The sequence below is a fragment of the Cibotium barometz genome, chromosome 28, assembly GCF_041138505.1.
Source record: "Cibotium barometz isolate CiBa-2024 chromosome 28, ASM4113850v1, whole genome shotgun sequence".
Classification (NCBI taxonomy): Eukaryota; Viridiplantae; Streptophyta; class Polypodiopsida; order Cyatheales; family Cibotiaceae; genus Cibotium; species Cibotium barometz.
Window position 1 is genome coordinate 37,009,500 of NC_141073.1, and position 144,179 is coordinate 37,153,678.

The 144,179-nt window shown below is 41.6% G+C and overlaps 1 protein-coding gene across 1 annotated transcript; it reads left to right on the forward strand.

Moving 5' to 3' along the window:
• The first annotated feature begins 18,430 nt into the window (after positions 1 to 18,430).
• On the forward strand, positions 18,431 to 72,348 carry LOC147622799 (adenosine/AMP deaminase family protein). The gene is made up of 11 exons (XM_086822445.1): positions 18,431 to 18,838; positions 18,946 to 19,016; positions 19,216 to 19,307; positions 19,425 to 19,484; positions 54,598 to 54,804; positions 54,920 to 54,996; positions 55,111 to 55,180; positions 55,336 to 55,449; positions 64,196 to 64,262; positions 71,518 to 71,622; positions 71,773 to 72,348. Exons 1-11 carry the CDS (start codon positions 18,690 to 18,692, stop codon positions 71,898 to 71,900), a joined length of 1,140 nt encoding a protein of 379 aa, XP_086678571.1. The 5' UTR covers positions 18,431 to 18,689; the 3' UTR covers positions 71,901 to 72,348.
• The last annotated feature ends 71,831 nt before the right edge of the window (positions 72,349 to 144,179 follow it).

Sequence of the window (144,179 nt, forward strand, 5' to 3'; positions counted from 1 at the left end):
CCAAATACATGGTATGACAAGATGTTGTTCTTCTTGATGAATGGATCATTTTCAGAAGGTATGAGTAGAGATCATCAATGAAAGAGGTTAGCACTTCACATAAAAACATTTACAGTTATGCAAAGGCCAGCTGTACAAGATGGAATTGGATCAAATCTTGAGGTGGTGCATTCCAAATCATGAGAAGATAACAGTAATCATAGAAGCCCATAAAGGCATCAGTGGAGGGCACATAGAAATCACGTGCCAGAAAACATTTCAAGCTGGATTATGGTAGCCTATAGTGTTGAAAGATGCGTGGCGATTCACCAAAGCCTTTGACTTCTTCAAGAGATTAGGGCAATCACATGTAGCAACGCATAGGATGTCGCACAACCCAATGTTACCTTTGGAACCATTTTAAAAGTTAGGATTGGATTTTGTGGGTCCATTCCAACCACTAGCATAAAGAACCGGCAACAAATAGATAGTGTTAACCACTGATTATTGTACCAAATGGGTTGCTTGAACAGACAAGCTCTTGTGTTGGTGCTGAATGCACGAGAGTGGTTGAGTGATTTGCTTGCTGTTTCTTGGGCCTCCATTCTTGTCGAACTTTAGGTGAAGTTTTTTTCAAGTTGAAGTCGGTGGTGAGGTTTTCTTCACAATGTTTGATTTTGGCAACCATATGATGGAATTACCATCATAGTATCCTTGTTGATGATGTACATGCACATGCACATGCACCCATCTTTGACGAACACTATAATTTGGTGGCCGTTGTGCTTGGTGTTGAGGCTTTCTTCTTTTTGTGCAAGCTTAGGGGACTTTGTGATGCGCTTGGGGACCCAAGCTTTAGTATTTCTTTGGTAGTACCCTTGTGCTTGCAGCAGTGTTTTTGGTACCCACACTTGTTGCATTGGTGGAGTTCTTTGAGGAACTTGCATAGGCTTTTGTGGACGATGTTGTGGAGTACTCTTCTTCTTCCTTGGCTTTCGAGTGCTTCGTTGAGGAAGAGGTTTTGATTGTCGAGGCACCCAAATTTGATTGGCATCTTCATAGTAGCCTTAAGCTACAAGTAGCTGCTTCTCCACCCACATTTTGATACTATTAGGATATCTTGATTGTCGTTGTCGTGTGGTGGAGTTTTCTTTTGGGGTGATGTGGAAGGTTTGGGCCCCTCCTTGACTTTGGTTGGGCGCTGAGGGTGCAGGTTTGAGACTCATGGGCATTGTTAATGATGATGAGGTTAGAGTCTCTTGTTGAGTGGCTGTCGATGACAAGGCCTTTGAGCATGTGGTTGTCTCCTTTGATGAGTTTGTCGATGAAGATACATAGGATCTGGGCCCTTTCCTTTGAGTTCTCTATTAGAGATAGATGGTTTGGCTGTGGGAATTTCTTCAGGAATAGATGTTGATTACAACGTCTTGGCATCGAGCTTCATAGATGAGGATGGGATTGAAGGAGTAGATGCTTTATCCAAGTCAGTCTCATTGGCACAGATGGTAGGTCATTGTGTAGAGGGGATTTTGTGGAACAGGCTTGTATCCTTTTGCGTTCAGCATCATAGATATCCATTAAAGTTGGATCCTCTTCCTAGCAGTATGGTATTGTCAACTGTTTGTCATTGATCATCATGATGACTCTATCGCTAGCAAAGCACAGTGGTGCTTGGGCAGCAAGTCCATTTATGCCCTAAGATTAAATCTGCTTCTTCCAACACATACTCAACCACAAAAAACTTGCAGGTTAGTTTCAATTGAACCGGACTTCACGTGAAAAATTAAAAAAAAAATTTACTAATCTTTGTGCATCAATAATTGTGTAAATTAATCTAAATTAGGAGATTAATTAGACTCTTAATTATAGTCTCCTCTTTTAAGGTAAAATTAAGCAAAGAGAGTCAAATTTCTCCAATTGATCAAAGAATTGATGTAATTAGGTGCTTTGATACATCTAGATGCTCTCAAAACACTCAAAAACCCTAATTTCGACTACTCGTATGATCCATTTAGACCCCAATTAACACATTTTCTAATTTTTTGGTCTCTTGAACAAGATTAATCACCCTTAATGATAAAAACCTGTCCATTAAGAGAAATTAGTCAAATTCAAGGGTTTTTTGATGGTTTTAAGAAATTTTTTGAAAGATTAAGCTACTTCTAATGCTTGGTAGCACTCTGATCCAAACAATTTCAACAAAAAACTCACAATTAAACTAGAATTAATGATCTTAAATCTATGTTTAAACTAAAGAGAGCTAACATTCACTAAGAAATGCATTCTCTTGCATTGTTTGATGCAATGGATGCAAACTAATCCTGATACAAACTATGTATAAGCCCTAAGATCATGAAAAAACATAAAAATAATAATAAAATCAACAAATTAATCTAAAAATTAAGCAAAAAGCATTCTTTTTAAAAACAAAAAAGAGAGCTATTCTACACCAAATCTCACACAAATCACCATCAAATCCACATTTTTTCATGGGGAAACATTAATCAAGATAATGGGCAATGGGTTATGTGTAGATTAGAGACAAAACGATGGAAAAAGCCAAGGGATGGCTCCCCGACGCGGCACCAAAAGTGTTATGGCTCGCCCTAACCCTCCTTGAAACACATGCAAAAAGAGATTACCTAGTGAACCGCAACTGTCGTGAGGATCTTTCCAATGGCCGAGCTCGTAACCCTTAAGGTCTCCAAGCTCCATAACTCCTTGAGAAGCAATTCCACCGCGTCTCCCGCGAGCGTTGTCACACCGCCACGTTGCACTACGGGTCCTCGTCCCTCCTCTCACCTCACTTCACTCACACACACTCACTAGCATGCATTAGGCAGAGAGATTAGCAAGAGGATTAGCAAGAGCAAGACTCTATTGCACAATGGGAGAGTATATTGTATTATGAGAGAAATTCACTTATATACATGGCCATAACACTTATTTGTCCATAAAAATCTCTCTCTCTCTCTCTCTCTCTCTCTCTCTCTCTCTCATGTGCTTATGCATGTGTGTGCACACAAGCATTTATAGTCTCTAAAAGGATAGTCGTAAATTAATAATTCTTCTATTATGGATAGTCTCTCTCTCTCTCATGTGCATAATCTCTCTCTCTCTCTCTCTCTCTCTCTCTCTCTCTCTCTCATGTGCTTATGCATGTGTGTGTGCACACAAGCATTTATAGTCTCTAAAAGGATAGTCATAAATTAATAATTCTTCTATTATGGATTGTGAAAAATATGTGGTTTTAGGTGGCTTTAATTAAAATGTTCTTGTGGCAAGAATTAGCCCTTTCTTCATAGACAAAACATGAGAAGATTTTATGTCTTGTGTGGCATGTGTCATGTTATGGAGCCAATGTTTTTCAACCTAATATTCAAGGTACGTGGTTAATTTCGTATCATGGACTCAAGTAAGGTCTCATGCATAAGAAGGTATCTATATGCCATAGTTACCTATGTGGTATTATTTTTGCAACCTCTTCTTGTGGTTTTCAAGGCTCAAAATTCTACTACTAACTCATAAGGCACAAGTGTAGTTTTATGGTTGACATGTATAGTTTTTATTTTACAGCCTCCTCTTGTGGTTTTCTTGGCTCAAAATGCCACTACTAACTCATGAAGCACAAGTTTAGTTTTATGATTGATAGGTAACAAGAACCATGGCCTTTAAAAATGCTATACAATAAACAATATTGAAGCTATATGTTTATTGATCAATCTCATGTGAAGCCCATATAAGAGTAGTATACTTTTTGTAAATGGAAACTGACGTGGAGTAGTATCCTTTTTGCAAATGGGAATTAACGTGGAGCCCATATGTTTTGCAACCTTAAAAAAAAATGAAAAATGACTATGAAAATAGGTCACATCATGTTTTTGGTTGGATGTTATGGCAATGTTTAAAGATAAAACTACTATAAGCTATACAGTTAAAGGATAGTGTTAAAATAAATTCTCATACATTCTCAAATGTTTAAAAATCATATAGACATTGATAGAAAAAATGTGTTAAAAATGTCTTTTTGTTTAAGAATGGCAAAGCTAAAGTGAACATCAAACTTTAAAGATCTAAAAATAAAATTTCCAATTATAAATATCATCTCTCTACTTGTGCAATGTTATCAATCAGATCTTAGATATCTTTTTTTAAAAGGGGGAATTATATATGCAAGGATATCTTTGGAAACACCTTTCTTTTATATGAAATGACTTATAAATATCTTAGTCGGGAATTTATCTATCGAAATAAATAATATTATGGTGTTCATAGTGTCACATAACCCCACCTTTATGAAATTGAATAGTTTATCCAAGTAATGTTTTCTCATAAACATGTTGCTGATAGCTCAACTTCAAACATTCTAAGCTAATGTTAGTACCACTTCAAACATTCTAAATTCTAAAATAGTACTTGCCTTAAAGTTATTATCACTTTACAATATATATATATATATATATATATATATATATATAGATATATATAGATATATATAGATCTATATATATATCTATCTATATATATATATCTATCTATATATATATATATATATATATATATATATATATATATATATATATATATCTATCTATCTATATATATATATATATATATATATATATATATAGAGAGAGAGAGAGAGAGAGAGAGAGAGATTTGTCCATTGAAGGCCAAATATGACTTATGAGACTAATATAAAAGCTTTGACCATTGAGGTATTTTCACAGAACATCCAAAAAGAAGGAAAAAAGGTATTTTGATTGATCTTTACTCTGTAGCAATTTTCCTCCTCACAAACTTTGTTAATCTCTCTCTCTCTCTCTCTCTCTCTCTCTCTCTCTCTCTCTCTCTCTCTCTCTCTCTCTCTCTCTCTATTATAGTTTCTCTCACTTGCATGTAGCATAGGATTATGTGAAAATGACGAGCTCTAGAGGTTATGTGTTCATCAAGATGAAGCATCATGTTTTCAAACAAATTTAGGTAGTTGGAAATGTAGGCTAATGTAGGTGAGTGGAAATATATGTTTCTATTTATAAGGTGAAAATATATGCTTCTATTTATAAGGTGGTTATGTCTTGTGAAAAGCAAAGAGTGCAACAATAGAGTCAAGACTCATGAATAGCTCTAAGAAGAGGTCATATGCAAGCCAAAGATTACTGTCCATTTATGGGGAAAAAATAAAGCTCATGATTCATAATCATTGAATAGTATTAAGCCAATCATTTATGAATCATTAGCTAATACCAAATGCAAATTTTTCATATATGCCTTGTGCAAAATACTAGGTTCATATTATTGTGTGGTCATTTTTATGAGACAAGTTGTCTATGCATAAGAAGGTCTTCATCATTTTCCCAATATCCTACAACATGATTTTTAGCACTATTATGTATGTAACTAGTATTGATATGTGTCAAGGTTTTGGTATTTTAATTAAACAAAAACATTTAAAGGATCGAGGACAAGCCCCACTAATGATTTAGCAGTATCGATTTGTGTGTGGTGGGGGTGCATGCACAAGCATGTGTCTATAATAGTGCATGCATACACTTACAACATGAATATTTGCACATTATCCATGTGACTTTTAAAAAAAAAATCACACGTGTGGGAAAAAAGAAGGGGGAAGGGGGGCATGCATGTGTGCTTGTGTATGGATGCACATGCAAGATATGTATCCATGCACATTTTCTTTATGTTCACACATGCGTAGGAAAAATAAGGGGGAAGGGGGACATGCATGTGTGCTTATGTATGGATGCACATGCAAGATATGTATCCACACACTCTGTGTGAGCCCACATGCATGAGTGCATACATATTCATGCATGTGTACAATTGAGTGTCTATGTGTGTGCACGTGTGCATGTATGCATGCATGTGTACAAGTGAGTGTGTGTGCGCATGCATGTGTACAAGTAAGTGTGTGTGTGTGTGTGCACATGTGCATGTGCGTACGTGTATACAATATGTATATGTGTGCATGTATGCATGTATGTATACATGTGTGTGCACATGCACAAGTGAGAGCGTGTCTACCACGTGTATGCACGTGTGTGTGTGTGTGTGTGTGTGTGTGTGTGTGTGTGTGTGTGTGTGTGTGTGTGTTGCTAGTTTTGAAGTGTGTAACTCTTCAAAGAGAGCTTATCTTACTCAAAAGATTCCCACTTGCTAGCATTTCATTAATTTAGCTTCTTTATCTTGATTTGTGCCGATGGGAGCTCTTCTAATATCCATAACCATGTGCCTTCTTTCATGATTCTTGTCTGCTTGCAGTTTGAAAGTATATCTTCTTTAGTTTCAAGTTAATGAATGATGATTTTTGCTTTCTTATGAAAAGAAACTTGTTGGAGATTCCACACCCTTTTTAATTATTGGTATGACTCTTTATTTTTTGCTTATGTTTCATTGCACCCATTTGGTTGTCCTCCTACTTGAATACAAAAGGCCAGTCACTATAAGTTCTTTTACTCCTCAATTACTTTTTCAAAAATGGGAATGGTATCAAGTTTGGAATGGAAACTTCCATCCTCTTGGAGTTATTGATGTGTGTGTGTGTGTGTGTGTGTGTGTGTGTGTGTGTGTGTGTGTGTGTGTGAGAGAGAGAGAGAGAGAGAGAGAGAGAGAGTGTGTGTGCATGTGTGTTGGGGCTATTTTGCATGCACATGCATATGTTTGTGCTATTATATGCATGCTTTTACAACATGCATACTTTCATATTTTGCATACATGTATGCATGCACACACGCACACGCATGTGTGTGTGTGTTTCTTTTCATGCATGTTAGGAAACAAGATTTCATGCTTGTGTGTTTGTGTATAGATATTGAGAAAGGTGTATCTACACTACTTTGTATGTGTGTGTGTACGTGCGTGCATACGTGTGTGTGTGTGTGTGTGTGTGTGTTGGGGGGGGACTCTAGCTCAAGGTAAGTAGGTTTCACTGGTGTTTCCATTTCAACAGCATCATGAAGGTCATCTTTGTGTACATAGATCTATACACTTATGAGCTTGCATCCCTTTTTATTAAAAAAATCAGGTGACCATCTCGAGGCCTATGTAGAATTTTATAATTTTAACGAAATCAGCTCAACACAATGATCCAGCATCTTCCCTTTCACCTTGCCTTTAGTAAAAATTATGTTTAAAGCTTCCACAACTCCACTCATAATGATAGATGGTTGTTTCTACCTCTGAACATCAGAATAAAAAGTAGACTCTAGTATAATAAGAACTTGAAGGTTACATGCTTACTCTTCCTAACTGCAAGTCTTCATACATATATGAGGTTGTGTCATTACAAGCCCATATGGTTGCCAAGAAGGGCACACTCTCAAGTGAACCCATGCTCACAAGCTTTAAAAGCCACCTACTTATTACATAAGCTAATTTTGAAATGAGTCTATAATGAGAAATAAGGTAACCCATAAATAACACGTGTAGACTTGTGAAGACCGAGCTTACGCTCAATGTCATTGTTGAATATGCTTCCTTGATGAGTCTTAACAGCCTTTCTAAAGTACTTTTCTCGATTGGTCATGACATACTCTATGTATACATTGTCATTAGGAAGCAACACTATATCTGCATTCACACAATAATCCGACCCCCAATTGAGAGATTTGAAGCCAATAAACAATCATGTATAGCCAACTTCTTATCTTCCTTTTGTCATTAGGTAACTACGCCAAGGTGCATACAACAGATTTGGAATTATCGAGCATCCCCACCAAATAGGCCTTATCTTCATCTTTAATGTAGGTAGCACCGATTATCTCCTCAATGTAGCCATGTGTTTGTTTGGCTCATGCCATGATAGAGAGAGCAAAGCACACCAATAGCACTCACCATTGTGCAAGGATCTACGAGCCTTTCATACTTCCATGTTTTTCCTTTATATAGCACCTCTACCTCTCTTATGACCTTTTGTTTGGCCTCATCCATGCCCTTTGTTCTTTCATCCACTTTTTACTCCATTTCATCCTTTAATAGAAAACATAGCAGACAAGAATTAGAACAAAAGAAAATGGACAACAAATGTAATGTGTAATTAAAAAATATAAGTTATTAGAGAAATTAGGCATGCCATCATCATACTCTTGCAAATTCTCTTACAAAGTACCACCCATTCAAAAGGAAACTCCCCATCTAGTTCATGATTATCATCAATTTCCATGAACTCATTTGCAATCACCAAAGGCCACATTTTCTTCTTCATGTTCATCTTCAATGACTTCAGATAAGATCATATTCATAGTGACATTTCTAAACTTGCATGTCTTATAATGTTCTTTATGCCACTTCTCACCACAATTATAACAAATTCCGTTGTTTCTCAACTCATTGATTTAGTCTTCCTTCATGAACTTGCTTTGGTTGACACCTCCATTGGTTGGCTTTCCATCCCCACTTAAAGCTTTGGATGGATTTGACCCAATCGAAACTTTTATTTTAAACCACCACCATAGATATAGTAGGATACCTATGAATGATGGGAGTTGACGAAGCATCCTTTGTAAACTTTCCAATGTAAACTTTCCAAAAGTTGGAGCATTCAAATCAACCCTACCAAAAGTTGGAGCATTCGAATCAACCCTACCTCCACTCTTTATTGGTCCTCTCTATGCATATTTATCTTCATAAATCTCAGCATACATAATCACTTCTTAGAGACTAGAAGACCTTTCTGGCCTTACATCCACCCCAATGTTTGCATTAAGACCCTTGATGTATTTGATTATCTTTAATTTCTTGCTAAATCCATCCACATGGAGAATGAGTATCAAGAACTTTTGTGTATAGTCCTTGAACTTGCCAAAACCTTGCTCCGAGTCATCCCACTCATCTGCCAATCGACTTGTCATTTTTGTGTATAGTCCTTGAACTTGCCAAAACCTTGCTCCGAGTCATCCCACTCATCTGCCAATCGACTTGTCATTTTTTTACTTAGAAGTGAAGGCATTTTGCATTGCATCCTTAAAAGCACCCCAGGTGGTAATTTCATAACCATAATCATATGAAAATGTCACCACTAAGTGTGTGCATACCCCTCCATGTGGAGTGAGGCAAAGTACACCTTAGCATGATCACTTCTTGGGTTCATTTTAAAATACATATTCAATTTGTCAAGCCATTCATCATACTCTTCATTGCTTGATCCTTCCCCTTTGAACTTTGAGAAAACCACTTTGTCTTTGATGCCCTTGAACTCACCTTCATCTTCTTTGGCATTACCCATGCATAGCCTCATGAGTGGATCATCATGATCCCATGAACTATCCACGTGTAAAGTTGAAAGCTACATGATCCCATGAACTATCCACGTGTAAAGTTGAAAGCTACACGCTTCCCTTTGGCATCACCTCGTGATGTAGACAGAATGTGTGTAGGCAAACTCCCAAAAGAAAATGAACTCGATGCTAAGTTTTCCTTATTGCTTGCTTGCATAACCACATTGCTACCTAAAAGCTTGTGTTGACTCATGAAGTCTTCGAGTTGTCGAGAGGGACTCGAGCCTTTTCCATGATTAACCACAGTTGCATCTCTTTGTATAGGCACCTCCTCTAACGGAGCTTGTCGCTTGTGAAAGGATATCCCTTTGAAGGCTTCTAGCAAAGATGTGTGGTTCCAATTCATGCTTTCAACCAAAATAGCTTGGTTCTTGCTTATGCTTTCCACCATGCTTCCTACAAACTAGTTTGTTGAGATTGATTCTCCATCAAATCAGCTTGACCTTTGTTGACATTTTCAAGAATTGAATACATCATTTCCACCATAGTTTGCACCATATCTTGACCTTTTTTATTGTTTCAAGAATTGAACACATCATTTTCGCCATAGTTTACATCTTATTGCTCATCTCGATGCCACTTGTATCATCAGACTATTAGCATGTACATTTGTAATCAAACCGGCATTTATGGATGGCCCCACACAAGTATACATCAACCCTTCATCAACATCGGTAACCTCTTCCGGCATAAGTACATTTTTGTCATTTTCCACATCTTCCATTTCCTCAAGAATTGCCTCTTCCCCTTTGCGGGGTCTTCCTTTTGGCATTTTGGCAATCGAAAATGGAACTCACTAATCTTGGGCTCGTTAGAAAAGGTATCAAGGTGAACAAGCCACATGTGAAGTTGCCTTTGACTTGGTCAAAGCTACACTATATTTTGATTTGACTTTCCTACCAAAAAGTCAACAAAATGAACTTTTGATGTTTAACCACCAAGATGGAATCCAAATGTGATGTTCTTTAGCTCTTCGCATTCATAAACATGCAATGAACACAAATTCCACCCTAGATCTCATTTTTATAAGTGCTATATCACTATGTTTTGGGTTCCGTGCTTCATGCCCACTTTCTAAAATTCTATTCAAATGGGCTCTGATTTGTGTGTTCTTTACATCCTCCACATAAGCCTCTATAAGTAGCTTAAGGATCTTCAAAAAAATTTATCTTAAAAAGTTAACACCTTGTTGACCACATTTGACTTTCAAAAAAGTCAATGCTACGGTTTGGCTAAGTTTTCGGCCTCTAATTTGAAAGCTTAATAGCTTGACGAGAGTAGCCTAATTGTGAGGAATAAGATTCTAAGGTTAGTTTAAAATTATTGATTAGATTTTTTAACTGAATTAGGTTTTACCCAAAAACAGTTAAAGAGGGATTTGGTCAAAATTTTCCATGACGTTTGCACTTAAACCACCAAATCTCATCCCCAATGCATTTGCATAACCAATGCACCACTTATTTTCTAATACAACTCAAGTTTGACCTCCATTTGTAAAAAAATTACCCCATGACCTTGAGGCATTTGCAACACAATCTCAATCCAAAACTAGCTCAAAAATGCATTCCCTTTTGTAATCCATTGCATCATTCATCATACCGCAATTGATAAGCAACCAAAATGTAACCAAAAGTGTCACCACATTACCATTTCCATTTGCATTACCTTTGTCTTTGCCCAAGTAATTGTGTATGTCAAAGAAGAACGATGTTGGAGAAGAGCTTTGCACCGGTCAATTTCACAGCCAAGCCTTCTCACCCCCTTACCACGTTCATATCCAAGGTAAGGGTTGAGGCCATGTCTTCACATCCATGTACTTAATCCCCTTTTGTACCACTTTTCCAAGGCAATCACAACACGAAGAGTTAAAATTGTACTCTTTTTTGGTTTGTTCACCTAGCTCCAAAGGTACCCTCATCATACTAGATTCTACAAGCATTTTGGAATTGAAATTTAAATGTAATTAAAAGCTTGCAATCCAAGTATGTGAGAGAGTTCACTTACAAAGGTAGCATGTACTCATGTTTATCTCATCATTCACTCACATATAAAATGAACTTTATTGCTTTCAATAATCCTTTCACTAGCTAATCTTGCCCTTATGGTGAAACATCAAGCTTTTAGTAATAGGAAATGCCGTTTTCTTGCTTTCTTGATGTAAATTAATGGAAAAATCATCAAAATAGCAACTCACCGTTAGGTTCATAGCTTTGCAAAAGTGATGAAGATCAAGTGTTGAAAGCCTTTGGGGAACCATTTGGACCATTGCTAAGCCTTATGTTCATTCCTTTTGTCTTCATTGAGTGCAAACACATGAAATACAACCCTAGCCATGTAGAGAATTCACCCCAGTTTTGTAGGGGTTTAGGAGTGATAAAGATCATCATGGAGTGCTTACTATGGCTATATTTGCTCCAAAATGTGATTAGAAATGGCAAATATAATCTCTAATCAAAATGTTCTCTCCCATGAAAGCTAAGGTTTGCAAAAAATTGGATCCTAAATATGCACAAAAATTCAGAACAATTTTTGGAGATCAAGAAAATCCAAAAAATAAGCCCATAGTTGTCAATTTGCTCCTAAAATGGCCAAGAAAATTCCCAAAATGCAATTTCTCGAGATTCTTAGCAAGATTAAGGGAAAATGCAATTTCTCGAGATTCTTAGCAAGATTAAGGGAAAATAAAAAAATTAACTAGAATAGATCAAAGACAAGGGCTTTGATACCAATGAAAGGAAGGGAGGGAGAGGAGACTCGTTCACATGGAGTCTAGAGACATGTAGACATCATTTACATGGATTCTAAGACATGACAGAAGGTCTCCATGGAAGCTTGGAAAGCAAGACATGATTAGTATGATCAAAAGTGATTATGAGTTATCTACAATTAGGGCTTATAATTGTCTTATATACCTATACCCCATGTTCTCACTCACTTTCTCCTTGGGCTTTACATTGGACTATGCCCATGGCCCCTTTATTGGCCGAGTGCCCTTTACAAGTCCTTTTTCCATGATCCCATTTGGTCAATTAATGATTTAGCCTTAGCACTTCTTACAAAGTTCTCCTACCTTTATGATTTTCTCGAATAAATATTAGTAGTTCCACTTTTATCACTATTCTCTATTACAATTGTTTTTATTTTTGGGATGATGGCAAGCATGAATCCTTCCCTTTTTGCTTTATAGATTGAATGATGGCAAGTTGTCTGCTATAAATTTAAAACAATGGGTGTATATCTCATTTCTTTGACCATAATGGAGTAAAAGAAGCTTGTTGTTTAAAAAGTATTTTCATTTACCTTTGCAGGTTACAAATGCTAAAGTGACCTTATAAACTAGTCAAATTTGAACCTTTGTAGAAGGTTAAAACAATTAATAAAACTTGTCTTTTACTTCCAAAGGTAAGGTCTACACAAATGTAGAAGGTCAAAAACTTGTAATTCACTTCCAAAGGTAAGGTCAAAAGGTTTAAAACAATTAATAAAACTTGTCTTTCACTTCCAAAAGTAAGGTCTATGCAAATGACATGGTAAATCTAAAACTTGTCTTTCATTTCCAAAAGTAAGGTCTATGCGAATGAGATGGTAAATCAAACACACACACACATACACGTGCGCACGTGTATGCACATTCTTTATCTATACATGCACATAAAAATCTCTACATGCATATACAAACATCTATATGTACTCACACACATGTATATATAATTATGTATATATAAACTACACCACTTTCATGTGCCATTTACTTATTATGAATGGTTATATACAAAAAAATATATAATTTAAAGAGTCCCCCCCCCAACACATAAGCCCACACACCCACATGCACATTCTAGTCATATTATATATGAATCTCTCTCTTATTCTTTGAATCTCCTCCACACACACACACACACACACACACGTGCACATGGATGCACGCACACACACTTCTTATTGTAACAGTTTTCTTTGATTTTGGTAGCAATACTTAGTGTGGATGGTTTGTTTTGGCCACAATGGCACCGTTCTCTTGAGCACACGTGTAAGCACTATTGATGATGATGACTTTAATTGTGAAGCTTTAAGAACTCTTAGATTATGTTCTACTAATCCAAATCAATGGATTATGGGGCTTTAAGAACTCTTAGACTATGTTCTACTGATTCAAATTGGTGGATTGATTGCCTTGATTTGTACTATTTATAATAAAGAACTCTCAGACTATGTTGTAGTGATTCAAATTGGTGGATTGATTGCCTTGATTTGTACTATTTATAATAAAGATTTCTTTATGTGATAAAATGTATTTATTTCTATCTACCAATTTTTTTTTCACAAGAGACATTGCAATTATGTGGGCTAAATCACTTAATTGTGCTCATACTTGTGAGCCTCTATCGCAATCTATGGTTATGCCTTTTAGATGTAGGGATGGATTTTGCATGATTTTGCATGATCAGTGATGCATGATTTTGCATATTAAAAAAACTGTGTGAGATCCTTAACACATCAAACTTTAATACTACAATTTCATCCTACAAACTTCTTATAAGTTTTGAAATAAATGTATGCTTTTCAATAGCATATGTCTAACTATGAAATAAAGAGCACTTGTAAATTTCAAACTCTTTACCATATTGGGCACCACTACTATTATCTAAGTGCTTGAAAAAACTGGGTTTTTTTTCTCCTCTTTAACAAAGCATATTGTTGTGCCTTGGTTAAGGGTCTCCCTATAGCATTTACAAAGTGATTTTACTCATTAAGCGTTTTGTTATGATCTTTATATAATCACACACACACATGCGTGTGTGCGCGCGCGCACACACACAGTGTGTAGTATGTGTGTGTGTGTGTATGTGTGCACATGTGTTATATGTATGCCTATGTATATATACGTATGTGCATTTATATACATGCCTATGTATATGTATGTGTGCATATGCATATGTATCTGTATGCATGCATGCATTTATATATAGGGATCTCAAATATAAGAAAAACCTATTGTTAAAGTACATGTATATATGTTTGTATATGTATATGCGACACTCTATATTTTTCATTCAAGGGATTTGGAGGCTAGTTGAATAAGGCAATCATGAGGAGGGGTGAGAGAGAGAGAGAGAGAGAGAGAGAGAGAGAGAGAGAGAGAGTTTCCCTCTAATGTGATCATAGCATGCAAGGAATGGGGCCCTTCTTGGATGGTGCCCAACCCATCTCATGCTATGAGTATTGAAAGAAATGATGAGTTAGAGAGTAAAATAGGCCAAAAACACATGTTAGACATAATCACAAATTTAATTATTGGGGGAGAATAGAGAGTGAGTTGCTATTTCTTATAGAAATCAAAGTAGGTAAATTTAAAGGATCCAGATTTGCTTCATAATTAAGGCATTGGAGTTTTAAATAACATGGATAGCTAACCTTGAGAGTGAATTCAAAAACCAAAATAAAATATCTATTTTAAAAGCCAAGCCATGCATATTGTGGAAGATTCACTTGCTAGCTTTTTGTAACATGGTAATGTAAGAAGGCTTTAAAATCAAACTATTTGATTTCAAAGATATTGAATGTTTATGTAGTGCACACATTAAGAGCCAAGTAATTGTAATCCATTATACATATCATAGATTGTTGTTCAATTTTTAGAAAGGAGGATTATATAGAAGTGTGTAATATTATATTGCATGTTGTATAAAGGGTTTGTATGCTTGTTTGATTCGTATCTCCTTTCCAAAGTCAGATCTTTTGTACAAATATTTGAGAAAGAAAGGGCATGCATAATTTACTCATAGAAATCTTTGAGAAAGAAAGGGCATGCATTTTTACTCATAGAAAGCAAAATTCTATCCAAGCAAGAACTTGACTTTCTACTCATTGAAAACCTTTAGCACCTAGTGATCCATTTGGGGATCAAAAGCTACTACTTGACTTACATTGTAAAACCTTTCGCACCTTTTATATCACATATTGATCCATTTGGGGATTAAAAGCTACCACTTGACTTACATATTGTAATAACTCACAACAACTCAAAAGTATGAAGGTATCTATATGAGCACATATAGGTGAGGTGTAGTAGCATGAAATTGTTAAGAATGTAGCTATATGTTGCTAATTTTCAAAAGCTTACCTCCTAGATCAGGAAATGAAGAGAGGAGGGTTAATTGAAGATGGAACATATCAAGTGGACATGGTTGTTTGAGTTGAACTCTTGTATAGGCAAGGTGTCATGGCATGAAATTTTCAGGAACTAGCTCTACCTTCCTATTGACTTTCAAATAGCTCTACTAAGAGTTAAAGATAGACATATTGAGTGGAAATAGTTTTGGTCCACACACATGTTTGTCAGCTAAGAAAGTTAAGAGTTGAGTTAAGAATTGAAGATAGAACATATCAAGTGAGCATAGTTATTTATAGGATGCACTTAGCACTAGTGTTGTTGTGGATATAGTTCTTTAAGTTGAACTCTTGTACAGGTAAGGTAAGGTGTTGTGGCATGAAGTCGTTAAGAACTTAGTTTTACATTACTTATTTTCACAGCATGTTTGCAAGCAAAAAAATTAAATAAACGAGTTATCAATCAAACATAGTACATATCAAATGAGCATAGTTGTTTATAGATTACTCCATTGTTGTGTACATAGTTGTTTAAGTTAAACGATTGTACATGTTAGGTGTTGTAGCCTAAAATTCAAGAACTTAGTTGCACATTGCTAGTTTTCACCAACATGTTTACTAAATAAGATCCTAAATAGCAAATTTAACAAGAAGATATGACATACTAATTGAGCATGGTTGTTGATAGATTACTTTGAGAGAGAGAGAGAGAGAGAGAGAGAGAGAGTGCCATCTTCTTCTTCTAGTGTAGAGAGATGGACTTACTCTCTAATTAATTTAGAGGAGAAAGAAGCCTTGAAATTTCTATATATAAAAAACAAGGGAATAAAAGACCAAATTGAGAATGAAATCTTCAATGATTATATTGTCTGGGTGGCCCAAATAGATTTAAGTGATGTGGTTGTTGTCCATCTTAGGCACTTGATTGCCTATGTACTTCCTTGGTGGGCATGCACGTGTAAAGCCAACAAAGAGACAGATCAAAAGTGTAAAAAGTGATAGAACTAAATTGTTGTTACTAAGGGCCACATAGATTTGAAAGAGAAGCCATATCAAGTTGGCTTTGATTTTGATCTAAACATGAGATCAATAATTGTAGAAATTCTTGATCGATTAATGTAAAAAATAAGGGCCTATTATCATGGTATAAATATACATGGGTATTTTTCGATGTATACGAAAGTATAGAAAAGATGGATGAATCTTTCAAAAATTCTATCTTATGTGCTAACATGTGGTGTATTCTTGGGATTTTATCTTTAGAACCCACTCAAAATACTACCCCCCCTCTCTTAGAAAGGTTAGAAAGGGGTCCCTTTATCGCCATTAGTAGGGGGGGGGCACAACCTGATGGGCCTAAATATGCATCTCTCTCTTAAAACGATCTTTATCTGGGAGGCTTCTTTGCCTATGAACCCTAATCTAGGTACCTTTGTGTCACTCTCCTTGAACCCTTATTAGCCATATATGTAGCCGGTTTTGTTTGCATGAATGAGGGAAAGATGAGGAGGTGTCGTATGGCTTGAGGGCTACCATGCAAGAGGTGGGAGAAGGTTGAGGTTGGGAGAAGGGAGTGTTGGTGGCTAAGGAGTTGTGGCACCTAGAGTTATACACGTGTATCATTTTCTATTATGATGAGAGCTACATTGAGGAGGAAAGGGAAGCAATAGGTCACGCAAGACTCTCTAAGGTACCTTACATATTAGTTAATGCCCTCCTTAGTGGGAGGAGGAGATGGGAGCAATAGATTGCGGAGGACCCTCTAAGGTACCTTAGGTATTAGTTAATGCCCTCCTTATGTGGGCATTAATTAATGCCAACATAAGAAAATATACCATATTTAAAATGCAATTGCATACGCAAGCCGATTTCATATCCATAATAATACCTTTTTGCTAGCCAAGCAGACCACTTCTATATAGCCAAGCAGACCACAAAATGGACAATAGATTGACCAAGTAGTAAAATGTCACAAAATGGACTAGGGTGACCTTTTTTTTGGGTTTTTTTTTTTTTTGCTTTAACTACCACTTGTAATTTTGAACGTTATAACCCATCACAAATTAAGAGACTTAGAGAGGAGATTTTTTAATTTAAAGAGTTGCAAATGCTTAGAGCTAACCCAAACACCACCCCTACCACCTTGCCCCCCCTCCCCCTTCTCTACACTGGCAGCTCAACTTTGATGTGTTCACAAGATTTCTCTAGTCTTTAGGTATTTAGGGGAACTTCAAATGAGTTTGCAGATAAACATGGTGAAAATTGTCCATGTCCGCTTCCCTTTTCCATCCTTGTCAGGGTTTTTTTCACAAAAATCGTGCACTTCAAAAGTTAGAAATAGAAAGTGCAAAAGCTGGGCCTAGTGGTCATAAAGTCTTTCCATGGGACCATGAGAGGTGTTAAAGTTATGTGGGAGTACATTTGGAGTTGTAGACAAATTGCCGATAGAGAATATGGGATTTATTTGCACCGCACGAAGGGATACACATTTTAGAATTAAACCAATCAAAATCCTCTCTAGTTGGGAAGCCTGCTAGCTTTAACAAACACATATTTTGGCTTCATATAGATGAGTAGTGGTGCACACAACTTCGGGGCAACCATGAAACTTGGCCTTTTGCAGCCCCAAAATTGGACCTCCTTTCACCAAAGTTGGAATCATGGTGATGAAGTTATGGACATGGGATGAGTCAAGATGGATGAGCATGGGCTTTGTGAAGATAAAAAAGTGATGATCATTTTCACCACAAGCTAGGTGAATATCAAACTTTTTATGCCAAATACATGTGGTCACCCTCACCCTCAAGGGGGAGGGGGGGGTTGCTTTACACATCAAGTGCTTGCTCGCCACTTTTTCTTGCTTTTCATGTTGATACTCCATGCGTGTGGATGCGGAGTCTCCCCTGTCTATCCCCCACTAGGGTGTAAAAATAGTTCAAGCCTCAAAGTCGGTGGTGGGGATAGCTATATTTTTTGTTAGTTAAACATAACTAGGAATATGTACTGCACATTTATTTATTATATATAGTTGGTGGAGGTAAGTTTTCATATATGTTGTGGTAAGTTTCCATGCCAAAACTCCATGGTTAAGCTGCCCAAGTTTCATAGATGTTGCCAAGCCAAAACTCCATGGCCTAAAAGTTGCCCAAGTTTATTGGCATGGGAAAAGGCCGTTAGGACCCTCAGGTGGGAATCAAGGGATAATTTCATATGGATTAGAATATCACTGTGGCTTTCAGTTTGGCTACTCTGAGAACCAGAGAGCGCCCTGGGAGAGAGAACCAGAGTGCGCCCTGGGAGAGAGCTATGGCGGAGGAAGATTGCACAACGCGAGTTGCAGGCTATGGCGAAGACGATGAAGAGTGTGTGCGTTCATGGATGCCATGGTGCCGCTCTCTGCCAAAAGTCGAATTGCACGCTCACCTCAATGGCTCCATCCGCTCTTCCACGCTCTTGTGCACACCTCTCCTCTTATCTGTTTCTTCTCCTTCTTCTTCTCCGTTTCAAAAACACACTCCCACCATCTCCTTCTCTCTCTGACTGCGTGAGACTGTCTGTGCAGAGAGCTCGCCGCAGGCCTGAGCAAGAAAGGCCTCATCGACCTTCCTGGAGTTCAAGCCATCATACTCAAAGGTGCGCATCCCGCTTCTCTCAGAACGTTGCGCTTTGTTCGGTTCTTCTCAATTCTTGCATTTCTTGCCCTTTCTTTTGACTAGACCTGCACGCTTCATTTCTTGTGAGTCGTTGCAATTCTTGGCTTTTCTCCTCTTTAGAGCTGCAAGCTTCAGTTTTTCAGGCTTCTTGCAATTGTTGCCCTTTCTTACTTTGCCAGGTGATCGTTCCCTTGCGGAGTGTTTCAAGCTCTTTGATTTGATCCATCTTCTCACCACCGACCACAAAACCATCACGCGAATAACCAAGGAGGTAAAGCGATTTTTCTACACCTAGCCTTCCCCGCTGGTAGAGAGAGAGAGAGAGAGAGAGAGAGAGAGAGAGAGAGAGAGGAGCGCAGTCTCAGTGTCGGGTTTTGTCTCCTCTCAGGTCATTGAAGACTTTGCTGCAGAGAATGTCATCTACCTGGAACTGCGAACAACTCCAAAGGTATTTGCCGGTAAGCCTGTTCGGGCTGGTGATCAACCTGAACTGCAATTTTTGTTAGATCACTGTAGGCCTTTACTCCTTTCTCTCTTATCATCCATAATTCATTTTTAATTAAAGCTCCATCACGTTCTAATTGTGCAAGCACCAGAAAGTACACAAAGGTTTACTGTAACGTAAAAAGGACAAAATATTTGAGAATTAATTGCATATTACTGAAGACTAGTGAAAATATAGAGGTCAAGCCATGCGGATCACTGATAGACGCACGTTTACAGGCACTTGACATCACTTTGGGCATAAAGTCCATGCATGAGTACCATCCAACCATTCATTTAGGAGCAGTCCACACCAGATTGTAGGGTTATGTACATAACTTAGATTCTCATGCAAATGCTTAAACTGCAACTTAGGAAGGAGTAAACCGAGCATCTGAATCTTCCTACTGAGATCTTCTGAGTTTAGTTCAATCCAGACAGTTCAATGCCAAGTTTTGGTGCCTTTGTCTCACTTCCACTGTTATTTTGTGGACAAGAACGACGTGCAAGTACAAGTAGCAGCACAAACGTGAGTAGTACTAGATAAGATTGTAATTGCACGGCCAATTGCTGATAAAGCGCTCTTGTTTAAAGATAAGCAGGAGGGATTTTACATGCAAAATAGCCATTATTATGGTCTAGCGCTAGATAGATTGAGACCATAAGGCCTTTTTGTGATCCCTGATAAAGGGAGAAAAATGACTACAGAGTGAACAATAAGTTGGGGTGGTTTCGCATGGGTTGCATCCCAAGGAAGGGATGCAGGAGGCACATGGAGAAAGAAAAATCAGTAGCAATTTATGTGATGAAAAATGATGCAAGTAAATCTGAAAGGTGCCTCCACATAAGTGTACGATTGACCCTAAAGACAAGGCCCTAGAAGTGAGTCTAAGGGTGATTTTTATAAGTAGTTTGTCCTATTAAGTGAGTGAGTTCGGGTAGTTTTACATGGGTTGTAGTTTGTCCTACTAATTAGTTCCAAAACAGCCCACCATTAGATCTAGCAGCCTAGAACACTGCAAAACTTTCCACAGATCCAGCAATAAGCATGGTGCTTAAATCTCCAAGTTGATTGCACAATGAGGAAAATGATAAGAATGAAAATTAAGGCATGCATTAACTCAATTAGGAAGAGACAGAGAGGAGGATGGAGAGATGAGAAGATGGAAAGAAGGGAGAGGAGAGGCGACACCTGATAGGGTTCCTATCATCCACTTAAGGGCCCCACCATGAATGGTGTGTTCGATTTACGATTATATTATGCTTAATACAAAGATGTTACCAGTGTAATACTTGACTTGCCGGAGTGTCTGGATTATTGTGGGCTGCGTTAGGCCATTTCTGGGCTGATTCGGCAGCCATGCAACCAGGCTGCTTGATTTTACTGGGGAGGATGGCCTGTTGAGCTTGGGAGAGTATGACGCTAGCCTCTTGAAGATGGTGGACAGCATTGGACTCGCTTGGATCTCCTTGCTTTAGTGCTGAGTAGAATCCAAAATCCCTTTATATAGGTTCTAAGGAGCCCTTGTCTCTGGTAGAGCAGCCTTACATTCTCACAACTGGGAAAAATCATGTTAAAATAGATTTTTTTTAAAAAAAATGCTGCGTTTTCTCATGGTAGGCCTGGTCGACTAGTCTGTGACAGTGTGATCGCAGTTGGGTACAGACTAGCAAATGCGATCACAGGCTGGTACAGCTGGTACAGCAGGTACAGCAAGTACAAGCTGCCCAAAAGCTGTCTACACTACCCATGACCTGTCCAGCCCTGCCTGGTGCTTCAGAACACATCTGCCCTTGATGACTTAGCTGCATGACGTTGGGTATTTAGCCTGGCAACCTCCCGACTTACTCCATACCTCGACTTGATTGTGTTCGGTGCTTTGCACGGCTTTTGGCCTAGTAAGTTGCATGGACATTTGTATCCAAGTGGGTTGTATCTGATATGCGGGGCAACACATGATTTGACACTTTCTTGGACCTAAATGTGATGGCAACTCACGATTTATCTCTGGACAAGGGCTCACAACATGCTCAATGCTTATCCAAATGGTAAATGACAAGTGTACTATCACATGCGGAAGCTCTGAGAGTCTTCTTTCAGCCCGAAACACCTTTCCTAGAACAACCCAATGCAAAATGCAAGCAAGAGATGGGAGATAAGAGAGAGAGATAGCTGAGTTTCAGTAGATTCTCTCTCTCTCCCTCCCGCCTGCTGTTCGCTTCCGCCGCCCTCCCTCCCGCCTGCTGTTCGCCCTGCTCGCCGCCCCCTCTCTCTTCGAACCTGTCGTCTCACTCCCTCCCGCCGCCCTCCCTCTCTGTTCGCTTCCGCCGCCCTCCCTCCCACCTGCTGACCTGTCGCCTCCCTCTCTCTCTTCGAACCTGCTGCCCTGTTCGCTGTTAGCCGCTTTCTCTCTCGTAGCCGCCCTCTCTGCTCGCCGCACAGTACTGCTGGCACTATGCTGGCTCGCTTTTCCCCACCCACCCTTGCTCAGGCCCCCAAGGCAGCAACATAACTCTCTCTCTCTCGCTTCTTCCATGGCTTCCCCCTTGCGCAACCCGACGAAGGCGACTTTATGGTCAGAAACAAGAGGATAACAAATGTGGAAAAGGAGATGAAGGAATGGAAGGCGGAGATGAAGGGATGGTGGAAGGAGAAAGCCAACTTTCTCCAAATGGTATTCAATGAGGGTAAGCGGTGGAAAGAGGAGGAGGAGGACCTCATAGCAGAAGTCAAAGACCTTCACGGGGAAGTCAACACGCTCAAAGGCGTAATTTCAGCTCTTCAGAGGGAGCTTGCAGAGGCTAAGGCAAATGGTGGACTTGAAGAAGGTGAAATTCAGCCATCCATGATAGAAGAGCTCAAGGTTATCAAGGAACAAGTACAGGCAATTAAGGAAAAAGAGAAGCAACACGAAGCAATGACTGCCTCATGGGTGGAAGTCATCACCAAGACTCAAAAGAAGATGGATGAAGCGGAGAAGTGGATAGAGGTCGCCAAGAAGGGTAAAGGTAAGGAGATAACAACCCCTACACCTACAATCATTAACATGACTTTGGAAGAGGAACAACGAAGACGTACACGTGCTTTGCATGTGAGGATTACCGGCCTTAAAGACGGGGATAAAGTTGAAGAGGAGGTGAAAGAGCTTATGGTGTTGATGGGGATTGATAGTCCGGCACACGCAAAAGCCTGGAGAGTGGGCAAAAAAAGCGGAGGCAACGGGGAAACATCAAAGGAAAGAGCTCTCATACTTCGCTTCCCCTCTATTGAGGCGAAGGAGTTCTTGAAGAGACGACCCACTTTAAAGAATACAGAGATTTTTCTTGGTGACGATCTTACTCTTTCACAGCTTGCACATATGAAGGAAGTCGTGCCAAAGATTAGGGCGGCAAGAGAAAAGGGAAAGATAGCATTTTACAGAGAAGGGAGGGTGGTCATCGTGGAGCGACGCTCTACATGACGGTGCGAGACCTATGGGACCAAATTAAAGCTGGCAGCCTGGAACTGCAATGGATCCCTCAGACTTGATGTAGGTGCCTTTGAGGACAGCTTTAGAGATAGAGATATAGTCTTCTACTTGGAGACTCACCAGGCCCTTGGTCAGATGATGCCACAGGTGATAGGATACAGATGGGAGAGCTTGCAGAGTAGGGACGAGATCGGAACACAGTAGTAGAGGATCAGGGGGGGTGGTAGTTCTTTTCAGGGAGGAGGTGCAACCGCTTCTACACATCGTTCGGAGAGATGATCAGGCCAGATATATGTGGGTGAGACTGAGGGCCGACACAGGCAGATTCTTGTATATTGCCATATGCTATTTTGCTCCTAGTACATCGACATATGCAGCACCTAGAGGGCAGTCTCCTTTCTCTGTGCTAGATGATGACATATGGGAGTTCTCTAGGGATGGAGACATCATCCTGTTAGGGGACTTTAATGCCCGACTCAATGGGCCTATGAGACCAAAGTGATACACAATAATGTCCATGGCATATCTCAACATGGAATGGAAAATGAAACAGAAAGAAAACATAAACATAGCTATCTTACTGGGTGATACAAAACTGTCCATTGAAACTCACCATGGAATACTGAGAACATAGAAATATGAGAGCAGTATCAGCTCTGGTAGATGGTAAACCACTCTCCAAAATATCAAGCATGGGGCTAATGAGTATGGCTGAGAGGTCTCCCTCATCTATGTCACGTGGAAAGGTAGCTCGATGGCGGTGGAGCATATCTTGGATCCGGAGCTGATGAGGTGATCATGGCCGATGGTTGGGGGGCATCGGGCACGCTGGAGTGCGGAGGCTCGGTCCGAGGTAACTTCTCTCGGGCGAGGTAGGTTTGGAGCAGGGTCCACAAGATCCACTATGTCGGTGTCCTCCACCTCCTGGCTTCGGAAGAAACTTGTGATGGTTGGCTAGCGAGGGAAGGGGCGGGGTGGTTGGGGTCGAAGCTCTCTCAAGAAGGTGTCCTTGTGTCTATGGAGCTCAAGCAGGAATAGACCTAGGCAACGCTGTCACTATTTGGGCATTCTCTGCGCTTCCGGCCTATGGACGAGTTCTGTAGGATGGACTGGCATCTTATGGTTGGGGACTTATGTCTACACCGAGAGCCAGTAGGCTGGATATATGGGTTGGGATTGTGTATCTGCGTCCAAATCCAGAGTGTGGTACCACGGACTACAAGCTAAATGAATAGGGAGACTGTTCAATGCATCCTTGCATAACATGTTTGCAAGTTAAAAATCCTGTCTTTGCATGAACTATTTGATTGCATGCAAGATTTGTTTGTGTAGTTCACATGTAGGGGACGCCCTCTTGTGAACCGTGCGAGTGAAACTGTATTCTGACCTCGTTTGTGGGCTGTAGACAGGTGGTAAGTACACCACTTTACTTTTTTTTTATGAGTTAAAGCAATGTATTCTTTGTTTTGCAGGTCCACACTTTAATAAGTGTGTCCGCCCAAGTTATAAGTGAGATTGGGCGTCCACACTTCATTAAAGCTCGGGCGGACAAACTATAAGTAAGAATAGACTAGAATTTCCTTCCGGTCGGCTAGGCGAGTGTCCAGGCACCCTTCCCACTAAATTTGTGTGGAAAAGGGATGGTTATGGACTGGGTGGCAGTATGAGGACCTGCCACCATGCTATTACTCATTTTGAAAATTACCTCTCTCTACACTCTCTCTCTAGAAATAGGCGCCCCCCTTCAAGAGAGCCTATTTTTGTTATTCTCTCTAACTTTTTGCTTGGTGAGAGTGTTGATTTTCATTCCCTCTTGCTCCCAACTCCAATGGAAAGCTTGAAGATTCTTCCTTTCACAGTTAAGCCTCCAGTTGCTCACCTTTTCACTCTATCTCTCTCTTCTAAATGAATATGGAGTCTCCTAACCATTCTACCGCCCCCAAATTCTGCTGAAACCCTAATTTTCAGAAACCCTAATTCTGCAGAAACCCTAATTTCAGAAACCCTAATTTTGGAGGAAACCATACCAAGCTGTGCCCCTTACTCATAGGCATCTAAAGAGCCCAAAATGCCCAATTTTGGACTCATATAACCTGCTTAAAACCCTAAAAATCAGAAACCCTAATTTCAGCCGGAAGTGGAAAACGGTCACATTCAAGCTGTAGTTCGTCCGCACGGAGGTGGAGCTCGACATTGATCGTCCAATACTTGGTAAGAGCATTTTGCAAGCAATTTTCAATTTGAGATTCGAATGCTTTGTCAATATGGTCTCCTATGTCTCGGTCCTGGCACACACATGTGTATGTGTATGGATGCCAGTGGAGCATAGCTGCGTTTGACAAGCTTCAAGGAATCAAGGAACGAAGCTACTCTCAAGTGAAGCTATGGATTCCATCGTCTACGACAAATTTGTTTGCAATGCTGTTTTCATGATCATGGATGCACTTGAACAGTTTGGCATGTGAATGCCCGTGAGGCTTGTAACAGTTTTCCTTGATAATAAAATCTATTACAAGGGGGGTCGGCCTTTTCCGGCCCTAGTGCAGTGTGCAAAAATAAAATTCAGCTTCTTACTCTATTGTGTTGCGCCGTTTAAAATTGTTTAATTATGTTAATAGCTTAAGTGTTTGCCAAGATTGTGCTCAACCCCGACCGGGGGAATCTCATTGGTATCAGAGCCTAGGATCTTCCTCCTTTCTGTGTGGAAGACGGTCCTAATCTAGCTTACACTAGCTGTTAGCATTCTTAAGCATTATGGCGAGCCAAACAGGTACTTCACGGGATGTAAATCCAAGGAAGAGTACATATGTGAAGCCAAGAGGAGACAATGTGCATGATGATACTCAAATGCATGAACAATACACTGCTGAAAATGTTTTTCTTGTGTCACATGATGGTATTGCACATGCCGGACAGCCATCTTATGTTAGAAGGGAAGGAAATGCAACTCATGTATATATGGGACAGCCATCCCGAGGTAAGGAGAAGGCTATACAGAGTGATGCACATGATGCTATGCAGGCTGAAATTGCAGACCTCAAAAGGCAATTATGTATGATGCAAAAACAACTCAAGGATATGCATGAAGACTCACAGTCAAGGCATGTATCTCGTGTGTCAAAGCATTCTCCTTTTGTGAATGATGCATTGGAAAATGTTGCCATGGAATTGGGGGTTCAACCAAGAGATATGGCTGTCTCTTACCTCATGGGACAAGGTGATGTAGTTACTCGAAAGGAAGGAGGGCTTAGGTTTAAAAAGCCTCCTCTTATGAATCAACATGCAGCTGAAACATCAAAGCTTAAATCTATTGTGCGACAGGAAAGAGAAGAGGCGTCTGCTACCTCTCATCATGCCTCTACCGCACATGTTTCTCCTCCCCACAGGTCATCTATTAAAGCTCATGAAAGTCTTCTCAAGGAACCGACTCATAAATCAGCCCCTCCTCATGATGGAATTGAGCGATATGTTCCTACTAATGAAGCAAATAAGCAACCAATCGAGAGAGATGAAGAGGAAACGCATCAACATAAGAAGAAGAAGACTAAAGAGTTTACTGCAGGTGACAAAACAGTTAAGTTTGAGTATTTTCATGGAGAATATGATTCTACCAAAGCTCTATCTTTTATCTCCCAATTTGAAATTGCTTTTCATGAGGGAGAATTTTCAGAATCATCAAAACTCAGACATGTGGGCATGTACATGAAAGGCACTGCTGCTCATTGGTGGTTGGCCGAGAAGCTTTCCGGCAACACCATTTCTACATGGGCTGAATTCAAACAAAAGTTTTATGATCAATTTTTGCCTCCAAATTTTACTCAAGATATATGCAGGAAGTGGGACAGGTTGGAGCAAAAAGAAGGGCAATCCATTACCTCTTACGTCTCCAAATTTTGGGAGGTATTAATGGAAGTGTTACCCTTCATGACCGTTACTGAAGAAGAAAAGAAGAGGAAATTTGAGTCAGGATTGCAACCCATCTTCCAAAGAGGACTACAAATCTATCCAAACCAAACTCTTCGTCAACTCATAAACTCGGTCTTGGCTTCCGAAGAGCTTAATGTCAAATGGGTGCAATCTAGAATTGACCAAAGCTTGGGCAAGGGTAAGGAGAAAGCTCGTTTTAATGTGCAAAAGGGTGGACAGCCCTTTAGAAGAGATTTCAAAGCCATACACAAAGCTGAAAATTCAGATTTGAAGGATGTAAAGCCCCCTCAAAGAGCTGAAAATGCAAAAGAAAAGAAACCGTGGCAGAAAAAGGGTGTTTATGGCTTGACTCCTCAACAAAGGGTACAATACATTCGTGAAGGCAAATGCTTTAAATGCGGTAGTAAAGATCACATCTCTCCACAATGCCCTAACAAGAATAAGAAGCCAGAAGAGCCTAAAGTGCATGTCAACATGGTATATGATGTACAGGGCAACACGGGACATGCAAACATGCATAGAATGGTATGCAAAGCATGGGGACAACTAAAAGACCAGCCAGCTTTATTCATGTTTGATGACTGCTCCACTGACAACTTCATCTCCACTGATATGGCTGCTGCCTTGGGGATTGAAGTAGGTGACATGGGACCCGAAATTCATGCATGTTCAGCTTTTCTGGAAAAAGATGTGAAGGTTACACCCCTTATTGGAAAGCTGCGAATGCATATCCAAGGATACCTCGACCACGAGAACTTTCTCGTTGCCCCTCTTAGTGGATGTGATGTATTACTGGGAAAACCTTGGCATGCACGCCTTGAGCCTACCAAGAATTACAAGACCAACAAAATCACTTTTATGTATAAAGATAGAGAGCATCATTTAGATGCAGGTGTGTCGGGTGATACTATCCCCGTTGTATCTCATATACAAATCAATAAAGCAATGAAAAAGAGTGTTTCTTCGTACTTGGTTTTTGTACGTGATAATGTGGAACACAGTAATGTACATGTGGACACTCTTACTAAAGAGAGGCTGAAATTTTTAAGCGAATTCGGGGATTGTTTTGCTGACTCTTTACCTAATGTAATGCCTCCTTCACGGCCAGAAGATCACCGCATTGAATTAGTTCCAGGGAATTCACCTCCAAATAGGCCAGCATATCGTGTTAGTGCTTGCCAACAAGAAGAGATTATGAAACAAGTGGGTGAACTACTTGAGAAAGGCTTGGTGCGGCCTAGTTCTTCGCCATTTTGTTCACCCGTTCTTCTTGTACAAAAGAAAGACGGTTCATTCCGTATGTGTGTGGATTACAGGGCATTAAATAAGATTACCATCAAGAATCGGTTTCCCATACCGAGGATTGATGATATCTTGGACAAGCTGGATGGATCATCTTGTTTTAGTCGCATTGATCTTAAAAGCGGCTATCATCAAGTGCGAGTGATGCCACAGGATGTACATAAGACAGCATTTCGCACTTCTTTTGGTCTCTATGAGTATTTGGTTATGCCATTCGGTCTTACAAATGCCCCGGCTACTTTCAATCGCATGATGGACCGAATTTTCAGAAATCATAGAACTTTTACAGGTGTGTTCTTTGATGACATTCTTGTATTCTCCAAGAATGAGGAGGATCACAAAAAGCACTTAAGAGTGGTCTTTGAAGAACTAAGGCAGCATAAGCTTATGATCAACGCCAAAAAGAGTGAATTTTTCCTTTCAGAGATTCACTACTTGGGACACATAGTATCAAAGGATGGTGTACGAATGGATCCTGCAAAGATCCAAACCATCAAAGATTGGCCAGAACTTAAATCTATTCATGAAGTCCGAAGCTTTCTTGGTCTATGTTCATATTACAGGAGATTTATCTTTCACTTTGCAATGATTGCTTCGCCATTGCATGAACTCACCAAGAAACGTCCTATGTTTAAATGGACAGAGGTTGAGATTAATGCTTTCAATAAGCTCAAAAATGCCATTATCACAGGGCCAGTCTTAATCATTCCAGACTTGCAAAAGCCATTTGTGGTAGAATGTGATGCTTGTGGCAATTGCATTGGAGCCGTCTTAAATCAAGAAGGACATGCCATTGCATTTGAAAGCAGGAGATTGCAAAATGCTGAACTTACTCTTGATGTTTATCAGAAGGAATTATTGGCCGTCATTCATGCTCTCACAGTATGGAAACATTACTTATTGGGAGCTGAATTTGTTGTCAAAACTGATCACCAAAGTTTGCGGTACTTTCTTACGCAAACTAAACTCTCTGAGAAACAAATGAGAATGGCCAATTTTCTCTCAATGTTTCATTTTCAGATTTTGCATACTCCTGGCAAGAAAAATGTGGTAGCAGATGCATTGTCCAGAAAACCATATGTGGCTGCAATTTCGGTTGCTTCTCATCAAGACTTGTCTACTATGCGAGAAATGTACCATTTGGATGCTGATTTTTCAGATTTATGGGCTGATTTAATGACTGGTCATACACATGCTTCTTATGTGGTCAAAGATGGTTATATCATGAAGGATAACTGCTTATGTGTGGTTTCAAACATGAGACAAAAAGTTTTGGATGAATGTCATGCACCACCTTATGCAGGGCATAGAGGGATACTCCCTACTACTCAAATGATTGAGAGATACTTCTTTTGGCCAGGTATGAGGAAAGATATAGAAGCCTATGTACGTGCATGTGTCACCTGCCAAAAGGTAAAATTTGATAGGCAAAAGACTCCTGGTTTGCTTCAGCCTTTGCCTATTCCGGACCAGCCATGGGAAAGCATTGCAATGGATTTTATTATGGATTTGCCCCGCACCCCAAATGGCAATGATGCAATATGGACAATTGTGGACAGGTTTAGTAAACAAGCACATTTTCTACCTGTCAAAAAGACCATAAAACCAGAACATATGGTCAAAATTTTTGTGTCACAGGTATTTAAACACCATGGTATGCCCAAATCAATTGTGGGAGACAGGGATCCCCGAACAACAAGCCTCTTTTTGGAGAGCTCTTTTTGATAACATGGGCACAAAGCTGAATTTTTCTTCAGCTTATCATCCTCAAACGGATGGACAAAGTGAAGCTGCAAATTCAGCTGTGTTGGATTTGCTTAAATGCTATGTGACAGATCAGAAATCTTCTTGGGAAAAGTATCTACCGCTTGTAGAATTTGCATACAATAATACGGTACATGCTTCTACAGGCAAGGCCCCATTTGAGATCATTTATGGCAAAGTGGTATTACCACCTATCTTACGCACAAAAGATGAGATATTTGCTGCTGATGACTTTGTCAGGGACCTTGATATTGCCTTTTCACAAGTTCGGACAGCCATTGCACGCTCTCAAGCAAAGCATAAGAAAGCTGCCGACAAGCATAGAAGGCAATTGGACATTAAAGAGAATGACTTGGTATTGCTAAAATTTGAGAAAGCTAGACTCAGGAAGAGGTCTGGCAAGGAGAGAGCATGCCCAAAACTCTACCAGGTATTATGGACCCTTCAAGGTGATCAAGAAGATCAATGATGTGGCTTTTCGACTTGCTTTACCGGATCATTGGAAGATTCATAATGCATTCCATGTGAGCCTCTTGCGCAAATATGTGGGACCGGAACCTTTGGAACCGGTTATGGAAGATCCACCAGAGGTGGAAGAGCTGGAAGAGGTATTGCAGCCAGAGCAAATTGTGTTTCATAAGGAGCGAAAGTTTGCAGGTGGCAAACTCCAGAGGCGCTACCTGGTGAAATTCAAGAACTATTCTCCTATGGATGCAAAATGGATGGATGAAACATACTTCCAGGAGTATCCGCAGCTCCTTCAAGCATATTTGGAAGCATTTCAGTTGCGGTCAACTGTTTAGAAGCAGGGGAGGATGTCACTATTTGGGCATTCTCTGCGCTTCCGGCCTATGGACGAGTTCTGTAGGATGGACTGGCATCTTATGGTTGGGGACTTATGTCTACACCGAGAGCCAGTAGGCTGGATATATGGGTTGGGATTGTGTATCTGCGCCCAAATCCAGAGTGTGGTACCACGGACTACAAGCTAAATGAATAGGGAGACTGTTCAATGCATCCTTGCATAACATGTTTGCAAGTTAAAAATCCTGTCTTTGCATGAACTATTTGATTGCATGCAAGATTTGTTTGTGTAGTTCACATGTAGGGGACGCCCTCTTGTGAACCGTGCGAGTGAAACTGTATTCTGACCTCGTTTGTGGGCTGTAGACAGGTGGTAAGTACACCACTTTACTTTTTTTTTATGAGTTAAAGCAATGTATTCTTTGTTTTGCAGGTCCACACTTTAATAAGTGTGTCCGCCCAAGTTATAAGTGAGATTGGGCGTCCACACTTCATTAAAGCTCGGGCGGACAAACTATAAGTAAGAATAGACTAGAATTTCCTTCCGGTCGGCTAGGCGAGTGTCCAGGCACCCTTCCCACTAAATTTGTGTGGAAAAGGGATGGTTATGGACTGGGTGGCAGTATGAGGACCTGCCACCATGCTATTACTCATTTTGAAAATTACCTCTCTCTACACTCTCTCTCTAGAAATAGGCGCCCCCCTTCAAGAGAGCCTATTTTTGTTATTCTCTCTAACTTTTTGCTTGGTGAGAGTGCTGATTTTCATTCCCTCTTGCTCCCAACTCCAATGGAAAGCTTGAAGATTCTTCCTTTCACAGTTAAGCCTCCAGTTGCTCACCTTTTCACTCTATCTCTCTCTTCTAAATGAATATGGAGTCTCCTAACCATTCTACCGCCCCCAAATTCTGCTGAAACCCTAATTTTCAGAAACCCTAATTCTGCAGAAACCCTAATTTCAGAAACCCTAATTTTGGAGGAAACCATACCAAGCTGTGCCCCTTACTCATAGGCATCTAAAGAGCCCAAAATGCCCAATTTTGGACTCATATAACCTGCTTAAAACCCTAAAAATCAGAAACCCTAATTTCAGCCGGAAGTGGAAAACGGTCACATTCAAGCTGTAGTTCGTCCGCACGGAGGTGGAGCTCGACATTGATCGTCCAATACTTGGTAAGAGCATTTTGCAAGCAATTTTCAATTTGAGATTCGAATGCTTTGTCAATATGGTCTCCTATGTCTCGGTCCTGGCACACACATGTGTATGTGTATGGATGCCAGTGGAGCATAGCTGCGTTTGACAAGCTTCAAGGAATCAAGGAACGAAGCTACTCTCAAGTGAAGCTATGGATTCCATCGTCTACGACAAATTTGTTTGCAATGCTGTTTTCATGATCATGGATGCACTTGAACAGTTTGGCATGTGAATGCCCGTGAGGCTTGTAACAGTTTTCCTTGATAATAAAATCTATTACAAGGGGGGTCGGCCTTTTCCGGCCCTAGTGCAGTGTGCAAAAATAAAATTCAGCTTCTTACTCTATTGTGTTGCGCCGTTTAAAATTGTTTAATTATGTTAATAGCTTAAGTGTTTGCCAAGATTGTGCTCAACCCCGACCGGGGGAATCTCAAACGCTGGTTTTGGAAGTCAATGATCCTGGAGAGTGGACCAAATCCCTCATGAAATACACAGTGAAACCTCCCGCAGATCTCATAGTATACTGGGCAGCGGCATATGTAATGCTCCTCTGTCTCAACCTCTGTGTGGCATAATTGGCAGATCCTCTCCTCTCCGGGTCTTCGTATGAGAGAGAGAGAGGGGGAGAGAGAGAGAGAGGAAAGAAAGTTATATTGACGTCTATGGAAGACCCCAAGCGTCTATGAGACCAAAAGTAATACAATGGTACCATGGATATACTGAGCCATGGAAAACTGAAAGAAAAAGTAAAAACATCTGATAGTACATGTGATGTAGAGTGAGATATGCTGTGAGCAGCTAATGACGATACCCACCTCGGCCAGAACTGATCTGATGGTGGAGTGAATTTCAGGCCTCTGTGATGGAGCGTGTCATGTCGACGGAGAACCTCACGAATCCGTCTCTGTGTGGTGGAGGGTCATGATGCTCTTGGTCGTGGACGTTTGGCTTGCAGAATGGATTGAGCTCTCTCGCTAAGAATTCCTTTGGGGTGTGGAGCTAGAGCGTGGGTATGGGTGGTGGGCTCTGATGTCATCGTAGAGGAATTGTTGTGGGTAGTGGATTCCGATGTGGATGTGTGTACCACAAAGAAATCTGTGATGGCTCTCTATGAGGTGTCCTGTCGGAGCCAAGGCTGTCTCTGAGCATGCTGCCTCAACACTACATCCCTTTGTTGTTTGAGCTCCATCAAGTACATGCCCAAGCACCTTTGATCCTCAAATTATATCACCCGTGTGACTGGTCTCCGAATCCCTCTCGGAAGAGGCACTGGAATCTCCCCCGTATCTCATAGTAAGCCGGGTAACTGCCCATATAATGGGCCTCATCCTCTACTGCTCCTGTGATGCATGCTGTGCATGTCCTCTCCTCATGTGGGATATCCTCAACCCTGCTAGTCTCTACTTTGAGGCGGTGGGAGGATACCCTGAGCTGGTTGATCGTGATACGCATAGCACGTGACGTGTATCTGTATGTATCCCGGTATCTCAAAGAAATCATCGTCAGAGAGTCTCAAGAAGTGATCTTTGTAGAACTCACACTTCTTACCAAATGACTGAGACACCCTTGTCTGGTATATGTGGTAGCCCAAGTAGATCTAACCGGATGATCCGGTTGATCTCCTGTCGTGAGAGATCAAGGTAGGGGGAATCTAGGCTATACTGAAACGGGGGGAGATGGTCCATTTTAATGCCATGTGCACGAAACCACTCGACTACCTCAGAGTACCATGCATGTGTCGGTAATGGTGGTGGCCGTGTCATTGAGGAGGAGGGCAGTCCAGACTGTCTCAATCGCTCCCTCTCCCTCTCGCAATATAATTGCATAGAGGACTCTAGTGCTAGGCGTGGGAGGCGATCTCTGTCAAGCGTGTATACATGTTGAATATAAGTGATAGTCTGAAAAAGGGCATCTATAACCAGTGGGGCCACCCCAAACTCTGCATGTAGAATGCCATGTAATACAAATGGCTTAATCTTGATCATGCGTGACAACATCATCACTTGTAGCCTCTCTATGCTCCTCCAGTGATCCTTCTCTTGGCCTGGCCCCCAAAAGGCTGCACGATACCTAGCTGTTGGTCGCACTAAAGTATCGAAGAGCCAGCACTTAGTGTGAGGTTCTTGGAAATGTGCTTGGAAACACTGTCTCTCCATACGGGCTAGGGAGGCATGCCCGCTCGCAAGTCGGCCAATGGCAGCTGCGGTCATGCAAAACAAAGGGCCTGTAAAAGGGACTCCTAGATACACATACTTCTGCACAATCTCCACTGGGGTATCTCTATATATGAAAGAAAATCGTGAGGCGACTGCATAAGATGTGCTGAAGACCATAACCTTGGTTTTGCCCATTTACCGTAAGGTCTCTCCCCCTGCAAAATCTGTCCAACGCATGTAAGTGTTTCTGTAAACCCTCAGCTGAACCTGAGATCAAGACAATGTCATCAGCATATAGCAATATGGGCACTACTGTCTGAGCCAATGGTGAACCTCTCCCTCCGAAACTATCCACAAATATTGCGATCTCATCAATGTATAGGCCAAAGAGTATAGATGAGAGTGGGCAGGCTTGCTTAACCCCAATAGTGCTACATATATGCTCTCGAGGTCCCACCGGGTGCACGTGCTCGGCTGAGTACTGCCTCATATAGTGCCATCACAGAGGGACGAAGTCAAAGGCTTTGCGGGAATTCACAAAGCAACAATACACATGTCTCTTTGAAGACCTCGCTTCCTCTATGATAGCTCGTAAAGTAAAGATATGGTCCAGTGTGGAGAAGTTTTTCTTGTAGCCTGCTTGGCTTGATGCTCTGTTTCCCATCCTCTCTACCATAGAGCTCATCATGTCCTCTAGTACTGCCCCATAGATTTTAGCCATTGTGTGACCAATCATGATAGTCCTGTAGTTACCTGGGTCCGTGGGGTCTCCTGCTTTGTGGATGAGGATGATGGTGTTGGTAGTCCAGGAGGGTGGGAAGCCTTCACAGACTGCTCTGTTAAAAAGATAGGCAAGAATGGGAGCCAATACGCGGTGCCCGTGGCAAAATGTTCTGCGCGTAGATCCTCATGATCTTTTTTTCTCCCATTATGCAGCTTTTTAAAGAGCCCTAGTGACATTGGGGGAATCAAAGAGATAAGATGATGTAGGCCGAGGGATGTGTGACATTTGTGGTATAGGTTGGTTTGGCACATCATACAACTGTCGTGCATAGGCTGCCCAAAGGCTAGGATCTGTGATAGGTGTAGGTTCTCTTTTTTCTTCAAGAATGCGCCAAGCCTTTGAGTTGTCCTCGCTCAAAAAGAGTCGGTATAACTCGTGTTCTCGTCTGGCGAGAAATACCCGTTTCTTTCGGTGAGTGAATGTACAGAAGATGCGTTGCATCTTGTCACCAGCCTGGACATTACCAAGTTTGAAAGGGGTCTGGTGGACTCCAGGATGTTTAAATATTTGGAAAGTACAAGCTTTGGGAATGGGGGATTATCCTAGAATACAAAGGACCACACTCCTAAATTTTAGGAGAGTTGCTATTTTTGGCCCGACTCCGATGGAAATTCTGTTCGCGTCATTACATTTGGAATTGAGCAGATACCAAGAGTTGGCAAAGTGCCTATGACAGAATATCTACTAGTTGGGATATTTTTAGAGATAAAGTTTATGGAAGGACCTATCTCTTAGATTGGGACATGTGGCAAGAAAGTGGACCAAAGTGAGACAAGTGGCCTGACACTTGTTAGAAAGTGGATCAAAGTGAGACAAGTGGCCTCACACTTGTCACTTCAGCTATTGTGTGGCTCCCCACTTGTCATTGTAGCCTTCTCTTGCCATTTCAGCTCATGGGAGGCCCAAATCTATAAATTGGAGCCCTCTCTCTTCATTAATGGAGGCTCTCTTGCTGCACACTAGCCTCTACCACCGTTACAGGCTGCCCTAATGATGGCTACTCTCTTTCTCTCTCTCTTGAAGGCTGCCCATGAAGAATACTGGCTGTTGGGGACTGTTTTGGAGGCTTCCATCGCGAAGAAATACTGAAGGCAAGGGTATTTAATCATTTATTATGATTTCTAGCCATTGTACTTGTTGCACCAGCATTTGTACTTGCTGTACCTGTTGTACCAGCCATCGTATTGGCTGTACCAGCCATTGTACCTGCCGTACCAGCCACCGTACCGGCTGTACCAGCCACCGTACCTGCTGTACTAGTCATTGTACCTATTGTACCAGCATTTGTACTTGTTGTACTTGCTGTACCAGCCATTGTACCGGCTGTACCAGCCATTGTACTTGCTGTACCAGCCATTGTACTTGCTGTACCAGCAATTGTACCTGCTGTACCGGCTGAATGGAGAGTTATACTTGCTGTACCAGCTCTATTGCATGAAGACCCGTGGTTTTTGGGGAAGAATTAGTACCCACACGGAGGTATATGGATTATATGGTTGGCTCGGCATTTCTACAGCCTATGTTCCGGCTTGGTAGCCTTGTGTTGGGCTGTGTTATGGCATTTGTATAGGGATAATCCGGCATCTCCCGTGGGGAGAGTAAGGCCCTCAAAGCTTGTACATGATATTATTCTCCTTGGGTAATAAAATACTCCAAGGGGGGGGGAGTCAGCCCATTCCGGCCTCTATGCGGTGTCACACGTGCAAGCTCCATTTTCAGCATTTGTGGATGTTTTGTCCAGCTTTATGTTTTATGCAAAGTGATGATGGATATGTGTTAAGGCTGTGGCCATGTTTAAATGTTTTAATATGCATTGATGGTATCAACAAGTGTGTCAAAGGCCCTAGTCCCCCGGGCACCCGCCGCGAGTTTCATTGGTATCAGAGCATAGGCTTTTTTGGAAGTGGAGGCTTCCTTCTATCAATAAAGGAAGAGAAAAGATCTCAAGTGGGGGACCACACTTACCATCATTGCTGTTAAGCATGGCCAGCTGCTTCATAGCTTATGAAGCAAGAGCATGAGCAGTAGACAGCTTGTTGATCTAAGGATTTATGAATTCACAGAATTTTATCGTGGAAGTGTGAAGTTGGCTTTATGTGCACACGTTTAGCACTCTTTCCATATGGATATTGTGGATTATATTATCAAGCTTACAGGCAAGCTATATGGAGATATATCTCAGGATATCTTAAGAATATGGTGACGAGATGTTTCTTTTGGCTTCATGACCAACCTGGCAAAGAAAAGCTAAGTATACTTTGAGTTTGCAAAGTTGGTGCTTTGGCTATTTACTATGAAGTGTTTTTGATGTTCACTAACCCTTGTATAGCTATGCAAGGAGAAAGGTGGTGTTGTTTGCCTTGAGATGGTTTCAGGGAAACATTGTTTATGGCTCCCTTTAGTGGGATGAATTCTTTTCATGGATCCCTTTATTGGGATGGATTATATCTACGGAGATTTCTTTCTTCGACGAGATTTATATAGATATTGGGCTTCACAAGCAATTTCTATGGACGAATCTGTTGGACATGATGGGACTTATGTCTATGCCAAGGGTCATGTGGACCGATGTCTTGTTGGCAGGAGACTTATTTTGTCTCGCCCATTTACTTGGGACATGGATTATGATATCTGGACTTATGGGACTGATTTGTCTCGCCCATTTACTTGGGACATGGATTATGATATCTGGATTTATGGGACTGTTTTGTCTCGCCCATTTACTTGGGACATGGATTATGATATCTGGCTTATGGGACTGATTTGTCTCGCCCATTTACTTGGGACATGGATTATGATATCTGGCTTATGGGACTGATTTGTCTCGCCCATTTATCTTGGGACATGATTATGATATCTAGACTTATGGGACTGTTTTTGTCTCGCCCATTTATCTGGGACATGATTTTGATATTGGTATTATGGAGACTTATTTAGTCTCGCCCATTTCTTTGGGACATGGATTCTTCAGTTATATTGGATTTTTGAGACTGTCTCGTCTCGCCCAATCGATGGGACATGATTATATCTTGAATATATGGCCTGAAGCTTAAAGTTGCGGACAACTTTTAAGAAGTTGGGGAGGATGTCACCAGCCTGGACATTTACCAGGTCTGAAAGGGGTCTGGTGGACTCCAGGATGTTTAAATATTTGGAAAGTACAAGCTTTGGGAATGGGGGATTATCCTAGAATACAAAGGACCACACTCCTAAAATTTAGGAGAGTTGCTATTTTTGGCCCGACTCCGATGGAAATTCTGTTCGCGTCATTACATCTGGAATTGAGCAGATACCAAGAGTTGGCAAAGTGCCTATGACAGAATCTCTACTAGTTGGGATATTTTTAGAGATAAAGTTTATGGAAGGACCCATCTCTTAGATTGGGACATGTGGCAAGAAAGTGGACCAAAGTGAGACAAGTGGCCTGACACTTGTTAGAAAGTGGATCAAAGTGAGACAAGTGGCCTCACACTTGTCACTTCAGCTATTGTGTGGCTCTCCACTTGTCATTGTAGCCTTCTCTTGCCATTTTAGCTCATGGGAGGCCCAAATCTATAAATTGGAGCCCTCTCTCTTCATTAATGGAGGCTCTCTTGCTGCACACTAGCCTCTACCACCGTTATTACAGGCTGCCCTAATGATGGCTACTCTCTTTCTCTCTCTCTTGAAGGCTGCCCATGAAGAATACCGGCTGTTGGGGACTGTTTTGGAGGCTTCCATCGCGAAGAAATACTGAAGGCAAGGGTATTTAATCATTTATTATGATTTCCAGCCATTGTACTTGTTGCACTAGCATTTGTACTTGCTGTACCTGTTGTACCAGCCATCGTATTGGCTGTACCAGCCACTGTACCTACCGTACCAACCACCGTACCGGCTGTACAAGCCACTGTACCTACTGTACTAGTCATTGTACCTATTGTACCAGCATTTGTACTTGTTGTACCTACTGTACCAGCCACTGCACCGGCTGTACCAGCCACTGTACCTGCTGCACCAGCCATTGTACTTGTTGTACCAGCCATTGTACTTGCTGTACCGGCTGAATGGAGAGTTATACTTGCTGTACCAGCTCTATTGCATGAAGACCCATGGTTTTTGGGGAAGAATTAGTACCCACACGGAGGTATATGGATTATATGTTTGGCTCAGCATTTCTACATCCTATGTTCCGGCTTGGTAGCCTTGTGTTGGGCTGTGTTATGGCATTTGTATAGGGATAATCCGGCATCTCCCGTGGGGAGAGTAAGGCCCTCAAAGCTTGTACATGATATTATTCTCCTTGGGTAATAAAATACTCCAAGGGGGGGGGTCGGCCCATTCCGGCCTCTATGCGGTGTCACACGTGCAAGCTCCATTTTCAGCATTTGTGGATGTTTTGTCCAGCTTTATGTTTTATGCAAAGTGATGATGGATATGTGTTAAGGCTGTGGCCATGTTTAAATGTTTTAATATGCATTGATGGTATCAACAAGTGTGTCAAAGGCCCTAGTCACCCGGGCACCCGCCGCGAGTTTCACATCTTATGTGTTGAAATCAGCCCATGTTCCCTCGGGTAAGAGGCGAAGCCTGGTGGTTTTGCACTCTTCATCATACCATCCATTGTGGGGTTGGGATACTACTGTCAAAGTTGTTGTGGAGTATGTGGTTTAGGGGAAGCTGGTGTGGGCGGAGTCATGGATGATGGAGGAAAGCTGGGATGTAATGGTGGAGATAGGGAGGGATAAGTTTAGAGCTGAAATGTGGCGGGAGAGGTGGGCCTCATAGATGTGGTCAAGATCATGATGGAAATGAATCCGTGTGAAGGTGGTGGCAAGGGGTGTGGGCGGTAAGGTGGGGCATGAGATCGTGAAAGAAAGTAATGCGTGGTCAGCTAGTATGGGGGGAGGAGGGATGGTGAAGTCTGGGATGTGTGGTATAAGAGTGGGAGACCCCATATGAGGTAATCCACCGTACTAGTGCCTCCCCCATGCGGAAAAGATGTAAGGCTGTCCGAATGCGGCCATCTGGACAGCCCATTATATATAACCAGCTCATGCATAGCCCCCATCTCCAAGAAGTGTCTACCATATGGTGTTGCATTCCCCATATCCTTGTTGGTCCTCTGGAGGCCCATCTCAGCCAAGTCAATTTCTGACAACATAATGGCATCTTCCTCTGGAAGTCATATGTCTGCACTTGTTCCCCTTTTTTCTGTGCATTAAAGTCTCCTAATAGGAGGACCTCTCCTTGTTTGGAGAACTCTGCAATGTTTGCAAATAATGGTGCATATGGAGTCTCCCCTTTCTCTTTCAACCTGCATGCATATTCTGATTTCTCTAGTGGGAAGTAGCATACTGCAATATGCATCACTCTGAAGCCAGGCCTAGCTAATCACATCCACATAAAGTGAGCCTCCTCATCGTGTCTAACCATTGTGAGCATGCCTTTCAAATGAGGGCGAAACAAGCATGCCACTCCTCCCGAGTCACGTACCCCCCCGTGGTGCGTGTTTGTCCTTTGAAAGCTGACTCCCATGTGTAACCCTCCACTTTGGGTAGCCCTCTCTTAGGGCTTTGATGCATTTCTGTGTAGAAGATAATATCCCTATTTGTGTAAGTCGCTGTGAAGCCTCCTATGTTTGACCATAGAGTTCCATCGCAATTCCATACTCCCATCCTCAATGCATCTATGGTCTCATAGACCTTGCACCGTCATGTGGGGCGTTTATCCGTGATGATGACTCGGTCATCACGATAAATGGCCCATTTTCTTGCCTTGTGGGCTTCCATAACCTGAACCATCCCAGCTTTCCTATGTTCCACCTCTAGGGGTGAGGTCATCTCCAAGGTATATTTTGGTGGTTCGGAGGGTGGCCCTCTTCTTCAAGAATGCCAAACTTGAACTTGAGGAGGAGAGGCTCTCTCTTGTCAAGTCCTTCCCGACTCGCGAAGCATCTACAAAAGGGGTGTCACTGAGGCCCATCTGTTTGCATAAAGTCTCACCGTCCTCTTTTGGTGAGTTGCCCGCTTGCAAGCCTATTACTCGCACATGTAGAGCCCTAGATTGGCGACACTTCTCTTCCACAAGTGTGGCCATCATGATGGATGTGGCATTTGGGGTGTGGACTGTTTTTTGCTTTTTCACAACCTCAACCCGTTTGGAGGTTTCTCCAACCTCCTCTTTGGTTGCTTCCATGTCTTTTCGGAGGCCCGGAATCCTGATTTGGCCTCTTGAATCTCTGTCGTGATTGCCCTCTTAGCCTTCTCTAGTTCCACCTCAAGTTTGGCATTGGCGTCTTGCAATTGGGCAATCTCTAGAGCAAGAGCTTCTTGTGTGGCTAGCTCTCCTTCTTTCTCTTTGCCATACTCTAGCTCTCCTTCTTTCTCTTTGCCATACTTGTCTCTTCCTTGCATAATTCCATACATTTCTCCATGCATGCAGCTAGGCATGCGTCCTTCCAGGCTTCCATCTCTTGTTGCATCTCATCTTGCAGCTGTTTGTACATTTTCTCTACCCGGTTGTCTTTTCCTTGGATCTCAGTCCTTATAGCATGAATCTCCTTTTGATGCTGGTTCAATGTTGTATCTATCAGCTTCTTTTGGTTTGAAAGGGCCTTTTGAGCCTGTTCTTCGATCTTGTTCACTCTATCTTCAAGAGGGAGCACCATGTCACAATCACCCAGCTTAAGCTGTGGTCAAGGACACGGGAGAAGACGGGAGCCGGCTCGATGTGCGGTGGGGTAAGGGTGGGAGTGGCTTTTGGTTGAGGTTTCAACCATTTGTCCGGTGTAATGACATTCTACATTACTGGGGTTAGACAGGACAGAGCCAGCCCAACCGGAAATAGGAGAGAGGGCGGCGGCGGACAGAGAAGATGGAGGGCGCAAAGCACACGCAGGAGAGAGAAAGAAAGAAAGATATATTAACGTCTACAAGAGGCCAAAGTGGCCTATGAGACAAAAGTACCAATACATCCAAAACTCAAGGAAACTAAATGTCCCGAGTAGAAAATGAAAAGCATAAACCGAAAAACAACTAGCTATAACATGTGGCCAAAGAGGAACTAGTGGCTTGATACAATTGCCAGAAAAAGGCATATTTGATAAAAGTGTGGAACTGGAAAAATGGTAGGCTATGGGAAGCAGTTGAGATAGACTCATCCCATAATGTCTCGCATAGGTCAATCCAGCATAGATAGGCTGAAGCGCCGAGGTCGTGCCAATATTGCCTGTATCCTCTGATAATGTCTCAGCTGGGGCCGCGGCCAAGCAGGTCGTGGACACCGTGCTCTACATAGCTCTCCAGCTCTGTCCAGGGTGACTCCTCGAGGTGGCTGTGTGGGCCCAGTCGACTCGTGGTCAACGGTGCACGGGGTCACTGTTGCTCTGAAGAAGTGGGTAAGGGTGTGCTGGCGTGTGTCTCGGACGTGCCCCCTTGTCTGGAGCGTAGGATGTGGTCTCGGTGTTTGCATAGCTCGAGGAGAAAAAGCCCAAGACAACGGTGGTCTAAGTAGTCCATCACTCTGGACAATGGCCCAAATCCATCTTGGAAGAGGCAATGAAAGCGCCCCGGATCTCGTAGTACACTGGGCACCGACATATGTAGTGCTTCTCAGTCTTTGGCTCCAGCTGACAGAGCTGGCAAATCCAATCCTTAGGGGCAAGGGAGACGGCTCCATATCGATCGGTCTCTATCCTTAGCTAATGTGAAGATGTGCGGATCTGGCCGATAGCACATCTGACTCCATGAGAGAGGTGAATGTCCATGTACCTCGGGTGGACAACAAAACCATCAGGGGATAAGTGGAGAAGATGCTCTCGGTAGAAAGCCATCTTCGTCCCTAGTGGCTCGGCCGGTGTGATCCATGTGCGTGCTATGTGTAGCTGAATGATATCCATCCTGATGATCTTGTTGAGCTCACTCCGGCTCAACTCTAGGAAGGGGGAGTCCAGGCTGTACTGTAAAGGTGGAAGGCAGTCCATATGCATACCATGTAGGTGTAACCATGTGCTAGTCTGGGCATACCAGCACTCCGTGTCGCCCTGTGATGCGAGCTGTCTGGATGACTCTAGCGCGAGTCTAGAGTATCTGTGCCTAGAGAGGCTCCATAGCCTATGTATGAAAGTGACCGTTTGGAAGAGGGAGGGCCTTGGCTACGATTGGTGGGGCTCCCATCTTTGCTTGGACTATCTCATGTGGTACTGATGATTTACTCTTGATCATGCGGGAGATCATCGCTAGTGGTCTCTCCATCTGCTCCCACCCATCATAAAACTCCCCTCCGCTCAAGGTTGGCTGCTCTGTTGTAGATCCACTCCTCCGCCTGTGATAAGAGACTCGGCCCCCAGATGGGAGCACCATACAAAAGTGCTGGTGTAACCAACGTGTCAAATAACCAGAGCTTTGTATGAGGCTCATGAAGCTGGATGTGTGCACATTGGCTCTCTAGGGCTCCGAGTCAATCTGTCCTCCGCCACCCTCCTCGTGGTAAAGCACGGTCCAACAAAAGTGGCCCCCAGGCAGACATATCTCCTGACTCTCTGTACTGTCTCCCCACCATAGCTGAACTTAGGCAACCAGTCAGCCCATGCTGAGAGGTGTTAAACACCATTACCTTGGTCTTCCCAAGGTTCACTGTAAGGTCCCTATCCTGGTAGAAGGTCTGTAATGCATCCAGGTGTCTCTGTAGCCCCTCTGGTGTATCTGAGATAAGTACAATGTCATCGGCATAGAGTAGCAGAGGGATCAACACTCCTCCCAAGCCAACTCCAGGTCCTAGTCTGTCAATCTAGTTAGAGATCTCATCAATGTATAGCTCAAAGAATGTGGGTGATAGCGGGCAACCTTGCTTCATCCCAATAGTGCTGGTGATCTCCTCTGACATCCCTCCCAGAGCCCGACCTAGCCTCTGATGACAGACTCATACATCTCATCTCAGCGGGCACCCCCATGTCCTGCAGCCTCTGCATCCTCCCTCGTGGTACTGTGTTAAAGGCCTTGCGGAAATCCACCAAGAGAAAGAAAGAAAGAAAGAAAGCTATATTAACGTCTACTAGAGGCCGAACTCGACCTATGAGATAGATCAATGTACAACTGTCAATGTCTTCTGGATGTCCAGAAAAAAAAAAAGAGGACAAAATGAACATGAAATAAACTATGAAAGTACTGAGCTAATGGGGGGGTGTGATGGATGGAGCACTATTGCTAGAGGCTCAGTATGCAAACTATACGCGCAGGGTATACAAGAATGCAATGCAGATCTGTCTAGCTCCAACCAGTACCATAATGGGGGTGTAATATGTGATTCATAGGCGATGGCGAGGCAAAAATACCTCGGAGCATGATCTCTGGTTGTGAATGTAAATGAGCTAGCCGCTCCTGGATATGGTTCTGATGTCGAGCCCGTATCTCTGTGATTTCCCTCTGATGTAGTCTGGGAGTCTGGTAGCCTGGTGCTCTCGGTCTCCGTCTGGCTCGGAGGTCCGCAACGCGCTGAAGTGTAACCCCCTCGTGTGTCAGGGTAGGCACTGGGATAGATCTCTGGAAGAAATCAGTGAGATGGAGCTGTCGCCCACCTCTCCCTGTGGTATGAGTCCGTAGCAGTGTCTCTCTATGGCGCTGTCTCTCTAGCAAGAACTGGCCAAATCTGCGCTGGTTGTATTAACGTCTTCAAAAGGCCCAAATGACCTATGAGACCAAAAGGTTACATCATGAGGCACATCATCCTGGGTACAAAATAGTAATAAAGAAAGATAACAAAAAATCTAGAACTTTAAAATCTGATCTAGGTACATGAGCAAAGAGCTCTCATATCACCCTCATACATCCCTCATGGGCCGCTGTGACATGGTGCTCAAGGTGGTAAAACTGAGCTGGCGCGAGAAGGTCCTGCGATGATGGGAGATGATGGCCTGGATCTTCTTGTGGTGGCGTGGCCGTGGGCGAGGGCCATGGGGTCTGGGGCGTCGAGCTCTGCATAACTCAGTGGCTCTGTCGAGTGTCACACCTCTCGGCCGAGTTCCAACACTAGCTTGTGGTCTGGGTATGATGGGTGGATCGGCCCTCGGAGTGTTGGTATGGAAGAAGTCGGTGAGAGCTCTCTGTGCTGGTCCTCGAGCAAGTACAGCTGATTTGGATCTCACACTAAGGACTCCCTGTGTCTGCGGAGCTCTAGAAGAAAAAGTCCCAGGCATCTCTGATCTGGGAAGTCCATGATCCTGGAAAGTGGTCCGAACCTAGCTCGGAAGAGGTAGTGGACCCTCCCCCGAATCTCATAGTATACAGGCCATCGGCATATGTAATGGTCCTCTCTACATACGGTCCTCTCTCTTGGGCTCTGTGTGACACAGCTGGCATATCCTGTCCTCTAGTGAGGCCGCCCTAGGCCCATATCTAGCTGTCTCCACTCTCAGCTGGTGGGACGAGGTGCGGATCTGGCCGATCGCACATCTCACCCCAAAGGATAGGTGTATGTCCATGTAGCGTGGACGGATGATGAACCCATCCTCTGTTAGGCATAGGAGGTGATCTCTGTAGAAGGCCATCTTCGTCCCCAGTGGACGACTAGGTGAACTCCATGTCCTCTGAGTATCCAGTCTGACAATGTCCTTCCTGATAACCCTGTTCTGCTTTGTGCGGCTGAGAGCAAATGACGGGGCCTCTTATGCTGTACTGGAAGGGGGGGAGTGCCTCCATCTGCATACCGTGCATGCCAAACCAAGTGCCTACATGTGTATACCAGCACTTTGTATCTCCCTCAAGTGTCAACCGTCTCGAGGACTCCAGGCCTAGCCGGGGGTATCTATCAAGTGGAAGCTCCCATAGCCCATGCCAGTATGTCACTGTCTGGAATAGAGCCTGTGTCACTATCGGTGCAACGCCCATCTCTGCCTGCACAATCTCGTGTGGCACTGATGGTTTACTCCTAATCATGCGTGAGATCATCGCCACTAGGGGCCTCTCCATCGGCTTCCACCCATCATAAACCTCCTCTGTATCTGTCTCGGCCGGCTCCCTCCTCTCCTCCTGTGGTATAAGCTAGGACCCCAGATGGGGGCAGCATACAGTAGTGCAGGTGTAACTAGAGTATCAAATAGCCAAAGCTTCGTCCTCGGCTCCTGAAACTGTATCTATGAGCATTGCCTCTCTAGCGAGCCAAGGGCTGCATATCCCCTCATCAATCTAGCGTTGGCCGCCTTCCGCATCGAGAACTGAGGTCCAACAAAAGTGATCCCAAGGTATGCATATGAGGTAACATACTCCACAGGCTCTCCACTGTATGTAAACTGTACTGTAGATCTAGTTATCCACTGTGAGGAGGTGTTAAAGATCATGACCTTGGTCTTTCCAAGGTTCACAGTAAGGTCCCGGTCCTCGCAAAAGGCCCGTAATGCATCCAAATGCCTCTGCAGCCCCTCTGGTGAATCAGAAATAAGAACAATATCATCTGCATGCAAGAGGATCGGTATCAAGACTCCTACCAAATGTGCTCCTGGTCCTCCCTGTCTGTCTATGTAATCCGAGATCTCGTCAATGTATAGACCAAATAGAGTAGGAGACAAGGGGCAGCCCTGCTTCACCCCGATAGTGCTGTGTATGATCTCTGAGTCACCTCCTGGAGCCCGTACTCTACCTGGACTGACTCATAGAGTGTAATGATCCCCCCCAGCATCTCTGCTGGCACTCCCATATCTTGCAGTCTCTTGATCAGTCTGGCCCATGGGATAGTATCAAAAGCTTTGCGGAAATCCACAAAGCAGCAATATATCCATTGCCCGTGAGCTCTCCCCTCCTCAATGATCCCCGGTAGTGCAAAGATATGATCAAGTGTGGAGTGCCCTCTCCTGAAGCCTGCCTGCCCCGGTGCTCTGAGTCTCTGCTCCTCGGACCATCTCTTAAGCTCATGCTCCAAAATCGAACCATAAATCTTGGCCAAGGTGTGACCAATCATGACAGTCCTATAGTTGTTGGGGTCCATGGGGTCACTTGCTTTCAAGATAGGTACAATAGTATTCGATGACCAGCTGACGGGGAAGCCCTCACATAAAGCCCTGTTAAACATGTGAACCAGTAAAGGGGCTAGCGTGTCCCTAGCATGGGAGAAATGCTCGGTGAGGAGTCCATCATGATCTTGTGCTCTCCCAGTCTGCATCCTGTCAATAGCATCTCTCACCATGCTGAGGTGAAAGAAGGAAGAGTGTGGGGGACGAGGTTTGGGTGGATGGGGGAGAGGTGGCTGCTCGGGGACATGGTAGAGAGGTGGCATAGGTGTGCTAGGTGCTGGGTGAAGTAATCGGAGTTGGAAGGCGATGATCCTGGAAGATCCTCCAGGCCTCCATACAGTCCCTTCCAAGAAATAGCTGGTATAGCTCGTGCTCAAGCTTGGCTAGGTAGGCTCTCTTCTTTCTCCGTATGAGATGTCGAAAGATCACTCGCGCCTGCTGGTGAGTGGTGGATCCTAGTGCCATCTCCCGATGTAGATGGGCTCGGGTATCACGACATTCCTCGTCGTACCAGCTATTTTGTGGGACAGTCCCTCCTGGTGATGTAGGGGTGGCTTTGGAGTGTGGGAAGGTGGCTGCAGCGGACGTATGGAGGGTGGCTGAGAGGTGTGTAGTAAGCTCATCAAGTGGGATGTGGGGGTCGAGGTCGGAGAGGATGCGGTAGACATGATCAGAATAGATGGAAGAGGTCTCTCTGGTGAAGTGGTATCTCAGACGGTGATGGGGAAAAGCAGGTGGTTGCATGGTGTATCGGCATGTGAGGGAGAAGGCCAGGTATGCATGGTCGGCTGCAACACCGATGGGGCGAGGAGAGATGGTAAACTCCGGAATGAGTGGGATCAAAGAGAGGGATCCTATTAGATAGTCCACTGTACTAGCTCCATGTCCGAAGGGGTAGGAGGTGAAGGAGTTGGATCTAGGTCATCTAGCCAAGCCATTATAAATGGCTAGCCTATGAGCCCCGCCGAGGGCTAAGAGATACTCTCCATATTCTATGCGGGCTACTGTATCCTGTGATGTCCGCTCCAGATCCGTACCCACCGTGTCAATCTCCTGGTACATGGGATCATCTGTCTCAAAGAAGGGTACCTGTGCACCTGCGGTGCGGGCATTGAAGTCTCTAGCCAGGAGGATGTCCCCTAGATTGGAAAACTTCATAATGTCACCATAAAGGGGCAGGTACGGGGACTCTCCATGGGTGGCATATTTAGAATTGGAGGGTGCAAAGTAGCACACTGCAAGGTAGATGTCTCGGGCCCTCTCTGTCTGGATCCTCACCCACAAAAACCGTGCGGCCTCATCCCGTCCGACCACCTGTATCACATGTTGAAACTCCTCCCTGTATATAAAAGCCACCCTCCCGACCCTCGGGTACCCCCTACTGTGCGTGGGTGTGGGCGGTGAACAGACTCCCATATGTATCCTCTCACCTCTGGAAGCCGACTCCCCTGGCACTGATGAGTCTCTGTGTGTGAGACCAAGTCTCTCCCTCTAAATGTCTCCTCGAACAGACCTGCATCTGTCCTCAAGGCGCCATTGTAGTTCCAAACTGCAATCTCTAGCTTGGTCTCATAGGTCTCGCACCGTCATTGGGCACGTCGCTCGGTGATGATCACCCTCCCACACTGCCCATTTCCCTGCCTTCCGTGCATCCAAGATGCGTGGCATGCACTCCCTCCGGTGTGCCACCTGTGCTAGTGTGAGATCATCTTCGAGGTAAGTCTTTTCTCCTTATAGTGCCCGCCTTTTGGTAAGGAATGCTTGCCTCGCCTCCAACCCCGCAAACTTGAGGATGAGTGCGCGTTCCTTGGTGGTGTCTTTGCCCACCCTCCATGCCTCGACGAAGGGGGTATCAACGATTTCCCGCTTTCTGCATAGTGCTATGGCGTCCTCTTTCGGTGAGGCTCCTTCCTTCCATCCCACCACTCTCACATTCAATGCCCTAATCTTCCTTCTTTTCTCCTCTTCAAGTGTGTCGTTGATGATGGTGGGTTCCGTTGCTTCTTGGCAACCTCAATCCAGCTGCCCGCTTCTTCCACTTGTTTCTGTGTCCTCTTAATCACCTTGGCCCATGTGGTTGCCTCATTTGAATTCTTCTCCTCTTGTTCCTGGAGGGTCTACATTTGCTCTCTAAGTGTATTCAGCTCATAATTGAGGGATAGTTCTCCTTTGAATTGAGTACGTGCCCTCAAGGTCTCGTTGTCACGTGCATCCCGCACTTGGATGCCACGTAGACATTCTGTACAGAAGGTGCAGGACCTGGGATGGTGAACTGGTCCCATGTGAGCCCAGTCCGGGACGAGTCAGCCAGGGATCCATCTTAGTCGTCCGAGGTCAGGTGTGCATTGTCCTGCACATGAGTCCAAGGTCAGGTGTGCATTGTCCTGCACATGGAGCAGTGCCAGTCCGCGCTGTGAGTCTCCCTCTGGAATGATGTCAGATGATCTGTGTATCTGGTTTGCAACTGGATGCCAGGCCTCTGTAGGCATGTAGGTTTGCATGTAGAGATAGGGGCCAGCCCATAGGGCTACCCCAGGATAGAAGAGCTTGCATTTGCACTCTTAGTGTGGGCATGGGGGAGGTATAGAACCACCCCCAAGGGGCCAGGAGGGCCCACATTGTGCCCACCAGCCATGGCTTGGGCTGGAGGGGCTGTCAGCCAGCCCTAGGGCTGCTGGACAGGCAGCCGACAGGGCTAGAAGCCCTACCCAGCCAGTCGGCCAGGTGTGGGGGGCAGTCCCACACCTCTACGCAAGGTGCCCAGCAGTCAGATAGCTGTCCAGAAGGTATGCGCAGGCTGGACAGTAGTAAAATAGGTGTGAAAGCATTTATTTAATCAGACTCAGTCGTGGGACTTCATAAAGACAGCCGACTGGATGCAGTGAAGGGTATAAAAGCCCAGCCCATAATTCATTGATTCCATCTCACAATTCACCAAGAGCTCCAAGCATTCAAGGGCCAGGACAGCCAAGGGTTTGCTAAAGCTAAGGGGTGAAGGACTGAAGGTCAAGGGCAGGTTTTCCAGCCAAGAAAAGGTCAAGTACTTTGTATTTGTTTCAGATTTACATCATTCTAATAAAGCAAATACACCATCCGTGGTGGGGGCCCTACAGAGGGTAATTGGGACCCAATACTGTGTCCTTCTCCATCTCCCCCTTCTCTCTCTATTTTTCTGCACATCGTCTTTCAGTTGTGCGTTAATTCCGTCGCGAAAAGAGTGCTGTTTTCTGAGTTTTGAAGTACCGATCCTTCTCCGAAGCTTCCGCATATTACAGTGGTATCAGAGCCTACTTCAAGGACGAAGATTCAGCAAAGAAAACCAGAAAATTTTTCGCTCGTGTGGTTGGTTTTTAGACGCCGGTGGACTACCCCTTTCGGAGTGACTCCTGTCCCTCGAAGGACGGTTGGTTTTTAGCCTCCGGAAGCCTCCGGAAGTCTCCCACACAGACAGTGGATGGTCAGATTGCGTTCCGGAAAGGAATTGCAGATTCCCGCTATGGCGAGCTTTGGCGACGAGAGAGAACCAGAACCATGGGACCAGAGTGCACCAGGCAGCCCAGCTAGGGCACCCGGCTTGAGTGTACAAGACATGTTCCAGCAGATGATGCGAGCAATCGCAGACCAGACAACCAAGTTGGACGAGCAGAAGGCGCGGATTTTGGCTCTGGAGGAGCGTTCTCGCTCTCCAGCGTCGCGTTTTCCATCTCCTCCTCCCTCTCCTTCCGTACCCCAGATACCAGATCCTCGTCACAGGGACCCTCTCGAGGGGTCACAGCCGCAGTCAAGCTCCTTGCTTGAGATGCAGATACGGGCATTGGAGATTCGACAACGAGAAGACGAAGCCATGCGACGAGTGGAACACGAGCGTTACCTCCGAGCTTTGGACGCCAGATTGACACCGGCGGCGCCCTCGAATCATTTTCCCGAGAAAATGAACTTCAGTAAGTATAATGGTAAACTCGATCCCACTACTCTGTATTCATGGTTACATCAATTTGAAGCTTACTTTGCCGCAGTTAGGAAAACAGATATTGACAAAGTGATCTTAGCCAGTTGGTATTTGGAAGGTGAGGCGTGGACTCAGTGGGCTCATGCCCACACCAGATCAGGTATGGCAGCTTATGGGTGGGACGAGTTCGTCCGTGACCTTAAGCAGCGGTTTTTACCGCCCCACTACCTTGAGCGACTCGAAGACGAGTTTAGGGGAGCGCGTCAGAACGCGCAACCAGTCCTTCAGTTTGCCAATAGAATTTCGACCTTGTGTCTACAATTAGGCTTATCTGATGCGGACAAGAAAGGGCAGTTCTTGTATGGCCTGGACACGCACATCCAATGGGAGGTGTCACGTGCATCCCGCATTTGGATGCCACGTAGACATTCTGTACAGAAGGTGCAGGACCTGGGATGGTGAACTGGTCCCATGTGAGCCCAGTCCGGGACGAGTCAGCCAGGGATCCATCTCAGTCGTCCGAGGTCAGGTGTGCATTGTCCTGCACATGAGTCCAAGGTCAGGTGTGCATTGTCCTGCACATGGAGCAGTGCCAGTCCGCGCTGTGAGTCTCCCTCTGGAATGATGTCAGATGATCTGTGTATCTGGTTTGCAACTGGATGCCAGGCCTCTGTAGGCATGTAGGTTTGCATGTAGAGATAGGGGCCAGCCCATAGGGCTACCCCAGGATAGAAGAGCTTGCATTTGCACTCTTAGTGTGGGCATGGGGGAGGTATAGAACCACCCCCAAGGGGCCAGGAGGGCCCACATTGTGCCCACCAGCCATGGCTTGGGCTGGAGGGGCTGTCAGCCAGCCCTAGGGCTGCTGGACAGGCAGCCGACAGGGCTAGAAGCCCTACCCAGCCAGTCGGCCAGGTGTGGGGGGCAGTCCCACACCTCTACGCAAGGTGCCCAGCAGTCAGATAGCTGTCCAGAAGGTATGCGCAGGCTGGACAGTAGTAAAATAGGTGTGAAAGCATTTATTTAATCAGACTCAGTCGTGGGACTTCATAAAGACAGCCGACTGGATGCAGTGAAGGGTATAAAAGCCCAGCCCATAATTCATTGATTCCATCTCACAATTCACCAAGAGCTCCAAGCATTCAAGGGCCAGGACAGCCAAGGGTTTGCTAAAGCTAAGGGGTGAAGGACTGAAGGTCAAGGGCAGGTTTTCCAGCCAAGAAAAGGTCAAGTACTTTGTATTTGTTTCAGATTTACATCATTCTAATAAAGCAAATACACCATCCGTGGTGGGGGCCCTACAGAGGGTAATTGGGACCCAATACTGTGTCCTTCTCCATCTCCCCCTTCTCTCTCTATTTTTCTGCACATCGTCTTTCAGTTGTGCGTTAATTCCGTCGCGAAAAGAGTGCTGTTTTCTGAGTTTTGAAGTACCGATCCTTCTCCGAAGCTTCCGCATATTACACTCGTTTTCCACTCTGAGGGTGGCGACTTGGGCCTCCAGCTCCGTGATTAGTGAGGTGTGGTGGTTGGTTTTTTTCATCCAACATTTGGACCATTTCCTCCTACATCTTGCTTAGCTGAGTTGCCATGTATGCCTGCATGTCTGCCTTCCACCTATCCATCTCCTCTTGCATGGAGGCACGCAACTCATGCCTAAGGTCATCACTATCCTTGTTCTCCCCGAGCTTCTTTCGTAGGTGCTCAATGTCCGAAGAAAGTTGTATTAACGTCTTCAAAAGGCCAAAATGACCTATGAGACCAAAAGGTTACATCATATCCATGAGGTACATCATCTTGGGTACAAAATAGTAATAAAGAAAGATAACAAAAATTTAGAACTTTAAAATCTGATCTAGGTACATGAGCAGAGAGCTCTCATTCACCCTAATACATCCCTCTTGGGCCACTGTGACATGGTGCTCAAGGTGGTAAAACTGAGCTGGCGCGAGAAGGTCCTGCGATGATGGGAGATGATGGCCTGGATCTTCCTGTGGTTGCGTGGCCGTGGGCGTGGACCATGGGGTCTGGGGCATCGAGCTCTGCATAACTCAGTGGCTTTGTCGAGTGTCACACCTCTCGGCTGAGCTCCTACACTAGCCTGTGGTCTGGGTATGATGGGTGGATCAGTCCTCAGAGTGCTGATCAGTGGCTTTGTCGAGTGTCACACCTCTCGGCTGAGCTCCTACACTAGCCTGTGGTCTGGGTATGATGGGTGGATCAGTCCTCGGAGTGCTGGTATGGAAGAAGTTGGTGAGAGCTCTCTGTGCTGGTCCTCGAGCAAGAAAGAAAGAAAGATATATTAAGCGTCTACTAAAGACCCAATGGGCCTATGAGACCAAAGTGAGAGAGAGAGAGAGAGAGAGAGAGAGAGAGAGAGAGAGAGAGAGATTTTATTAACGTCTTCCAAAAGACTGAACTCGGCCTATGAGACAAATCAGTGTACCTGTGTGGGGTATCCTCTGTCATCCCAACAAAATGAAAAAGTACTGAACTTTAAAAGCTAAATGTGGGTGTGCAATAAGTACAATGAGTGGGGGAGGGGATGGAGCGCTACTACTAGGAGAATGCAAAGCTATATGCATGGAGTATACAATCATGATATGCAACCTAGCTAGCTCCATCCTGTACCATACTGGGGGTATAAAATGGTATACATCAATAAAGGGGGTGTCCATAGCTCCCTGAAGAACATGCCTGGGTCTGCTCTGAAGCAAGCCAGTCGCTCCGCACCCTCTCTGTGAAACTGAGATCTGATTTCTGTCATCTCTCTCTGGTATAGGCGTGGTGTCCGAAAGCCAGGTGTCCTCTGTCTCCTGCGGGCTCTGAGTGTCTCTGCTCTCTGGAGAGTAATTCCCTGCTGTGTAGGGGCTGGGAGTGGGGTGGATCTCTGAAAGTATGTAGTAATCTGTGTCTGTCGTCCCCCTCTGGAGCTGTCTGAGCCTGTAATGATGTCTCTCTGTGACGCTGTATGTCTAGAATGAATCTCCCCAGTATGCGCTGGTCTGTTGCCTCAAAGAGCTAGCGTAGGGAATGTGGCTCTCTGAATAAAATGGGATCTCTCTCTCTCATGGCTGTATATGCTCTGCATCTGCATACATAATACTCCTCACTCTCCACCAGTAGATGGTATACCACACTCCAAAATATCAAGCATGGGGCCAATGAGTTTGACCGAGAGGTCTCCCTCAGCTACGTCACGTCGAAAGGTAGCTTAATGGCGGTGGAGCATGTCCTGGATCTAGAGCTGATGAGGGGATCTTGGCCGACGTCTGGGTGGCCGGGGACATCGGGCACAATGGAGAGAGAGTTATTTTAAACGTCTTCAAAAGATCCAGTGGGTCTGTGAGACCAAAAGTGATACAATATTGTCCATGTTATCTCAACATGGTACAAAAGAAAACAAAGATGAGAGCTATGAGCTAGGAATGTCAAATCTGAGTCATATGAATTATTTACAAATCTCGCTTACATGTTTGCTTGTAGCCTCTAACAACAATCCATAATAGCTTTGCTTTTCAGAATTCTGAATGCTTATGATTGTAGAAAATTTAGTCCATAAACAATGGTGGTAACTTTTGTCATAAAGGTCTTAACTAACACACCTATGCATGCTTGCACATGCCAGTGCTCACATGTGCATAGAAAGTTTTTTGCTTTTTTTTTTTTTTCATGTGTTTGTTTTTCCTGATATGTTTGTCATTAATCTGTGATTGCTGTTTTCTTTATTGTGGTGCTTTCTTAGTGCAATGTGTCAGTGGGAATGACCAAGAGGTCTTATGTGGAGGCTGTCCTTGATGGCTTGAAGGCAGTTGAAACTGTCAGAGTATCACTTGACCCCTCTGAGAATCAGCAGGCAAAAGCAGAGGAGAAACGAAACAGGCCAAACATTTATGTGAAGCTGCTTCTCAGCATTGATCGCCGCGAGAGCACTGAGGCAGCCATCGATACAGTATGTACCAAGAAGTCTTCACTTTATAATAAGCATACTAACCTGCTTTTACAATGTGCTTCTTTTATGCCTTTAGTCTTGGTGTGAGGGTCTGAATGCCTAGCTGGCTCGATAGGTGCAGCTTGCAATGGAGATGCAAAGTTTTGGAGTTATAGGGGTAGACCTTTCAGGAAACCCTCGGGTTGGAGATTGGTATGTACTTGCTCTAGCCTGCGCCGAAAGCATGCTTCTTTGGCCTTGCCAAGTTATTTTGCCGCTTCTCTAATGCATTTAATATTTGACTGCCTTTCTTCTTTTTCTTTCTAGGCAGACTTTTGTGCCAGCATTGAATTTGGCTAGGAAGCAAGGGCTCCCAATAACCCTTCATTGTGGTGAGGTAAGGTTTGTTAATTAGCAGTACTGGGGATCAAAAGCTATGGGAGGTGTTTTAGTTAACATGAATCTTTAAGTTCCATAGTATGAATGTATCACGTGTAATTGTACACTATATCATCAATCAAAATAGATAGAATCACTATGTTGTGATTGCAGGTACCGAATCCAGCAGAAGTTCAAGGCATGCTGTGTTTTCAGCCTGAGAGGATTGGCCATGCTTGCTGCCTTGAAGAATCAGAATGGACATCACTTATGTGTTCAACTATTCCGGTAACAGTCCTTTTGAGGGCAATATTGTGGCCATTAAACAGATTGATGATTGGTTTATGGCAATTCTCTTTAATACTGCGAGAAGATATAAGAGCATGCAGCTCCATTGCAAGGAGCTCTAATGACAGAATTAATAGATACATGTCTCAAATTGAACCAGCATAGATAAAGACATATCTGATGTTTATGCGTACTTTCTGTTATTTCTCTTCTCGAGTACTAAGCACACCATTTAAACACAATGTATATTATAAAACAGGATGACTTTCAGAATGCTATAGATATGTTCTACTTAAGGGGAGCTTCAGAGGTGGTATTTATTCCAGCGGTCTCTTATTTTCTTTATAGCTATATGTACGTGGAGTTTCAGATGTTGTGTTTTAGATAGGTCACTGTGCACTATTGCACAGTTGATTGATCCGCATGCGTACACAAGACATAACACAACATGCTTTTTCTTTTATGTACTTGCACAGTTGGATGTCTCTGAATAACGTGCTACAGATTTTGAGAGCAGCATCACATACAAGTTGTTGTCATCCATAGTTGACCACGATTGCTCATCCCATGCCACCAGGACCCACCTCACTGGTGTTAGGCTTGAGTGTAGCATATGCTTGTTCCAAGTCCTGACTTCCCAGGATTGTCTTCACGGATGGAAGTGCCATGAATTAAGTTAACCCCAACTTACTTAAATAACTTGTTGAGGTTCCCTTAACTCTAGGCCTCTTTACACACGGTCATTAACTTATAATCAACTTATACTAATATAGTGTTATAAATCCATCATTAGAGTGTCTCACTAGCATTAGCCTAGCCTCAGTATTAAAGCCAAATTAGCTGTGTGTTGGGTACATAGCATATGCCCTCCTTCAGAAGACGACCTCGGTGTTAAACAAAAAATCGCTGCAAGGAAATCTGGGGATTACCGCTTGAAAGATTCAACTCTCTTCCACGAGCTATCTTCCCTAAACTGATTCTCTCATTCGATAAGTAGCGTTGGAACTAGCCACACAATCAGTATGATCGTGCACCAAGGCCTTCTTTATACTGTTATGTTAGTGAGCATGAAGCAATCCGCTTTAATCTTTATTCACAGGAGATAAAGCTGTAGAGAGAATATTTAGACTCAACACCAGATTGGGTCCCAGTCTACCCACTTAAGGGCCCCCTCCCCCAAGTAGGACTATTTGCTTTATTGCTTTGGAGAACTTCTTTATTACAATGCAGAAAAAATTCTTGATGACAGTTGACTGAGGATTGCCAAATGCAAGGACGAGGAGACCAAAAGTTGGCTGAACCATCAAGCAGACTGAAGACAACTGTGAAGCTACTTTGGAAGCCTTTATGCACACCCAGATCTGCTAAGGGAGATGCAAGAATGAAGGCTGAATGCCGAAGAAGACTTCGGGCTATGCTGCCCATGTTCCATGCCATGAAGCGTGGCCATAAGGCAAGCCTTATGCCTTGTGCCCTAGGCTTCTACATGCTTGCTATGGACTCCTATGCTAGGATAACCTACATGAACGGACTGTTCTCCAAGTGGGTTAACTTTTAAGTGACAGACTCTGACACCGAAGGCTTGGAAAGACCTATGTAGCTCGTGCCGGACATGTCCCTAGACTAGGGCTCACAACCGGGTCATGACGTATGACAAATGATCCAAAAAGGTACTAAATCTATACAAAGTATAGCTCTTATGATGGCCTAGTGTGTCACATGCCACCTCAGTGCATGGGAGCATGTGACATTCCGTCCTGCATAACTTGGCAGTAGTTGCATGGCCTCCAAGTAGTCCGCCAATATCTATGGGACCTGGGTACTCTTGGAGGAACTCGCTGCTGAGCCAAACGGCTTTGTGAGTTCCTCGGTCTTTGAATTTAGGGTAGAACTACCTGAGTCTTTGCCCGAAACCATCCTTCCACTTGTGGAGGAGTATTTGCTCGGGCTTGATAACCTCTGCTTCGTCGATCGCTTTAGGCTGCTGCTCATCCGGAATCTCTTGCAAAGATGGTCCAACATAAGGCTTCAACCATGACGTGGAAGAAATCGCACATAGTCCAACTGTCTAGTAATTTCAACTTCATGGAGACATCATTGAGTATTTTCATATAGTACAAAAGGTTTCAAGATGTCGGCTGCCTTTAGCAACCTAGAAGTCCTAATCTAGACCTCAAGGGTCGTATCCTAGACCTGCCCCAAGTGGGAGTGAGGTGTCTAACAATGATCAATATTATATGCCTTACAACCAGGCCAACTGGCTGACTGCTGTTGTCCGCCAGCTCTCATAGACAAATAAATCACATAAATCTTGCTGACTAGAGGTACGCCTGTGAAGCTGACATTAGTTGTGTTCAACTTGAGCTTTTCTTGAGCCTATGTGAGCTTGGCTAGTGTCCTTAAGCAAATGTTTATTTGTTGCAAATCAAGGATTAGCCTCGGATTAAGCATTTCCATGTGCATGCATATGACATCTCCTTTTGCTAAACTTGATGATGGGATTCCAACCTTTGACCTTGGATGACTATCATCATCCTTTGTCTCCACATATGGTCTCCCATACCTGTCATCCTTGCCTTCCTGGCAACCTTTTTACAGATAACCTTGCCTTAGGTCTCTGAATCCACTCCAAATTTGATGTAGAGACTTGTGCATCTGTTCCACTTTGTCTCCTTGCCTTCTTGCCTTGTTGTCATTGGACAACCGAGAGGAGTCTTAGAGGTCATCATTTGAGACCGTGTGTATGGTGGACACTAGTCGCGTAGTCCTAGACTCCTACCCATCACTGTGAGGGACAAGTGGAATAAATCAAACTAGTTTCGGGTTGTAGAGACCTTGAGGATGTGTCGCTGGCTTTTGGAGATTTTTATGGATGTTGTGCGTTCAAGGTGGCGCCTTTGGATGAGGTGGATGTCATTCTAGGCAACCATGGTTTTATGATCATGTAGGTGTGGTCAATCACAAGGAGCACATGTTGATTTTCCAAGATACGTTCGGCCGCCACCGCCTAGAGTGATTGGGTAATCTTTACCGTCTCTATCACATGCACTCTGCACTGTAGCGCATGGTGACAAGATGGCTCATCATCAGTGCATCATTGTACAACAGTAGGACCCTTTAGGATATGATTTTGTCGTATGCTGTGTCCCCATTGTAAGCCCCAGTTCGGGATATCTCAAGCATGAGATACGTAAGTCTTTCCTCAGCCTTAGAGTGTCAGTCAAGTCCCTTAACCCACTTGAAGAGAATCATTCATGCATGTAGAAGCCTTAGGGTTTGCATTAGCATTCATGGCATTGCATAAGCATATAATCCATCGCATAAGCCTTAGAATATTATTATCCATTTTATCCAACATTATCATCTATCATCTAGTCGGCCAGCTTATTTAGCATAATATTCAGCGTATATCACATATACAAGTCGTGTAGCTTATCATCAGCAGTCGGCCAGCTCTGTAGCCAGCCGACCAGCTCTAGACACCCATATAAATAGCAAGCATTGCATCTCATCAACCATCTCAGCATTCAGCAAATCATTGATCATCGTTTTCAGCATACAAGCATTCAACAAGTAGAAACGCAGCGGTGTGAAGAAGTGCTTCACCCCCTTCTTAGCCCACAACAGATCTCAGCATTCATATCTCATCGTTTTCTCCATCCTCCCGGGTGAAGGAAAACTCAACATACTCAGACCTCATCGTTGCATATTCACAGCCTAGAATGGAGCCCCTTTCTCAGCCACAGTTTGCAGCTTCCTACAGCCCATTGGAAGAGTGCATTGGCATCGAGATTGGTCATCATTGGTGTTTTATAGCAGTGTACATTCAGCCTGACTTTTGGTCTTTCGAAGGTCTTGCGTTTGGCTTATCTACAGCCCAAAGTCAGTCATTCTCTTCAAAGTAATAAAGCAAATACTCCTAGCAATAGGAGGGGGCCCGCCGCCCTTCAGTGGGTAATATGGGACCCAATAAGGTGTACAGATCTCTATCTCTCTCTCTCTCTCATCTCTTGAAGTTTGAAGTGTTAAAGTGGATTGCTAAAGACTCACAATACTCAGGATAGAGAAGACGGTGTGAGACTTTGTGTGACAGGATTCTACATCTATGTTTAATTCCGCTGCATGTTACAGTCTCACACCGGCCTTTTTGTGGTTGTATCCACCTTTCAGTTGAAGCGGGCGGTGCTCGAGGGTGGTCATGCCTGTAAAGACTTGGAGGATTTGGTGGCATATCGACAACGCATTCTGGACAAGCATGGACATCTCTTCAATGTTGATATGTCCGAGGATTTACCGCTGTCCCTGCCTAAGGACCATTGTATTGAGCTTATGCTTGGTGCAAAACCCTCGTCTCTTGTTCCATATCGGATGAGTCGTCCTCAACTTACAGAGCTCAAGTAATAGTTTGAGGAAAAGTTGGCCAAAGGGTTGGTCCGTTGGAGCTGCTCTCCTTTTGGAGCTCGGGTTCTTTTGGTCAAGAAGAAGGATGGGAGTATGCGTATGTGTGTGGATTGTTGGGGGTGCTGAACAAGCTCACCATCAAGAACAAAGTTCTTGCTGTCCCACATTGATGATTTGTTGGATTAACTCGCAAGGGCGGAGCAGTTTAGCAAGTTGGATTTGAAATCGGGATACCATCATGTTCATTGACATGGGAACGATATTTAGAAGACAACTATCCATCCAGTTCTTCTAGTAGCTAGATGATATCTTGGTCTTTAGCAGAACTAATGATGAGCATGGGAAGCATGCCCCGAGAGAGTCGTGATTGAAGCCTTGTCCTCGGAAGACGAACATATTCATGGTCAAAATTTCTTTTCCGGGACATGTCATCTCCAAGGATAAAATCTTGATGGATCCAAAGAAGATCGAGGCCATTGTTTTGTAGCCTATATCGTAAAATGTACATTGGCTTTGCGGATTTCTTGGTCTTACAATCTTTTATCTGCATTGGAGAAGCTCAAGGTTATATTGTCTTCTACTCCCGTTCTCTGTGAGAGCCTAGTGGACCTGTACATTTTTTCCTTGTCTAGCACCCGTGTGCATTGTTGACTGTTTGGATAGGGTAGAGGCCCTAAATTCCAAGAGTACACTAAGTTCGGATTTGGGAAAAGTCATTATTTGGTGTCATTTTGGTGTATAGGTACCCCCCTTATCCCACGCACCCTTCCCCAATGTGAAGGGCTGCAAACTTCTGCATCTTTCTCTTTATCACTGGTTTTGGCTCTTCATCATGGATTCAGAGGTACTTATGGAAGTGCTTTCTAGTATGGCAGCCATGGTAACCCACCTCGACAGGGTGGTCATGGCGTGGGAGAGTTCTAACTTTGGACCCAACAAGATTAGAAGTCGAAGGGCAAGGATTGTGCTCAGTCAGGCCTTGTACGAGTTGCAAAGGGTAAGCCCAATTCTAGTGGGGGAGTTTTGTTGGAGGATTCTTCACCATCGAGAGAGTTCGCCAAAGAGTCTTCCCCGTCTTCAGCAATAGAGGTGATTTTTGCACAGATGGCATCACACACGAACACGTCCATGCCACAGGGGGTCGTGCTTGAAGACGAGCTTTCATCGGAGATATCTTTGGAGGACGGAGTGTTTTCCTCTATGCATCGGAAGACGTATTATTTGGAGTATGCTCCATAGGGAGGACCAATCATTGGCACCTTGTAAGCAGGGAAATGTTGGTATGAGCATACTAGTGCCCGAAGGTACTGGCGATTACAATGTCGATGCAACAATGTGGATTTCTGTTTGATTCCTTCATCGGCAGGGATATGTGGGGCTTCTGGAAGCCAAGGATGGTGGTCCATATGCAGAATTTCACAAGTGGCTAGAGTTTAGATCGGGAGTGTTCTCTACAAGAGGTAGTTTTGCGAGATCTTGAACAAGAGGATATTCTATAGTTACAGGAGCAGTCCGAGGAGGAGGCTTCTTTAGAACTGGAGAATGAGTATGAAGAAGATGTGTGTGTGTGAGTCTTAACTTTTTTCATTTCTCAGGTTGAACATGCCAAGCATGTTTTAACTGCATGATGCTAGGCAAGTTTTTGGCTAGGGAGAGTCTTCACACTTGTCGTTGTTGCATGCGCGGAAGCCTTGTCGTACTGATCCACAACCCTAAGCTTGATTAAGAATAAGATGCTGATTTAAACATGATTAAGACAGAGGAGAGAGACGAAGAGAGAGATAGTTGGTGTCAAGGTTTTCTTTATTCATATGGTACAAAAAGGTGACTGAATGCTTACACATGGTTAGGCCCTTGGTCAGCCCCGAAGGGGTGACCTCTGGCACATGATGGATGATGACTTCTACTTCTGAGAATCATAAATGACTAAATAAATGATGACTCTATGCCTTCATATATGCTTGAGGTTGCAGGTCGGCTAGCTATAGATGCTGTCTTCCTGTTGCAGTGGATGAAATACTAAGTAATAACAGTAATCCTCACAACCTACCCTCATGCTCGCTCAAAAATTGTCTTTTCTCATGTATCGTTCACTTCATGAAACAACTTACAAGCCAAACATCAACACCCTTTGTGAATACTTTTAGATAACTAAGAATAATAAAACTCCCAATGATTTATAATATAATCTCAAAAATCACCAATAATCATGCTAATCTCCCTTCTCATGGGGTTTTGAGATAAAAGATAAACATTATGAGAATAACTAAGAATAAAACTCCCAATGATTTATAATATAATCTCAAAAATCACCAATAATCATGCTAATCTCCCTTCTCATGGGGTTTTGAGATAAAAGATAAACATTATGAGTAATCTATAATCAAGAAAATCAACAAAGAATCATGCATGCTTCTAATCTCTCTTCTTGCAAGAAATACGTATGGATTAGGCATTTGACTTCTAATCAAGAGCTTGTGGGCAAGGAGAAGATTGAAGCTTCTCGTCCCGTGGTGATGTCCAAGTGTTACCATCACCTTGCTAACATGGGAAAAACACATGCTCCTACATACATAGCCATGGAGTACACACGTACAATTGAGCATGGAGTAGGAGGCATGGATCAACAACAAGATAAAAGATACAAGATAAACATACAAGCATAACAACATAACATCATAGTGTATTCCATATCCATGCATCACATATTGTGTGTACAAGAGAATAGTTGGACAAATGGGTATTGCTGTATCAGGTGAGAGCTGGTCTTTCGTAGGTTTCTTTGCATGTCTTTGTGCTGACGTAGTGAGGATGGAATGTGAGCCTTCGCACTGGATGCAGAGTGGTCTCTAGATCTTGGGTACATGGATGAGCTTTGCTTGGATCTTTTCCCTCTATGAGAGGGCGCTTTATGTGGACACCGTGCAATTGAGAGCAATTGCGATGCAAGTGAGGGAGAATGTGACACCCCTTACCTGTAGGTACTCCTTGTTGGCAACAAGCGCGAGAGCAGTTGCTTGTAGGGCAGTCGGGCATAGCTAGCCCATCAATCTGAACATGAGTGCACTCTCCTAGTGATTGGAGCCTATAGAGCGTTTCCTTACAATATAGTGTTCAGTAGTCGTGGGTTGTGAATTCACGTGTTCGTTCTCTCAGACAATTATTGTACTTGAATTCCAATTGTAACACTTCTTTCTTGTACATAATACATACAATATTTTAGGACTCGTGTGCTATATGTCTGATTGATTCCGTTGCACCTTTCTTTCTATCTCTAAAAACCCTAGCGCATAGGCATGCGTGCTCTACACTAGTAGAAGGACCTTTCTTGGTTAAAAAGCAAAGAAATAAAAAAAGGACAGAGGCCTATGTATGCAAGTGTTTGTTATACCAAAGAGCATAGTCACCAGAAAAGTTTCGGGGTCTTGAGGAAATATTGTGGGGTTTGAGCTGGTGGATCCAGTCTTGGAAGATCCACTGGAAGTGGTTGAGCCTGAAAAAAGGTTTTGCAGCCTTAGCATATTGTGTTCCACAAAAAACGAAAACTTGCAGGTGGCAAAGTCCAGAGGCGTTATCTTGTGAATTTCAAGAAGTATCCGACCACTGATGCCAAATGGTCGGATGAGGATTACTTCAAGCAGTATCTGGCACTTGTTGATGCGTGCTATTCAGATGAAAACAAGCATTTGGAAGCCAAGGAGGATACCACAAGCTCAGACTTCATCCTTGGTTGTGAGGCATTTTATGGAATACGTTCCAAAAACATTTCAGAATGCTCTATACCTTTATGAAATGTTTTTGGTGTTGGAGTTCTGCATTTTTTATTTATACTTAATTGTGTATTTAATAAGTTAATAGTGAACTGCTTTAAGGCTTGAGCTCCCTGTTAGTGAACTGCTTTAAGGCTTGAGCTCCCTGTTACAGGGATCGAGAATAAACAAAGTAGCATCTCTATCAAAGGGAGCAACGGGGACACAAATATGCAACTGCTCCCAGAAAGTGAGGTGGGGTTGCTGGGGTAAAGTATAGGTGGAGACAAGGAGAAAGGAGGCTAACTTGCAGGGAAGGGGGAGCATAACCAAGTATCACATTGCCTGATTTAAGTTTTGGAAACACTTTTATACCCCTTCATCTGTTCATTGAAAGTCAGCCTCTGAACCTTAAAAAAAAAAAAGCTTATGTTAAGAACTGCATGGTGATCTCTCTTTTTTGAATGAGTATAATCTCCTGCATATATTCAAAGTAATTAATAACCTTATTAGTGGAGAAGAGTTTTACAACACAGCTTTCATTGAAGTGGTGGTCCCTTGAGCTCATTAGTTTATCTTTTGACTTATATGTTCAGGTTGAAATCTGTCTTACTTCAAATGTTCGAACAGAAACGGTGCCTGCTATACGGGATCACCATTTTGGTATAATTGTTTTGCTACAGTTGTTAATGCTTCACGTGTGTTACGTTACTTGGTGAAATTTCCATTCTATTATTAGTTTTATTATCAATTTAAAGTTAATGTGCTCTCCTCTGTGTTGAATTTCAATGACCCGTTTTGTTGAACCTTGGAGGCAATCTAATTGAGTTGCGTTGCATTCCTTTGCTTGAGTTAAATGCAGCCTACCTAGAGTGACTTGTTAGGACGAAAAGAAAGATTACCTAGGCTCGCCAACTTTTGATTTGTGGAGCACAGGGACTTAGGCTGATCATGCAAATAACTCAATCATATACCTGGATTGTGACTTTCATCAAATCACACAGAGATCATCTACTGTAGACATCTTGCTTATAGAAGAACTCACAGCCTGCTACCATGGCCAAGCTATGGATTCACTTCACGGTTTTTAAGCCAAGTCAATTGCTTAGCAAGCTAGAAGATTTGCGAGTTTTAGGTTTATGCTTTGTGGTCTTTTTTCCTTAGCTTGCTATTGTTATGAGCCGATCTGGCATGCTTTCTTTTCTTTGAGTATGCCATTTCAATGTGGGTGAAGCTCTTCATGGCAGTTTATTATTCCAACATTTAGTCACTTATAGGGTTGCCTACTTTTGGATGCTGACAGATCCAGGGCTGGGTTCTTTACCTGCAAAAATTTACATATTACGTCATGTTGGTTGTTTGGTTTTGGATGTGTTTTCATAATTGGGATTCCTGTTCAGGTTGGAAAAGTGGTGTGGAAAGTTACCAAGTAGTCATTACGGCTGCAAAAAAAACAGAGCGCCTTGTAATTAGTCATAAAGAAAGTGTGTTAAGAGCAGACTGCAACCCCAAGCAATTGTGCCCCATGTGATGATGTGGAGAGTGCTGGGTTTGGATGTGAACAAATGAAGACTCCTTCACCAGACCTGCTGCGCCTTCGAGCAATCCCAAAGGCAGTAGCGTTGTGACTCTTGTAGGGCTCCACAATTACTGCATGAATCTAGGTGGCTTCCAATGGCTAACCACCTGCCCACGGCTAGGCTTCTGTAAGCAAAATGCCAAAGGAAGAGGCTAATCTTCCAAGACTGAAAGCTCTCCCAAAGCTGATGCCAAAAATCTGAAAGAAAACCAGAAAAGAGATCGTGGGCCCGCTAGTAGGTGGAAGCAGTAGAGTGTCATCCATCTTCTGTAGAAAAATGCGGTGGCGTAACCTGGCTGAATACTGAAGAAGGGGGCCGGCCGAATGGGGGAGTCACGCTAGTACCACTCCCTTGGGTCATGGTTTTTTCTCGTATCGGTACGAACCTATTCGTACCGCACAGTTCGTACGATTCGGTACCGTACGATATCGTATGGTTTTGTACGGTACGAGCCTCCCCCAAACTTGAGAAAAAAATTCCAAATGCTTTTAAAAAATATAAATCGTGCTCAATGAAGATTCCAAATGCCCGCAATACTTCGCAACGTTCATAGCAATGGAACGGGAACGGGAAAAAGAGGGGAAACGGAAACAGGGAACGACCTAGATAATTCCTAGAAATGACAATAAATCTTAACATACAATGCTCATTTATATAACCAAATTAGAGACACTAAAGTCTAGTGCACCACACAATTTGCATGGCTAGATACTAACACTGAACAGATCTCACAAGTCAAAATAAATTAGCCCACATCACACATGACATAAGTTACAAAAAGCACAAAATGTGGCCCACGGCCTAGATAAAAGAAACAACCCAAGTCCAAGCCTCAAGGTGACATGCAAATAGTAAGGAGATATCATGCATGGCTACATGCCATCAAGGAGACTATCATCTATGTCATCCAAGAAAGCCATATCATCAAGACCAACATTTGCAGCATCCAAATCTTCAACCCCATCCTGACTAGGATCTGCAAGTCTATGTGTCTCCTTATCATCCGAGGATTCCTCATCAAGCAATAAAAACTTCTCTGGTTTGGGAGAAGCCATATCACCAAGCAAGCACAAATTAGCACTTACAAAAATCAAGTCATTGACTTGTTTTGTCCCAAATTTGTTCCTCTTCTTGGATGCAACATGGCCGAACACACTCCATAGTTGCTCAATCGGAGAGGAGCTTGCACCTTGAGACAAGATCCTTACTGCCAATGATTGAAGCTGTGGTGTACGAGTCCCATAATTCTCCCACCATAAAGCAGTCCCTACCATAAACCTATCTCTCTGTGCATTAGCCGATCCAAACCTTCCCAACTTGCTGCGATAAAATCCAAGTTGGTCTTTCATCAACCTTCGTTTATCTACATCACGAACCTGCCTAGAAAGCATCGTCTCCCAATCATCCATCACCTCATCATCGGCCTCTTGTCCACATCCTTGGAACTTGGGATCCAAGACATACGCAGCAACATGCATAGGAGAATAATAACCATTCCATCGTACTTCACATAATTCTCGAACCTCTGCATATTTCTCATCAGACAAGCCCATTTTTCCTATTTTCTTGATCATTCGGTCAGCCCCCTCATAAACCTTGTCAATGCATGGCTCCCTTCCATTTGTAATCCGCATCAAGCGCATGATCGACTTCATCATAGCATTGATAGTGTTGACTTCATCCCAAAATGTGAAGTCTTGTACGGTTCTTGCAACCTCTATGCCAGCTCTTGACTGAGAAAGAGCCCATCCCATCCACTCATTTGCATACAACCAACTGCTTCAAAGGCAAGTGCACTTTGGATAACCTCTTCATCATGAGAAAGTTATAACCAAAGCGTGTCTCTGAGTACTTCAAGAGATCCTTTTTGGGCGATCTCTTGCGGAATTCATTCAAAATAAACTGATGGTTTTGAATGAAGCTTATTATCTCCTTGCCTTTTTGATTGTCCAACCCATTGCAAGCTGCCAACATCTTTCAATAAGTTGCTCAAACAATGAGCAAAGCATGGACTAAATGTGATATGTGGATACCTGTCTTCAAGCTGAAGACCAGCTGCTCTATTTATTGCCTCACCATCAGCTAAGAATTGAATAACATTCTCTGGTCCAACTTTCTCAATACCTTCGGGCCACTCTTCCACAAACTGATCTGAAGTTTTTCCAGTCTGAGAAGCATCATGTGAGAAAATGAATTGCAGTCTTCCTCGAGAATAAGCAACCATGCCATGAATGGACCTTGTTTGAGTGTCACTCCAGCCATCTGCAATAAGTGACACCATTCTTTGCCTAACTTTCATGCACAGACTCTAAAGCACATTCAATTGCAGCTTTCTCCTTTTGCAACAAGGTGGTGCGTAGTGTCTCATACGAAGGAGGCTTGTATGTTGGGCCATACCGTGCAATCTCCTGGACCATTTTAATGAAATATGGAGACCTGGCAACATTGAATGCTACATGATCATGATAAAAGAACCTTGCAACAGCTGCATCTAGTCTCTCTTTCTTGCGGGATCCCAAGCTACTCCCAAGGTTTGATGCTTGCCAGAGCTTGCACCCATAGGCTGCGAATCTTGGGAAAATGCAAAGCTCCCAAGTTCTCCATACTGCTGTCCATCTCCCAAGTGTACATCTTCCCCATGTCTACTGAAGTAAGATGCATCAATTGTCGGTTTCTTTCGTGCACATGCTTTCTCCTCTTCACTGGGGTACTTTGCCGAAAGCTCTCTACGCATTTCAAGTGTTGTCCCTGGGCATTTGTTCACTTGTGCTTTTTCATTGTTTACATGGCATAGATGTGCTCTCACACGGTTTGCTCCTCCTGACTTCTCTTTGTTACATTGCTTGCATTTCCATCGTGTTGCACCTTCCTTTGATGAATACCTTCTAGCCTTTCAACCTCGTCCCACCAAGTAGCATTCGAAGCCGATCGCTTTGAACCCGAGTAAGCCATGGTTTCTGCAAATTTGGGCAAAAAGTTGAATAGACTTTCAAAGTTAACCATTACAGAGAAATGAGTCCTTTTTCTGTCTATTGTTTAATGGGGAGAGATTGTGCAGTCCAGATTGTGACATAGGTAATTTTTAAAACACTAAAAGTTCAAACAGAGAGAGAGAGAGAAGAAAGAGAAAAGCTTGCTGCCTTGTCTTGTAAAGATGTAAACTGTTGAACTTGAGTCTTGATCACTCTGTTGCACAGGGCCCAGGCAGGTTGCACTATTGCTGCTTGCAGGCTGGTACCAGGCACAGTGCTGAGTGTACTACTATTGTAGACTTGTATACTGTAGTGTACAGTCAGAGTGTACATTGTACACGGCAAGGGCTGGGGGCCTGGAGGTTGGGGCGACTTGGCAGCTGCAGCAGGTTGCAGGTCGGCTAGACGTACTGCCTGGTACAGAGCAGTACGGGTAGGTAGGCAGGTGAGAGCAGTACTGGGCCACAGGTGATAGGCTGGCTACAGGTCGGCGACAACAGTACGGGTGTCGGGTAGGCTGGAGGTTGGCCACAGCAGTACGAGCGAACTTCGGAAAAGCGACGGGCGAAAGGCAACAGCAGTACGGGCATCGGGCAGTACTTTTCTCTTTAAAAAAAATTAAAAAATCCATGTCATCGTTCCCACGTGGGGGAACGGTAGGCCACCGTTCCGTCTGGCGGTCCATTGGTGTTCCTTGGCGTTCCACGGCCGTTTTGCCACACCTGGTCGTTCTTGACCCCGTTTCCATCGTTCCCTTCATGCTGGCCATGGGGGAACGCGTTCCACTGTTCCCCATGGGGAGAAACGGGGTTCCCCTGCTACCATGGTCCCTAAACTTATCACCCTAGATGCACTGCCCATGTTTGTTGAAGGACGGTCCCTTAGTCATAAACGCTACACTAGGAGACCTTTGGTATCGCATTACCCATGCAGGCTCTTTTTTGGAGACAATTGGGAGATCCAACTGGGAGAGACACATCTCCATGTTTTGGTTCCTCAAGCACTGTAGACTCCTTCCCCTCCAACCTTTCCTCACATTCAAGCTTGAAGCTCCATAGTTTGTAAGTGTTAAAAAAAAAACCGTATTTTATCGTACGGTATCCCGAAATTTCATATCATACCAAAAATTCCTGTACGGTATCGTATTTTCGTACCGTGACAACTATGCCTTGGGTCCCAATGCAGCCAGCGGTTCTCTCAAAGGCAAAGATGCCATGATGGTCGTCAACAATCTCAAGAGGTCCTGGCACCATGAATGCTAACAAGTGCCTCCTTTGAGGACAAGTTTGTGGCCAGCCTCTTCTACACCTGGGATGGGGCTACAGCCCAGTTTGACAATCTTGAAGGACTATCCTAGCCGTCCCTAGCAGGTGAGGATAGTTGGTTTCCACGACCACAGACGACACATCGATCTGCCCCTCTTGGAGCACGTGCAAAGAGATGGAGGTTCAAGCTATGACAAGTTGGTGCACAGAGATAAAGAGAGTGAGAGATCGCACAACTCAAATGATGCTCAATGTTAATAGAACCACCGAAGTACATGCTTTATTAGGCATCAAGCCTTACCTTTTGACCAAAACCAAATAAGGCCTGTTCACACCCAAAGAGGGTGTTCACACCAACTAACTCTGAAATACCCAACAAACCCGCCTTTGGACTGCTGGAGGTGATGCCTGTTAGACCTTCATTAGTCACAATGATATGGACTCTAAACTGCAATCACGTGATACAAAAGAACACAGTGATGCCAAGACCCGAACTCTCATGTTTAGCGTGATATAAGAGCTTGACCACAAGATGAGAGTCTATCAAGTCAACCCGGTAGAGAGGGAATGATGGAGCATTACAAAAGGAAACACACACACAATATTTAATTCAGATTTTGGGGGACTATCCGGCCAGAGAACCCATGACTCAAACATAATAGGAAAAAAAGATAATTTTGCAAGTTTTAAAAACTTCCCCTTGAATGTATGTTGGTGAAGAGTAGTCTCTTTCAGGTAACGATGGCCTAATGTAGATGCTTGGACCTTCCATGGCACTGTAGAAGCTCCAATTTGAGGTAGGAGGCTTGATTTTGACAAAGGCCCAAATTTCTACGGATGCAAAGGCTTCAATTTTGATGATTTTCTCCATATTTCAGAAAAGTCCCAAATTTCTGTAGGGCTGTAAAGCCCTGTTTTCACTCGCCTAGATGAGGTGCATAGAGAGGGTGTCATGGGCTGAATGATGGCCTGAGATGTCTTCTCTGCTGGACAGCAAAAATGTGCTGCATTTTTCTTGTTGCAGGCTGAATGATATGGGTTTTCCTTCATACAGGCTGAATGACCTGCGTTTTGCTGAAATCGCTAGTATAAGCTGATTGTAGATGCTTGCGTTTTGGGAATAGCAGCTGCCTCTGATGTAAAACACACAGCTCAAAAAACCTCAATGCTGGCCCTCTGATGTAGCATCTGCTCATGCTTCTACAGGCTGGCTAGACCTGTATTTATCAGACCACCTTGCCCTCTAGTTCCCATGGGCCTGCCAAAGTCCTGGATCCACACACTGATGCTTGCTGCAGTTATGTGCAATTCACTCTTATGCAGGCCCCATGCCCTGTTACCAACAGTGCTGTATGAGATTATTAATAAAATTTAAAGGCTGTGTGGTATTGTGTGAATGTGTGGAATCTGCAAACAGAAATATTATTAATGGAATTTAAAGGTTGTGTGGTATTGTGTGAATGTGTGGTATCTGCACACAGGAAGGGAAAGATATCACTGCCAAGGCATTGGCTCTGGATTCGTGTTATTGACATTGAATTAGTTAGTAGGTGAATTCCAACTGAATTTGAATATTGGCATTAAGATGCTTGTGACCAGCAGGTTGCTGTGAGAAATCCTCTTTGCTCAAGAGGAATTCTTTCCCCTTTGCTCTTGAGGGACCTTGTTCGCCTGGCTGTTTTTCAAGTCAGTCAAAGGGGAACCACTCAATTTTAAAAAGGCATTTGTCATTTTGTCACCAAAGTTTTGTTTTTGTGGTCATCTCACTGAGTCGAAGACCTTCCTATCTTTTTGTCTCCAAAACTTAGTTGTTGTGCTTTCTAGATGGAACATATTATAACAAGATTAGAGAGTTGTTTTTTACATGGTCATCCTGGGTGTCCTTGGCTTTTTTTATAATAATACATATAGCTTGACATGTAAATCTGTGTTACAACAAACTAAAAAAAACCATTGGCACTTGAAATTCAGGAACTGACATCACAACTTACACAATCCTATTAGTAAAGGGATGCTAATGTTGGAAGATGGAAGTTGGATTGTAGGAAAGACTGCTGAATGCTTTGGCCAAAGTAGTTAAAAAATGATGTTTGGTTTGCAGCTGCTTTATACAAATCAAGGCATCCCTTGATCATCTGCACTGATGATCCCGGAATCTTCGGGACAGACATCTCCCGTGAATATGCTCTTGCTGCTGTTTGCTTTGGTAAGTTGTTTCATGTCATTGCTTTTTGGGTTTAATATGGTTGTCTATCTGAGCTTCTTGGTAGTTTCTATTTCTAACTTAGAATGACCGTCACATTATATGCTCTCTTATGCTGTCATAATCACAAGTTGTCTGTGGTTGCTGAAATAGGTTTGACAAAATCAGATTTGCGGTACTTGGCAAAGAATGCTGTGAAGCATATTTTTGCCAACCATGATGTAATTGCTGAACTGGAGGGTGTTTTTGATGCAGCTGAGAAAAATTCGGATACTGTGTAAAAGCATGTACGTTTCTCAGGAAACATTCAATAATTCTTTCATTGCAGCCCAGGTCTAACGTAAACTTGGGAGACCATTAGTGGTCTGATTTCAAACTAACAAGCTCTTTATGATATAACACTGGGAGATAATCTACTTATTGATCACAAAATCTGCATGTACTTCCTCTTCAACCTTCTCATGGCCAGATGTGCCGTAGAAAGTGAACAAGGTTGCTGATCTAGCAGAAACAATTAAGTATTTTTAGGACAGGTTGGGTGCATGCACAAGGGAAGGATTATAAAGAGTTGAACAAGAGAGTTTGTCCACGCATTAAGGCAATTAGTGGCTCAATAGCCATTGTTGTGTTTTATGGTAACTTTCCTGTGTGAGCGCTGGTGGCTTGGTTGAACATCACGAACCTAGCTTCTTTATTTATGCGAATGAATGTATGACCAGTAAGTTGAAACAGGTGTTATTGCATATTGTGCTTACATATCTAGCTTACATCTTCAGAAAATGTAAGGTAACTTAGGATATTGGAGACTCATTCAGGTTTATTTAGTTGGTGAGTAGGAAGATGGGTTTGTTAAGGAGGAGGAAAGTTTGTAAAGATCGTCTGTTGATGTGTGTAAGGTGAGTCAACTACCATTGGCAGTTAGTGTGTTAGGAAATTGAGGCTAGAAAGATGGGGCTGGCATTTGGCTGTGAGTTTTTAACTCTACCCTTTCTAGAGCCAGCAAGAGAGAGCAGAGAAAGGGCTTGTATCCTTTTATGGAAAAAATTCAAAATAAAGAAATTTCGGTAGTTTCTGAGTGCTCTACTCCAGAGTTTTTGCTTAGCAGCAGCAAAATTTCGCTGCTCAGCACCAATATTCGCTGTTTCGCAGTGATGAAGTAGGATTCAACCTTGGGCTTCTTGCTCAGTGAAAAATGATATCAAAGGTCTTCTGCGGCATAGAACATCGTTCGGGGACTTAAAAATGATACCAAAAGGTCTTTGCGGCATAGTTTCTAAGCCAGGTTGCTGAAATTTTCAGAAGCATAATCCTTGGGGGACTCGTGACCCTAAAATGGAGTAATGGTGCCCACAATCAAGGATGCATGTGCTTCATGGAGCAAGACAATGAGTGGAGATGGAGCAAACATGCTAGCAAATACATAGTCTTATTTGGTAAAAAAAATAAAAAAATAAAAAAATACATAGTCTTAATTTTTGTGGATTTCGAAACTGTCCCAGCTATGGCACTTATGCAATGCCTTGAAGGTCAAGGACAATTTGAATCCGGCGGCAGAAAGTGGGATTGTCACTTTGCTTTCTTGGGTTGTAGCGGAGTTGATGAGATTTTCGAAGGCAAAGCGATCATATCTTGACTCTGGGAGAGTCCAGGAATGCTAGACAGATTTGGGGTATCCATCTAAAAATCTAGTTCAATTTATGAGTTTTCAATTTATGAAGTTCATTTCAAACATTATCTTAACAAGTGAAAACATTATTTTCCGTGAGTTATTTTTGAGAACGAGGAACTACTTCATGCTCTATAGATTGCTTGGCAAGATTTCTCAACGTGTCCAAACCACAAGTCTAGATGAGTAACAACTCTTTAGTGTCTGAGATTGGAACAAACCAGTAGCAGTTGAGGTCAGGTAAAAGATCGTGATGTGTAAGTTTTGGAACTCGAAATTTTAGGTCTAAACCAAGTCGTCTCTTAACACGAACCTATCTTTGCTGAATTCATGACACCGAGTAATGTATATTGCTAAATTCACTACATTAACATTAGAGGGTGTAAGAAGGCTTTGCTTTCTTTGTTGAGGGTCCACCAAAGGCTTTCCACATTATCAGACTTTTATGTTTGGCCACTTCATTATACAATTTAGTTTCTCATTTCTACTTTATTGCCAAGTGATGTATCAAACATTAAAATCTTGTTAAGTGGTAGTTCCTTGAGTTGGCTGTGGTTAGTCGCTCATAGGTTATTCATGTGTAAACTCAAAGACTCGCTTTCAAAAAGGCTGTCTCGAGTAGGCCCCGTATTAATTCACATTACTCTCCCATAACAAAATGAAAATCATACCATACACACACACACACTCTCTCTCTCTCTCTCTCTCTCTCGGCATGAGTGCTGACCTTACCTACCCCCCAATGGGCGTCACAATTCACCATAATGCCAAAGCTTTTTGTTTTGTTTTGGGGTGTAGCCTTGTTCTCCTTATTGGTGTTGTCGAAGATCACCATGTGTCCTAGTTTTGCCCTCATTTTATGGTACCATTACTCTCTTTTCTCTCTCTCTCTCTCTCTCTCTCTCTCTCACACACACACACACACACACACACACACCAGACAAGGACGGTCTTGGGTTCGAACCTCAATAATGGCTACCCAAGGTGTAGCCTTGTTCTCTTTATTGTTGTCGAGGATCACCATGTGTCCTAGTTTTGCCCTCATTTTATGGTACCGTTACTTTCTTTTCTCTCTCTCTCTCACACACACACCAGATATAAGGACAGTCTTGGGTTCGAACCTCAATAATGGCTACCCGAAGGCACCAGTGGCTATTGACATGTTTCTAGACTACCTACGTGGTGGGCCCGCTTCTCTATGGTGGGGGGAATAGTCAATGATTCAGGATCTCTCATTGGAAAATACAAATAAAAATATAGAAACAACCTATATGCTCATGTACCTTCATGATTACAAGGTTCATTAGCTAGACCAGCATCACCCACTTGCACAATTGGCACCTCCTCCTCTTCCTAATTGTCTTAAAAATTGTATTCACTTCAAAGAGCAACTTGGATCACATACCACCATCTAGGATCTAAATGATCTGATTGAAAGACCACTTGAAGCCACCAAAAACATACTAACTAGGGGTCATTAAAAAATATAGCTTTCACGCAAGCAAGCAACTAACAACAAGACTCCCTAGCTAATGACAATCATAAACATGGAAGCATGCAAGTATTAAGAAGAGATTAAGACAAGCAAGAATCACAACTTTGGCAAGCCTATATCAAATATGCCATGGGATCTCTTCTCCACTATTGCGTTGGCACCATTCTAGATGAGCTTAAACCGTTTAGAAGATAAAAAATCAAGACACTAGATTTTATCCAAAGCCATGGGATCTCTTTCCACTATTGCATTAGCACCATTCTAGATGAACTTAAGACCATTTAAGATTAAAAAAATCAATACACTAGATTATCCAAAGCTAACCTATGAGATATATGGCATGACAATGGGTTCTCTAGGAAATGGGTCCTACCATGCGCTAGGCCAATGCCCACCATGGTCCGTCCGGCTAAGAGATGTACCTGAAGAGTCGCATTGACAAGGTTAGTTGCAAGTGCATATGTTTGCTATGCTAAGAGACGCAAGATATTAAAAAAAATATGATGACCGTAGGTGAAATATGCAGGTGACGTGCATGGCATGTAGCCATTTATATGGTAGTGATGTGTGGACATAGGCTAATAATGGGTTGGGCAGTTTTTCTCTCTTTAGGAGGTTTTTTTCCCCGAGCATATGTACACTCTTATAAGTGTGTGTAAGTGACGTTATCATGTCACTTCACTCATTCTCATCAATCTACTTTGAGTGTTGTGCTTGCATCTATCCCTCCTTTCTTGGCTCATCTATGTGTATGTTGCTACATTGATCTCTACTCCAACAATTGGTATCAGAGAAGGTTCTCTGGGATCTCACCCCCTTGTCATCTTCTCCTAGAGTTTCTCTTTTGATTATCTCACATTGAGCTTTTATTTTAGGTGGAGAAAGTATACGCTATAGTAAGTTGTTAACTACATTAGCTAAGTTTTTATGTTTTTAGGAGAGTTTTTGATGCATTTTGGAGCTTTTTCGCATGCTTTAAGTTTTATGTAGGCATCTTTGGGGAGTGTCAGTTTGAGTTGTTTTTGTTCGATTTTCGGTTTTCTTCACAACAGAAGTAACATTTGGTATGCAGACAGAGCCATTGGCACATCTTCGACGTCATCTTCAACAGCTTCAAAATGATCGTTATCATTATCATTGATTTTGGCATTCTTGCTAAGTATCATTTCTACACTAGATCTATACACTAATTTTTCATACACTTTGCAGGTTTCCATCATCATCAGTGATCTACTAGTAGCCATATTGTTTGCATTCAGTGGACATTGACAGTACATGCAAGTAGTTGGGATATTTACATTCTCTGTCAGATATTAGTTATTTGTAGGCTAAATCATAGGTAGTGATGTATTTGGTATACTTTTCATTGAGGATAAGAGTGAGGGGACTAACTACCCATCGTGGTTTGTGTGCTCTTGCTCGCGACTCTTTCACCTTCTTGCCTAGTGTAGCTGTAAGCTCTTGTGTAATTATCTATGCATGTGTGAGTGTGTGTGAGAGAGGTGAGATTGAGCGGTGAGTGCAATCGAGCTACGAGGCATTTGCAGCGGTGACGCGGAGGTCGAGCTCACGTGTGCTTCTTTCCGAAGCTACCTATGAGTCTACAACAAGGATCGACCAAACGCAAGCATGCTTATGAGGTGAGTGACACACCCCACGACTCTTTGTGTGCTACTGCCTATGGTAGATTAGGTCTCGATCAAAGCTCTTGTGTGCTCTTGAGATGAGCAATGCACATGTTCCCCACGATATTTTGTTTGATCCTTTGCCAATCAGTTGGCACGAGGAGCATTCCAAAGTGGAAAGCATCGAGGAAAAGCATTGAGTCGAAGTGGCTGAACTGGAGGCTACGATGAATAACCAAGTGCTGGATCTCCAGGTGAAGCTCTCTAACACAACTAATGATCGCCAAGCCCTAGAGCACCATTTGGAAGAAGAAGGAAAAAGAGTTAAAGGCCACTGAAGCAGGGTTAAAGGTACATATGGAGGTGTTACAAGGGTAGTTGGAACAGACCAAAGACATCTATGAAATCAGTTGTGCTAGCTATGACATACATGTCAAGGACCTCAAGGCAACGCTATAGGATCTCCAAAACGAAAAGGTGACTATGTTGGCTAACTACCACCAAAACAAGTTATCTCTCATCTTAATGAGTAGATTATGCATGTTGTGACAACAACTGGATTACAAACCGAGATGGGCATGCTGCAAACAGATAGGGATTCCCTTCTCCTCCAAAATCTCCAACTCCAAGAAGCTCGCCACCAAAGGGAGCTACAAATTGACCAGGATCTACAAGCTCAAGAGGCTCAACTCATTGAACTTCACACAAGGAGAACACATCGCACGTGAAGATGATGATACCTAAAGGAAGCTTGTGGATAGGGCAGCCCCATTGGCTAACCTTCCAATGGTTCTTCAGGCCTCTCACCAAACTTTCTCCTTATTTTTTGCTTCACCAACACTCTATTTATGCCAATACAATATTAACTTAAGTGAGAGGGACTTAGCACTAATTCAACAAAATACAACATGATATGCTAACCCCACCATTATTATGGCTATATTCACGGGGCCCTTGAACTTAATGAGGCTCAATTCATGTACATATACCCCCTACACCCTATAGTGATAAATTTCCAATCTTGGTGTAGGGTTCTTGAAATGGAGTGAATCATAAAGCTCAGATTAGGGACAAATCATTCATGGATTAATACAAGATTAAGGATAATCTCATACAATGGCCATGATACCTAAGTGAGTTAACCTCCCACCCCGAAGAGGATGGCTATCAAGCTTGCCATGAAGACCATGAAAGGCCATCTCTGAGAAAGGAGCCAAGATGTCAAAAGGTAGAAATGTAAAAACATGTACAATGATAGTCCATGAGCCCCCTTTTATCCTTGAGCCCATGACCAAGGTTCTAGACCTAAACTAAAGGTGTTGCTTCATTACAAACCATCCCCTCCTATAATGATTTCGTCCTTGAAATCAAAGGGTGGTCACGCCCAAAGAAAAGACATATACAAGTGGCTATTTACAAAAGCCAAAAATCACATCCATGGCGGAATGTCTATGTAACCTCCTGGATCGAAAGGAAATTTGAGGCATACAAAATCCAAGGCAATGGTTCCTCAATAATCTGGTATAAGTGGAAAGGATAAGGAACCATTGTCAATGATGAAGCTAGTCGAGTATCCTCCAGGATCAAATGGAAAAGATACTAGTATCGCCCCGAAGATGAGGTAATCCATACAAGTGTTAACCACATATATGGAATGTAAATCCAAACTATATAGGCTGCAAAGCACTGAATCTTGAACCACGTGGATCGAATGGGCAATGTAGGGAGCGTGTGCGTGAACTGTTTTTCGTTGGATATGAGTGTAATAAATCAAGAATTTCAATTATGGATGTGTAAGTTTACGTTAACTCCATAGATCCAGTGGTAGGGTGACAGACTAGACCCAAGGGATTAGATGAGGTCTAGGCTGTGCTTATGGACCTGGTCAAAGCGAAAATTAGATATGCCACTATAAAGTGGGAGGTAGCATGGACTCAAATAATGGACGCCTTCCAAATAAAAACCCAAAATGGTTTGAAAAACTTAGTAAAATTGGGTAAAAACCAAATTTTTATTATAGAAGAAGTGAAACATTGAGTCGAAATGTCTACTCCATAATTGAGAGGAGATAGGACATTGGTGGTCTCTCTGAGTCATTGATATGACTTATATTCGTGAGAATTATGTAGGGAAACTTCCTTAGAGAAATTATATGTATTTTCTAGTGCAAAGTCTATTCCAAAACAATAATAAGAAGAGCTACTAAAATAACTTACATTAGGATAGTGTCATAGTGAGACCTTAAGTGAGTTGCTCTATCCTTATGTTAATCTTCCATTGTAGCTATTTTGAGTGTTTATAAAGTGTAAGATTCCTCCCTCCAGCTTTTGAGGTGTAAAGGTGTAAGAACCCCCCCTTCTGTTCTTGTAATTATTCCCCTCTTTGAAATAAAAGAAAGATCTTGTTTTACCCTGTTTTGGTCTAGAGAGAGAAAAAGTCTAGAGAGAGATAATCCTAAATTAAGATATCTTTGGATATAAAATCCTCCTAGTGTCTAAAATGGATTCCCCTGAAACAAAAATTCAAAAAGGACTTTCCAATGTGCATTTGGAATTAACTGAAAATGTGTATAAAGGACCTTAGCCTAAGGGTCTATATTTTTAGAAATTTTTAGATTATGGTCCAATTAAGGTTCCAATGGGCCAATTGGATTAATCCAAGTGTTGGGAGGAGATAAATCCAAAGAATAAAAGAAAATACCCAAAAATGAGTAAATGCTCACATAAGATGAAGAGTTGACTGAGTACAAGGTTTATTAGTTAAAAACAATGAGATATTACTAAAAAAATGAGATATTTTGGAATAATGATGCATTTTTGACACCTTGGTAAGGAGAGGGGGTGCCTAATTCACACATGTGGATGAGTTTTTAATTCAAAAAAATTGTGATATTTTTATCTCTCCTCTCTCTTGGATCAAACCAAATCAAAAAGAGAGTCAAACTGGTCCAAATCTTGTCCAAATTGAGTCAAACTGAACTTGAAAAATTCTAGAACCCAGTTAGACTTGGTTAGTGGCCTCCCTCACCTATAAATAGATCCTTAGTCTTTTGTAAAAAAATATTTGAACTATACGATGCTAGTATTACATTAAAATACTCATATTTTCTATTATCCCTTAAAAATCCTCTATTTTTCGAGAGATTGAAGCTTCTCTCTCTCTTCATTAGGAATTTTTTGGACCCAAAAAGGGTCTCCTAAGGATTCCTAATTTTAAGGGATTAGAGCTTAAAAAGCTGGGCTTAAGGGAGACAAAGGCTATGATGACCCCTATTTTTTGCCTTGCCACATCAGCCATACCCCCCTAGTTTCACTTTTTAAAGGGAATATTCTCATACTCTCTCTCTCTTACTTTTTGACTTTTCTCATACTTTCTTACTTTTTGAAATTTTTTATCTTCACTCTCTACAAATTGAATCTTTCTTGTCAGTTTGAAATCTCCTTTCTTCTCATTAACTCCCACCATATCTCCCTTCCACATTAGCAAAACATTCTCGTATTTAGGTGGGTCCCAAAAAGTGATTTTTTTTTATTTTTTATTTTTTTTTCAAATTTTGAGGTAGAAAAAACACCACCCAACCAATATGCATGATGAAAATAAAATTTTCCCTCCAAAAAGCTTGTAATTCAAGGGTTACGTCATAAGCCTGTCAGGAGCCAGTACATCCATAACTAACTGTCAAGTCCCCACAACCCCATAAACATAACTAACTGTCACATCAGGAACCACTACATCCATGAGATCTCGAAATTGTGGGGACCCCAAATTTTTTTAATTTTTCTCATAAATGTAATTTATTGATGAAAAACTTCATGTTAGTATATTTGTATATCAAAAATATCATTTTCTACTTAGAAAAATGGATTTGTGTTAAACCTAACAGCAAAGTTTTAACAGTCTCTCTCACTCACTCCCTCTCTCTCTCTCTCTCTCTCTCTCCCCCTCTGAGGATCTCTCTGCTTTAGCTTCTTCCTCTGCTTAGCTATGGAGCCTTTGCAAGCTGTGTGTGTAGCACCTTGTGAAGCTAGAAAACGGAAGGTTGATTTACACATTCGTATTCCTGAAGAGTATGGCAGCTCTAAAATAACCCATCCTATTGATGCACAATCTGTCCAAGCTTGTAGGATAGCTAAGGAGAAAAATGTGGTTGATGGGCATCTCTATCCAGCTGACCCTCCATTAAGAGCAAACCCTCCTTTTCACAATTTATCACCTTTTATGCAATTTGTTGGTGAAGGAGAGCTATACTGCAGAAGATTGACTACAAGTGGAGCTTGGAAAACCCATATTCTCCAATCTCAATTGCAAGCATCATAATTCAGCCTTTTACAATGTCAAGAAGGACTTAAAACATCATCAGATAAAATGAAAGAGATCCTCGCAGAGAATGTGGAGAAGAATGCAAAGATTCAACGGCTAGAGGAACTTATCAAATGACTCAAAGCAACACCAAATGGTGCTCGTGAACGCAAAAAGACATTGGCTGACATAGAATCTCTTGCATTTAAAGATGGAGCACGGAAGAAAAGGATTTGTACAACAAAGTAAGTAACATAAACTTTCATTATGCACTCAGTGATTTAAACAAAATAGTCATGATTTGTGTTCTGCCAGGAATTTTCTACACAAGAGGTGTGTGGTTCTAATGAAGAGGGATGGAAGGATTTGGTCAAAGCCATTATGAATACCAAGGATATTCTCTCAATTATTACTGACCCTCATCATCCTAAAATACGCCAAGCTATCAGCAATGTAGTGAGCGAGATTACCACCTCCATCGATTCTTCATTAATTCAACATGCTTGTGATGCGGTTGGAATCAGCATGAAAGGGTACCAAGCAATTCGTCAGGTTGTAAAAGATGCATTTCTAAGACAAGGAATCACTGGCACTTTATTTCCTACACTCAAGGTGATTCACAATGTCAAGCGCATCAATAATGATGATGTGCAAGGAGCTATAGGACAGTTTTATCACACTGAGAGGGCCACTAACATTAGACACAGGGTCAAGCAGAAAGAAAATCAAGACAACAAGTACAGAATTTTACTATGATGTTTACAATAACATCTTTGTTTATATTGAGAGACTACAACAAGCTATGGTGAAGTTCTATGGTCTTTCACCAGAAGGTGAGAACTTGCAATTGGTACTATTCATGTTTTTCAGTAGAAAATGAAGACGATTATTTTGTTTTGAATATTGTAAATTACTATTTATTTACAGTTTTGGGGAGCACACTTTCATTTGTGCTCAAGCTAGATGAGTGCCAAATTGTGAAAGGTTGGAAGCTGGAATGTATGAGCATTACGCTCATGAATGAGGCCATGATCTGTGCATGGGAAAAGACTACCAAACCAAGTTTTAGTGTGCAATCTGAGAAAGAGGTATGGTGCCTTGGTGCATTCGAGGTACCGAAGGAGACACATGAGGTATTGACATGGATGTTTGAAAGGACTCCCTAGATAACAGATGTAATCAAAAATCAAATTGATGGTCAACTTTTAGATGTAGAAAACATAGGAAAGTTCAAGGTGGATTAGCATCTTGGAGGAGATTTGAAGATAATTAAATGCATGTTGGGTTGTGCTCAAGGCGCGACATCAAGATGGCCTTGTCCATACTGCAATGCTCAGATTAATATTCCTAGGCAGAAAAAGACAAATGGAAAAGGTGTTGAGAGATGTAACCGTGGTGTTGTGTTGTGTATGTGGGAAAGCACCCTAGAGGTAGTGATTGCATTTGTGCAATGCTACATTGATATGGGTGATGGGTGAGTTGTGGAACACCTCGATTAAGAGGGGGTGTTGAGAGATGTAATCGTTGTGTTGTGTGTATGTGGGAAAGCACCCTAGAGGTGCAAGATATTGTGTGAGATAGGAATGCCACATGTAATATTGAATGGTGTGTGAGTGTTGACCAAAAGAGTGGAAAAGGGAGTGCCACATAGATGATGATGTGTAAAGTGGGATAAGGCTAGAGGGCCTATATCATTGTATGGTTCATTTTGTGATATGCAAGAGAATAGAGCTATTGTTGAGTGTGCAATCTCTCTCTCTCTCTCACTCGTGGAGTTCTTAGTGTGGTTTAACCCACTTAACTATGTTGCTTAATCTATGTCCTTCACCATGATCGATCCCATTTTTGGATTGTTAACATGGCATCAGAGCTTGGGTGGGCTCTTGGTTATGGTGATTATTTATGTATAGATTTCTTGGTTATGAGTTCTTTGATTAAGCATTATTTTTAGTTAATATGGGAAAAAATTATGCACACTCATATTATCATTTGGATTTGCATTTGTGAGGATTTGAGAGAGATTTGGAGCTACCATTCTCAAGTTTGAGAGGAGATTTGCAACAAGGAGGTTGCATAGAAGAAGCTGCCCAAGAGAGTTGCAAATGGGAGTTTTGCAATATGGAAAGCCTGCTCATCATCATGGAAGCTGAAAATGGAGATTTCAACAAGTATGAAGGCTATGGAGTCTTCGGTGTCAACAAGGAAGCTGCCAAGAAAAGCTTTGTGAAGGTATTTTGGATTTTGCCTTATAATTTTTTTGGTTTGAGCATGGAAGAATGCTCATGTTGAGAAGGGTTGCTGATTTATGGGATGGATGGATCCCAAGGTTCTTTGCTTGCAAGCAAAGAGTGGAGGAGGTGCGTGCTTGTCGAGTGGTGGCAAGCAATGATGGGCTGGTTTCAGTCCATATTGGAGCATGTTGGAAGGACATGGCTCATGGATTTCACTCATGGAAGATGAGTAAAATGGTGTGGACGCCATTTAAGGCTTTCATTTTGATATGCACCTTTGGTTTTTCAAAAGAAAAACCTTGCATAAAAGCACCCTTAATAGCATCACAATAACAACAAGGAAATGAGATGTAAACAACAAGAAAACCAGCGCAGTGCAAAACAAGGCCAATTTTGAAGCTTTACAATAGCAAGATATGGGGCAACTTCGGGAAGAAAACCACCAGCAAGGCTATCATTAAAGCTTGATTATCAAGATTTTACAAGAAAGCATTCAGGCCACTCATGAGTACTCATTCAGCAAAGCAAGTAGAGCAAGAATAGGAAGAGAAGGGTTGGTGATGGAGAAGGACCACCAACAGAAATAGTTGGAGAGATTGTTTGTGATTTAGGGTTCGTTCCTAAAATTAGAAGCTGCAAAAGCTATTCAATGGCATGAAAATGCCATTGGCAACGCCTATGGGATCATCGTTGATTATGCTCATGAACGAAGCTTCTCTCTCTCCAGAGGCTGAGGAGGGGGAGATAATGAGCACAGGAAGGGCTGTTTTTAGATTGTACAGAGGGACAAGTGACAACTTCTCCTTTCTCAAAATGAATAGGAGAATCATGAGCAGATACATTTATTGGTGCAAGAAGGCAAGTGATAATGAGTAAGAAGGTAGCCTAGAAGGCTGTGAGGAGAGATGAATCAGCACTTGATAAAGCATGTAAAGGATTGGTTGGCATGAAACCACAGCAATGTGCCTTGGAGGTGCTGCAGTCCAAGGAGATTAGTGAGAATGGGACTGTCTCCCAGTTGGACATAAACCTGAGTGGTGAGACCTTGCTGAAGGAGCAATCAGAGAGTAGCAATAGGCGGCTACGTCACCATAGAATAGTTACAAGCAGCGGCGGAAGGCCACTCGTTATTTTAGAAAAGGATAAGGATAGGGTTTGAAAATCCTAAGGTATAAAAATCCTCCACGCTAAGCCCTTGTTCACATGTTGTTGATTTAGATGTGGCTTGATGAGTCACATGGATGTGAAGATGGCCAAGTTGGGGCAGCTTTGGAGTATGCTAGATATGGAGAACCACCATGCATGTCATCTTTGGTGACTAGTGTGTGTCACATGTTTTCTTAAATCTCTCTTCATAGTGCCTTGAAATAGCGAGCAAATATTGGCTTTACAAACGCCATGGTATTTTTGACCACTTGGATTTTGTGGGTACCCTGCCCGCCGACTACGGTCAAAATGGAAGTTGTAAAACATTTCACCCATGTACTTAGGGGTAACCGTGCCTGAGCCTGTGTGCTCAAAATGAGGATTTTTATTTGTAATCACCCATGGTATGAGGGTCGCCCTGCCCGAGCTCACCGAGAAGCTCAAAATGGTTGTTGTGATGTGTGCATGAGCGATGCACATGTGAGGTGCATGCGCATGGGTTGGTTCCCATGTGTGAGGTGCATGCGCATGGGTTGGTTCCCACCCGAACTTCTATGTTCAAATCGGACTCAGTGGTTCCACTATGAGCGAGTCGGCTCAAAAAGGATTTGGTGTCTAAGATGGTAGACACACGCACACATGTTTGATTGATGGACACTCCAATGTATCATTGAGGGGGAGTGTTGAGAGGTAGCGATTGCGTTTGTGCAATGCTACATTGATATGGGTGATGGATGATGGGTGAGTTGTGGAACACCTCGATTAAGAGGGGGTGTTGAGAGATGTAATCGTGGTGTTGTGTGTATGTGGAAAAGCACCCTAGAGGTAGCGATTGCATTTGTGCAATGCTACATTGATATGGGTGATGGGTGAGTTGTGGAACACCTCGATTAAGAGGGGGTGTTGAGAGATGTAATCGTTGTGTTGTGTGTATGTGGGAAAGCACCCTAGAGGTGCAAGATATTGTGTGAGATAGGAATGCCACATGTAATATTGAATGGTGTGTGAGTGTTGACCAAAAGAGTGGAAAAGGGAGTGCCACATGGATGATGATGTGTAAAGTGGGATAAGGCTAGAGGGCCTATATCATTGTATGGTTCAGTGTGATATGCAAGAGAATAGAGCTATTGTTGAGTGTGCGATCTCTCTCTCTCACTCATGGAGTTCTTAGTGTGGTTTAACCCACCTTAATTATGTTGCTTACTCTATGTCCTTCACCATAATCAATCCCATTTTTGGATTGTTAACAAATGGCTCTGATACCATGAAAAGATGTAGGAGAGAAGAGAGCTTGAGCTCTTGCAAGCACACACACACTCACAAAACCCTAAAAGAGAACACACAAGGTGAGAGGTTGAAAATCTTCATCTTCTTCACTCAACACTCAACACACCATATACAAAGATAAGAGTACACACAATGAAAAGGTACTCAAGCAAATACATACTAGGGTTCTCTATAGTGTGAACCCAACTAAATGAGCTGGCGGATGTGCATTTGCCAGAGGTCCTATGGGCCTATAGGATAACTCACAAACTCTCTCTTGGTTTCACACCTTTTCAGTTAGTCTATGCAGTAATCCAATACCATGTGGTGACCTAATCACCTCAATGCCCAAGAAATATCTGAGCTCCCCCAGATCCTTCATCTCAAACTTCTGTCTAAGCAAGATCTTTACATTAAAGATCTATGCATCATGGTTCCCCGTAATGATCAGGTCATCTACATAGATGACAACGAGCACAACCCCTCTATCGCTGTGTCTCACATACAACGAGAAATCTGCATTGGCTACATGAAAGCCAATAGTGACAAGATATTCATAAATCTTGTCAGACCATGCTCTTGGTGCTTGTTTTAAGCCATACAAGGCTTTCTTCAACCTACAAACATGCTCGGGGTGACTCACATCCTCATAACTAGGTGGCTGTAACATATACACCTCTTCTTGCAAATCCCTATGCAAGAATGCATTCTTTATATCCATGTGATGTAAAGACCATTGCTTTGATGCAGCCCCTACTATCACAACTCTCACTGTTGCCATCTTGGTAAAAACTGGGCTGAAAGTTTCCTCATAATTAATGCCATATGTCTGCGCATATCCTTTGGCTACCAATCCAGCCTTGTACTTGCTTATGCTTCCATCATTGTTATGTTTTAGTTTGTACACCCACTTGCATCCAATGGCTTTCTTGCCTTCAGGCAATTGCACTAAATCCCAAGTCTCATTTCCATATATTGCATCCGTCTCCTCATCCATAGCTTTCTCCCAACACACATTTTCCAACAGCCTCATCAATGCATGTGGGCTCTACAACCTGTACAACTTTTGCCATGTATGCATAGTGATGTGCCACATAACCATCATAGGTAAACCTCTGCACAGGATTCTTCACTCTCCCAGATCTTTGCAACTTTGCATTCATGGCTTCCATAGCCTTCTTTACACCAGATGTTCTCATAGCTGGTATCCCAAGATCCTCATCAAGGCTCATCTCTCAGCAGCCACTAGACTCTCCATCAACATGAGAATGCCCTGCAGAAATGTCAGGCATACTAAGGGGGTCAACCACTTTCTCTTTGCCTTTATGTGATGTACTAATCACATTTGCAGGACTGGTATTATGACGCAGCCTACCACTCCATGGTCTATCAACTGAACCACTAGATGAGGACTCTCCTGGTCCACTCAAAGACTGTGATTGCTCTGACTTGCATTCTGTGCAACCACATTTCCACTCACATCAGCCCCAACAGCTTCTTTTTCAGCAACATACCAGCTGCTCATCTCATCAAAAACAACATCCCTGCTTACCCCCTCAACTCACGTGTAGCAGGGTCATAACACCTGTATCCCTTTTGCTCAAGGGAATACCCAATAAACACACATTTTTCAGCTTTTGGATCCAGCTTAGTTCTTAGCTCATCTGGCACATGCACATATGCAATGCATCCAAAGGCTTTCAGATGAGACAAATCAAGTTTTTTGCCAGTAAACCTCTCCTCTGGAGTTACATCATGTATGGTTGCAGTTGGAGTCCTGTTCATGATTTAAATTGCTAAAATAGCCTCAGTCCAATAGCTATGCGGCATATTCTTCTCTCCTATCAATGCTCGTGCAATCTCAGCAATGTGCCTGTTTTTTTGCTCAGCAACTCCATTTTGCTACGGAGTGTATTTGCATGTAAACTGTCTCTGAATACCATTCTTCTTCAAAAATTCAGAGAACTCATTAGAGAAGTACTCTCCCCCTCCATCTGACCTTAGGCACTTTACATGTTTCCCTGTTTGCTTTTCAACCATAACTCTGAAATTCTGAAAATGAGTGAACACCTCACTCTTCTCCTTCATGAAGTATACCCACACTTTCCTTGTGTGGTCATCAATAAATGTCACATAATACCTGCAGCCTCCCATAGACATGGTCTTCGTAGGACCCCATACATCTGAATGCACAACATCTAGTGCATTTCTACTCATATTTCTATCATGTGGAAATACATGCTTTGTTTTCTTTCCAAATTGGCATGCTTCACATATTTTGTGCATACCTTCAACTTTAAACTTTGGTAGCCCTGTCACAATTCCTTTAGTCTACATATTCACATGTCCAATTCTTTTATGCCAAATGTCTGTGTCTATAACAATTCCTGAACCATTTGCAAACATCGCAGTACTCACTTCAGGCATGTTTACATTCAATGTAAACATTCTGCCCACTCTGTTGCCTTTTGCAACCAACCTGCACTTGTCTTTAAAGTCTTCAACATAACAACCATCAGTGTTAAACCGAACTTGCAAACCCTGCATCTGGCCAACTGAAACCAGATTCTTTGTTATGTTCGGAACATGAAGTACATCTGCAAGGTACTTCACTTTGCCATCCTTTATAGACAATGGCACATCTCCGACATGGGCTATTGGATGAGCAGTGTCATCCCCCATTTCTACAAAACCTGGTCTTTTAAGGTTTTTCATCTCCTTGAACCACTCCCCCATGACGTCAGGTGGTTCGAAGTACCTGAATCAACGTACCATACATCATCTTTATGTGGTGCTTCAACATTTTCAGACATGGCATTAACAACATGCTACATAACAAACAACCTTTAATTATCCTCATTGTTTTTGCTCGAGGATGCATAGTTGTTTTGTTACAATTTTCCATTTTGTATGTCAGCCTGCTTCTTATAACAATCTGCCTGCACATGTCTAGGCTTACCACAATAAAAGCATCCACGTGTATCATTATACTGCCTTTGACAATTTCCACGACCTCTTTGACTCCCCCTGCCTCTGAATTCGCCTCTTCCACCTGCGTGTTGTTGTTGTTGTGAATTCTGGGACTATTGTTGTTGTTGCTGCTAGCCATAATTCTGACTACCTGTTCGGCCACCTCCTTGGCCGCATCCACGGCCTCCTCTACCTCGTCCTCTTCCTAAACTTGTGTAGAAGGCCTGTTGCTGAACTGTTTTTGTTTTGTGAAGACTATTGGTCTTCACCCAAGCTCTTCTCTTCTATAATCAACATAGACACCAAATCTATGAAATTGGGAATATTTTCTCGAGTCTGAATAGACGTCTTGAACGCCTTGTATTGTGGCCTAAGACCACATAGATAGACTTCCACCTTATCATCATCATCTACTGAAATGCCAATAGATGCAAGGGATTCCACAATATCCTTGATCTTCAATGCATAGTCATTCACAGACATACTCTTTTTCTCCATAGTCATTCATAGACATACTCTTTTTCTCCATAGTATGAAGTTCATTCTTCAACTATATCTTTCGTGCCTTGGTATTCGTTTCATAGAGTTTTACCAAGGTGTCCCACGTCTCCTTGGGGGACTTGGCATCCTGTATATGCCCAATCATGGTGTCCTGTATGTGCCCAATCATGGTGTCCTGTATCTTGATAGAGAGCCAATACATTACTTTTTTGGCTCCTTGGTTCCAATCCTTGAACTCTTTCACACCTGCAGCAGTCGGATTGATCTCCAGTATCTCCGGTGCCTCTTCATGCTCACCTTCTATGTAGTCCCAGTAACCCTTTCCCATCAGGAAATTTGTCAACATGAATCTCCAAGCATGGAAGTTGTTCTTGTCAAGCTTCTCAGCAACAATCTGGTTTATGCCATCATTTGACATCTTGCCAGACACACAAATTTACCAGAAACAGCACTCTGGTTTGTCCTACACAAACTGCTGTATTTTCTGCCAGCGGTACTGTACTACACTCAAATGTCACAAACGAGTGACCTCAATTTTCATACATACACCCAATGGCAATTGTTTGACCTCCTTGTAGCACACATAATGTGTCAGGACTATGGTCCTACGGAAGTCGAACCCTAGCATAAGTTAATAGCTTTCGGAGTCTCGAGAGTATTATTAGTGCTAGCGGGGTTCAGGGGTTAATGGGCGTTAGGGTTTGGTCGATGTGTGTACACATCTAAGTTAGCACGGCTCTGAAGTAAGATGGGCGGCCGGGCTAGGAGGTGTGGACACAGGCCAGGGTTTTGGTATAAAACCCAACGAGAAACCCTAACTCGTCATTATGTGGTTGGGAGGTGAACCGACTTCCACCCTCTCTTCTTCTCCACGCCTAGGCTATGGCGGCTTGAGGAAGACGCAGCCGTAGCGGAGGCGTTACACTGGTATCAGAGCTAGCGGCGACCGGCGTGACCTGCACGAGAAAAAGAGCTCGACGCTGCAGCAAAAGAAACGAGCGCCGCCGCCCGTACGGTGACCTGCACGAGCGCAGCCTACACGCGACCGTCCACAGCGAGCACCGCCGCCCACCACAGCGGACGCCCAAGGCGGCGACCAAGGCAGACCGGCAGTCCTCGAAGGCGATCGGTGAGCGATCGTTGGCGCGCCGTTGGCGAGCGCGCGAGAATTCTCCCTTACTTGAGTGGCACAAGGGGGAGGCTTCACCATCCAAGGAGTGGGGTTTTGAACCCACAACCTCAAGCTCCAAGGCAAGTGTGCTAGCCACTTCACCTTTTCACTTGTGTTGTTCTTCTCTTCAAAAGAGCTCTACTTATTCTTTCAAGGGAGGACACAAACTACAAGGAAAGTGACACAAACTACAAGGAAAGTGACCTTTTCACCTTCAACTTTCCTTCTTTCAATTTGTGAGAGGAGTTTTCTATGCTCCAAGTTTGGAAGTTTTTGGTGGACGGATCTTCAACGACATGCTACATGCAACACACTTTTTTGCATGCATGTGTTGATTGAAGACTCAAGTGGTGATTTCTTCTCGATTTCCGTGCATGCAAGAGGAATTCTTCTACGACGCTTCAATTGGAGTTCGCTTTTGAAGGTAATCCGTTCTCTATTTGTAAACACGTGCATACCATGGCCTCAGCGGAACCGTCTCATGTTCACTTCGATTTTGAGAATGATATGCATGATGTTAGTGAGGCACACCCTTTGGGTGGTGGTGTGGGTGATTCGCGACAGGCCGTTGCGCCTGATCGGGATGACAACATGACCGATGCCGAAGGGGGTGCGAGTCCAATAGATGATTATGGTTTGGTAGACACGGTAGAGTTTGGGCGTCTCACTTCCAGGGTAGTTGCACTTGAGCGCACTATAACAAATGTCAATACCAATCTCACAACCATGAGCACGCTTTTTACTGAATTTATGGCACGTTTTGCAAGTGGATCGACGACAAGTGGAGGGCCTATTCCGATAGTTATGCCTCCTCTTGTTCCAAATCCTATAGTAGAATCTATTGCACCATCTGCAACGCAAGAAGGGGCTATGTTGAAAAACGTGAAGCCGCCTGTGTTTAAGGGAGAGGAGCGCGATCGTAACAAGGATGCGGTCCATACATTTTTACACAAGTGGACGGACTTGCATCGCTTACGCCGCACTCCCGCTGCTGTTATGGTCACTGAGACGAGTCTCACACTTGAAGGTAAAGCCTACAAGTGGTGGATGAGTCTACCTATTGAAACTCGCCCTAAGACTTGGGAGGAGTTTGCGGCAGCATTTAAAAAGGAGTTCTTACCGCAAAACGAGAAAGATCGGAGTTGGACAGCCTGGGACAAGTGCAAGATGGAAGGTCTTACACTTAATCAGTATGTGTCCAAATACCGTGAAGTCATTCTCAAGCTAGATGGTTTGGACGACTTTCAAAAGGTTCGTGGGTTTGTTAGAGGCCTTGATAAAGAATATCAGGCAAAGGTTAAAACCCAATATCCTAAAACTTTGGAAGCGGCTATCCAAAGTGCCCTTATCTTTGATGACACTATGGATAAGAAGGGCATGGATAGACCGGCCAAATTCAATGGCTCGCAATTTAATGCTAATAAGCGTAAACTTGCCAGCAATTCTACTGAAAACACAAAGAAGTCTAAAGGGTCAAGTGGTCCGTTGTCTCCACAAGATTTTGAACGGGCCAAGAAGGAGAAACTATGTTATCATTGCTTAGGTAGTGATCATGAGAAGAAAAATTGTCCACAGTTGCCTCGCAAGAATAAGGATAAGGAGAAGGTCAAGGAGAAGGCTGTACACATGGTGCAAACACTTCCCTTGGATGCTGATCCTAAGTATTCTGCGGTAGAGGTTTCGCACACTGCCGAGATGCATGAGTGTAATCTCACTGCATCTATGTGGCAAGAGACAGTTGGACCACATGATTTGGTCCGTATGCATGGCTCCATTTATGGTCATCGAGTACGTATTCTCATTGATGATGGTGCCACGCACAATTTCTTGAACTATGCATTAGTTAAGAAATTAAAGTTGCCGGAGACAAAGAGTTCTCATCGTTATGTGGTGTCCACCATTCAGGGGGATGATCACGATGTGTGGGATACTCTAGTACGGCAAGTGCCTGTGTTTGTGCAAGAACACACTATGGTTCTTGACTTCCAAGTGATGAATATGTCTCGTGCGGATGTCATCTTAGGACGGGAGTGGTTGTATGGGTTAGGGTCATCCCTCAAAAGGAGTTATGAACATAATACGTTTACGTTTGAGGCCAATGGTAAGCATGTTTTACTTATTGGGGAACGTGATGTACCCCCCACACCACTCATATGTAATGCCGAACTCTCTTTTTTGGAGCATAGTAATCAAATAGAAGAAGTCTATTTTTGTTATTGTGTGTCTCAAACTAGTGGGTTTGATGTGCATGATGTTTCTTCTTCAAATGAATCTTCCTCAGCGATGCCTTCTTCCTCTTTACCTTCTTCTAAAATCTCTTTAAATAATCTTAAGCAACCAGTTAATGCTTTGTCTTTGCAACAACTGTTACAAGAATTTAAAGATATTTTTCCTAATGAATTACCAGAGGGTTTGCCACCCGAACGAGCTTTGCCTCATCGCATTGATGTCGTTCCGGGCACCAAACCAATTAGTAAGCCGTCGTACAGGCTTAGTGCGATTGAAGCAGCTGAGGTGGAACGTCAGCTTGCTGACTACCTTAGTAAGGGCTTCATTCGCCATAGTGCTTCACCATGGGCATCGCCCATTCTTTTGGTGAAGAAAAAGGATGGATCTATGCGTATGTGTGTGGATTATCGCTCCTTGAATGCGGTAACCATTAAGAACAAATACCCGCTACCTAAGATAGATGAGTTGTTTGATCAACTCAACGGTGCGAAGTATTTTTCTAAAATTGATTTACGTTCAGGATATCATCAAGTGCGTATTAACGCTGATGATATAACCAAGACTGCGTTCCGAACTCGCTTTGGACACTATGAGTTTTTGGTTATGCCGTTTGGGCTTACTAATGCCCCGGCAACGTTTATGACGCTTATGGATAGCGTACTAAGGCCGTACTTAGGCAAATTTGTCATTGTCTTTCTTGATGACATTTTGGTCTATAGTTCGACTTTAGAAGAGCATTTGGAACACTTACGAAAAGTTTTTCAGTTACTACGCGAGAATGCACTTTACGCGAAAGAAAGTAAGTGTGAATTTCTCAAGGATAGCATACAATACCTAGGTCATGTAATTTCTGCAGACGGAATTGCTATGGATGCTAGTAAGGTTGATGCTATTATGCGATGGCCAACACCTCGAAGTAAGGAAGAACTTCAAATCTTCTTGGGAATGGCAGGATTTTATCGCAAATATGTGAACGGTTATGCAAAGATTGCCGCTCCCATGACTGATCAATTGAAAGGTGCGGCAATTACCTTTCAATGGCGTGAGGAGCAACAACGTAGCTTTGATAAGCTTAAAGTTGCTTTGGCTACAGCTCCCATCTTGGCAATTGTGGATCCTCAAAAACCATTTGTGATTGAAACGGATGCCAGTGCTAAGGCAGTGGGTGCGGTTCTCATTCAAGATGGTCATCCTGTTGCCTATGAGAGCAAGAAGCTCAATCGTGCTCAACAAAACTACTCAGCTTATGAGCGTGAGCTCTTTGCCATCATATATGCCTTACGAAAATGGCGACATTACTTATATGGTGCGCAATTCGAGCTTGTTTTTGATCACGAAAGCATAAAGTGGTTTATGAACCAAACAGATTTGCAGGGTTGAAAGGCCAGATGGGCTGAGATCCTTCAGGAGTATGATTGCAAGCTACGCTATCGCAAAGGACGTTACAATATTGTAGTTGATGCTTTGAGTCGTATGCCGGAGATTAATTCGCTGCTATTCACAGAGTTGAAAAGCGAATTGTTAGAATCTTTACGAGGCAAATGCAAGCAGGATTCAACATACTCAAAGGTGTGGAATCATGTTCAAATGAGAGGTCCCTCTCACTCAAACGGTAGTGTTTCCAGTTCTTCCACACATGGTTCTTCTTTATCACAAGATGAACTACAGCGATGGAAAAACTTTTCCATCGATGATGGATACTTACTCCACAAGGGGAGAGTTTGTGTTCCATTGGACTTAGACACTAGGCGCCAAATTCTTTTTGAGTGTCATGATAGTCCAAGTGCAGGTCATGCGGGCATTCGCAAAACGTATGCTCTCGTAAGAAAGCATTTCTATTGGCCTGGACTTCACAAGGATGTTACTGACTATGTTCTGCAGTGTCAGAAGTGTCAAGTGAACAAAGCAGAACGTCTTAAAGCTGGCGGGTTACTGCATCCATTAGAGATTCCTGACGGCAAGTGGGAAAGTATATCTATGGATTTTATAACGGGCTTGCCCACAACGAATCGTGGACATGATGCCATTTGGGTAATCGTGGATCGATTAACCAAGCTTTGTCGGTTTGTGCCTACTAAGAAAACAGTTACAACTCTAGAATTGGGACGCCTTTTCGTGGAGAATGTTTACCGACTTTATGGCTTACCATCCAATATTGTCAGTGATCGCGATCGCAAGTTTAACAGCCATTTTTGGCGAGCAGTATTCAGTAAGTTGGGTACTATGTTGAACCTTAGTACAGCTGATCATCCGCAGACAGATGGTCAGACTGAACGGGTTAATCAAGTGCTGGAAGATATGCTTCGGGCATATGTCAGCAAAAAACAATCTGATTGGGAGTCTTATTTGCCTATTCTTGAGTTTGCTTACAATAGTGCAAAGCATGTCTCGACAGGCTTTAGCCCTTTCATGTTGATGTATGGTTTTCAGCCACGTTCACCAGTGTCGGTGGGACTGGCGAATGAGAAAATCAGTCAGGTTAAGGATTTTATCCAAGACCATATGGATATGTTGCGCCTTGCACGATTAAATGTTCGTCAAGCACAAGATCGTTACAAGAAGTTTGCGGACCAGAAACGTAGGCCACTTCACTTTCAAGAAGGTGATTGGGTGTTTCTGAAGGTACCAGAAAACTCCACCAGTTTAAAAACGGGTCCCGTACCAAAATTGTCGCCCCGATTTTGTGGACCATTTAAGATACTCAAGAAGGTGGGCCCAGTAGCCTATAAACTTGAGTTACCAGCACATTCCAAGGTTCATCCCATCTTTCACATAAGCCGTTTGAGGAAACGCCTTATGGGTCATGAAAGCCCAGTGGATGATTCTTTCTTGGTAGAATATGTGGAACCCCCAATACTGCCTCATGAACCAGAAAGAGTATTGGATTATCACATGTTACGTACTCGCCACCAAGTTCGGAAACAAGCTCTTATCAAGTGGAAGGACCGTCCAGAGGAAGGCTCCACTTGGGAAAACATTAGTGTGATGAGGAAACGTTTTCCCACTTTTGTTTTCGAGGACGAAAACTCTTTTCGAAGGGGGGAGTAATGTCAGGACTATGGTCCTACGGAAGTCGAACCCTAGCATAAGTTAATAGCTTTCGGAGTCTCGAGAGTATTATTAGTGCTAGCGGGGTTCAGGGGTTAATGGGCGTTAGGGTTTGGTCGATGTGTGTACACATCTAAGTTAGCACGGCTCTGAAGTAAGATGGGCGGCCGGGCTAGGAGGTGTGGACACAGGCCAGGGTTTTGGTATAAAACCCAACGAGAAACCCTAACTCGTCATTATGTGGTTGGGAGGTGAACCGACTTCCACCCTCTCTTCTTCTCCACGCCTAGGCTATGGCGGCTTGAGGAAGACGCAGCCGTAGCGGAATGTCAGGACTATGGTCCTACGGAAGTCGAACCCTAGCATAAGTTAATAGCTTTCGGAGTCTCGAGAGTATTATTAGTGCTAGCGGGGTTCAGGGGTTAATGGGCGTTAGGGTTTGGTCGATGTGTGTACACATCTAAGTTAGCACGGCTCTGAAGTAAGATGGGCGGCCGGGCTAGGAGGTGTGGACACAGGCCAGGGTTTTGGTATAAAACCCAACGAGAAACCATAACTCGTCATTATGTGGTTGGGAGGTGAACCGACTTCCACCCTCTCTTCTTCTCCACGCCTAGGCTATGGCGGCTTGAGGAAGACGCAGCCGTAGCGGAGGCGTTACATAATGTTTGCACAACCAATCCATCTACATAGAATCGATGATATACCCGCAGTGCTTAAAATCGCCTGCTTTCCGAAAAACGGAGGCCCTTATGCACCCGTCAAAACGCAGTTTCGGCCCAAAAAATCACGTCCGATAGGACAAAATAGTTGCCCTATAGCTTTACTCCTGCAAAGAAAGCTCCTCAATAAGAGATCGTTTGTTGCCGGTGCCTCCCATAGAGCTCCCGACAAGGGTGTAGTCGCCAACACAAATAGGAAAGAGTAGATGAAGCTCTTACTCTCGTACCGCTTCCTGTGCTTCTCTTGCTTGTAGCTCAGCCCTTAGCATGAACTAGGCTCTGATACCATGAAAAGATGCAGGGGAGAAGAGAGCTTGAGCTCTAGCAAGCACACACACACTCACAAAACCCTAAAAGAGAACACACAAGGTGAGAGGCTGAAAATCTTCTTCTTCACTCAACACTCAACACACCATATACAAAGATAAGAGTACACACAATGAAAAGGTACTCAACCAAATACATACTAGGGTTCTCTATAGTGTGAACCCAACTAAATGAGCTGGCGCTATAACTATGCCAGTCTCTAGAATGGTTATCACACAGCCTGTCATCCTACTGGCAGCATATCACCCATGATCTCACCAACCATGCCAATGGTGTAAGTGTGGGGCCTATCCCCCAGGCGGGTCATCAGTGTCCACCGCCTCACTAGATGAGCTCGATATCTCAACAAATGGAGATGTTTGCAAATGGTTTAGGAATTGTTGCAGACACAGACATTTGGCATAAAAGAATTGGACATGTGAATGTGCAGAGAATGAAGTCTATGCAGACTAAAGGAATTGTGACAAGGCTACCAAAGTTTAAAGTTGAAGGTATGCACAAAATATGTGAAGCATGCTAATTTGGAAAGCAAACAAAGTGTGTATTTCCACGTGACAGAAATGTGAGCAGAAATGCACTAGATGTTGTGCATTCAGATGTATGGGGTCTTACGAAGACCATATCTATGAGATTTATGCATCTATTTATGTATAAAAATCAATATTGATGAAAGTAACACTTTTATAATTAAAAAAAATCTTTTATGCATCTATTTATGCATAAAAATCAATATTGATGAAAGTAACACTTTTATGATTAAAAACATTATCCAATATACATCTTTCTATGTATAGAATTTAAATCTAATGAAAATCACTTGAACTATTGAAGTGTATCACCAAGTGTTCGCTCTCCTCCTAAAATACTTGCCATCGCTGGATGAAGAACAGTTGATGGTGGCCAGGTTCATTCGGGGACTGAATGAACCTTTGAATATCCTAGTGAAGAATGCCAAGCTAGTTCCCATGGCCGAAGCAGTCTGGATGGCAAAGGATTTTGCCAAGGCCTTTGATGTCAAGGTCCCGCCAAAGCTAGCACCATCATCTTTCAAAAGATTTCTAGCTCCAGAAGGTGATTCTAACTTTCCACCGCCTAAGAGACAACAAGGTCAAGCTTATAATATGGAAAGTTCCAGAATGAAAGAAAGGTCCTTTTCTCGGAACTCAATCCCCTGGAATTTAACTTCAGAAGTTTCACCCTTGAGCAAGGAAGTGAAATGCTATAACTGTCAAGGATTTGGACATCACAGTATGGATTGCTCAACTCCTTTTGGATCAAGGTTTTCGGGACGGGAAAATCAGGGACCAAGATTCTAGACTCCAGCTCCTTCCTTCCAGAGTAATTCCTTTCCGACAAAATCAAGGAAATCCCAGAGGTAGCTAACCAACTCAGTTTCAATCCAAAGTTTCAATCCAAAGTAATGCAAGACCTCTGCCTCAGAATAGGGGAAGTCAAAGAGAGATGTTCCCAAATCGGCCGTCCACTTCCAAGGCAGTAACGCTGGAAGTGATTGAAGAAGAAGAAGATGAAAGAGATTATACTCCACCTAGGAGATGAGGACATCTCGCGTTTTTTAAGTGGGGTAGGATGTAAGATTTCTCCCTCCAGCTTTTGAGGTGTAAAGGTGTAAGAACCTCTCCTTCTATTCTTGTAATTATTTCCCTCTTTGAAATAAAAGAAAGATCTTCTTTTACCCTGTTTTGGCCTAGAGAGAGAAAAAGTCTAGAGAGAGATAATCTTAAATTAAGATATCTTTGGATATAAAAATCCTCCTAGTGTCTAAAATGGATTCCCTTGAAACAAAAATTCAAAAAGAACTTTCCAATGTGCATTTGGAATTAATTGTAAATGTGTATAAAGGACCTTATCCTAAGGGTCTACATTTTCAAAAAAATTTGGATTATGGTCCAATGAATGTTCCAATGGGCCAATTGAATTAATCCAAGTGTTGGGATGAGATAAATCCAAAGAATAAAAGAAAATACCCAAGAATGAGTAAATGCTCATATAAGATGAGGCGTTGACTGAGTACAAGGTTTATTAGTTACAAACTATGAGATATTACTAAAAAAATGAGATATTTTGGAATAATGATGCATTTTTGACACCTTGGTAAGGAGAGGGGGACTCTTGAGGTAGGCACCTAATTCACACATGTGGATGAGCTTTTAATTCAAAAAAATTGTGATATTTTTATCTCTCCTCTCTCCTGGATAAACCAAATAAAAAAGGGAGCCAAACTGGTCCAAACCTTGTTGAGTCAAACAGAACCTGAAAATTTCTAGAACCCAATTGGACTTGGTTAGTGGCCTCCCTCACCTATAAATAGATCCTTAGTCTTTTGTAAAAAAATATGTGAACTATACCATGTCAGTATTACATTAAAATACTCATATTTTCTATTATCCCTTAAAAATCCTCTACTTTTGGTGAGATTGAAGCTTCTCTCTCTCTTCAACAATCCTTGGAGCTTTCTTCTCAACATACTAAACCAATTGATTGGTTGGGGGCTTTCTTCTAAGATAAAGAAGTAAGCCAAATCTAGAGGTAAGAAGTAATTTCATGGTTTTCGTTAATATTCTCAAAAGATTTCACTTCTCAGCCCCTCTCAAGCTTGAGAAGTTTCAAATTAATTGTTTTCAATGAAAATCAAGCTTTCTATAAGAATTCTAATGATTAATCACAAAAAAGTTAGTCTTTATGCTTAATTAGGATGCTTTTTATGTATATCTCTCTCTCCCAAAAGGATAGTCATTCCTATGACTAATTCCTTATTCAAATGGATGCTTCTCATTGATAAATTCTCAATTCAAAAATCAAACTCTATGCTAGTTAAGCTAGAAGTTAAGAAAATAGCTTTTTTATGCTTTTATATTAATAAAATTATGGTAAATTTATGATTTAATTCCATAAATTGGATTTAAGTTCAAAGATAGTTCTTCTATTATAATTGTATTACAAAGTCTTATTCTTTCTAGAAATATTAAAACATTATCAGTAATAGCAGCGAAGCTATGGTGAAATTTTTAGAAATTAATACATAGCTCATTTCTATGCATAATGTGCATATTCTAGGATTGGACATCCTATGCTAAAAGAATTGATTTTCATCAAATTCATGGGAAACTAGTTTTTAGTATTTATGCATAAATAATTAATTAAAGAAAAGAGAAATCTGGTATTTTTATTTTTATGCAAAAAGAGGAATTCCCATGATAATGGAGATCCATGTAATTAAATGGAAAAAGAGAAATTTTGGTATATTAAAATAATAAATATTTTTATTTAAAGAGAAATTTTAGATAAACTTATTTTATGCATGAGAAAATTTAAATGATAAAAGAGAAATTCCCATGACAATTGGAATTCAATCATTTAAATGGTAAAAGTGAAATTCTTGGCATAATTGAAATAATGAATATTTTTATTTGATTTAAAGAGAAATTTTAGATAAATTTATTTTATGCATGAGAAAATTTAAATGATAAAAGAGGAATTCCCATGACAATTGGAATTCAATCATTTAAATGTTAAAAGTGGAATTCTTAGCATAATTTAAATAATGAATATTTTTATTTAATTTAAAGAGAAATTTTAGATAAATTTATTTTATGCATGAGAAAATTTAAATGATAAAAGAGGAATTCCCATGATAATGAAATTCAATCATTTAAATAGTAAAAGTGAATTTCTTGGCATATTTGAAATAATGGATATTTTTATTAAAGAAAAGAGAAATTTTAGATAAATTTATTTTTTGATAAAAGAGGAATTTCCATGACATTTAAATATCAATCATTTAAATGCAAAAAAAGGGATTCCCATGATAATTGAGATCCAAGAAATTAAATGAAAAAAGAGAAATTTTTAGCATAATTCAAATTATGAGTATTTATCAAAAGTGGAATTTTGAGCATCATTGGAAAATATGGGTAGAATTGATTTTTGTAAATCCCATGAATCTTTTACTCAAAAGATGAATATTGAATATATTTCACTTGAGAAATTTGAGAAAGAATATGAAAATATCCATCGAGAAAAAGTACCTATACTAGGCCAAGCAACTGGCAAAAATTTAGAAAAAGTCCCATCGATATCGAAAGTAGAAAATGTTACTAAATGTGAATAGATGTGAATACAATGTGAATGATATGATAATACGATGTGATAAGATGTGAATGAAATGCGATAGGATGTGATAAGATGTGAGTGGATGTGATAAGATGTGAATATGATGTAAATGGATGTGGATGTAAAGAGATGTGGATGGGATGTGATGTGATGTAAATGGATGTGGATGTGAAGAGATGTGGATGGGATGTGATGTGATGTAAATGGATGTAGATGTTATGAGATGTGGAAAGGATGTGATGTGATGAGATGTGGATGGGATGTGATGTGATGTAAATGGACATGCATCTTTCAGTTGGTAGCGAATTAGCTAAAGTGGATCAACCGAGAAGCAAGAAATGTCAAGAATTTATGAAGTACCAGTAAAAGATTGTCATTGTGTAATGAAATTCATACAAATTGATATTCAAAATAAAAATTCATAAATTGGTAATTGGGTCTTCATCATCAGATGGAAGTACCGCAATTGTATGGAATCCCTGACTTGCTCTTGAGGCCTAGATATGATGGTATTTACCTTATAATTCCAAGGACCGTGACTACCCGTATATACCATGGGTATAACTGCAGCTCTTTACTGACAATATATACGAGTAAATCTAAGACCTTGAAGTTATAAGCAAAAATGCTATCTATATGATGAATTCGAATGCTGGTTGATATGATTTTAGAATTCTAGCTGAGAATTGATGAGTTGATTTGGATTCTCATTGAAAGATAATGATTCCTGAATTCTAGTTGAAAGAAGATAAGTTGAACAAAGCCACAATGAGAATGAATGGGACGAATCCCAGTGATGTCAAGGTCCTGCCAAAGCTAACACCATCATCTTTCAAAAGATTTCTAGCTCCAAAAGGTGATTCCAACTTTCCACCGCCTCAGAGACAGCAAGGTCAAGCTCATAATATGGAAAGTTCCAGAATGGAAGAAAGGTCCTTTTTCCGAAACTCAATCCCCTGGAATTTAACTTCAGAATATCCACCATTGAACAAGGAAGTGAAATGCTATAACTGTCAAGGATTTGGACATCGCAGTATGGATTGCTCAACTCCTTTTGGATCAAGGTTTTCGGGATGGGTAAATCAGAGACCAATATTCTAGACTCCAGCTCCTTCCTTCCAGAGTAATTAGGGAAATCAAAGACCAAGATTCCGGACTCCAGCTCCTTCCTTCCAGAGTAATTAGGTTCCTTTCCATCAAAATTAGGAAAATCCCAGAGGTAGACCCTCTAACCAGCTCAGTTTCAATTTAAAGTAAAGCAAGACCTCTGCCTCAGAATAGGGGAAGTCAAAGAGAGATGTTCCCAAATCAGCCATCCACTTCCAAGGGAGTAATGCTAGAAGTGATTGAAGAAGAAGAAGATGAAAGAGATTATACTCCACCTGCGAGATGAGGACATCTCGCGTTTTTTAAGTGGGGTAGGATGTAAGATTCCTCCCTCCTGCTTTTGAGCTGTAAAGGTGTAAGAACCTCCAGCTTTTGAGGTGTAAAGGTGTAAGAACCTTCCCTTCTATTCTTGTAATTATTCCTCTCTTTGAAATAAAAGAAAGATCTTGTTTTACCTTGTTTTGGCATAGAGAGAGAAAAAGTTTAGAGAGAGGTAATCCTAAATTAAGATATCTTTGGATATAAAAATCCTCATAGTGTCTAAAATGGATTCCCCTGAAACAAAAATTCAAAAAGAACTTTCCAATGTGCATTTGGAATTAATTGAAAATGTGTATAAAGGACCTTAGCCTAAGGGTCTACATTTTCAGATTTTTTTTAATTATGGTCCAATTAAGGTTCCAATGGGCCAATTGGATTAATCCAAGTGTTGGGATGAGATAAATCCAAAGAATAAAAGAAAATACCCAGGGGAAATCAGGGACCAAGATTCCAGACTCCAACTCCTTCCTTCGAGAGTAATTAGGTTCCTTTCCATCAAAATTAGGGAAATCCTAGAGGTAGACCCTCTAACCAACTCATTTTCAATCCAAAGTAATGCAAGACCTCCGCCTCAGAATAGGGGAAGTCAAAGAGAGATGTTCCCAAATCGGCCGTCCACTTCCAAGGCAGTAACGCTAGAAGTGATTGAAGAAGAAGAAGATGAAAGAGATTATACTCCACCTAGGAGATGAGGACATCTCGCGTTTTTTAAGTGGGGTAGGATATAAGATTCCTCCCTCTAGATTTTGAGGTGTAAAGGTGTAAGAACCTCCCCTTCTATTCTTGTAATCATTCCCCTCTTTGAAATAAAACAAAGATCTTTTTTTACCCTGTTTTGGCCTAGAGAGAGAAAAAGTCTAAAGAGAGATAATCCTAAATTAAGATATCTTTGGATATAAAAATCATCCTATGTCTAAAATGGATTCCCCTGAAACAAAAATTCAAAAAGAACTTTCCAATGTGCATTTGGAATTAATTGAAAATGTGTATAAAGGACCTTAGCCTAGGGGTCTACATTTATAGAAATTTTTGGATTATGGTCAAATTATGGTTCCAATGGGCCAATTGGATTAATCCAAGTGTTGGGATGAGATCTATTATCCTTTAAAAATCCTCTACTTTTGGAGAGATTGGAGCTTCTCTCTCTCTTCAACAATCCTTGGAGCTTTCTTCTCAACATACTAAACCAATTGATTGGCTGGGGGCTTCTTTCTAAGATAAAGAAGCAAGCCAAATCTAGAGGTAAGAAGTAATTTCATGGTTTTCATTAATATTCTCAAAAGATTTCACTTCTCAGTCCCTCTCAAGCTTGAGAAGTTTCAAATTAATTGTTTTCAATGCAAATCAAGCTTTCTATAAGAATTCTAATGATTAATCACAAAAAAGTTAGTCTTTATGCTTAATTAGGATGCTTTTTATGTATATCTCTCTCTCCTAAAAGAATAGTCATTCCTATGACTAATTCTTTATTCAAATGGATGCTTCTCATTGATAAATTCTCAATTCAAAAATCAAACTCTATGCTAGTTAAGCTAGAAGTTAAGAAAATAGCTTTTTTATGCTTTTATGTTAATAAAATTATGGTAAATTTATGATTTAATTCCATAAATTGGATTTGAGTTCAAAGATGGTTCTTCTATCACAAAGTCTTATTCTTTCTAGAAATATTAAAAATTATCAGTAATAGCAGTAGTAGTAGCGAAGCTATGGCAAAATTTTTTGAATGTAATACATAGCTCATTTCTATGCGTAATGTGAAAAGAGGACTTCCTACCATATTCTAGGATTGGACATCCTATGCTAAAAGAATGATTTTCATCAAATTCATGGGAAACTAATTTTTAGTATTTTCATCAAATTCATGGGAAACTAATTTTTAGTATTTATGCACAAATAATTAATTAAAGAAAAGAGAAACTTTTGGTATTTTTATTTTTATGCAAAAAGAGAAATTTCCATGATAATGGAGATCCATGTAATTAAATAGAAAAAGAGAAATTTTGGTATATTAAAATAATAAATATTTTTATTTAAAGAGAAATTTTAGATAAATTTATTTTATGCATGAAAAAATTTAAATGATAAAAGAGGAATTCCCATGACAATTGGAATTCAATCATTTAAATGGTAAAAGTGAAATTCTTGGCATAATTGAAATAATGAATATTTTTATTTAATTTAAAGAAGAATTTTAGATAAATTTATTTTATGCATGAGAAAATTTAAATGATAAAAGAGGCATTCCCATGACAATTGGAATTCAATCATTTAAATGGTAAAAGTGGAATTCTTGGCATAATTGAAATAATGAATATTTTTATTTAATTTAAAGAGAAATTTTAGATAAATTTATTTTATGCATGAGAAAATTTAAATGATAAAAGAGAAATTCCCACCATCACAATTGGAATTAATCATTTAAATGGTAAAAGTGAAATTCTTGGCATATTTGAAATAATGGATATTTTTATTAAAGAAAAGAGAAATTTTAGATAAATTTATTTTATGATAAAAGAGGAATTCCCATGACATTTGGAGTTTAATCATTTAAATGCAAAAAGAGGAATTCCCATGATAATTGAGATCCAAGAAATTAAATAAAAAAAGAGAAATTTTTAGCATAATTCAAATTATGAGTATTTATCAAAAGTGAAATTTTGAGCATTATTTAGAATTGATTTTTGTAAATCCCATGAATCTTTTACTCAAAAGAAGAATATTGAATATATTTCACTTGAGAAATTTGAGAAAGAATATGAAAATATCCATCGAGAAAAAGTACCTTTAACTAGGCCAAGCAATTGGCAGAAATTTAGAAAAAGTCCCATCGGTATCGAAAGTAGAAAATTAAATGTGAAAAGATGTGAATACGATATAAATACGATGTGAATAAGATGAGAATACGATGTGATAAGATGTGAATGCAATGTGGTAAGATGTGAGTGGATGTGATAAGATGTGAATGCAATGTGATAGGATGTGATAAGATGTGAATGTGATGTAAATGGATGTGGATGTAAAGAGATGTGGATGGGATGGGATGTGATGTAAATTGATGTGGATGTGATGTGATGTAAATGGATGTGGATGGGAATGTGATGAGATGAGATTAAGATGTGATGATATGTGAAAGTGTAAATGGATGAGAATGAGATATGGACATGATGTAATGTGAATGGGATGTATGTGATGTAATGTGGATGTAATGAATGAGATGGATGTGAATGGATGCGATGAAATGTGAATGGATGATATGTGATGTGATGTAAATAGATGTGAATGGATGTGAATGTGATGTGATGTAAATAGATGTGAATGGATGTGAATGTGATGTGATGTAAATAGATGTGAATGGATGAGATGTGATGTGATGTAAATAGATGTGAATGGATGCGAATGTGATGTGATGTAAATAGATGTGAATGGATGAGATGTGATGTGAAATAGATGTGATGTGATGTGATGTGAATGGATGAGATGTGATGTGAAATGGATGTGATGTGATGTGATGTGAATCGGGATAGATGTGAATGAATGAGATGTGATGTGATGTGAATCGGGATAGATGTGAAAGGATGAGATGCAATGTGAATGGATAAGATGTGATGTGATATGGATATGGGTAGATATGAATGGATGAGATGTGATGAGGATAAATGCGATGAGATGTAATATGATGTGACTAGATGAGAATGGATGAAGGACGATGGGAATACATATGATTGGATGTGGATTAAGCAACGTGAATTGATATAGAAGAATGTGGAATAATAAGAAATGATGTGGAACAATGTGGAAAGTTGAGAGTTGGTTTAGAAACTATATTTATGACTTGTTTTTACATGACTGTTTTATGTCAAGAATGCTGGGGAAGCATTTTGACCATCTTGTGAATGAGGTCGTGGAGACCTAAGTGATAAAGTTGCAACAGTTGACGGAGAGTAAACGGAGGACGCCTCGCGTAGCAAGGTCGGCGGAGGTCTTGACCAGCCTCGGTTCGATTTAAATAGTGAGCTTCCGATATACGGTGGATGAGGGACCAAGGAAGCGGCCTATGAGTGAAGTGCTAGGTGACCTGCGAAGGAGCCTAGAGGGTCCTATGACCATACGGTGCTCAGGCTCTGGGTCCTCGAAGATACCCACACGTGCATCGAGAAAGAAAATGAAAAAGGAGTTAGAGTTGTTTTCTGAACTCGGGCATGGATCTGGTTGATTGTCCTTGAACGGATGAGTCCATGGCTCTTTTATATGGATTTGTTGGTTGATCTTGCTGATCTTCAACGCAGAGTCCATCTAGATTTTTATAAGTGAATATATTTCCGGGTACTATGAGCTAGGAACTATTGAAAAGGTCCCTGATGAGTAGTGAACAGGTGGTGAGCGTTCTGGTTGCCAATGATGCCATAGGTACACCGATGAAAGAATGATTGGAAATTAGAATTCAACCTAGATATTTTGGAGGATTATGATCAATGATACTATGGTTTCATGAAAAGATTGTTTTAAAGACAGCTGAATCTGTCAAAAAGGCAATTTCATATTGGGTGTGTAAGTGGTGTGACTATCTTGAAGTTTGCTTGAAGCGTCGGCTAGGGGGCCTAGGAACTCTTTTCCCTGGTACCCGGGGTAAAACATAACCAAATTCCTAAGTGGATCCTATCACTACAGTGGTTGGGCGGTTGGCTAACCCATGGGACTGGATGGGGTCTGGACTGATGGATCCCTAAAATGAGACTCAATTCTGTTATAGTACGATAGATGAAGTAAATCCCGGATAGTCTTTGTTCTATGGAAAAGAATCAACGGCTGTGTCTCTCTCGATGAGGAAAAAAGTGTTGGTCTCTATGATCTAAGTACAAGTCTTTTCCTTGATCTAATCATGTGACTTGCGGGTTCGATCGGATTAGTTTGGTTAGTTAAGGCTCTTGACTACGTTAGAATAAAAATACGGTGAAGGAATCGCCCATGCTTTCTGGGCGAGGGAAGTTTTTTCGGGTTCGATTTTGGAAGAACTGAGGGATTAGTCTCTTGTCCGGATATCCATGGGCGAGGCCCCGAGTGAGAGGCTCTGCTTGTGCAAGAAGTTCTACTTCTGCTGCTAGCACCCCCGATTTCATTGCGTGAAGGGGGCAAGGATCTTTCAATAAGGGGTAGGGGTCTCACAACTGAGCCTAGGTTAAATTAGTATGATTGATTTAGCTGACGCTAAATCAATTAGTATGATTGATTTAGCTGACGCTAATGATGAGAGAGTCCACGCTTATTGTAACTTGACTTCCACACTTATTATAACTTGACTTCCATGCTTATTGTAACTTGACTCGCTTATTGTAACTTGACTATAAGGGGTAGGGGTCTCACAACTGAGCCTAGGTTAAATTAGTATGATTAATTTAGCTAACACTAACGATGAGAGAGAGTCCATGCTTATCATAAGTTAACTTCTATATTCTGGGAGAATGTTACAATGATGATTGTACTCATGCATCTCGGAGTTATATGCAATCTAGTACTATGTTCTACTCTTACTCTGGATCGCATTCTTTAGCATAGATTATATAGACTCTTCTCACCAAAAGATGCTTCTCCAAACTTTGATTTGGACCACATAGGGAATGGGATTTCTTAATCAGTGGAGAATCCTGTTCAAGATCATAATTTGGGAGATGATCAACCCATGCACATCACCTCATCCACACCACCTTTGCCATCAGATCACCCTCTCTGACTTTATCAGATTTTGATTCCAGAGGGGGATACTTTCCTTCTACCATTGTGTTTATGTGGGACCCTGGCATACTTCATCTTCTCTCATGGTCCCCTTTTTGGCATGACAAGGGGTGGAAGAAACAACACTTTTTCTAGCCCTAAAAAGGGACTTTCTGGATATTTTATATTTTATTTTTGGGGTTTTTATCTTGGCTGCTAGCCTACACCTTTATGGTGGCTGTCCCCTTCACTATATATAGCATTGCCTATACCTCATCATTAACGTACCACTTAATCACCATATCTAGTACCATCTGGCTGCCTACAGCAGCAAGGGCTCACATTAGCATTTTCCTCTGTTGGTCTAGGCTACCTTCTGCAGGGCTCACATCAGTCCTACATCAAGCTATTTTTGGCACTTACATCAGGCTTACTTTTGCACCATATCTGCATTTTACTTTTGCATATATCAGAGCCTACATCAACGTTTATACATCAGCTTACATCTGCGTTTTGGTTTAGTAGACATCTATGCTTTGCTTCAGCAGAGTCATCTGCATTTTGTTGTAGCATATATCAATGTTATACATCAGCCCACATCTGCACTTACATCAGGCTTACATCAGGGCTTATATCAGCATTTATCTCAGCCTTACATCAGTGCATACATCAAGGCTCACATCCATGCTTAGCTTCAGCATATCTAGTGCATTTTGCCACAACCCTAGGGACATAAGCCCTCTCTGCTACACATCAGGATAGCAGCCTTCTCTGCTACACATTGGGATAATAGCCCTCTCTACTACTTTGGGACAGCAACCCTCTCTGCTACATTGAGACGATAGTCCTCTCTAATTCAGGTACACAGCACTCGTGTCACCAGAGCTTGCACCACTCAAGACAGCAACCCTCTCTGCTTTAGGTACGCAGCACCCGTGTCATTAGAGACTGCACCACCATCATCGTCATTGACGTTACCTTTTTTCGCTATACCACTATCACCTTCTTGGAGTGCTTTGCCTCTCACATTGACACGAGCCTTTGTCATCGGCTGTGCTTTAGCTCCAACGTCTTCTCTGCTTCAGCACTGGTCTTGTTTCTGCTCAGAGTCACCTCTCCTATGAGGGCTCATGTACATATCTGCACTCACCCTTTTATATATATTCACTCACATATTTCATGCTATGTGGTGTTTCTCTGATCTGTCGTATATCTGGTCCTTTCGTACTTTTGCTTTGATCTGTCGTATATCTGGTCCTTTCGTACTTTTGTCCTCACAGAAAAGGCCAAATTTTAAGGAGACTCTTTAAGACCACAACGCAATAAAAATCAAACATTTGGTATGCATATTGCAACCAAATGTGCTTCGATAGTGACGAAACTTTACAAGTGTCTATATGTGGATCCCACTCTCACTCTTACAAAGTTTGTTCACCATTCCAACACATTTGGTTGCAATGTATAAGCTAAAGGCCTAATTTTGAGAAGGCTCTCTAAGGCCATGACACATTGAAAATCTAGCGTCTAACCTTCACATTCCAACCAAATGTGCTCCGATGATGACCAAACTTTGCAAGTGTGTATATTTGGATCCCACTCCCACTCTTGCAAAGTTTGGTCACTATCCAAGATTCTTTGGTTGCAATGTGTAGACCAAAGTGCCACACAACAAATAGAGACCAAAAGATACAATAATCAAATAGAGAAGATAAACTATAATAAAAAAATGTGAGACACCAACAATATAATAATAAAAAAGCCAAAGCACACTCGTAACTAATCATCAACACCCTCTCTAGCTCTCAAAACATCTAATATCCTCTCATGCTCATCTATATAAAGCCGCTAGAGAAGTCGCATGCCCTTTTTATAGCTCTGAACTCGATCAAGCCAAAGCTTAATCACAATCACAAGATAAGAGAAGATGCAAGCCTCGTGATAAACCTCGTACTATTAAAACTAAATATATATCTCGAGCCTTGCGAGCGATAAACCTCCTACTTCTAGAACTAAATATATCTCTTGTACCTATGAACTTGCTAAAAATAGTAGCCTGCCACCAAGACCATGATATGTACATCAAACTGAATCCCATGACCATCCATGGCATCCTCAATGATATCTTTGACATAAAGATGCATTTACCCTTGGATGGCTCTTTGTGAGGACCTTTCTTGGAGAAGAAATCTTGGTCTTCATCACTTTCTTTGATATTATTTTCTTCTTCTTATTAGTTTCACCACCTTCTTGCCAAGCTCTTTTGTCACTTTGGTTTCACCAACTACTCTAGTGAGGTTTTTACAAACGAGTAGGAATATCTTATAGAGGCTTTAGAAACACACCACTTATGTTAGAAAGAGGGGGAGGAGTGAGAAAAAGTAAGAGTATAATTAAGTAGCTTCATGATATTGTCACCAAACCATAACCTGATGCTAGTTCTTCTTAGTGACAACTAAAAGAGGGAAGAATAAGTCATCATCCTAGCACCGCGAGTGGACACCTTGGACCCTATCTAACCACACCACAACATTGTAGCTAATTTTAGCTAGTGCCTTTGAATCCTAGAAAAGACATTTGTGCATCCATAGATACCATGTTCACAAAGATCATTGTGAGGTAAGTGTCAACTTGAGCAAAACGACCATTCCACATCCATTTGTGCATCCATAGATACCATGTTCACAAAGATCATTGTGTCAACTTGAGCAAAACGACCATTCCACATCCATTGACAAAAAAAAAAAGAGTCATAAGAAACTTACTGCCATATTGTAGCTTATCATGGTGCAAGTTGGAGTCCCAAATCTTAAGGATAGGTCCCTAAAGTAGAAGCATATAGATGACATGTATGACCCATAAGGAGATATATGCCTACAAAATCATGCACTCTATTCAACACTCCTAAGCCAAATACAATCCATCTGGCCTTCTACACCGATTCCAATGCTCCATGCTACGTATTTAAAAACAATTATAAGAATCCATAAGTATGCATGTGTATTTGTGGCTATGCATACACCTACCATTCATTATAAGTAAAAACATATTATCCTAGTATAGCTCTCATGCCCATCAAAGCCATCACAATACCCACTCAAGCCCCACACTTATATGGAAATGTTAATGACCACTTTGAGAACATCAACCAATAATGATTCATAAGAGACAGATTATCCTAGTGTAGCTTCTAAGCCCATCAAATCCATCACATTGCTCATTTGACCAAAGGTATGGATCAATTTAGAAATATTAATACACAAGCATGCAATGTATTCAAAAGCCCATTGACCACAGGTTTGGATCCATTTAGAAATATTAATCCAGAAGCATGCAAGGTATTCAAAAGCCATGTACTCTCCTAAGCCACCATCACATGCTAGTCATCTAAAGTATGCAACCATGGCTTCTTCTTGTGTGATTGTGTGTATACATGGACATGTATGTGTATGGAAACCTATTACCCTATTTTAGATCTTCCACTAGCATCAAAACCGACATGAATATTTTCAAGGTGCATATCTTGAGGAGGTGTTAAAGCCCATGGACCATATATATGGACACATATACAGAGATCGATCCATTCAAGCATGCAATAAATCATCCGTAGATAACTACAAGCCATCAGGCCTCCTTTTAGCTACCATCCCCTACCAAGAATAAAACCAAGCATAAAAAATGCTCAATTGTAGTTTCTTTTTAGTGGTACGTAAGTATGTATATGTATATATGGAGAGAGAGAGAGAGAGAGAGAGAGAGAGAGAGAGAGAGAGAGAGAGAGAGAGAGAGAGAGAGAGAGAGAGAGAGAGTGATTTAATGAATCAATACATTGAAAATTAGAAAAAAACGATTATCATAGAGTGGCCATAATAAAAATAAACCATGCTTAAGATATTTTTTAACCTCTACATCTTGCAATAGAAATTTATTTAAAGTTAGTCGAGGTTAAAGATCTTGGTATTGTTTAATAATGTTGCACATGCTGCAAAAAAGGTATTGAAAAATATATAACACAAGTAAGAAGATTGAAATCAGAGAGAGAGAGAGAGAGAGAGAGAGAGAGAGAGAGAGAGAGAGAGAAGAGAGAGAGAGAGAGAGAGAGAGAGAGAGAGAGCGATCTTCCATATACAAAATGCATTCATATATGACCCTTGTATGTGATATTTCTAAAAGTAATGATACCTATCTATATCAAACTTCACAATTCTAGAATTTACCTAATTAAGATCTTTATTCATGGGCCAAAAGTAATAATGCTATAAGAAATTATACATTATAGTGCACACAAATGTACGATCTTTCATGAATATAACTAAGCGATCTTTTATGAATATAACTAAGCACAAATTACAAACTACAATTTTGTGAAGAAACATCGGCAATGCTTTTGAATGACACCCAAACCTAGCAAAAAGAGGAAAGTTCCTCCCTGGGCTTAAAGTGAGGAAACCATCGCATGACAAAGACAAATAAATTAGCTCCCCAGCAACCACCCTTGCACACTAAGTTGTTTATTATATCCTTGGAAGCACAACCAAATAGAACCCTTTTCTAAGGGCTAGAAAGTTGTCAATTGCGGAGCTAGATTCAAGGACTTCCACAACCCAAGATCTCAATGAAGCTTCCATCCTGGGCTTCATCAACGTCAAAATTTAAGTTCACAACTTTACCCAAGGGGTGACACTTGTAGCTATCTTTGATGAGATTGACTAGCATGGCAATCAAAACAAGAAGACACAGATACTGGCCTCCCTTTTCCTAGTCACAATAGAACCAAGAGCAAAGGTAAAAGTGAGAGGTTCCCTATTGATGTCTGTAGTGCCTTCATGTGAGCCTCTCTCCGACTCTAGACGTCAACATCAACTCTAGGTGGTTGAAAACTTCTATGATATTATACTAAATACTATATATAGCAAAGAGAGATGCATTCAAGTTCATTATGATTGAGAGAGAACTATATATAGACTAGGTCCAAGTCAACCAACAAGATTAGGTTTAACTTGACCAAACCAATTATATCATGTAACATGGTAGTCAATATTCCTTTATAAACAGGACTAAGAAAAAATAATATTCAATGAGTATATTTTAAAATTAGGCTATTTTTTAACCCAAGGATACACTAAAAAAAAAGCATGAGACTTTTACAGGGTGGCAAGGGAGTGAGAGAGAGAGGGGGTGAAGGAATGGCGAGGGAGTGAGAGATAGGGGGGGTGAGAGAGTAGGTGAGGCTGGCAAGGGGGTGAGAGCGAACATGTGAGGATGGCAAGGGGGTCCCCAGAGGAGGGAGGGTGCCATAGAGAGGGGGTGTGTGTGTGTATATGTCATCCATCAAGAGAGGTTTAAATAGGAGATGAGGAGGAGGATGCTATGGGGTGTGTGACTATGAGAGAGAGAGAGAGAGAGAGAGAGAGAGAGAGAGAGAGAGTCAAGGGAAGGTTGGGGGATCCAGTTATTGGCCAGCACACCAACATGCTAGGAGGGCCAGCACGTGAAGAAGAATGGGGTAGGCAGGGTGCTGACTAGCTCCTCCTTGCATGTCAGTTCACTGGCCATAACATTTAAGGAGAGGTTCTCACGCAAGGGAAAAATGCAAAATTTTACATCCTTCCCCCCTTAAAGAAATTGTGATGCCCTCATCTCTGCAGCAATAGGTAGGGAAAATCTTCATACAACTTAGACTTAATGTAGCATCTTTTGCTGGGAATTCTTTTCACTAAACTAGATGTTCCCTAATGACTCTATTTATGAGAGTCCTTTATCTAGAACTAAGGATTCTACCTGGTTTAGTTTCCAAAGTGCTTTGGGATGGCATAACAATTTTCTCATCATCAGCTTTATTGGCATCTTTACTCCCTTCATCCTTGTCCTCTAACAACCTAAGCATTGTGTGACATACCTAAGTACATCCTTCTTCAATCTAGACCAAAAGAAATTGCTTTGTAGAACATTCAGCATCATCACATATCTTGAATGTTTGGATGATGGTGCATCACGAGTTTCATGTAGGATTCGATCTTCTAACTCTTTAATGTTTCATATGCACATCCTTTGTTGACAGAATAAGCATCTGTCACTTTAAAATATAATCTTTGATTATCCTGCTCTCTTTCTTAGAGTGAGTTCTTTGGGCCATGAGCTATAAAATATACCAAAATACTCATCTAAGGCTATTTTGTCCTTCACTTCCATAAGCAAAGAGTTACCTAGCATATATATTGCATATCTACTCACTCACCATTTCACACTATAGGTACATGCTATTGGATTAGAGTTATACCTCTTGATGGTATGGGACATCAAGGTAGAGATATGATGTATTTCATTATATTTCATGTGTGCATCCCTCGAGCTCGGGGGTGGTTGGGTGGATGAGTTTATGCCTGATTTATGCATGTTTATGCATAACAATTATCTAGAGAGATCTTAGGGTTTTAACAGTGGTATTATAGCAATCTCTAGTTAATTGTTGTCGATTTTTTTGAAGTAAATTTTAATATTTACTAATAAAAATGTTATTTTGTTGATTTGTGTTGATGATTTGCATGTGGATTGTTGATATGGCGAGTGGAACACATGTTACTACAATTCAATGGACGAATCGACGTTGTGGGGGAATTCCGTGAGTTTAATGATATTTTTTCCTATTTTTTATGGTTTAAAATAAGCATTAATGAAAATTTTTACAAAAATACCACATATTTTATTGTGGATATTTTTGGTAGAATGGATTCCCTAAATTTCTAGAATTTTAAGTAATTTTTTCCTAATTTTTAAATTTTTTGGAGCATTTTTATGATTAAAAATGTATTTTTAATACATTTTTACAAGTTTTTTGCGAATTTGCGATCAAATTTCTGTCGATTTTCTGCTGAAATGCAGTAGGGGACAGCATGTTGATGCATGAAATGCTCTCCCGTGTGCGTGTGATCCTCTCCGCTCCTCTCAATTTTGATTTTTCCTTCTTTCTTTTCGTGAGAATTTCTCTTAAAAAGAATTTTTTAAAATTAAACATTAATCATAATTAATGTTAATTATAATTAAGCAAAGTTTAATTAAAAACTTTAATCAAAAGATTAAAGATAAGCTCTCTGTTAACAAAGAGAGAAGAAGTGGAAATTGAGTGGAGAAGATGGAGAGGAGAGAAGGAGTGGTGATGGAGAGGACACTCTCCCATCTTTTCTACGCGAGCGCAGGTGGGGGGGGGAAGGGGGTGCGCAGCAGCAGCCGGCCGGCGGAAAAAACGCCTCCCCTCCTAATAATATTTTTTTATTTTTTTTAAAAAATGAGTTTTTTTTATTTAAAAAAAAGCTTTTGAAAATGTTTCCAAAAAAAAGCTTGAAAAAAGCCTAAAAATTAGAGAAAATTTGAAATTTGACAAAAGAAAATTCTCAAAAAATTTCAAGAAATTTTTTCTTGGTGCCTTTTGGCTTTTCATCTTCCGGGAAACTCTTGGCTTTCCATTTTCCCGAAACCTTTTGGCTTTTCGAATTCCGGGAAATCTTTTGACCTTTCGGATTTCGGAAACTTTTGACCTTTCACATTCCGATTTTTTTTTGTCTTTTCATTTTCTCGAAACTCTTGGCTTTCTGTATTCCGGGAAAACTATTGGAATTCTGAAATTTTTTGGAAATTTTTAAAAATTTTCAAAAAATTTCTGAAAATTAGTGAAAAATTAGACAAAGGTTATTTAAAATTTTGGGAAAATGTAGGGTTGGTGTTTGGCATGTGGTGTGTCCATTCGGGCGCCCGTGACCATTCAAATTCCTTTAAAAATTAAAAATCCATCAAATTTAAAAAATCCATTAAAATTAAAAAATTTTCATTGGATTTGAGAATTGTTAGGCGAAATTGAAAATTTCGTGAACGATGGGATTCTCAGGAAAAATAAGGAATATTCTAGAAATTATTTTTAGAAAACCTAAAATTTGGTATTTATAAAATATCAATGGTATTTTAGCAAATTAAATTGCTAAAAATTTTTCTGAAAAAATATAAGTTTAGAATGCCATAAGATAGGTTTAGTGGAATTCAAGATTATCATATTTTGAGGCCCTAGAAAATTAGGAAAAATTAGGGGAAAAAAACATAATAATTCTTTTTATCGAGAATTTAATATTTTCGAGGGTTATTTAATATTGAAGTACGTTTTCTTGTGTTGACATTAGATAGTTACGGGTTATTCGCATATTATCAATACAATTGTACCTCGTATTAGTAGTTATTTTTGTTTGGATTAATTCTAAACGATATTTTCATGATTTTTGACCTTTGTTTAATGTTCCTTAATTTCTTCAATGATGGCTAGAATCTCCGTTCAAAGTGTGTTTCACCTTTGACACTTTTCCATGATAATTTATTTTGCACTTTTTTAAGTGTGGCTTGTGCTTAATTTCTTAAGCCTAAGACAAATTCTATCATGGGTTAGTTGATCGGTTTGTTTTGGTGGATTTTATTGGATGTTTTCCAAGTTTTATATGGACTCATTAGGTTCTGCCTAGATCACTTGTGTCTAGGGTTTTCTTATTGAGTGCTACACACATGTGTTTCACTTGCTTACTTTGGAGTTTTGCTTGAAAGACACCACGTTCATATACTCCGGGGATTGATGAGTTGGCCACCAATTTTAATGCTTCTTTTGGCATGATTAATGTCCATTAGATGGTATGCATTGATTTTTATGATCAACTATGGTTTTTATGGATTCGAGGAGCTTCTATGCTTTTATCCATGGTTTTATAAGGATCTTTTGATCTTTTGATAATATCATGTGCTTTGAGGGTAGGATTTGCCTTCGTTTTTTGCACGTAATTCTGGACTATGTTCCTTGTACTCTTGTACATATTCCAACTCGGATACCTAGTTGCTTATGTATCTAGGTGAGTTATTTTTCTACCCTAACTTTATTGTGTTTTGGGTAGTTATCATTAGAAAGGTGCCAATAATTCAATTTCTTTTCTAAATGATGTACTCAGAAGGAGTTATTCCTTGATATAGTCTTAGGAATATAGAGACAGGTTTTAGTATGTGAAAGTCTGGGATAAGGCCATTTTATTCCTTTTATACAAGATTCTATTTATATTTCCTAGACGACATACTAGGGAGTTTCAAATTGTTAAGGTATGTATGGGTGGTATCATGGTGGTATGGGACGCTAGTGATCCCTCACATATATTATCTTATGGGATAATTTGGGCTCAAGATTATTTCTTTGCTTACATCACTTAGCATGTTGACCTCAACATTCAAAGACAATCTCATTTTCTAAATTCACTAGAAGTTATAGTGTGGGCATTCTCTAGATAAACTTCTTTTATCTATAGCCTGCATGTTTTGATGAGGGTAATCTTATCGGCATATTCACTTGTTGAAATCTTTTTCTTTAGAGTTCAAACAAGTTTATCTTATTGTGTTCGGATAAGGAAATTTGGATTCTTCCTTTGTTGGCATTTCTTTCTCTAGTTCCGTACTTTAGGTGATTTATTCTGCTACCAACTGAAACCCCCACCGGTTTCATTTCATCGGGAACCCTTTGACGGGTTCACCGTCTTCTGACTTTACCTATTAGATAATAGATATATACAATCAACCTGATAGGTTTATGGATGAAAATATGTGACTCATCGAGACGTTGATGACTCTCTATGTTGATATGGATAACTCGAGACGTCGATTATTCCATGTGCAAATGTGGGTATGTCGAGGCGCCGATGAATCCCTGGTTTTTGCTGTTATAATGCCATGTTTTCCTACTTTATTCCGAATGGTTTACAACGAGGAAGTTACTTTGAATGTGAATTGCTCTGATCATCCGTAGTCTGATGGGTAAAACAAAGCATATGAATCAGATTGTAGAGTATATACTTCGTGCATATATCTCTAGAAAATCATCATATTGGAAAAAATATCTTCCAATGATGGAATTCGCCTATAACAATTTTAAATATACGACTATTGGTTTTAGTCCGTTCATGCTTATGTATGGGTATCAACCCAGGGCACCTATTGATGTCAGTCTTAAGGACATCGAGCTTGATGCATCAAGGGATTTCTTGCGTGATATGCAGGAAATGCAAACCGAAGCTCGGGATTCTATCAAAAGTGCTCAAGATAGGGCACGGTTTTATGCTGATATAGGGGACACTCATCTCAATCTTTTGAACCAAGAGCGTTGGTTTATTTAAAAGTTCCTAAAGATTTTCAGCCTTTGTCAAAAGAAAAATGCTCGAATTTATCTCCTAGATATTGTGGTTCATTTTCGAGTTATACATCGGATTGGCACGGTTGCGTTTGAACTTAAAACTACCTCCAGTCTTTCATATCAATAGATTGAAAGGGAAACTGGGAGGTAAGGATAACACAGTTACTCCTCAAGAACTCGTTAAAGTCGAAGAATTATCCTATGTATCACATGAACCTGATAAGGTACTTGAATTTAGGGAAAGGAAACTTTGTAGTTAACTAATCCCTGAGGTTAAAATTAGGTGGAAAGATAGGGAAATAGAGGATTCGACTTGGGAGTCAGTTGAGATTGTTCAGCGTAGTTCTCCTTCTTTTCATTGCAAGAGTGTAATGTTTTGAGAGAGGGGAAGTATGTTATATGCACATTATGTGTGCATATACTAGGAGTCTAACCCACATTAGGCTTGTGAGCATGGAAGCATGGGAACAAGCTCTAGTGGAGCATGGGTTAGGACTAACCTTAAGGGTTAAGGTTAGGGTCAGGCATCCAAGGGTCACACATGGGAAATGGAGAGTCAAGAGTCACTTGAGGGCCCTCCTATATAATAGGGGCATGGGGCACATTCAAGGGAGGCTTGGAGGCTTGGACTTGTGAGGCCAAGGCTATGTTATGCTGTCTTATGTAGAGGATCATATCTACTCACTTACCATTTCACACTATAGCTACATGCTATTGGATTAGAGTTATACCTCTTGATGGTATGGGACATCAGGGTAGAGGTATGATGTATTTCATTATATTTTATGTGTGCATCCCTTGGGCTCGGGGGTGGTTGGGTCGATGAGTTTATGCATGTTTATGCATAACAATTATCTAGAGAGATCTTAGGGTTTTAACATTACTACTTCTTGATACTTTTCTAGTCTCACAATTGAGGTTGACATTATTTTCTTCTAACTACTAATCCATGCCAAGATTACTGTTATAGACCCCTAATAGCATCACGTGAAAGTAGTCTTGGGTTGGTTTTTCAATTATCTCTAAGGTCTCATCCACTATGAGGACTCTAAAAGTAGAAAGTATTTTAAAACCCTAAAGTCTTCTAAACTCGAAGCATCTATATTTTTAGCATCAGCATTAATGAGATGTGGACAATAAAAAATCGATTCTAGTCATGACGATGGTTGGTAATGGTCCAAGAAGTATTTTGCCTAGACCTTTTGTTCGATGTGATTGGTGTGACTACTACCAAATGGTTGAAGGTCCCTTAAACTATATCAATGTGGTCACTGACGCTAGGACAAGGCCATGCTTGTCAATTCAAAATTATAAATTTAGGAGTCCTTACTCCAATAGACCAAGGGTTTGATACCACCTATAAGATACCTACCCATCCCATCACTAGGGATAGGGAGACACCCCACTCGATAAGATTAATCCAACCCATTATGAGATCTATATCATGTTAAAATGGTGGGGACAAGGAAACACGACACAACTACTAGCAATCAGATTGAATGAACAAGTTGAAAACGAATCAACACTGTTTATATTAATGAATCAGATGAAGTATAAGAAAGATAAATTTTAACTCTATTGTGGATGCCTATTTGAGTCAGCTAAGTGTCTGCTTAAGGAGAAGAATCTCTCCAACACCTACTGCACTGAAGCTATCAGCACAATATGCTAATTGATGTGAATAGATCCCCAACTAAAGAACTCCAAGGTATCACCCCATATGAAGCTTTTCATGGACTCAAGCCTCATTTTAGCTTTTTCTTATATTCTAGATGCAAATAGGAAAAATCTCGATGACAAGTCAAGAAAGTGTGTTTCTTGGATATAGTAGATAGCACCTTTGAAAGACTCCATTAAAGAACCGAAGGAAGAAGATGATGCCCACCAAGCAGCTCCCACGAGGTCTACGAGAGATAGAAGGCAGTCCCAAAGGTTAACATATCACAGAGGTAACAATTTAAACTTTGAACAAACCAATTATGCTCTCTTAACATTACCGATGCAACATAATGAATCCCTCTTCTATGAGGATGTCTGTGATAAGAAAGAATGGATAGATGCAATTACAAAGAGATGATTGCATTGCACAAGAATCACACTTGGGATCTGTGTGAGCTTCCACCCACCAACAAGAAAGCAATAGGTTGCAAATGGATCTACAAACTGAAGAACAACAAGGACATGAAGATAAATTGGTATAAAGCAAGACTTGTGGCTAAAGGCTTTGCTCAAAAATAGGGGGTTGATTATGAAGAGACCTTTGGACCAGTAGCCAAGATGAATTCTATTAGGTTACTCCTTTCTCTAGCCTTTCTTCATAAGTGGCAATTATGGCAATTATGGCAAATGGGTGTCAACAATGCCTTCCTCAATGGCTTTCTTGAGGAATAAGTCTACATGCAACAACCCGTAGGTTATGTCAAAGCAAGAACATATCATCTTGTTTGTTGCAAGCTATAGAAAAGCTTGCATGGACTGAAACAAGCTTCAAGAGCCTGGTATGGCAGAATTGATGAGCATTTCAAAGCTTAAGGTTTCCAGAAGAGTAATGCAGACTATACTCTCTACTACATGGTGAAAGGGAAGTACATTGTTCTTGTTCTTATGTATGTTGATGATCTGATTTTGATAGGAAGTGTAATGAAGACATGGTTACAGTTGTCAAATCCAAACTCTCAGCTCAGTTTGAGATGAAAGATCTTGGATACCTACACTATATCCTTGGGATTGAGGTAGCCAAGGCCATAGCTGGTGGTATCTTAATCTCTCAACAACAAAAGTACTTGCAAACTATTCTCAAGAAGTTTGGTATGGAGACCTACAAGCCAGTGTCTGCACCAATGGAATCCAATATGAAGCAGGATGAAACATATCATCCTTCTGATACTAATTTGTACAAGAAACTCATTGGTTCTCTCATTTACTTGATTATCACTAGGCTTGACCTTCGTTTTGTAGTAAAAAGTCTTGCTTAATTTATGCAGAACCCCAATTATCTCATTGAAGTACAACCAAAAGAGTACTCAAATATTTGAAAGGAACTCAGCATTGGGGTATCTTATATGCAGGTGACACACTAAGTCTACATGGATTTAGTGATTTTGACTATGTAGCTTGTGTGATGGTGGACAGAAGAAGCATTAGTGGCAATGCATTCTTTCTTGGTGCAGGAACCATTTCATGGTGTTCTAAGAAGCAAAATACAATCAGTCTATCATCCACGAAGGATGAATACAAAGATTTAACCACGTCAGCCTATGAAGCTATCTCGCTGAAAAGATGCTGCAGGAACTTGTTCTTTATGGAGTTGATGGTCTTATTCCTATTCTTTGTGATAACATATCAATTGAAGTATTAGCCAAAAATCCAATCATGCATCAAAGGACTAAGCATATTGAAGTCAAAGAAAATTTCATTAGGGAGAGGATACACTCAAGTGGCATAGTGTTGTAACATTGCAATACCAAACAAAATGTTATAGACATCTTCACTAAAGCCCTAGGCAAAGAGCTCTTGTTCAAGCATAGAGTAGGCCTTGGCATGATGGAGCTTCCCTTAAGGAAAGGTGCTTGGAAGGCTCCATAGTTGCTCCATGCTTGGAGTAAGGGAAGGCTTAATAGTCTTCCACAAAATAAACATGTTTTAGATTTTAAAAACTTTTCATTTTGTAGGTCTGAGTCAATTGTCTAAACCAGCTGACTGAATCAACTATCGGAGCTAGCTAATGGAATTGGCTATCGTCGGAGCCAGCTAATGGAATTAGTTGATTGAAGCAACTAAAGCAGCCTGTTGGAATATATCATCTTCCTACTTGCAGAGTCTGTCAAAGTCAGCTTTCTAAATCAAATGACTGAATCAGTTTATTAGGATCAATTTTCGACCTACGAATCAACTGTCTAAACAAAGGTTCAGAGATGATCTTAAGGGAAGGTGTTGAAATATGCAAGTTCACACCATCATGCAAAGCCTTTGGAAAACTTTCACGTGGCATGTTTCTGTTTGGTGGAAAGAGATTCCTACATCAAAGGAGGACTCTCAGGTCGTCATCGTCTTAGGAGACAGTTCTGCAGAGCTAACCTAACCAACACAATTTAGCTAATTGGATTGACATCAAGATTATGGAGATGAAGCTGTAATCACAACTCATCGAGGACAAGCTTTTCCACCTACCTGGATTATTATAAAAGCATGTCTTGTATGCAGCTGATAGTGAATAAGGGTGAACAATAGTGAACAAAAGCCACCTGTTGAGTGTGTAGCGTGGCCTATAAAGAGTATTTTCTGAAGAATGATATAAGAAATTGTAATGCAAAAGACTAATATCTTTAATTTTTAAGTTTTATATATATATTGATTGCTTTACAATAATAGAAATAGGATGAAATTTTATTAAGGATCTTTTGATAGAATCTTTATTTTTTAAATTTTGTATATATTTTGGTTTCTTTGTAATAGAATGAAGATGGGACCTTGTTCACAAGAAGCTTTGTGGGTGACTATGTGAATGAGCGGCATAACGACTTAATGCCTTCCTTCACAATGGCTCTTTTCTTTAAATATTTTGTATTTTCTAAGGTTTTATTTCATGTGTAGTGGTGAACATTGTACCCCATGTATGATCGATAAATACTTGGGTATAGTTTTTTGGTCTAGTGATGTGGAAATAAAAGTGGACTTTTATGCTTACATGGTTCACTTATGTATTATTGAAATGTCATTCACCACAAGTCCATGTGCGTAAGGCATGTGGAGGAGTGTATGTAGGTGCATAATTGTCCATGAAAGATTCTTCTAGAATGCCTACATGGAGGAGGAGAATTTTGTCATGCATAAGTGGGACCTCCACTTGCATGCCACTTAGACTCAGCTATTATCTCATTATACTCTCAAAGTTAAGAAGTCTTTAATTAAATAATCAATGGAAGACTTAGCAAGAGAGGGAAAATGGTTAACATATGGACCTATGTCCATGAAAGATTCTTCTAGAATGCCTACATGGAGGAGGAGAATTTTGTCATGCATAAGTGGGACCTCCACTTGCATGCCACTTAGACTCGGCTATTATCTTATTATACTCTCAAAGTCAAGAAGTCTTTAATTAAATAATCAATGGAAGACTTAGCAAGAGAGGAAAAATGGTTAGCATATGGACCTATGTCATAGATGATTGAAGATTTCTATTATTGTAATTTATAATAATGTGTCAGAGGGTGATTCTCTATCTAAAAATGAAGACCTTCTCTTGTGTAATTGTCACTCTCTATTAGTATTTATTATCACTTAGTTATGCACTTCTTGTTCTTTATGTACAATAGATTTTTTGTATTATTAAATATTTATATCTTACCTATATTTATATGTTTAATGAATTAAATTAAGGGAGATTTAGAATTCGTTGATCCTTCAAAGATTAGTAACATCTTGAGGTAGCCCATGTCTTAGTACCACCCTCCTTTGAAAGTACCAATGGTTTTAGCGATATTGAGCATGTGGAAAGATCTCAAGAACCAAAGTCTACAAGGGACATTTGGTATACCCTTGCTCTATATTTTAAATCTTTGAGAAGACATAAGACAAAAGCTTTTCTCTCAAAATAGAATCTTCACGTAAGAAAAGAGTGTAATTTTTTGTAATTTTACCTACCTTCACTAAAATGGCAATTACTCTTTGCTCGATTATCCAAATTTAAAAATCTTTTATATGGTCATGCAACTCTTTTAAGGTTCTTTTCAATTGTATAATTTAATCTCCAACTTTATGACTAATTTAAGAACATTAATTCTCTATTTTCAAGGTGTTTTTGGGATCGTTGTTGCTTTAATATCTTGCACTAAAATGGTCATAACTTTTGACTCGTTCACCCAATTTCGAAGCTTTTTATATGGACACTAGCTCTATGCACTTATATAATTTATTTTTTATATATCCATTTTAATATAAGATAATAATCCTATGTATATCTCTATTTTTGAACATAACACTCCACCAATTTGAAACTGTCTTCTATAGATTCTCTATATCGAATCAAGCTTGCTAACAACACTAGACTGAAGATTCTAGGAGTAGTTAGAAACTTAGAAGTGGATATGATTGTGGTATTTCTATGCTTACTACTTTTTAGGTAATTCCTACCAAGCTCGATGTTAGGACCTACCATTTAATTTTGGAAAGGCCATGGCTCTGCAAGGTGAAGGTGATTCAAAAGTGAGATACAAGTGATCTCATTCTCTAAGAAAACAACAAGGAGGCGTGCTACACCATCAACAGATGTTTCCCATAGAATTGAAAATAACCACCCTTCACACCTCCTTTACATGTAAGAATAACGATGATGAGGCTCATGCTCAGTGTCTGGTGTAGTTAGAAATCTTCATTGAGAATCGGCTTCAAGCAAGGCAACACAATAGCACTGCAAGTCCAGGCATATAATGTTAATAAAGAAGAAGAAGAAGAAGAAGAAGAAGAAGAAGAAGCCAGAGATTAAGAAATGAAGCTTCATGTGATGAGGTTTGAGACATGTGAAGAAGAACTTGACAAAAATCTTCTTCGATGCTAAGAAGGTCCTTTTAGGGTGAAGAAAAAGTTCAAACACAACACCTACCTTTTAGAAGATGCCAATAGTCAAGAGGTACCAATACAGGCGAGAGTACTACTGAAGTTGTTTTACTCTTGGGTTACATGGCCAACAAACTTCCCTATCATGGATGGGGATCTACTAGGAGGAAGATCTGAATAAAATCTTTAATTTTATACTTTTGTATATTTTTTGGTGGCTTTGGAATATAAATAAGATGGAATTGTTTTCAAGATGTATATATTTTGATGGCTTTACAAAAGAAATAAGATGGGATCTTTTTCAAGAAGCTTACGGTACCCATAATGAAATTATGGCATGGACATCATGGTGGCGTGATGGCTTGATAGATTCCTAAATAATTTCTCTTTCTTTAATATTTTCCTAAGTTCTTATTTCATGTGTAGAGATGCACATTGTAAATACCCCAACTATGCTTAATAAATATTTGGGTATTGTTATTTAGTCTTGTGATATTGAAATAAAAGTGAGCCTTGATACTTACATGTCTCACTTATGTATTCTTAAAATGTTATTGACCATAAACTCGCATGTGGAAAGCATATCGAGGTGTAAGATCCCTCCTACCCTTCTTAAAATGTTATTGACCATAAACTCGCATGTGGAAAGCATATCGAGGTGTAAGATCCCTCCTACCCTTGTTTTAAAAAAATTTAAGAAAATTAATTTTTGGCTTAAAATACGTAAAATTGTGCATTTTTTTAAGGAGAGAGAATGTGAAAAAATAAGGTGCATCTATGGAAAATTTGCTTTTAGTTGGGTAAAAGCCTTAGAAAAAATTATATTAAATGGGGAACATTAGATTTGACTCTAAATATTAAGGCTTGCATGCATAAAAATATATATAAGGCTTAGGGGAGCACATGTACACGTGCGTACATATGTACATAGTGTAAAATGTGTAAATTAGAATTGGATGGTTTAGAAAATTTAGGAGAAAAAAATTTAATTTAAGAGACCATTTGTTATTAAAATTACATGGTTTAAATTGTCTAAGTTTCTTATGGGGAAAAAATTTAATTTAGGTCAAAAATCTATGTCTGTATGTGCACATATGCGTAAGTGCACATGTACAATGAGCACCCTAGTCCTAAGGAAATTTGTACAATATGAGAGCATATTTAAGTTTGGAGTATAAGAATTACTCTAAAGTCATGTGCATGGTCAGAAATAATAAGGCTGGCACTATAGATAAATAATTAATCAAAAGGGTCTAATGTGTGCACATAAATTAAGGTACAAGAAATCATGGTTTATTGGAAACCATAGTGAATTAAGAATGAGTGGTAAATGGTAAACTTGTAAATTGTTTTAGGTAATGGTATTTTATAAATGGTATTGCATGGGTGATGTCCGACTCCCTTGTCTTCGTTGCATGGGTGATGTAAAACTCCCTTGTCTTAATTGCATTAGTGCATGGTTGCTCATGCATGAGTCAATAGCCCACCAAATTAAATTAGTTCACCTTAAAGCATCACCTCTAGCCTCCATTTTCTTGAGTTAGTAGTGAATTAATGTCCATGGTGTGCTATACTATATATGGGTCATCTACATGCATAAGGTGTACTGCCAAGTGATTTTCTTGGATTTGGAGGCCTTCTCTAAACCCTACAACACCCATACATCAAGCTTGGACACATTCACAAGTAGGTGATTCAAGCCTTGTTTGTATTTTTTAAAAACATAATTGAAGTACACGTGTCCTTTTTTGTATAATTGAACCCTTGTCTTTTAATTTCATTCTTCTGTTTACATTTTAGCTCTCTGTCAATTAACAGCAAGAAAAACTATTCTTTAAATCAAATAACCATGTCCTTTTTAATGTTAGAGACAATTAATTTCCCAACTCAATATATTAATCTTACTATAAGGTGTGTATAATCAACCATAGGCTAAGTATTTATTAATACATGGAGAAACCTTTGAAAATGGTCTAGTACATTAGCCTATGACTCATGCATTAATTAAATGCTGTAAATCTTAGGATATAACCTATAAGTACATTTTGGAAACTTTCTTGATGACCTTAGAGAAATCCTTGTAACTTACCATAAATCCTTTTTTTTCCTTGATTACAATTGGATTAAAATTAAGGGGATTAAGATTTGGAAGGCTATATAGGGGAAATTTTTTTAAAATAATAGTGTACCCTAAATGAGCACATAAATGTAGTCTTTGTTCCTTTTCTCATATCTAGAACTTGAGCCTCTACCTAAATTAGCATGTGTAAAATTTTAGGATAAAGGGGTCATAAAATCAAGTAAGAGTTGGTGAGAGAAAGAGATTAAGTGAAGCCTAAAAGTGGGTTCAAATGTATTCAAATTATATAACCCCTTGTGCATAGAAACCTGCACCTTCTATACCTATAGGAAATCCTTAAAGTTTTAAGAGAAAATGATTTTTCGATGCTTACCCTAGGTATATATAAATAAACTTGATAAAAGGAGTAGAGTATTATGATCATAAAGATTTTTTTCCTCTAGAGAGAGAGAGTGCTACCCCCCCTTTTTTCCACATGAGAATATAAAAAAGTGTCATAAGAGATAATTGGTCAACCATCAAAGAATATTGACTCTTTGATAGATGAATGAATGAGTATAAATAAAGATACAGATAAGTGAGACCTTTAGAGAGAGAAACCCCTTAGAAAAAGAAGAAGGGAAAAAGTAGTCAAATTACTCCAAGAAAATAGTAAATATATTTGACTTTTGCCTTGAATTAAGAAATTCATTGTCCTCAGACCAAAACTTGTAAAAGACGTTAGGATAAAAGTTAAAAATTTTGACCCTTCCAATGGAACAAAGGGCTTAGTTCTGGCCTCACCTATAAAAAATTAGGAACACCTAAGAATAGATTTATAAAAAATAATTAAAGACCTCATGGCTTAAGGAAGGATGGATCCAACTATTCCTCAAGGATCGTGAAGGCTTAGACCAAAAATATTGGATCAAGAAATGTGCTCAGAGATTTGATAGATGATCAAGACTCTCTCATCGGAGCTTGTGACATTTCATGATGCATGCATGATGCATGGTTTCTTAATCATGTTTGATAATGGTTTCTTGATCATCTCTGATAATTATTTGGATACTTTTTTTTTTCGAAAAAAAGATCCTTTTATTAGTTAATGAAAGACAGCCACAAAGGGCTAGATACAAACTTGCCTCATATAAGGGCGAGAATCAAATGATCATAAGGGGAAGAGACACTTCTCTTTCGACTGGCTGCTCTATGAGGAGAAGGCTATCTCATACAGGGGGGGAAGAACCACACAAGTGGTCTATAATGCCAAGTGGGGTCATCACCTCTATTTGTGAGAAATGGGCCAAGCCTCCAGAGCCTCATGAAAGGTTCTCGCTTCCGCATGCAGTTAGAACCTCCATGTAGCTTCCCCCACTGACCGCGGAGGGTGTGAATGATGTCAAGCCAAATGCTCCTAATGGACTCAACAGGCAGAGTGTGGGTACCCTAGATGGCCTCCCTACATCTAGCACACCGAATGTGCTGAGTTGTGATGCTAATGGTCTGTAGGTGGGGCTATGGTGATAGGTACTACCGAAATACAATGGTGAGAGACTTGAAGGGCTAGCCCTCCCCCATCCTCCTCATAACCCTGACCACTTGAGCCTCTATGGCCTAGGTGACAGTGCCCCATGTAATAATCGAGGCCTTGTCCATAGTGAAGATGTGGAGAATCCGATGCCAAATCTGTTGAGCCTTTGGGCAATCCCAAAGACAATGCCGCTAAGACTCATGAGGATGGCCGCATCACACGGGCAAGCTGCTAGCCAACCTCCAATCGCCAGCCAAGTGCCGACCGCCAAGCTCGTATGTGCCATTAGCCAAAGAAAGAGGGTGATCTTTGTAGGCTAAAAACTGTCCCAAAGACTCTTCCAAAAATCTAACGCTATGAGAGCCCCTGTGACAATGTGCTACTGCTGCCGGGTGCCATCAATCTTTGCATTTGGATCCTACGTCCTAACCGTGCTGTATATGAAAAGAAAGGGGCATCCAAAGTCTCCTCCTGATCCATGGGGTCATTCCAAGCCCACTCTCTCGGGTCCCACTATACGGGCTAAAGGAATTGCTGCAGGTAAAGACTGGGGCGAGGATGGAGGAGGAGGGAGGGGGGGCGGGGGGCCGAAGAGGGGTGCTGCTACTGCTCTAGGAGAGATCCATCGGAGGGCCGAAGAGGGGTGCTGCTGCTCTAGGAGAGATCCATCGGAGAGGAAGGCTGCTCTAAGAGGCTCATCGTGTCACTCAGCGCTGAGAGTCAGGGGAGGGCTCTCAATAGGGAATCGACCGCCAAATTGGAGGAGCCGGAGGCACTCGCTTAGTGACTGGAGGGAGTCTGTCGCGCCAACAGGTGGGTGCTATGATAAATGCTCAAAATAGTTTTCTAACAGAACCGAATCCTCTTGTGCTTTGCCAGCTTGGCGCGCACGTCAATAGCACTTAACCCTAGTTGGTCGACTGACAGCTCGAGCGCGGACACGGGCCAACCGTCCACGCCACTCTGTAACAACTGTGTCATCCCGGTGCTCTGCTGCCTCCTTCCTCTCTCTACCCCTTGGTGAGGATCTGAACGAGATACGGGGGGAACCACTGGTGGCGGTCTCCAGGACTGATGCTGAGGGCAAGCTCTAGCTAAATGGCCTATACGCCTGCAAATGAAACATTGGTCTAAAAGGACTAAATACTCCACTCGCTGAAGGATAGGGTCTCCTCAAAAGCATGGGATAGATATAACATGAGACATTGAATCTGGTGAGGCAACACAGATGTGGAGGGATGGAATTTTGATTGCCTATGCAAGGGTTGAGGCAGCAGTGGGGGGATTCCATCACTCTCCCAATGGCACCACCAATCACCAAGAGAAGCGAAAGGTATTTCTTCCTAAGACATGGGAAGAAAACTATCATTGGGAAGCTTGACACGCTAGTAAGTGGGTTAGATGCAGGGTTGAAGCCGTTCTGACACCGCGCAAAGAAGGCTTGTGCTGTACGCAATGCAAGGGGGCTCAGCTGTATGGCTCGGTCTGATGCCATTATGGCAAGTTGAACTCCACCTGGTAATAGCCACGCCCAGAGGGTGAATGTCTATGATCTTTACAGGTGCACCAATGAGTCTTACTTGTAAAAGATCTCTGAGTTGTCTGCGCGCGGGGTAGCTACCAACAATTTTGCAAACCAGGGTGGTGGAGACCTCTAATGCTACATACTCGTGGTGATGATTTGAAGGGCTGCTTCAAAAAAAGATAAGCAAGCAACGGTAACCTCGATCGAGGATGATGGAGCGACTGCCATGGTGTCCTCTTGAGAGATAAGACCAAGGCTTGTCGAGAAAAACACAAGGAAGAACCTAAAAAAACTTCTTGCAGGAAGGAGATAAAGGAGAATAGGGAAGCAAGCACGAGGAGGGAGGTGGGGAACCGAGAAGAAAAAAGGAGAGGGGGGGCTGCAAGCGGGAGGGAAGAGAGAAAACAAGGAGATAGAAGGCGAAAAAAAGGAAGGGGGGCGGAGCTTAGAAGAGAGGGGAAAGAGGGGAAACAAAGGGCAAGGAGGGGGGACGAGGAAGGCGTAGAGGAAGGGGGTAGGGCGATGGTGAAGCAGCAAAAAAGGGGGGGGAGAAGGCCCCGAGGGAGGGCGGGTTGGGCAAGTGAGGGGGGGCAGAGAAGGTAGGGGAGGGGGGCATAGCGGGGTTGGGTAGGGGAGGAAAAATAGCAAAAGGGAGGGGGGAAGGCGCGCAAGGGGGGCAACCGCCACAAGGGGTGAGAGAGGGCTAAGGGGGGCGCAGGAAGCAGGAAGCATGGGAGGGGGGGTTCTGAATCCTTCCCACCCGAAGCGTCCTATGAGACCAAAAAGCTGCGTTAACTTCCCTTGTTTGGATACTGTTTGTAATATATTAATGGAATTATCTATATGCTTAGTGGAACTTGTGAAGGTATCTCACAAGTTGATATAATGTCAGCAAGCGGATGTCATACAAATGAAGACGATCGTATGAGACCTTGATCCATCTCAGCGGTAGACATGGGTGTGCTCCTGACATGCCTGGTGTAAGAATAGAGGCAGCTCCAGAGTGTACTAGGGCAAGTAGGTCTGGGCTAGACCTACATGTTAATCATAAGACTCTTGTGTGATTGTAACTTGGAGTGTTCATGCCTTAGGAAGGATATCGCTATCAAAAGTTCCTCCTACTCCTGAACTTGAATGCAAGACTTCTGGGCTCCTCGTCGAATGGTAGCGTAAGTTGGAGTGCTCAGGCTCAGATAGGTGCAAGAAGATCTTTTGGATTCATGTGATATTATTACTATTTGTGATATTTCAATGTTTCCATTATGATTCTCAGTATGTATGTTTTTTTGTATCCTAAAAAGTTTTAATTATATTATAAATTTCAAATATTTGTGTGTTGTGGAGTGTGTGCATGAACTGTTTTCCGTTGGATATGAGTGTAATAAATCAAGAATGTCAATTATGGATGTGTGAGTTTACGTCAACTCCATAGATCCAGTGGTAGGGTGACAGACTAGACCCAAGGGATTAGATAAGGTCTAGGTTGTCTGAAAAGTTTTAATTATATTATAAATTTCAAAGATTTGTGTGTTGTGGAGTGTGTGCATGAACTGTTTTCCATTGGATATGACTGTAATAAATCAAGAATATCAATTATGGATGTGTGAGTTTACATCAACTCCATAGATCCAGTGGTAGCGTGACAAACTAGACCCAAGGGATTACATGAGGTCTAGGCTGTGCTTATGGATCTGGTCAAAGCAAAAATCAGATATGCCACTAGAAAGTGGGAGGTAGAATGGACTCAAATAATGGACACTTTCCAAATAAAAACCCAAAATTGTTTGAAAAACTTAGTAAAATTGAGTAAAAACCAAATTTTTATTCTAGAAGAAGCAAAAAATTGAGTAGAAATGTCTACTCCATGACCGAGAAATAGGACATTGGTAGTTTCTCTGAGTCACCGATATGACCTATATTCGTGAGAATTATGGAGGGACACTTCTTTAGAGAAATTATATGTATTTTCTAGTGCAAAGTCTATTCCAAAACAATAATAAGAGAAGCTACTAGAATAGCTTACATTAGGATAGTGTCATAGTGAGGCCTTGAGTGAGTTTCTCTATCCTTATGTTAATCTTCCATTGTAGCTATTTTGAGTGTCTATAAAGGGTAGGGGTCTTACAGTTGAGCCTAGGTTAAATTAGTATGATTGATTTAGCTGACACTAATGATGAGAGAGTCCACGCTTATTGTAACTTGACTTCCACGCTTATTGTAACTTGATTGTATAAGGGGTAGGGGTCTCACAACTGAGCCTAGGTTAAATTAGTATGATTAATTTAGCTGACACTAACAACGAGAGAGAGGGAGAGTCCACGCTTATCATAAGTTGACTTCCAGATTTTGGGAGAATGTTACAATGATTATTGTACTCATGCGTCTCGGAGCTATACGCAAGCTAGTACTATGTTCTACTCGTACTCTGGATCACATTCTTGAGCATAGATTATGCAGACTACTTGGGAACTATATACCCCCAAATAGGATGATTATTCATGGGAAAGATGTAAATTTTGTACGAGCCGATTGAGTCTATAGTCATATATAAATTATACACACACACACACACACACACACACACACACACGGTTTTTTATTTCATTATTTTCTTGTTTGTACCAGCCAATTGAGTCTATAGCCGACTCCATGTTGTTTTTACACACACACACACACACACACACACACACACGAGATTTTTTTATTTCATTGTCTTCTTTTTTATTTTTAATTTTTTTGATAAGTTGAATTAAGTAAATCAAAAATTACAGAATAGCACGTTAGTTAGCCCAACTTTACCTACCTAGTATACCAAGGTTTTCTCAAGAAGATGACATTATATCATTTGCATTTTAATATCTTCTATCTTCTCGAAATCAACACGATAGGATTATCTTGATGCATCATTTTGAAGAACTCTTCTTTTCAATGTGGTACGAATAGAGATGACAATGTTGTCATTAATGACACCTATTTTAGTATTGTTTATACTTACTGCCATCAAGTGGGAAAGACTCAAGCTCATTTGAATCTAAATGGTTAAATGAATATATAGATATATTTCTTGAGGAATTGACTAAAATACCCCAACCCTAGAAGTGGATCATGAGATAGACCTTGTACCCGAAGCTGAGCTAGTTGGCGAGGGACTTATAAGATGAGGATACCTAAAGAAACAATTGAACTTAAGGAGAAATTAAAGCAACTATTAGAGCATAATTTTATCAAGCCTAGTGTATCCCTATGATGGAACTTTAAGATTGTGAATTACATGGTGCATAAATGTTCATCAAAATTGATTTAAAATATGGGTATTATCAGATCTAGATCAAGGAATAAGATATACTAAAGACAACATTCAACACCAAATACGAGCACTATGAGTTTATAGTTATGCCCTTTGGATTGACCAATGCTCTTGCAACTTTTAACCGATCAATGTAAGAAATTTTTAGTCTACTATTCTTTGATGATATTTGAGTTTACTCTAAGAATATAGTCAGTCATAAAAAGCACGTCTAAAAAGTTTTGGATATCTTAGTAAATGCATTTTCACTGATACATTAGGACTTGTTTGGGGTCTTCTTGGGCCCTTTAATTTGCCCCAAGCCTAATGACAGTCATTAAGGAATGGTGCAATGGGAGAAGGCCATGTGGAGAAAAATGTTGGGTTTCCCTGCCCCTAATATGTAGGGGTCAAACTTGAATCATACGTTTTTTTTTTAAAGAAATTGGGCTGAAAATGCAAAATCTTTCAATAAAATCAGATTTCCCACCTTTTTTTAATAAAGACAGCTCAAACTGGCATAAATGACCCCACCTCAAAAAGTGGGCTAGGGCCAGAAACGCCCCCCCATCATTATCCCTCATTTAAAGCTACTTTTCCCTCTCCCCACTCCCTCTTCCTCTCTCTAAAACTAGCAATTCGGTTTTGAGTCTCTCTCTAACTAAAAGAATCTTTTTTGGCCTCCTCCCTCCCCATTCTGCCTTCCCCTTCCCTCCTAAAGTTAGATCTATCTTTCTGTGCCTTCTTGGCTATGGAAAGCTTGGAAAACAGTCCACTTTTTCCCCCATCAAGTCCATCCTCTCTTGCTTGCACACATTCTTCACTCTCCTCTTGCTAGCTTATACACATTCTTGACTCCTCTTGCCAGCTTATATGCTCTGCTAGCATTAGGTTGCAGAGATCTTCTTGGCTATGGAAAGCTTGGAAAACAGTCCTTTTTTCCCCATCAAGTCCATCCTCTCTTGCTTGCACACATTCTTCACTCTCCTCTTGCTAGCTTATACACATTCTTGACTCCTCTTGCCAGCTTATATGCTCTGCTAGCATTAGGTTGCAGAGATCTTCTCACACACCTATAACTTCATAGCATTTAGCTTAGTCGGTTAGCCAAGCACAATGAGTCGCCGACCTCGTTCAAGGGTGGAGTCCTTTAGCAGCAGCAACGAACAAGACGACACTGGCTTGTGGGTTACAAGCACCTTTGCAAAAGGAATGTGGGTGACGATGCGTCCAAGCACAAGGGGAGCCCACAAAGTCTCTCGCAGATACATAGGGTTAAAGTCACACCATTGGAAGGGTCGCATAGTGGATCTCAAGCAGGGGGCTGACGGAAGCAAGCAGGTGATGATCCAACACGTCTACAAGGCATCGCAACTCCGTGTTGACAATGCCAATCACAAACGCTTTCCTGCAAATTGTAAGTTTTATTTGTGCTTCTTGTTTTATGGGCTGCACTGAGACATGCTAATATCATTTCATGTTACGGAAGCTTGATTTTTTCAAGTGTGTTCTTGTAATGTTCTGTGCAGACATCTTTCCGTCGACATTTGTGGAATGGGAGCCTTTAGAGGCCCTTTCTGGAACCTTTGAGGCGCATCACTTTGAAATCGGCAAGCTACTATATACTGGTTGTTCAACATCAGAGCTTTTAGAGCGCTCAGTTTTCTTCTTTCATGCAGAGTATATTGTACCCACGTCAAGAGATGGTTCTGGGACTCTACGGAGGCTCCCTACACCAAGTCTCATGGACCATGATTGGCCAAAGCCCGACAATACTTTGGTTGCACTAACCAGACGTCGGATTGAGATTGATGTGTGCAATGCAATGAAGTGCACCTATGGGTCACATCGTGCGACTCTCACGTTCTTCATGCCTTTACATTTGTTTGTGTTTTTGTTCAAGGAGGCTGATGTTCACCGGACTCCTACAATGTGGATTGCAAAGGGAGGCACAGTAATGAGTGCCTTTTTGCCACCTTCGTGGGATTTGAAGGTTATTCAACATCAGGGTGACAAGATAAAGTGCATGGTGGTGTCGGAGAAGATGGTCGTTCGGTACCAGCTTGGAAAGCAACAACTCTCTATTATCTTTCCTTACAGACGTTAGAAGCTGACTGGAGGCGAATGGCAAGCACTCGATTCGGACATCAACGATGCAGAACAGCTTGATGTACATGTTAGCACGCAAGCTGATGTGTGGGATATCGTAGTAAATGCTGATTGGAATATGGCGAACCTAAGGGAGTACTTAGGCCTTAGGTTTGCACTGAAAGGTGACTTTTCATTTGTGATTGATAACACACCTCTACGTAAGAGGAAAGAGGCATCTTACTTTTGTAAAAGCATTCCCTTCCCCAGATGTATCCATATCAAGCAAGCTATGTAACAGATTTTGAGAGATTAATTCAAAACAATTTTGGCTACTCGCAATTTGCGTTCAATTTTGTGCACTTTTAAGTTTTGTCGCGTGTTTTTATTTTTTTGGAGGTTTTAAGTGAGTTTTTAAACATAAAAAAATTTTTAAAGACCTCTTTATAAGTCACTTTTGGCCACTTTGAGTTCATCTCCTCACTCTCGGCATCTTTGCGGTCCCCTCGCCTTCTTCGCTACTCAAGCATGGCCACCCCCGCCCAAGCTCTCCTATCTCAATTGCACAAGCTTGACCTCGATCACTTGATTGAGAAGCTTGCACCCATCTTTCAGACATCTATTGACATGGAAGGCACCGCCGAACTCCATAATGACGTGTTTGGGGCGTTCACTAGCTACATGGACACATACATGGCTGAATATTGTGTCAACTTTGAAGACGAGGAGGGAACTTGGGTGCCTGTGGATCTTATCAAGCATACCTACAAAGCGGACAAAAATTTCAGGTTTAGGCTTGCAAGATTCCTCAAAGGCCTTAGTAGCGCATATCTAAGGGAGGAGGAAGAAGATAACCTCGTAGGTCTTGGAATGGGCAACATTGGCACAAGTTTTTTGAGGTGGGACATGACTCTTGCCCTCCTGATCTTAGAGGGAACAGAGAAAAGCAAGGGAAAGAGGAAGGCCACTCCTCCAAAGAAAGCCACACCTTATCTCTTGATCAAGGAAGCTGACCCAAAGGAAGAGATTGTCACCCCAGTGCAAGAAGCATCTCTTGCACTTGTGACTCTGGCGGAAGAGCCGCAAGCTGAGGCTGTGAAACGGGACATCGAAGGGGACGATGTCATGGATGAAGTTCCAGAGCTCGAAGTGCGAACTCTACACCCCATCATAGTAGAAGGTGTAGAGTTCTTATTTTTGGATGACATCGCCCATGTCCTTGGGCTACACCAGGATGAAACTCTCTCAGTCATTGCTATGTACGCGGGCATGCGAGACACACAACAGCCGTCCAAAGATGATGACATCCACATTGACTTCAGTTCCGCAGATGTCACAAAGGTGCTTGCGCTCCCGGAAAATCATGTCTCAATAGAGTCCCTTGTGGCAGAGACTCTTGTACAAATATCCCAGTGCAAGGATTTCTACGAGAGTGTGCCAGAAACTAGCTTTGCCCCTCACAAGCCGCTTGCCATTTCGGATTCTGTCAGCCTCGGGAGCATCAATATTAGTGATGCAGACCTTGCGGATCATGATGATGCCACTGAGGTAGTACACCCAATTTCTTCCCTTCTTAATTTGTAATTTTTTGAAGTCAACTCATTCTTCTATCTACTTTGTAGACCGCAAGAGAAATGGACTGGTTCGCAAGCCGAAAGGGTGGAGCACGAAAGGAGGTGGAGGGGAAAGATGCTGCGCTATGGCACTACATCCCGAGCTTCAATGCCGAGATGCTTCGCGTAATTCACAACGACTTTTCAAATGATGCGCAAGCTGAATTTTTGAAGTGCAGAGCCCTAAGCGCCGTCCTGTCTGAAGCCCCTATAGCCCAAAATGCCCATAAATGTATTCTTGTAAATAGGGAAGCAGCTATCTATAGCTTTGGTGATAAAGGTGCAGGGTCTTTCCTAGGATTTTGTGGCCTTAGCCTTGGACAAGGCATCACTGATGCCAAAGAGATAGCCGAACGCATTGGTGACAAACCATCAGTAAAGACTCTCACCCACGAGGCTTTCACCAAGCTCATCAAGCGAGTTGGCTAGATCCAATGTAATCATTTGCCTTCTGTGAAAATCAAACAATTAATGACATCAAGATGTTTTTCGAGCTGATTTTAAGTTTTATCTTCTTGATGTGTTTATATGTTGTTGTCGTGTCCTGTCATGATGTTTCAATCAATTTTTGTGAACGCTCGTCTGTGAAAATCAAACAATTAATGACATCAAGATGTTTTTCGAGCTGATTTTAAGTTTTATCTTCTTGATGTGTTTATATGTTGTTGTCGTGTCCTGTTATGATGTTTCAATCAATTTTTGCGAACGCTCGTCTGCCACCGCCCGTCCGACTTTGGCTCGACTCGACGGGCCAATTTCTCCCGCGTATGGCCCCAGAAGGGTATATCAGCTGTGCGGGGTGCGCCGGGGCCGAGGGGGGGGGCCGGTGGTCGCTCCGTGGAGCCTGTGTGCCACGGAGCGACTTTTGGCTGTTTGACCAGGATATACCCTTCTGGGGCCATACGCGGGAGAAATTGGCCCGTCGAGTCGAGCCAAAGTCGGACGGGCGGTGGCAGACGAGCGTTCACATGAGGTCGAATGTACATAGCGACAACAATTACATGCAAAAGACTACAATTACCTTGACAAGACAACAATCACTTGCAATAGAAAATAACTTTTTTGAAAATAGACATGGTTTTTCATTAATCAAATTGAGATTACAAAACACGGTTTGTTGCATTACAAGGCTTCCCCTATCTAGTGAAAGAGAGCTTCCTCTCCACGGATACGCCTAGCTAGATGAAGATCAGATGGCTTCAAAGTGACACGTTTTGCATGCACCATGCACAAAACCGCGTCTTGGAAAAGCGAAACCAAAATATCCTCGGCACCTTGTTGCAGAGCGCCTAGTGCCGCCGCTTGCACACGATTGACATCCCGGTGCTGGTCGTGGATAATCTCTTTGACGAGACGCCCAAAAGGTGCCTTTGGAATAATTGGTGTGCAGGTCTTTTGATATTTGCGAATTTCTCTAAGGGCAACTGTCCCTGGTCTCCACCTTTGCTTCTTCTGCGTTGTTGGGGGCGGTGGTGCTTGCGCGTGGCGAGTCCAAGCTGGCGTGTCATTTTTAAACTTCTGTCGCTGCTCTTGGAAGTTATCGGAAGGGATTTTTGAGCGTTTAGGAATGGTTTTCCCCTTCTTAGCCTTTGCAGGTGTTGGAGTTTTCTTTGTCTTTGCAGATGGAGTCTTCGGAGCTGCTCGCTGCTCTGCCTCCTTCCTTACTCGCTCCTCTTCATCTTTCCTGTCTTTTTCCTCACGAAGCCTCCGTGTGTTTGCTGCCCTGGCTTCTCGTTCAAGCTTCTGTCTCTTATTTTCTACTTCCTCAGCTGAGAGTTTTCTCTTTCCTTTACCAAGTGCACGAGCCAAGACTCTGTCTAGCATTGCATTGACAATCCTATTGCTCGGCAGGTGCTCCCTTTCTACTGTGTCTTCATTTCTCCTCTTTGTATATTCTGCTCGAAGACTTTGTATGGCCGCTTCCAAAATTGTGTCATCTTCGTATCCGGCCATTCGCAGGTCAGCAACAAATCCGTGAGCTTTTCTGTTAAGCCAATCCTCCTCCGCAGCAAAGAATGCTATTCTTCTCTTGTTGCTTGCGGCGGCCTGAGCTTCTTCTACAGCCTTCTTATCTGCCTCCGCCTTCCTAACTGCCTCGTCTTCTTCCTCCTTCTTGGCAGCCTCATCCTCCTGTGCTTTCTTTGCTGCCTCGTCCTCTTGAGTTCTGACCGTCTCTTCGGCTTCTTTTCTTGCTCTCTCAGCTGCCTCCATGTCCTCTGCTTCTTTGCGTAATCTCTTCGCTTCTTGGGCTTCTTGGGCCTCTTGGGCCTCTCACTCAAGCCTCACACGCTCAGCTTCCAGATCCACTTGGGCTTGTGGGTAAATGTTTGGGATTGCAGTTCTATGTGCCACCGGTAAGGGCCCAAGGTCTTTGAAAATGTCATCCTGCGTATTGGAGGGAGGATCATTTGGGGGCTCCATGTGCGTGAGATATTACTGCACGAGCGAGAGAGAGAGAGAGAGCGCGCGCGAGAGAGTCAAGGGGAGAGGAAGAGAGAGAGCTCACAAGTCAAGACTTTTAAAAATGACTATAAAACTCATTGATATTTATAGGAGGCCAAAATTACAAAAAAGTCAATTTACAAAATGAACGCGCCAAAAAGTGGCGAACAAGAATTATTGGGTGGGTAACCACACACGGCCATTTCTTAGTCGACCACTGTGCCATTGCCTCGCTCTTTCACGTGCCATTGACGCATTGCACCCTTCTCTTTCGCCTTGCACCTAACACCTTCATGATTTTGCGCCTCAAAGACAAATTTCCGGCTCGCTTTTGGGCCTTTCTCCCAGTAAGTGCACGGTAAAACCAATTGAACATTTCCTAAAACGCATTGCTGCGAACCTTGCCACCACCATGACCCGTGTTCTTAAAATAGGCCGCCTTGGCTTGGTAATGTGATCGTTCCATGCCTTGGTTGCTCCAGAGTGCAAGAGACCCATATTCATCTAGAAAGAAGGAACTGTGCGCATAGAGAATATGCATGTAGTGTGTTATATGAGTTTCCCCCCAAGCATCGATCATTTCTTCTGTGAATCTGTCAATCGAAGTCTTGAATGTAGCTATCTCTGCTTCATCAAGATACGGGCGCTCAAGAAGCCTCATCATCTCATCACAAGCTTCCCACACATGTGCACGCTTCAATCCTAGTGTCGCCTCATTGCCTCGATAGGTTGTTACATCACAAATCTGCTTCCATAATTCAAAATGTGTATGGCTTTGAGCCTCACCATAGTTTGAGAGCAGGTGTCTTGCTTTTGCACCACCCATACATATCTTATTAGGGTTATCTTGGGTACTTGATGGGTTTTTGCGATCCTTAGAGAGGGTGACAGCACCTGCGTGAAGCCCCACGGATGATAAAACAACTTCAAGCTCTTGGATGCCCTGTTCTCGCCGTGACTCTGGCTCCATGTTCCAAGCATAATTGATGTGGAGCATCAACAATTTGTCCAAAATTCTAAGTCTTGCGTGCAAGGTACACACATGTACTCGCGACAGTGGAATTGAAAGAATAGGGTTCCAAGTAGCATCCTCCTCTGCGCGAGATGGTGCCTTGCTTTGATTGCAGCTCATAATTCCATTGAGCCAGACGTGCATACCCTTCCCTTTTTGTAATTGATTTGAGCCCTTTGCACTTGCCTGCTTACGACCTTTCACCTTGGTTGCTTGTTTGGCCTTCCCCACTGCGACACTTGGCATCCTTGGATGACAACAAAAGATGCATGGAAACAAAGTGTTAGCACCGCTTTTAGTTCCCAACATGCATTTGAGGGTCTTGAGATCACCACCAAGGTGCCACTCTATTTCAAAGTGACCAGTGCCAGGCACATGCAAGACTTCACCATTTGATTGCCTGTGTATCACTCCTTGAATACCTGTACGGGTGAAGTACCACCTCAGACTGTCATGGTCCTCGTGCGGAAGGGTCCATGCCGCCTGCCACCATATGTTCTTCTCAGACTGCACTCCAAAGTAATCTTGCTTGCGTCGCTTTGTGTGCAAGTTATTCTCCGCATCACCTGTTTCATCTTCGCCGTCTAAGCTCTTTCGCTTCAATGCCCTGCTCATGAGTGTCAGACTTGTACGTTCCACCCTTTGGCCCTTTACAACCTGACATTCATCCAATTTGAGGACAAATATAGCCTTTCCATCCGTCTCCTCTAATGTCATATCATAAAACTGAATCATAGCTCGTTGAAGCGCCTCCACCTCGACGTAAACATTGTTAAACTTGTTGTAAGCAAAATCTTTTGAATTTGACATTGGCATGCTACCATCCACCCATCTGTAGCCGCCTAGCAAGTCGGCAATATTGTTGTTTGCTGACTTCCTTGCCATAACTATACTGTATGGTGTTGGAAGTATAGATCGTGTCATTCCTTTGCCTCGTAGACGTGCTGTGATGCAAGTATACAAAGCCCTGTATCCCTTATCACTGATACCTGCTGTGTCGCACACAGTGAGCATGTCAATGGGACTGACAATCTGCTCGAATTCCTTGAGAAAATACTTTTGAATCCTGTCACGCAACGCACCATTTACTGGATTGGTTATCATATTGATTACTTTCTGCTCTGGAATAATGTGCTCAAGGATAGACTCCTCAGTATTGGAACAACCTAATATTGCTTTAGCACATTCCCTGGACATCACATAGTTCAGAGTCAATGACATAACTATATGAAAAAGGAATGTAATGCTAGTTTTGAAGCTGTGATTACCTTGTTTGACGCACACGTCGCTTGCGAGCCCCCCCATCTTTGGAAAGAAGACTCAGAGGCTTGCGCTTTCGCTGCCTTGCATTATATCCCACGGGGAGGTGAGTGAAATGATCGACACGTCGGCGAAGGTTCCGAGTTGAGTTTCGAAGACGGAGATAGTTCTCTATAGCTCGATCCCTCCTTTCCACACCTTTATCAAGCTTCATCTTCTGCTCTGCATCCTCCTTCTCTAGATCCTTGACTCGAGCCAGCATATGTTCTTTTGTGGCCATGAAAGTTGACGCACATTCTTCCTTTTCTGCCTTGCATAATTTTAGAAGCTTCCTGAGGTGATTTTGATTTGAGAGTTCCTGCAAGTACAAAGAATAGAGCCTCTGACAGTACCCTAAGAAACCATTATAACCATCACCCAAGAAGCGTACGACCTGCGTGATATTACGAAAAGGGGGAGGTGCACCAGTCTGTGGATCAAGGGGATAAATGCTTCCATCAGTCCAAAGATCAATGGCTTTTGCACCTTGAAGTCGTAGCACCTCAGCAGGAATACATCCCTTCGTTCGATTACTTCGCATTGTGGCATACTCCTCGTCTAAGTCCACGTGCAAGCGAAACTTTGATTGCTTGTTGGTGATGTCCCGTAGAGCCATTGTACCTAGCAAATGGAGATGGAGATGTAGATGGATACAGAGATGGAAATCTGGATGGTGATGGAGATGGAGATGTAGATGGATACAGAGATGGAAATGTGGATGGTGATGGAGATGATGGAGATGGAGGATGGAGGTGGAGGATGGAAATGTGGATGGTGATGGAGGAGATGAAGATGGAGATGGTGATGGAGATGGAGGTGGAGGAGATGCAGATGGATATAGAGAAATGGAGGCCTTGAGGAGATAGATATGGAGAGCTTGCTAGTGATGGAGATGGAGAGCTTCAGCTTGCAAGGATGTGTAGATCTGTACCTTCACAGGAGGGGATGGTGAGCTCTTCCATGAGAGCTGGTGGAGAGGATGATAGATATGGAGAGCTTGCTAGTGATGGAGATGGAGAGCTTCAGCTTGCAAGGATGTGTAGATCTGTACCTTCACAAGAGGGGATGGTGAGCTCTTCCATGAGAGCTGGTGGAGAGGATGATGGAGTAGGAGGTCCAGATCTGCAGGCCATGGCTCCTAGAGAGAGAAAAAGAAGCCCTTACCCAAGTAAAACACCCTAAACGCGTTTTAGAGAGAGAGTGTAGAGAGAGAGTGGGATCTGCAGCACCTCCAAAAAGGGAGGGAACAAAGTGACGAAAATTTTCAAACATTCTTTGTGAAAGGTACTTCACTACAAGACAAAAAGGCATTTAGGTCCATATTCCTTCCCAAGGACAGAAGATCTAATGATTAGATTACCTTTAGGCCTATTTTCTTTTTTGTAGAAAAGGAAAAATGCATTTTCAGGCCTAGGCCACTAGCTTGGTCAAAGCTTGATTAGCATTTTAAGCATTTCACTAAGTGTCCAAATAAAAGGGCCCAAGAAAACCCCAAACAAGTCCTAATGATCTTAGTTTACTCTAAGAATATAGCTAATCATAAAAAGCACGTCTGAAAAGTTTTGGATGTCTTAAGGAAGCACAAAATCATTGCTAAGAAAAGGAAATGCATTTTTTTCACTAATCGTATAGAATACTTGGGGTTTATTGTGTCTAATAATGGTATCTCACCTAAATCTACCAAAATACAAGAAGTTATAAGAACCAAAAACTATAAAGTAAGTTTGAGGATTTCTTGGATTAATAGGGTGGTTATGTATATTCATCCCAAGATATGCCAAGATTGCATCACCTTTGATAGCTCTTCTAAAGAAAGATATACTCTTTAATTAGAAGCAATGTGCCAAAGTGTGTCTAAGAAACTCAACACTGCTTTAGTGACCAACCCCGTATTGAAATTGCTAGAATTTGATAAGCCTTTTGAAGTGATTATGGATGCAAGTGGCTTTCAAATTGGCATAACCCTTATGCAAGAAGAAAGGCCAGAAGCCTATGAGTTAAGAAACCTTAATCCCCATAAGCAAAATTTTACGGTCCATGATTTATAAGTTTTAGCAATCACTCATGCATTGAAAGTGTGGAGGCATTTCCTTCTAGAACATAGATTTATTTTGGTAACATACCACAAGAGTTTAAAATTGATATTTACATAGAGTGATCTCAATATGTGTCGAAGAAGATGGATGCAGATATTACAAGAGTTTAATTTTGAAATCAAGTATGAATCTAGAAAAGAAAATGCAATCACACATGCCTTAAGTTGAAAAGTATCTTTGCACCATAACAGCTCTATCAATCCCCCTCCCCTCCCGATAGAAATCAAAGAAATTAATAGTATATAAATATTGTTTGCTTCGATTATAACCTTTTTAAGACAAGAAAGAAAACCTGTTCAAGAAATAAACAAAGTTCAAGGATATAAATTTGAAGATGGATACTTATATTTCAAAGATTGTTTTTGTACCCTAAGAGAAGGGAGTTTTCAAAATAGAATCTTAGTTGAGGCTCATAACAGCCCAATCATAGACATCCTAGTTATGTGAAGACCTTTACATCAGTTAAGAAAAGCTTATTTTGGCCCGAAATAATAAATGCATTGAATCGTGTCCGTCAATACCTTATCTATCAAAAGATGAAAGCCGAAAGAGTCAAGTTACATGAAAAGCTGCATCCCTTGCAAATTTTGATGATGAAATGGGAGTGTATTAGTATGGATTTCATCATCGGACTACCTTCTGTTTTTGGATATAATTCCATATTCATGGTGGTTGACAGACTTACAAAAAGAAGACCTTCATTACCTTAGACATTGCTAAAATATTCTTGCAAGGGATCTTTCATTTACATGGATTTCTCCACAGAATTGTGAGCAATGGAGATGCAAAATTTACTTCTCAATTTTGAACGTCGTTTTTTAAAGCAATTGTTCGGACTTCTCTTCACCTTAGCATAACTTGTCATCCTAAGTATGATGGTCAAATTGAA

Excerpts from the sequence above, each read along its gene's own strand:
- LOC147622799 (XM_086822445.1), top strand. The coding sequence starts at position 18,690 with ATGGCGGAGGAAGATTGCACAACGCGAGTTGCAGGCTATGGCGAAGAC. Across the intron at positions 19,308-19,424 it reads TCACGCGAATAACCAAGGAG|GTCATTGAAGACTTTGCTGC; the intron begins GTAAAGCGATTT and ends GTCTCCTCTCAG. Across the intron at positions 55,450-64,195 it reads TTATGTGTTCAACTATTCCG|GTTGAAATCTGTCTTACTTC; the intron begins GTAACAGTCCTT and ends TTATATGTTCAG.